Below are 144,179 nucleotides of genomic sequence, written 5' to 3'. Positions count from 1 at the left end.
CTCCCTACATTCAGGCAAACTTGAGTAAAACTCCCCTGCAGACCTGCTCTGACAGGGCAGAGGTGGCATGCTTGGGGATGTTTGTGGCAGGGCAAGTGTGCACATGCCTGAACCCATCCCCAGTTTCAGCCCTCACGTGTTCAGAGCCACAGGGCTACAGTCTCACCTCTGCCTGATGAACTATGTGGGACAGTAAAGTGTTTTCTATTATGTTATGCCAATGCATTCATATTCCTAAATTACATTATAAAAAGAGAAAAAGAAGTGAATTTCTCAAGGCCATTAAGTGATGCAGCAGATGACCCCCCTACTAATGTTGAAACATGTATCCATTGAAATTCAATAGGTAATTAATGTCAGCCCTCTTCAATTGTTCAGCTCCTGTATCTTGATTTTGTTTCATGTGAGTCATTGTTTGCTTTCGTTCCTGTACCACTGAATTTTCAAATATTACTAGAGTGGTATAAAGTGGCCTTTATGTTGAAATAATTTCATTCAATTATCATTGCTTTCTGTATGAGTATGAGCTTCCAGGTATCTGCTCTCTCTTTTTTTAATCATGCTTAAAGTTACCACTAAGTCAGCAGTATGCATGGCATGAAGGAACAAAAAAAGAAAAGGTACATTAAATGCAGGAAAGGGAAAACCTCAGTTCAAAATATAAAGCAATTAAAGAGCCAATTAGCATTTATGAATTAATAGGCTCATTTCCACAAATTGTTAAGCAGTGGGGGTTCCAATCTGACCATGCAATTAAAAGAGTTGATTTGCTTCAAGGAAGGGGTGAGGCATTTGGCAGTCTCAGTTAACTCTTGGACCTCCAATGCATGTTTATGGACTACCAAGCCAGTAGTGATGTAAAGGAAAATTCTAGCCAACACAGGAAGGTGAACAACTGCTGGAGCCCACCAACACTGCATTCATTACTTTTGAGATCTCCATGAAACTGAATTAGCTACCATGGACTGAAAGCTTGCCAATTGTCCTCTTTGATTTTAGCTGATTTCTGTCATTACTGAAGTACTGCTTTGATTACATTTAAGAACATTTTGCTGGCATGAAGCCAGACTGCTTTTAGATATATGAACAGCTGAATGGTTTGGAAATAGAACAAACTGACAAGCATGCAATGAGATCTCTTCTTTTTAAGGAGTTTAAAGAAGTGCCAGAATAATATCTGGTTGGAATAGTAAATGTGTAACTTAACTTGCTAACTTACTAATAACACACTCTAGTAGGTCTTCTTTAAGAATCCTGAGTTGGATCCAGGATCTACCTTCTGGCGGCAGAAGGGCTCCACTCACAGAAGATGCCTCTGCCAGATTTTCAAGGATCTCCCTACCCTCCTTTCCCCACCCCACCCAGCTCACCCCATTCAGCAGTGTCTACATTTTCAGGGGGTGGAGGGGCTGCTATGGGGAGAAGAAGGAAGGGAAGTATCCTTCCCCTAGTCTAGCTGTACACACCTAAATCTGGACCTAAATCCCCAAGTCTTGTTACCAGGCATGGTATACATTGTTGATTCTACTTGTATGTGTTTCCTTATCAGAAAATTGGAATTTGACACTATTTTGTCTCCCCAGATTGTAAACAATATTCTTCAAAAAGACAATTCCACTGTAATGAAAGGGAGTATTTTTACATAAATAATATCCAGTATGGGCAAATTTGACTAGAACTGAACTGCTTTCATGCTCGTTGTTTATTGGTTTACAACTGGGCTGATCTTGGGGCAATCTGAGTGCTAAGACAAACAGCAGAAAACTGCCATCTTCTTTCACCTTTCTTCTCCTTACTTTCGGCCTTACCTGGTTTCAAGAGGAATGTGATACTGGTTAACTGGAGCCATCTGTTTGACACTTTTATCTATGCACTACCCTATTTCAGATGCCTAATCAAGAGATTGTGACAGAGATTTATGTCAGCAAGCATAAACACAAGGGAATAAGCCATATTGAACATCTACTTCTTTCTGTCCTATGCATACTTACATGGGAGTGAATCCCATTGTTCTGAGGAGACATACATAGGCTTGTACTGTTAGGCTAGTTTTTTCTTGCTTTGCTAGTTCTTTTAGGGCTCCAAGAAATGTATAGGATATTACTATAAATAGATGAATCTGTCAACTTCAGATCCAATCAGCTTCTCATTTTTCAACTTTCAGTTCATTTCAGCCTGATTCTACATCAGTATATGATGTTTTTAAAGTCTGTATGAACATCTGTATGCATTTCTAGGCATACTTTTCTTAATACATGCATTTTGTGTGATCCTTTCCCCAATATCCTGTCATGTTCCCAGAGCTTTTGCCATTCCTTCATTGCACAGGAAGAAACCAGGATCTACACTACTGCTTTAAAATGATTTATAACAGTAGTGACAACTATTGAGGCCCAGGACACACTCCATATACAGTTTTCAAAACGTTTTCAAAGTGTTATATCCTGCTTTGTGTAGATCTGGCCCACCCCTTTATCAATCATTGGATTATTTCATTCACAGGAAAGCTCATGCTTGGGTAAAACAAAACTTTTCAAACCATTTATCACATGTCTATATTATTCAGTCTTTTCCCTTTACTTTCGTTTGGCCTTCACTTATGTTAACCTACTAAAGAACTGATCTGCTCCACATCTGACATTTTCTGAATTTTGGGTTACTTATTGAAAAACATAGACTATCAATTCAAAGGAGAATGCAACACTCTTTTGATTCACCAGTTTAAGATTACTTGGTGATGTCACTGAAGGTGACATCTATCATATCAATGACAAAGCTTAAAGACATTTAAAATTAAGAAATTGAAGTTTGATATAATTTAGGTATCTAATGTAATAAAGATTGGATGAAATGATCTCTTGTGACACTTGCTTGAATACATTCTTGAAAAGGTCTACAAAAGCCGTAGAAACAAACAAACAAACAAACCAATTTAATGATCACAGGTACTGTAAATCTGTCCAATATTTCATGAAACAATCCTATGTGGCAACTTGTTTCTGAATCTACTATAGGCCATTTTGCTTAAACCATAGGGTCAGCTGTAAAGCACATATAAAAAATAACATTGGTTTAGTATTACAGCCCACTTTTTGTGCTTTTCTATCACTCTTAACAATCCAAACCACTTGAGAGCAGACCTTTATAATGGCTGTGTGTGACATACATGTATATTATTATTATTATTATTATTATTATTATTATTATTTATTTATTTATTTATTTATATAGCACCATCAATGTACATGGTGCTGTACAGAGTGCATTATGATCAAAATGGGATCATCCATGTCTCCTAGCTGGTTTCATATAATTAGATCTCTTTAGAACTCTTTTTTTAAATATATATATATATATATATATATATATATATATATATGATTTTCCTACTTCATCCTCATGGGTTTACAATCTATCCTTACTTCAGGTCTTACACTAACAATAGCTTTGTAAGGTTTATGCAGCAATAGTCATGTAGGATGTACACCTAGCTAACTGGCTAGAGGATTGCAGCCTAATTCATTACAAAGAAAAAGGGGAAGAGGTTGAGACTGACTCTCCCTACAGTTGAAATTGAACCTGAATCAGATGCAAAACTTTCAGAATTAGTCTAAATACTCAATTATAATCTATCCCTAATAAAAATCACAGATCTTTACTTACTGAGTGTTACTTTTCCAAAAACTGGCCCGTGTTGTTGTACATAGTTATGCGACCCCTGAGTGTTACTTGTTTTTTAAAACAACAACAACATGTTTTTAATTTTACTGCAGGTTTAATTCTATTTAAACTTTTGCAGATTTATATTTATATGTTTTAATTGTACATGTTTTAATCTTGTAAACACCTTGAGTCCTAGTACTAAGGAAAAGGTGGGATAATCATCATCATCATCATCATCATCATCATCATCATACAATTCTTGAGGAAAAACTCTGAGCACATGACCACCTGGCAACTTGATGCATAGTATTGATTGCTCTATGCAATTGGTCCCTGAGCCCCAACAGAGAAGACCTGTTACATGTGGGAAACATTAGGCCTATAATACATTAGAGACTACTTGGTAGATATGGTCCCACCCCAAAAGCATGGGGCATATAGCAATACATTTTAGAATAATGTTTAGAGTAATTATTTCCTGGAGTCCTAACTTATACAGATAGAAAATATTCCCCATTGTAGAATGCTAAACTTTTGGAGAGTAAACTGGGGCAGGGGAGGATGGAAATTATACATGGAAAACAAATGCCTATACAAGGCTAATGTGAATGTACAATACTATTGTTGCTTACAGGTTAATATGACTATGTGATTGGAGAGGGAGCATTTTACAATTATTTATTTATTTATTTATTACATTTCTATACCGCCCAATAGCCAGAGCTCTCTGAGCAGTTCACAAAAATTAAAACGTTCAAAATATAAAACAACAGTATAAAACCATAATATAAAATACAATATAAAAGCTCAACCAGATAAAAACAGCAGCAATGCAAAATAACAAATTTAAAACACCAAGTTAAAATTTATTTATAGACTGTTAAAATGCTGGGAGAATAAAAAGGTCTTCATCTGGCGTCTAAAAGCATATAATGTAGGTGCCAAGCGAACCTCCTTAGGGAGCTCATTCCACAGTCGGGGTGCTACAGCAAAGAAGGCCCTCCTCCTGGTAGCCACCTGCCTCACTTCCTTTGGCAGGGGCTCGCGGAAAAGGACCCCTGATGATGACCTTAGGTTCCGGGCAGATACAGGAGGAGGCGTTCCTTCTGATAGCCTGGCCCCAAGCCATTTAGGGCTTTAAATGTTAATACCAGAACTTTGAATCGGGCCTGGACCTGGATTGGCAACCAATGAAGCTGGAAAAGGACTGGTGTGATGTGGTCTCGTCGGCCAGTCCCTGTTACTAACCGTGCTGCCCTATTTTGTACCAGTTGAAGTTTCTGGACCGTTTTCAAAGGCAGCCCCACGTATAATGCATTGCAATAATCCAAACGAGAGGTTATCAGAGCATGGATAACTGTAGCTAGGCTATCTCTGCTAGGCTATCTCTGTCCACATAAGGGTGCAGTTGGTATATCAGCCTAAGCTGATAAAAGGTGCTCTTTGCCACTGAGTTCACCTGTGCCTCAAGTGACAGTTCTGGATCCAAGAGCGCCCCCAAACTACGGACCCGATCCTTTAGGGAGAGTGCAACCCCGTCCAGGAAAGGGCAAACATCACCTCACCGGACAGATGAACCACCCGCTAACAGTACCTCCATCTTGTCTGGATTGAGTCTCAGTTTGTTAGCCCTCATCCAGTCCATTACCGTGCCCAGGCACTGGTTCAGAACAGTCACTGCCTCACCTGGGTTTGATGAAAAGGAAAGGTAGAGCTGGGTATCATCTGCATATTGATGACACCTCAGTCCACATCTCTGGATAACCTCCCCCAGCGGCTTCATGTATATGTTAAACAGCATATGGGATAAGAGAGCCCTGTGGAACCCCATGGCTTAGGAGCCACAGCACAGAGCAATAATCCCCCCAGCACCACCTTCTGGAATCGGCCATCCAAGTAGGAGCGGAACCACTGCAACGCAGTACCTCCAACTCCCAGCTCAGACAACCTATCCAGAAGGATACCATGGTCGATGGTATTGAAAGCCGCTGAGAGGTCCAGGGGAACCAACAGGGTCGCACTCCCCCTGTCTCTCTCCCGACAGAGGTCATCCCACAGGGTGACCAAGGCAGTTTCCATTCCAAAACCAGGCCTGAAACCTGATCGAAATGGATCTAGATAATCCGTTTCATTCAAGAGTGCCTGGAGTTGTCCTGCAACCACCCGCTCAAACGCCTTGCCCAGGAAGGGGATATTAGCCACCGGCCTGTAGTTGTTAACATCCTCCGGGTCCAGGTTAGGCTTCTTCAAGAGTGGTCTAATTACCACCTCTTTTAAAGAGGCCGGCACCACTCCCTCTCTCAAGGAGGCATTTACAACCTCCTGGACCCAGCCGGCAATCCCCTCCTTATTTGATGTAATGAGCCATGAGGGGCAAGGGGCAGCACACAGGTGGTCGACCGGACTTGGTCAAGCACCTTGTCCACATCTTCAGGCCTCACTAACTGAAACTCATCCAATAAAACTGAGCTGGACGGCGCTCTGAAAGCCTCTACTAGTGGAGCTGCATTAAATGTGGTGTCCAATTCATGACAAATCTGAGCGACTTTATCTTCAAAGTGCTGTGCAAATTTGTCACAGCGTGCTACCAAGGGTTCCACCATCTCTTGTCCTGGCCCAAAGTGTAACAGGCCACGAACCACACGGAAAAGCTCTGCTGGATGACACTGAGAAGATGCAATGCTGGTGGAAAAGAACTGTCTCTTTGCCACCCTCACCACCACAGAATAGGCTCGATAGTGAGCTCTAACCCGTGTTTGATCAGACTCAGCACGAGTTTTCCTCCACCTGCGTTCTAGCCGTCTCCCCTCTTGCTTCATTGTCCTCAGCTCAGGTGTATACCAAGGAGCTGGCCGGGCTCTGCTCAGAGGGAGAGGGTGCTTGGGCGCGATCATGTCTACCGCCCGAATCATCTCTGCATTCCACAGAGCAACCTGGGCTTCGACAGGAGCACCAGCCATACCAGCAGGAAAATCCTACAGAGCCCTCTGGAATCCATCGGAGTCCATTAGCCTCCGGGGACGGACCATTTTAATAGGCCCCCCACCCTTGCAGAGGGGAAAGGCTGCTGAAAGTCTAAACCTCAATAGAAAGTGATCTGACCATGACAAGGGGGTAGATGTTAATTCCCCCACTTCCAGATCCCCATCCTCCTGCCCAGTCGAGAAAACCAAGTCAAGTGTGTGTCCCTTTGCATGTGCTGGGCCGATGACATGTTGAGACAGCCCCATGGTTGTCATGGCGGCCATGAAGTCCTGAGCCGCCCCGGATACAGGACCCTCAGCATGGAAGTTGAGATCCCCCAGAACCATCATCCTGGGGGTCCTCAACACCAGATCCGAGACAACCTCCATCAGCTCAGGCAGGGAGACTGTTGGGCAGCGGGGTGAACGGTACACCAGCAGAATCCCTAATCTGTCTCAAGTACCCAACACAAAGTACAAACACTCCAGACCAGCACTCGACTGAACAGGAAGCCTAGAGAGGGAGATTGTATTCCTATAGACCACAGCAACCCCCACTCCCCGGCCCTCAAGTTGGTGCTGGTGCTGCACCGAGTACCCAGGAGGGCAAAGCTGGGTGAGAGTAACCCCTCCCAGTTCACCCACCCAGGTCTCTTACAGTTTGAAAATGGCAGGCAATATTTTTTTATTTGGTTGACCATAGGCCATGCTGATGTTTGAAAATGGACTACCAGTAAGATTAGCAATGTGCTAATGGATTTATCATGAAGTTCTTATATCAAACATGTTGGAGGATAACTCGTTCTAAAGCTGTTTTTAAATACAGCAAGGCAAAACCTATGAAAGCAAAAGAATTATAGTAATCCTTTTAGAATTAAGTTCTTCGCCATCAAAGAATAAATATTTCAAGAAGAGGTACTGCACTCGTCTTTGTTAAGTGTAGCATGAGTACATTGCTGGCAAACAGCCACTGTAGTATTGGTCTAATTACAATATGTGCTGCCTTCTTGGTGCTGTAAAAGATGACCGACACTAAAGAGATCATGGATCACCTAAACCAATTTAGGTTTCATGTAATCTGAGAGTGAAAGTCTTTTAGGGGACTGGAGTAATATAGGTATTTTGAGCATCTGGGGAGATGGAGAATTAGTGTGGGCTTTATGATGGTTGGAAGAACAAGAGTAGAGGTGCTTGTCACAGAGGGCAAAAAAGTACCAGATATTACCAGGAGATTGTAGGAAATAGGGTGATGGTCTTCCAGGAATGGAAGAAGGAGGGCATGGACATGAGATTTAATAAGGTCACAACTTTTATTTAATTCTGAAGCAGGACAGGGTTTATTTTTTGATACGTAAACCTGAGCACACAGACTGAAAGAGAAGCATGGGAGAAGAGGCTTTGCTCAATGACATACCATGTGTTTTGCATGCATGATGGGTGGCTTGCCCATTCATAAAATTGCTGCCATGGTGGGCATGGCTAGACACAAGACTTATTTCTCAGAAGGTGACTGTAAAACTAAAATAACAGTGTAGAGGTGGGGCCTAAACTCGATAATACAACACCACTCTATTGAAGCCAAATAAAGGTGGTATTGCAGGGGAGCACTTCACTTTGCAGCATGGCAGCCTCCCAGTTAAAATGATTGAAATGATTTTAAGAAATAAGAATTAAAAGCAGGTGGGGCAGGAAGCCTGGCTGGCATTGAGAGCTGTCTGCAAGTATCTTGTGGCCCATGAGCTCCAAATGGGAGACCCGAGGAACAGATATTATATGGGTTATATACTGGGCTATGTGGTCAGATTCAGCAAAAGGCAGCTTCTTACATTGATAAGTTTTCTGTATTTCTCTCTTCATAACCTCCTTAAAAATGTTGAAACTTGTGCAGTGCTACTGATCATATGTTTCCTCAGAAAACAGAGTGCTGTACTGTTTCCTGCTGCACAAAAAAATGGCAGATCAAAGTATTTCTGTCCATAATTTTATGTTCACAAACTCATTTCCTATCTCACAGAGCTGTTTGTTCCTATTGAGTGGTATAGATCAATTTTCATGAAGGCTGATTACTTCATTCCTCCAACGAGCCTGATGTTGAATATTGGCATCCTAGCAGATCAATAAGTCAGACGCCTCATGGAAATAGATTATATGGCAAGCCTGTGCAGTACATATAATCTGCACAATGAATGAAGCCTCTTTCAGGTTCACCTGCAACCTTGGATAAAGCTGACCGAATGGAAGCATGGCCATCTTTATCTTTGTTGTGCCAATCTCCACTAGCATATCATAATTCCAAATTAAAGTAATGCTTTGAACATGCGTGTTGAAACAAGACCAGAACCAGCTGGAGGCAGGAGTCTTTGTAATGGCGGCAAGGTAAGATGTGAATGTGAAGGCCAAATGCAACAGTATTTTAAATACGAAGCTAACATCTACCCCCCCATTCTTTCTCTAGGGTAGTTGCAGGGCACCTTATCTGCATTAGGATCCTAGCATGAGCAATAGGGAGGCTTTCCAAGCATGAGGCACCCCAGTGTTAAGCATCTTAATACCAGTGACAAAGTGTCAGCACATAAGCGAGTTAAGCACTCATGCGAAGAGAAGGTATTCACTTATTTATTAATTAAATCATCTCAGGTAATCATTTACAACTCATTTAAACTTATAAATCATAAGACAAAGAGAAATCACAGCATTTGGGCACAGCAAAGGGGGCTAAATCCCAGAAGGGTAAGCCTTTCCAAACTTCATTCCGTTCTATTCATTTATTATATTTCTATACCACCCCATAGCTGAAGCTCACGTGGGGAAATGCAACAGAAACTTAGAATTCTTGAAGCCTGCTCTAACAGGGATTCCTCAGTGCTTGAAGAGAATCTCAGCCACATACTTTAACGAAACCTAAGTTTGGAAATGGCCAATAAAAGCAAGTCATAGTTCTACATAGACAAAGGCGATTGCGTGGGCCTAGCTGATGGAAGAGTCAGGAAAGAAAGAAAGAAAGGGCTCACTTCAGTGTGGGCTCAGTGTAGGCTCAGGTTTTAGGTCTTATAGAGGAGCTCATAAACTAAAGTTCAGAAACAGACTTATCCCAAGTTCGAGAGTTCAGCTTTTCTTTCTGTTTAGTTTCAGAAATACACAAAATGGGACTCAGATCCTTGCCAACCACAGTCCTTCCAAAATCACCTACTCATTGTTAACCCCTCAGCCTGTTACATTCCGAGGGGAACTTAAACCACATCATTTAAATCACCTACCCATTGTTCCCCCCATCCCCAAAGGGCCATTTATTTTTGCCCTCTCCCCTGGGGGCTCAAATGACCTAGACTTGAGTCACACCCTCCATTGCTTTTGTATACAAGGACCTCAGATTGGCTGCAGCAGCAGTTGGGGCAAAACAGCTAGAGGTTATATAAGGAGGCATGCCTGTAAAGGGAGCTCAGCTCTCTGAGCACAAGGAGCCCCAGTGATGAAGCATCTCATCCCCACCAGCTCCCTCACCAAAGACTCTTGAGCAAACATAGCAGTCATGGAACAAGAGGCGAGGTCTTCTTATGGATCAGTAACTGGTTAAAGAACAGAAAGTGGAGAGTAGGAATAAATGGTCAATTCTGCATAGTGGGGAGAAAGTGGATAGGGAGACATTTTTCTCCCTTTCTCATAATATTTGAACCCAGGTTCATTCCATGAAGCTGATTGGTGAGAGAGTCAGGACAGATAAAAGCAAGTATTTCTTCACACTGTGCGTAGTTCAACTATGGAATTTGCTAGCACATGATGTAGTGATGGCCACCAATTGGGACAGCTTTGGGATTGGACATATTCATGGAGCCTGTTAATGGGTACTAGTCCTGATGGTGATATGCTATTTCCTGTATCAGATGTGTTCTGCCTATGTACACCAGTGGCTGTGAAACATGGGTGGGAAGGTGTTGTTTCAGTAATGTCCTGCTTGTGGGTTTCCCTTGGGCACCTGATTGGACACCTTGTAACAGAAGGCTGGTCTGGGATGAACCTTGCTCTGATCCAACATGGCTTTTATGATCTTATGTTTTTAGATCAGGATTGGAGCCACTGCACCTATGCTAGAGTAAAAATGGAGAACAAAAAGACAAAGCTGCTGGATATGGATTTTAAGAATGTCTGTTTAATCCCTGAATTATATAACTAGGAAGAAGATTCCCAATATTTCCCATCTAATCATTCTGAATATTAAAAAGAAATTACTTGGCTAAAATCCTGCCTCTACTCCCATCCCGGATATGTTTCCTGAAAATATTCTCTCCTTGAGAATGCAGGAGCTGATGTCTTACAGATTTCTTGGGACGGGGATGAAATGTTGTTGAAATTTGGGAGGTGGGTTGAGGGTTAGCCATTCACCTTACTTAACTTTGTGAGATGCTTGAGTGTTTCACATTTTTCTTGGTTTTAATTTGTTCTATTTTTTAAGCTGCTCATTGAGGCACACATTTCTCTCTGCAGCTTCCCACCAGCTGCACTTCCTGGAAAACCTTGGGAGCGAAACAATGCAATGAGACATCTGTCAGCAGCTATGTCAGTGGTATGGGGCTTTTAAAAACATTTAAAAAGCAGGGGGAAGTAAAACTATATCCTAAATAAGTTCAGTGACAACACCCCTTCCCCCAAACTTGGAGAAATATATTTTCCCTTCATAATCTTTGGTTTGTTTTATACCAACCCACCAACCCAACAAATGGTTAAAAATGATATGGGATCACCTGTAGGTTGGGATGGTTGAGAATTTTATTTAGTTCAATTTTTAAAAAATAAGATCATATCAACAGTCACAAACTTCTTCATAAATGGTGCAAAAAGAACTTGAGATTTCTTTAAAAAAGACATGAAGTTAGGAAAAAAGTGAAACTGACAGATTTGTACATTCAGGCAGAGGGCTTTGGTTGGTTAGCTCTTAAAACTCTGGGTTTTAAGCACCTTGTTAGTGCTTAATTAGGGTTTTCTGATGGGCTCCTCATCTTTAATAGTGGTATAGCAGGCAGGTACACAAACATGGTCCTCTCAATGTTGGGAATAGTTGTACCTATTGAATTTGGCTACATGCAGGTGGGTGAGCATCTCCTTGTGCTGCCTTGGTGGTCTAGGAAATACTGCCAATGTGGTTCCTTCCCATACCAAATGATGTACCTGTTTCCAGGAGGGACAATGCTAGTGCCATGTTGCTGGTTCTTCCCATTTGAACTTGGGCTTATTATTGGGGTGCTTTGGGAAAGACACAAGCTTCAGCACCTACCCCATCACTGGTGGTTTTGGATGTCTCTACATTAACGAAAAAGTCCCGCACTCTTACTGGAGTTTCTTCTTCTGGAGGCTATTCACATTTGTGACTGGCTCCTTTTGAACTGAAAACTTCCCCTCTCAGCAATTCCATTGTTTTCAATAAAACACTGCCACCTAGTGGTGGAATTATAGTGTTTCACTGGCTTTACATACTGGGGACATCCCATGATGATTTAAATACTGAAATTTCTTTAAAAGCGAGATTACCAGGGAAAAGTTTGGGAGATGTCCTGGAGGTTGACGGCATCATCTAAAGGGCAGGAAAACTTCTGTGAGTGGCTAATCATGAGTGTGCAATAAATTGCTCATGTAGAGAAGCTCATATTAAAAGGGAACTTTTGCTGGACATTTTCATATTACAAGTACAGAATGTCAGAGGAAGTGTTACATCCATCCTTTCGATCCCTCAAAAGACTGTTGCAACTACTACTGCTAATCTGTATAATGCTTTTACACTGAGAAACAAAGAAAATGGAATGTTCTGAAAACCATGCAACGAGGGCCAAACTACATGTCACACTTAGTGGATAGAGTGGAGCTTTGAACTCTGATTTTCTTTCATTTCTACAGGTACAGTGAGGATTTTTTGGAGAGATGATCACAGCATCCATGAAGGGAAGGTTTAGTGGCTATAAGTGATGAAACTTTCTGGGATTTGGGTATCTAATTTAGGTAGTATGGTTGTTGGTTATTAGATGGGTGAGGAAAGAGACCACAAAGTTTAAAATTTTACTGAAGAAAAATGCTAATAAGAAAAAAGTTTAAAATCTGAATGGATATGCACAAACAACAGATGAATACCAAATGAGCAATAGGTCATAAAACAACCAGGGATAACTGTATCTAGCAAACCTAATTAGACTGAGGCCTTAGCTAGACCTAAGGTTTATCCCGGGATCATCCCAGGGTCATCCCTGTTCATGTAAATGACACACGGGATCCCAGGAGCAGGCAGGGATGACCCTGGGACAATTCCGGGATAAACCTTAGGTCTAGCTAAGTCCTGAGTCTCTGTTTTATTCAGGTCTCTTATCCAAGCAAATTCTTACCTTTATTGGTCTAGCTTCCTTGACCAGTTCTCCAGTCCCAGGAACTTTGTCTCTGCCTCTTTCATTCCTCTAAGATTCTGTCATTTCCCTCCTCTTCCTCCTCCTTTTATATCTCAAAAGTACCCCCTTTCTCTCCCCAACTCCAATAGTTCAAGAGAGCAATTTCATGTTTGTTTAGAAACAAACAATAGAAATTAAGTTTTTATTTCCTGAACTGAAACTTTTTTCTTTCTTCCTTTGACCTTCTGTTGAACTTTATAATCTCCGTGCTTCATAAGCAAACTTCCTAACCTCTACATTCTAATTAAACATTTCACCAGCACACACAAAAAGGATTTAAAGTGCAATCTTGGCTCTTGTGCACAGGGTGGAAGTCAAGAGGGAAGTGGGGTTCATAGCATTTTTCTTCCATTCACAGACAGAAAAAAGAGCATATCTAAATGTTTCCCAAGGATGGGATATGTTAGGATTTGGAAGGGCTTAAGATCTCTTGGATCCCCAGCTGCTTCCCCCCACCCCACAAGAGCGTGCTTCTGAAACGTACACTTCCCCCACCCTATAAGGTCAGAGTTCAAACTTCATAGAGGTGGCACCACAATCAGGGCCCCAACATTGGGAAAATGCTTCTAAGGTGAGAGTTCTATCTATGGCCTCGGGGTGGGTGGGTTCCTGCATAATTCTGTGGCCCCTGGGATGCTATCTAGAGAACATAGGATTAACCACTGAACTCCAAAGTATCCTAAAACCAAATTGAATAAAAAAATGGAGTACACCCCCCCACCACAGTGGTCTTATGTATTACAATGATATAGCTGACTGGTGGTATTTATGAAGTGATTGGTACTAAATGGTTGCTGTGCATTTGTAGTGGTTTTATAATTATATATTATGTGCTGCAACCAATCCCGAGATAATTTTGTAATGAAGGGTGGGATGTATTTTTGATGATGATGATGATGATGATGATGATGATGATGATAGTGGGCCTTTCTCTCATCCCATCAACATCACAGGCACACCTGGTGGGAAAGTGGGAGAGGGCCTTGTTAGTGGCTGCTCCAAGGTTCTGGAACTCCCAACCCAGGGAGGCTAGGCTGTCTCTCTTGGTGTTACACTTTCAGAGGCAAGGCTTTTGGAACTACTCTGGATCTGTGTTAATGTAGTGGATTTTTTTTTTTAAAAAAAAATATGTTACTGGTTTTTTAAAAAAAGTAAAATGTTTTTAATTTTACTGTGGGTTTAATTGTATTTTGACCATTGTAAATTTATATTTATATGTTTTAATTATACATGTTTTAATCTTGTAAACTCCCTTGAGTCCCAGTACTGGGGAAAAGGTGAGATATACTACTACTACTACTACTACTACTACTACTACTAATAATAATAATAATAATAATAATAAATAAATGAAAATATTCCATACTATTTTATTTATTTCATTTCTATGCCACCCAATACCTGATGCTCTCTGGGTGGTTCACAAAAATTAATACCATAAAGTACAGTGAAAAATATGAAATATTTATTTATTTATTTATTTATTGCATTTTTATACCACCCAATAGCCGAAGCTCCCTGGGTGGTTAATGGAAGCTTAAACCGCAATATAAAACCACAATATAAAAGTACAACCAGAATAATACTAGCAAGGGCATATACATATTGTCAGAATCACTGAGGAACAGCACATATTGCTACCTTGCTATGTCAGTTATACCTAGCTGGTTAAGTACATTTCTGTTCCTAGAACCTAAGTCAAGTAGAGGGAGAAGCCCTAAAAATGCAAGCTCTCCTTCTGTGGGTGGGCTATTCTTTTCATTTCCTCCCCAATCAATCAGTTTTCAGTTACCATTTGATGAGGGCGTCTACCTGTTGGCTTTAGCAATGTTGTGCTTTGAGCTGTACCACTTCCGCTGGAAAATCCTTATTCCCATACATGTTCAAAAGATCACACAGGATACGTTCCAACAAGCCTTGATGATTTCAGTGGAAATTGAGTGACCAGATTTTCTCAGCCAATCCCACAATGGTGCTTAGCATCTTTAGTTCACATCTGTTTTAATCAGAGATTTAGATTTCAACTTCACTTGTGATTTAGCCCTACGGAATAAGGAGCCAAGGGTAAGGCATTAATAAGGTGTTGAGTTAGTGCCTTGGCTATCACATATTATGCCAATGTCACATGAACCAACCTGATTTCCAAGAGGTTTGCTTTACGAATTCCCAGTTTCAGTATATATGGAATAAACATTAGTTTGGAATGAGTCAGTGAGCAAATAGTCTGGTTATAATGTGTTCAGTACCATATTCATTTGTTCTGTATGGTAGATTTGTGCTTCATCAAACCTTCAATTTCCAAATTTCCTGTTTATAGGAAAGGACTTCAGTGTCACAGAGGATAAATGAAATACGTGACAAAATCGTATATAAATCACAGGATGATAAAGGACTTATCTAGACCACTTGGGAATTGTTCTGCAAGGTCCTGATTCAGGCCATACCTCACCTTTCAGTAATGAACGGGAATAGCTTTTCCACAGAGTGGGAGACAGCTGTGCTGCTTTTCCATATTCCCCCTTTTAAAGTTTTGGTTGATGTATGTCCACCTTCCTCAACTTAGTGCCCTACAACTTCCAGCATTCCTGAGCATTGGCCATGCTGGCTGGGGCTGATGGAAGCTGAAGTCCAAAACAACTGGAGGGCGCCAGGCTGGTAAAACCAGATGTGATTAGTCTTCAAAGAGAGGATCATCATGGAAACTAGAACTGAGCATATCAGGGCAATCAGAGGAAGCGTTCGCCACATGTTCCACCATGCCCATCTTCCTGGGCAGCCTGTCTAGCTCAAGTCTCAAGGCAAAGAAGGAAGATTTCATGCCAAGCGTGTTTCTGATACGGAGATTATTGACATCTTGCGTTAAACCATTCAGTTTCACCTCCTCTGTGAGTCTGCTGATGATCATAAGTGAGGATGGAAAGTTGTGTCACTTAAGATCAGTGGTGTTAATACAGACACTATCCAATAGGTACTAATGATACTTATCTGACCATATTCTTCATAGTTTTAAAAAGCTCAGTGGCTCTTCTCCTAAAAGAAACAACAGGATTTTCACAGATATCTCCAAATGAAGGTTTTCCATTGGAGGAATCTAGATCCTGCACAACTGCGCCTCCCCACCCACCTTTTTTTTTTTAACCCACAAACAAAATTTCCTTTCACTGCAAAATCACATGCAATTCATCTTTCTTCACTGTGCTGGTCTCTTTCTCTCTCACACACAGACACATTCTCATAGTCACTTGGAAATCTTAGAAATGTAGGTGTGACCCTTACGAATACATTCCCATATGTGTCTAACACCTTTGCTTAACAGCCACAGACTTCCTCATGCACAGCCCTCCATGGAAGTGTGGATTTATTCTCTTATGAGATTGTACAAAAAGCTGCAAACCGAAGTGTAAATAACATTCATCACACCAAGGTTCAGTTGGAATGTTGCTGCTGCTGCTGCTGCTGTTAAGGTGGATTGAAGCTTAGGGGAAAGAGAAGGATTCCTAGAAAATAATACCTGCACTGATTTGCTTTTTTGTTTAATGGCACAGTCTGGTATGAACACCATGCTGGCAAAAAATGGCTACTGCTCAGTTTACATTGTGAGAGGAATTAAATATTTTAGAAAGCTAACTGGAAGACCCAGCTGTACCCAGCAAGTTTGTGATTACAACAGTTTGATCAAAAGAGGGAAATTTTGCTTCCCAGCTTTTTATGTGCACATACACAGATGAAGCCAGATAATATATTGCTTCAACACAATTAGTTCAATATCTTAATTTAATAGCAGAAAATAAGAAAAAGTAGGTTTTTGTCACATAGACTGTCAGAGATGTAGCAGAAATACAAACAATTATAAAGCTAGGAAAGAAACGTTCTGGGAACTGTTCTTGTAACTCACTCCTAATTTTCTGCATGACAGCAGTCCAAGTAATGACAGCTGTCAAAGTAGTGCTTTGATATTTACCATTTCCTGGTATATTCATGTTGTCTTGATTACATTTTGTGTTTTTTACTTTTCGAGAGCCATAATGTTCCAGTGGCGCAAACCTGGAATGAGGGCAGCGTGTGCATTTAGTATGTTACAGGCACTGGATTGGTCATGTTCCTTTTCAGAGGCATGCTAAGTATAAATGTGTGACTGTGAACCACCAAAAGAGTGCGTTGGCAGAAGTGCTTATAGGGACATTAAAAAAGTCACCGACTCTGACTTGGTAAACAACATGTCTTTACCCAAACTGATTTTGCCAGTAGGAACTGATTCAGCTCAGCCAAATTATATGTGATGCAGCAGCTCTGTGTGGTCAGGATCTCCCATGACTCATTGAAAAGTTATTAAGAGACCCCGGAGGGGTGTGTGTGGAATTAGATCAAGGCAGCAATTCTGGGGATGGAAAGGTTTAGCACTCCTATACATACAATCTTCCTGATTAAAATACTCCCCTAGCAGCAGCTCTTTGCTATGCAGGGGGGTGGGGGGAATGCCAGTACCTATACCTCTCCCCAGTGCTGTAGCCCCAGTCCAGTTTGGGGGCCCTGTGGATGCTATTAACTCTTTTCTCTCTTTTTTTTCATGCCTGCAGGAATTCCTCATCACAGATCGCCTGCACCACATGTGTTCGAACACAGCACCTTAACCATGAACAAAGCATCCCACTTTGACAAAAGAGCTTCCATTGGGTATAAGGACATGAGTTTTAGAATCATGATGACCTTGCCAAGGTGAAACCCAATAAAAAACACTATATTTTTGTAGTCTGGAACTGGATAATCTTCTCTCTCTTGTTTATAAGTGCTTCAGAGCAGTGACTGCCAGATCTGAGGTTAGTTGTGAAAGGTATGTTTTATAACAGGATGGAAAAAAATGTCACAACATTTGGTTTTAATTGAAGCTTAGCTTGGGCCACCCAAAGCTTCTTCGGTTTTTCTCTCATCATTTGCTCATAGAGTATTTAGTTTCTTCCTATAACTTGTCATTGTGTGATGATGTACTATCGAATGAACATGACCCCAGTGCAAATAAGTGTACCATGCCAATTTCCAATAGGAAGTCAAAAACATGTGTGTCGTTGTTGGAAGAGCTACTGTACTGTGTGCTCATAGAAAGGAAAACATTAGCAATATTTGGGTAAAGTAAATGATTTAGATAAAGTAATTGTCATGATTTAGGTAAAATAAATATCTGGTAATTAGGATGTCTCCTACCACAGTATTCCACAAAGTTCTATTTATTCAGAAATAATATATTTTATTTATGTGAAAGCTATATCCCACTTTCCCTATATAATAATGGCCAAGGTAGGTTACATAAAATGCATAGAAAGAAATACAAAAAAATATGTACACTGATCTAATACAAGACAGACAGGAAGTAACACCAAAGCAGATATACTGAGAACACCAATAAATAAATCTAACAAAGGTTCTCTGTTTTTAGATGATTTGATGTGTGTTGTAAACTGCCCAGAGAGCTTCGGCTATGGGGCGTTATATAAATGTAATAATAAAATAAAATAAATAAATAAAATAAAAAATGCCCCAGATATATATCAGTGGGCATTGCATAACCAGGGTGCCACAACAGAAAAGGCCTGCTAGTCATCCACCTAATCTCAGAAGATGGGAGCAGCAAGAACAGAGCCTGAGCGGCAGTTTTCAGTGGTTGCTACTATGAACAAGGAGGGATGCTGCTGATCCCCAAACATCCTTGCCCTGTTATTCCTTCTCCTGGCTGTTGCTACCTATTGACCTGCCCTCTCCAAGTGAGCAATCATGAACAGGCATCGTGCTGGAGAAGGTGGTTCTTCAGATATCCAGGTGGCCACAACACATCTTTGTTTTGGCCATTTCTGTATATGAAATGAGTATTGGAAAAGGGGAAAGGTCTCTTGCTGAGGAAGACCTAATTCTAGGCATGAAGGATGATATGAGTCCTTCCATACCAGGTCAGCATTTCCCATGCTTTGCCACAATGATTATGACTTCTCCATATCTATCAAGTAGAAAGTGACTTCAGCCTTGGCACACCTACCCTGTTCATTTAGACAAGCCTTCCCCAACTTGGCACCCTCCAGAAATGTTGTACTGGAACTTCCATCATTCCCAGCCAGCATGACTATGCTTCTTTATGAATGATGGGAGTTCCAGTCCAAACAACTGGAAAGCACCAAATTGGAGAAGTCTGACTTAGACTATTTTCAAGGTGGTGTAATTGTTGCAGCATCTCTCATGTCTGTGATGGTGCTAACAATTCCCTCTTTCTAATATATTTATTTATTACCCGCCTTTGCCTCTGGATTGAGGCAGGGAACAACACAGAATACAAAACACTATAAAATACATAAACTGATTAAAACATTAAAATTAATTATTGAAGTAACAGTCAGACATCTTAAAATTTGACTGGGTGGGCCTGCGAGAAGAGATCAGTCTTTATTGCTTTGTTATAGTCAGAAAGACTATTGAGTTGGCGGATCTCTCCCAGCAGGCCATTCTACAGTCTGGGAGCGGCAGCAGAGAAGGTCCTCTGGGTAACAGTTGTTAATCTAGTTTTTGCTGGCTGAAGTAAATTCTTCCCAGAGGACCTGAGTGTGTGGGGCGGATTGTACGGGAGAAGGCGATTGCGCAGGTAACCTGGACCCCAACATTTGAATATTTTGTCTTTCTGATTTCCCCCTTCAGAAGCAACTTCATGATCATGCCAGAAAGGGTAATGACAGTTGAACTTATGTGTTTCCTCTGTTAGGCAGTCGGCACGGTTACTTTTGAAGTCTACGTTTTCTTTTACTAAGCAGGAACAAGGTAATAGTGCAAAAGTTTAAAGATTAGTGGCAATCATCCATTTTTGGATTTCCTGTCTCTAGGATGTGTAAGCTCCCATTAATTACTAATGTGCCAGTGTAATGGTTTGACTAGTGGAACAGTACACAGAGACAGGTGAGTGTGCCAAACTGAAACAGGAGCCCTTTTGGAGTCTGGATTTGCGGTGTGGTGGTGGTGGGGTTTGTTGCTTTTAAAGGAACTGCATAAGAAAGTGTTTCCAAAAGCAGCATATACTGTATCCATACATATAGGAGAGGGAGAGAGAGAATGGGTGGGTGCGGGTGGGCTGAAGCAGCACAACCCTATTTGGTTATCTTGAAATCCCCCCTAGCTTGGCACTGCATCTGGCTGAGACCCATGGAGGTGCTAGATGAAGCCTGGAGCAATGAACTGAAAACTGCAAGCGAAAGGAAGCAGCATAGTGGCATCATTTAGTGGACAGCAGATAATAGGCTCCCAGGGATTAGAAGCAGCCCTGCAGGACCAAGGAGAGCTCCCAGGAAGCCCAAGCATCACCCTGACAAGTGCCAAAGCTCTACTGAGCTCTTAACTATGAATGTTGGCATGATTGCCAGCTAAGTCAGGGATGGGAAACATGTGGTCCTCCAAATATTGTTGGCCCACCACTTCATCAAACCTAGCCAACATGATCAATGGTGAGCCATGATGGGAGTTATAGTCCCACATGTGGGGGATCACGTGTTCCCATCCCTGAGCTAAGCCTTTACTCTTCAGCTGCAAGCTGGTACGTGCATGGTGAAGGCTATTGGCTTTGAGCCTTATCTTGAATGCCCCTGTGTAATCTCTAGAAATATTTTTCTGCCATTTCAGTCCAGGGTTTACAGGAGAATGGAGTTTGAAGGGGCTGATCTGATAGGGGAAAGTGTGGAGGCCCCATGCTGGAGAGTTTTGAGTTTCTGACTTCAGAGTAGTGATAGGTGGAGTCTCCTATTTGTAATTAGCAACTTCTTGATCTTGTTACCAAGCTCATTACTTGGACAACAGGGGGAAATCCTAATTTCTTTACTGGTGTCTTGTTCTTGTGGCTGCATTGCTCCTTGGGATCTGTAGCTCAGTCGCTGTAATGCGTGCCTTGGCCATGTATTTCATGATGTTACACAGAAGGGCATCATGACCCTACATCACCCCCCACCCTCAATTTTCTTGAATGTCTGTGTGGTATAGTTGTTAATGGAAGTAACATGAAGTGCTTTTTAAAAAGGCATTAAACCAAAACTACCATGTTTTGCAGCATGAGTAGAGCAATGTCATGTTGGGAATGGGCTGGTAGTTACTGAAACTGAATAAAATTCTAGTGAATTGTGTGAATATAGGGGTCTCTCTAGCCCTTCTTAGGCATTCTGTAACTGGTTAAACTGAATGTGTAAGGAGAGGGAGCATGTGAGCCTTGCCCCTTCCTTTATCATGTTCATTCCCCTCTACACATGGAGGGTGATTTTTCAAAGAGGAAAGCCTCCTATATCTGTGGAAGGTCTAATTTCCATATAAGAATGGAGCCAGGAAAAAGTGAAAACACCAAACCAGATATGACTTTTATCACATAGTTGCACTATCACTATCATCATCATCATCATCAACAACAACAACAACATCCATTACAGAGGAAAGTCAGGCTGTGGCATGGAGAAGGGGGCATCAATCCTTTGCCCCCGCAGCAGTTTCAATCAGAATTGCCCCTCTCCCACCTGATATGCAACCTGGCAGGAAAGTTCACATTGGCTCCAATTGGAGCTTTCTTCCCATTGTGTGGGTGGGTGGTGGTGGGTGGTTCCAATCTGGACTCCTGTGGAGGCAAAGGGTTAAAAGAAAAAAATCCTTCATCTATGCCACAGTCCCAATCTGCCTCATCTCCCATGCCAAATGCACACACACACACAAACACACACATGGGCTATTCTCCTCGCCATAATAGAATGTTAAAAAAGAAGAAGAGTTCCCTAGGGCTCTGAATTGAGACTGATGCTTATGAACATATGCACAAATGATCTCATACCTTCAAACTATTTAACAAGGTAATTGGATGGCAGATTTGTATAAGTAAATAAAAACAGGTGCACATTTGGGCAAAAATTATGATGATGATGATGATGATGTAACATGTATGGTGATGCAAGTCTACCTTGGTTGTAGGTACGTAATCAGGAAAGAAACAATAGGGTCAAAAAGCCCACTGAAAACATAGGATTTATATTTTGCAACTGCAAAAAGGAAAATCCATTCATGGGAATATTAGGTTATGGGGGGGGGGGAATAAAACAGCAGGTGCTGTAATTCTGTTAACATAGAGGTCTTTATATGTACCCACATTCTGTGCAATTCTTTTCAGTCACCAGGAGTATATGGTTGGGCACTTTGCTTTACATGCAAGTATTAATTGTAAGAACTGCCTCCTCCATGTGGGAGCTGTAGTGATATATGTGGCTGCGATGATGTGCATGATCACAGAAGCTCAAAATACATGATGTGCATACTTGGAGGGTGTGCATACAGCCCTCACCTAGAGACATTAATGCATACAAATGGCAGCACCATGCAACCCCACCTAGACCACTGGCCTTGAGTTGGGGACTAATAGATTAAGTTGGGAATGCCAGGTGTGTGTGTGTGTGTGTGTGTGTGTGTGTACCCCCCCCCTCTCTCTCTCTCTCTCTCTATATATATATATATATATAAGAGAGAGAGAGAGAGAGAGAGAGAGAGAGAGACTACATCAAGAAATAAATATGCAACAAAGCAACTAGAATTGCATTGGGACTGGAGCATTACAAAGAATTTGGGGGCATTTAAGGGAGGTTTCTGAAATTATGCATGGTAAGGAGAGAGTGAGAACAAGGGCTAAATATTTTTTTTATGCAAACACATAATGAATTTAAAACATTACTTGAAACAGCATATTACATTGTCCACAAGCAAAGATAGCTTTAAAATAGATTAGATAACATAGATAAATTGATGGCAGGAATGTTCAACAATAGTTATTAGCCATTATAGCAGCAGCAACAACAACAACAGTTCAAAGGAAATGTACTTCTAATTAAATAATACAGGGCACAAAGAAGAGATGGCTATCACCATCTCAGCTTGCTTGTGAGTTACCCAGGGTCATCTGGCTGGCTACTCTTCCAGACATAGTGCTGACCTAGAAGGACTTTTGGTTTATTCCAGGGATAGGTAACCTTTGGCCTCCAGGCCAAATTTGGACACTCTATCAGGCTCATGGAGTCTCAGCTGAGGTCCTTCCTCCTCAAAGCCTCAGCCCCTCAGAGAAGAGAGGGGATGGGAGAGTATTTGCTCCTCCATTGTATTCCTTGTATGGAGAAAGCAACGGCAGTGAAGCTGCCGTTTTGGCAGGTCCTCACCTGTAATGTCATGGATAGGGTTCTAACCTCTGTGTTACCTCAACTGCAAGCGGCCCAAGGGTGGCAATACATACTTAAAGTAGTTTGACATAACTGATTTATTAAAACAAGACAGAACTTATGTGTGATTAGAAATATCTGGCCTCTTTCAAATAACTATGGACTTTTGAACGGTAAAGTGCATACATTTGGGGTAACCCAATTGGTAAGATACTCTATTAATAAATTTCATTTTTGTGACAATGTACCCAAGTCATTATAGTGAAGTGCAATGACTTAGTATATTATCAAATTGCACAAACCCATTGATTTGGTACACAACAATGTGTCAGAGTTGAATTGTAAGAGAAGATTCAATTGTTTAAAACCAGTATTGTAGTCATATAATAGTTCTGCTGAGTTCCCAAATTGTTTCTGCATTTTTTAAAATTCTGTGCCTTCCATAATATAATTGTATTTTTAAAAGAAAGACCCCTTTTAGTAGTTATTTTTAAAATGCCCACCAGACAAAAAATAAAATAAATGAAATTTCCTCAGTATGAGCACTGAACATCAGCATCCTGGTTGTGCTTTTATATTGTATTTTATATCATGTTTTTATACTGTTTGTTTTATACTTTGAATGGTTTTAATTTTTGTGAACCGCCCATGGAGCTTTGGCTATTGGGTGGTATAAAAATGCAATAAATCGATAAATAAACAAACCTCAATGGTTTGCCACAAACTGGCTTTTCCCTCCTTCCTTAGCTAGAGATATCCACATCTTATGTAATTTGTGTAAACAGGAATTAATCTCACTAAACACGTCTGGAACAAATACAGAAACAGACCTAGACAACACCCAGGCAGAATTGCCCTTCTTTAGAGAAACTCTAATTAATTGTCTAATTATTTTCGAGGTAAACTTGTGTGCCTTGCGGGTGGATGAGTGGCAATGAAAAAGAGAACATCTTGGATAACATCCCAAAAGTAGGGAGCAAAGGAAAGAGAGTTGGCTTCTAAAGATGTTCGTAATGCATCAAAGTGTGTGGAAATTGCTGCTGATGTAACCAGGAGCTGAACCAAAGACCAGTGCCAGAGGTGGCACATTTATAATGAGACCAAATGAAGAGGCTCATTAGTCTCCCAAATGGGAAAGAGCTGCCCATTCCTCTTCTCATTATCTCACTCCCATCATTACGTTAGTTTGTGATGGGGTGAGGAGGAGCGGGAAAGCAAGTGTTATCATGTTTAAGATGCAAGCTGATCTGCATAGACCTACTGGGAAATTAAAAGAAACCCCATCTTTCCCAAAACAGAAATGTTGTAATCTGCAAAAGATGCCATGGAAAGCTGGGGGCTGGGAACTGTTTTTCTCCACTGTCAAGCAAAGACCAATAATGCTTAGCTACCACTTTTACCACACATTGTTTCCAGTATTCCTCATAAGAAGTAGAAAAACTTAAAGACTTCTGAGCAGTACTGTGGAAATATAATGCATGCACAGCAAAAGCATGATTTGGACGTTTTTGGGTTTTGCTCTTTCATTTAGATGACTGACAAAGTGGGGAGGTGTGGAGCAGGTTGTAACATCCAGCAAAGTCACACTCCATATGCTTTACCCAAACCGAAATGAGGATTGACCCAGAGTGACTGGAAGGCTGTGGGCGTGACCCTTGGATATGTCAAAGCAAAACAACACTCAGTAAGCCAAAGCAAGGATTCCTCCTCCCCTCCCCCTCCCCCTCCCCCTCCTCCTCCTCCTTCTTCTGTCTCCCCCCTCCCCGCCCACACACACACACATGCACAAGCATACACTCAAGACAGGCAAACACTCTGAACAGCAATGAACACATTCCAAAGGCAAATTCCTTTTTTATATAAAGAATGGCTCAGTCATGGATAAAATTATGATAGATTTGTGCAGCCCTTTGTTCTTCAGTAGTTTATTTGTCAAAGTGAATTGGCTTTTTTCGGACCGTTTGCTTTGGATATGTTCTCATTATTATATTCTTGGGAATGGTTTCATGGCAAGCTAACCTGGGTCCAAATAGCCTGAAAACTTCATCTGGGCTTTAAAAATATATGTGGTGGAAATGGTTGTGCAACTGGCCTCTTTAGCATTTAACTATCCTACGTGGGTCACAAAATAAGAGATCAGAGGCCACTGTCTATCTAATGCCCTGCTGGCAGGATCCAGGCAAGGCAGGAGGAATGGCAGAGGTGATTTCAATTCCCAATCCTCCTCAAAAGAAACAAAATTCAGCTAGACAGGGTTTTGGGCCTGTCTAGCTCACTTAATGGTGGTGGGTGGTGATGGTGATGGAGAGGATTCTCCAGATCATGGTCTCTCCTCTCCTGCCCACCAGAATGCCCCCCTTTTGTAAGTCCCCAAGTTCTTCCAGGGTTGCTGCTGCAACCTCAGAAAAGCAGACACTGTGGTGCTTTCTGCAGTGGCTGTGAGGGAGCAGAGGAGGGGAAAGGATCCAATGTTGAATTGGCCTTCCTGACTTCGTGGCAATTTGGAAGGGGGATTCTGGCGTAACTAGAGATGTAAAATTTCCAGAAATTTTGAAGCCATGCAGGGGGAAAACGACTACAGTTTTTTTCTAGTTTTTCTGAAGGGGGGGGGAATTGGATTTTTCAGAAAAAATGAAATAATGCAATATTAGCACTTTTTACAGATTGAAAATCACTTTGTTACTTTAGGAACATAAAATGTAATTATGTCCAAGTTTGTTTGTCATAAAATTATTACATCTGCTATATTAAAAGTACAGTGTATTCAGACAATTTTTACAAACTAAATTTACTTTTTAAATAATAATAATAATAATAATAATAATAATAATAATAACAATAACAATAATAATAATAGTAATAATAATAATACCTTTTTGGTAACAAATGGAGCTACAAGCTCCTGAATTGTTAGGAACACCTGAACTGTAAGGAACCTCTTTGGTTTTCCCAGTTTATTAACAGGCAAAAAATAATTTAAAACAACAACAACAGAGGAAACTATCAACATTAGTAACAAAGAAAATATTTATGTCTCTGCTAGTCCTCCACAGTGTCAAGCGGACTCATTCCCATAAAAACAAAAAAGGGGGGGGACCAAGATTCAATGAATATGCATCAAATTTAATCAGACCCATTTTCTGAGCTGTAGCTAATAACTATCAGTTTCAGTCTCTGCTTCAGTGGCAGTGCCCCCTAGAAGCAGAAATGCATCTTGCTCTTGCATTTGAAAGTTGTCTCAATTTGCAATGTAGGACTTGCTTGTCCTCAGTACACAGAAATTGTAATAATCTAATACTGTACATAGTTTTTTAGAAATCATTTGGAGAACTAAATATATGAACACCTTGTCTTAAACACTGTATTCATCATGCTAAAATAAAACATCCCATAATCCATTTTTCTTCATTCCCCCCAATTTTCCAATCCCCCCCCCCAATAAACACCCCTAAAAATGGCTTCAGGGGAAAACGGGGGGGGGGGGAGAACAGTTTTCCCCTAATTTTTCTGTTTTTTTCCAGGCCTTCACATCTCTAGGCATAACCTTTGATCCCTAAGATGCTCTCCCAGAGACCATAGGATTGCTCTGTAAGTTGAATATTTTTATGACAATCCTAAGGAGTAATTTCAGAATAACAAGGGGAAGAAAAGGAGTGGCCATTATTAGAGCAGTAAAGATTTTGCTGGATACATTAGATAGATCCAGACTAAATTAGTTGAATTTAAGTCCTGCTCAGATCAATGGTCCAAGTTAGTCATGATATGACATAGGTACCATTGATTTCAATATTCAACTAACTTAGGCCTTTGCTAGACCTACCTTAAAATCCGGGCGAGAGGAGGGGAGAGCCCGCAAAGCAACTATCGCGGGCTGTCACCTTAGTCTACACGTCAGGTGCGACGAGCTAAAGGAAAGACCTGTCGCATCTACCATTTTTTTTTAGATTTAAAGGGCCGGCTGCGCAGGAGCGCACAAACGACGAAAGGTAAGTTCTTTTAAAAAAAATAGATTTCCTCGCTCCCCCACTGTGCCCCTGATGGGCGCAGCGCTCCTGGGGAGCACTGCACCCGTTCACGGCTTCTCCCGGCTATGCATGAGTAATTGCACAGAGCCGGGAAAAGCCACGGAACGGGCTACACGCTCACGGTCTCGGGCTCAACCAGTATTTGTCATGTGGCACCTCAGGTAATCTTTAACCTGTTCCTATTGAAGGCATGAGAATGTTCTTTCATATGCAACACAAGATGTAGGGATAATCATATATGAATCACAGATTATTTATGTAGCTAACAGAAGGCAAGATTTTGTATTTATATACAAAAATATTTAAACAGATAGTAGCTACAGCAAACTGTCATTCTAGGATTTTTGCTCTGGCACTTCTGTACTTTTGGCAAGAGTTTCGTCTCAGTTTCTGGTCATAAAGCAAATTACCGTACAGTTGAAGGGACAGACGAAATACCTGTTATACCAGTCTGTCTGCATTTCAGGGTTTTTTGTTATGTTAGTTGTAAAAACTGTGGGTGAGCATTTGGGAATGACACCATCATCTGGAGATGCATGAGAGTGCAATCTTTTTATTCATCTCTGTGAAAAATGCATGAACTCTGGATCTACTCCATGACAGATGTGTGTATTACATTGCTGACATGGCAACTTTAGGCAGGAGTCCAAGACACGTTACAGAGGCATCTTTTAAAAGATGCACCCAAGACACAATCCACTTGAGACTGCTGGAGATAAATATGGACAGAGCAAAAGTTAGAGATGTCTTCACTAGCAAACAGTCCTAGTGGCTCTTCTGCATTAGCTAGGAGTAGTTGACGTTTGACTTGTAGGAATGCTGTGACACAAGAGACAGCAGGTCTGTTCTAGTGGCATGACTTTTAGAAGATGTTGTTTGGATGTTGCTCTTGCAAGAGAGGCCAACATCAAATTGGAAGTGCCTTTTATGAAAATATTAAACTACTTTACACTGAGTCTGATCACTTTTCCATTTAGCTCAGTAATGCCTAATCTGACAAGGAGCAGCTCTCCCAAAGCTTCAGGCAGGGGCCTCCCCCAGCACTGCTACCTGAGATTTTTTTTTTAATTGAAAATGTCAGGAATTGAACCTGGAACATTTTACACACAAAACACATAATCTGCTATAGTGAGCTGTATGGCCACTCCTCTTATTATCAGTATAGGCTAGTCATTCCTCTGTTGCCTTAAATTTCTTACCGACTCGTTTTTCTCTGGCTCACACCTAGCAGAACGCATCACATTTCTAAATGCTTGTTTGTTATTCCTTCTGCTCCAGAGATCTGCTTCTGTGTTCACAAGTCCTCTCCATGCTTAAAAGTTCCTTAAATGCCTGGCCCTTTACTCAGACTCACCGTTCTAATTCAAGTTTAATTCACAGGGGAATGATGGGAAATGAACCTGCTTTGGTAAGCAGGTGTTTTCAAATGGCAGCATGAAGCTGTTCTATAACACCTTAATCTTACCTTCCAGCAAACTGCTGTTCAACTATGGATTATACTTGAATAAGCAAATATGATTGTGGACAAAAGAAAGATCAGTAAACATCACTGGAAGGATTTGTTTGTTTGTTTGTTTTTAATTTGCTATGGAGCTCTAATTATATGTTTCCTATTTGAAATGCACATTTTTCCTGTTTGAAACAACTAAAAAAACCAGGTGGCAAATGAAGTAGTGAGCTGAACTGAGCTTTGAAGTGAAGTTGAGAGAAATGTTGGCAAGCTCAAGAATTCCTGGTTCTCCCATCCTTATTTTAGTCTTTAAAAGGTTGGAGGAAAAATTACAAATTTTAATGGGTTTTCACCAAACTTGGTAAAACAAGCACAGGAACTAGCCAAATTATATGTGTCGACATGCACATTTTAAATAATCCAAAGTAATTTCTCTGCTTATCCTATTTCATTGGAAGTAGTTAACCAAGATGAATGGCATTGACTCCTTTGGTTTCTAGTGCTGGATATAGAATTCAGGGTGGACTATTTGACTAAAATACTATAGAGGGAAAATATGCTGGTTGGCTGCTGGCACTGCCAAGTCTGATGGACTGATTTACTTTGGAGTTCATAAAAGCTTTTGAAATTCATTAGAGAACATAAGGGAACAGAGTCCCAGCATAATTTCTCTGGGCCCCAAGACAAACTCATAAAATTGGTGCCAATGGGAGCTTCCCTTATAAGGAAAACTGCAGCTGTGGAGTGTGGGTGAGGTAGGACTTTGGTAATGTCTGAGGCAGGGGAAGGAAGGCTTAAGCTGTGTTACTTGCTCTGCACAGTCCCAATTTCACTCGTCCCACTCATTCTGATGGCAATTTTTGTTCAAAATGCATTTTATGTGTCATACCATGTACTTTGGCCCTTAGTGTCATTTATTTGCACTTTGGAGGTGAGGGACCTTAGTGGAGACTGTGTTGGCTCTCATTGCTCCTGAGGTCTTAATGCCTCTAACTATTATGGTGCTTGTTCTGCACCCTGTTGGCTCCTCCTATCTTCACATAGGAAATGTCAGCTGGACAAGGAACTATGTCCTGGGACCATCCCTCCAATTTCTTGCCACTCCAGAGCAAAAGGCATTGGGATTCGGACACAGCCTAACTATGCCACTTTTATAAATCCTAACTTCATGTATGTGTTGATGGGATCTGAGTTAGTGGTGGTTGACCAAGAAAGAGATCTTGGGGTCATGGTGAACAACTCAAGGAAAATGTCAACCCAGTGTGCAGCCCCTGTGAAAAAGGCAAATTCCAAAATCATGAAGGGAATCAAAAATAAAATTGCTAATACCATACTGCCCATATACAAATTCATTGTGAGGCTATACTTGGAATATTTTAAAGTTCTGATTGTTGCAGTTAAAAAAAACAGATATTGGGGAAGAAGTGCAGAAAAGGGCAAGTAAAGTTATCAAAGGGCTGGAGGAACTCCCTTCTGAAGAAAGGTTACAATGTCTGGGACTGCTAAACTTAGGGGGGAAAAGTGAGTAAGGGGAGACATGATAGAGGTGTACAAAATTATGCATGGTGTGGATGAAGTGGATAGCGAGACATGTTTCTCCCTAACACAGAGTGATTCCATGAAATTGATTGGTGGGAGATTCAGGACAAATAAAAGCAAGAACTTCTTCATACAGCACATAGTTAAGCTATGGAATTTGCTACCACAAGATGTAGTGATGGCCACCAATTTGGATTGCTTTAAAAGGGGATTAGTCAAATTCATTGAGGATAGAGCTATCAATAGCTATTATACGCTACTTCCAGTACCAGAGGTGAAATGCCTATGTATACCAGTTGCTGGGGGATGTGAGTGGGAGGTTGCTACTGCATTCTTGTCGACCCTGTGGGTTTTCTATAGGCAACTGGTTTGCCTGTGTGTGAACAGAAAGCTGGTTTAGATAGACACTTGGTCTGCACGAGCATAGTTCTTCTTATGCTCTTATTATCCATATATTATGTTCTTATTATCCATATTATGTTCTTTTTATCCTTATCTGAATCTGCCTTGCCGATTCCCTCTATCCTAGTATTATCTACTATAATTAGCAGTGTCTCCGGCTTTCCTATCACCTGATTCGTTTCTCTATAAATCCTGGGAGTTAAACCTGGAACTTTCTCAGTGTAAGTTATATCTACTACCACTGAGCTATGTCCCCTCCCCAAGGGTGAATTTTTAAAGAAGTTAAACTATAATTGTATGTGTGGCTGAGTGACCACACTATGTAGTTCAGAAACTACTCAGACTTTTTTTCCTTTCCTTTTTTTTTTGAACCGCAAGGTTAACTGCAACACTTCCTATCTCACCTCCTTCATATCATCAGATTAGATGGCATGTGGCAAATGAAAGAAAGAAAACTCTCCTCATACAGAAAGGAAGAATCCTAACTTGAGAAATTCTGATCCTGCTATTAGGGTTTGACTACAGGCTGTCAGCCAATAAGCTTTAGAGTTTAATTAAGTGATGAAGGCAGCTATAATGCATAAAAAAGACAAAAGAAAAACTAAGTAATGGAAAACAATGTTTTCTCCTTTACTCTTGGCAGCTGCAATTAAACTAAAAAATACTACTTCCTTTGCAGAAACATGGGTTAGGATTGATATGTAATTGGAAGAAGCTGTGTACGTGAGTGACTTTTAGGGGCAATTCTTACAATTAACCGTGTTGTGGATAATTCTTTCATTTGCTGTGCTCTTCAGATTGTTGACTGAATCCCATTGAATTCAGAGAGTCTTATTTCTGACTAAACATGTTTAGGATTGTTATTTATGTATTTATCCTACTCATGGGAGCAGAGTAACACGGGAGGAGGAAATTCATGCAATATGCTAGCAGCAAAGGGCCATCTTATCCAATTTGTTACCATTGATTTTGGAAAGTCATTATAGACTTTAAGAATGCAAACATTTCCAACTGTAGACCCCCCCCCCCAAAAAAAAAGGTTTTACAGCACCCAGAATTGTCCAACCACTGCCCCCTTTTTCTGTCTAAACTTGCATAGGATTTCCCCCAAAGTAGATTAGGAAATCAGTTAGGAAGACAACAATTGACAAGAAATCCCTTCATAGACACTAGAAAGGCCTTGGATGTTAACGGCATTTCTGTAAAATATATAAGTTCATTCATTTTATAATAATAAAGACATCAGGAAATATTGTATTCTCGGCACAACTGTAAGGCTTTTTTTTTTTAATAAATGCTCCAAATGAATTTTTACTCTCTAGCCACAGTTACATGATATGTGCTAAAATATCTTGTGAACCATAAGATAAAATAAGTGTTCTTGATTCGGTTTGAAAGTTCTCTATTGAAGTTTGCTCCCTGCTCTTATGTGTATAATTGAATTTAAACTAGACCTGGAACAATCCTTTTGTTATGCTTCTATGGCAATTAGGACAGTGTAGTGTAGTGGCTAAAGTGTAGGACTGGGAGTCGGGAGATTCAGGTTCTAGTCCCCACTTGGCCATGAAAACCTACTGGGTGACTTTGGGCCAGTCACAGACTCTCAGCCCAACCTACCTCACAGGGTTGTTGTTGTGAGGATAAATGGAGAGGAGGAGGATTATGTATGCCACCTTGGGTTCCTTAAGAGGAAAAAAAGTGGGATATAAATGCAATAATAAATAAAAATTGAAATCCTGTTCAAAGAAGCAAGACGGCCAAGCATTTAGAGTGCTTCACTACATTCCTAAGTGCTGGGTTGTTCATGATTTGTATCTTCTTGGATTCTGCAGCTAGGGTGACTGTTGAAAACAATAAAGCAAAAATCCTAATCATAGCAAAACATGGAAACCTCGGACTGATGGCCTGAACTTGATTATTTGCTTTAGAAAAGAGCAATGTGGGTGGATAGACAATGAACCATCAATATTTGTTTTCCTTTTGGGGTCCTCTAAGGCATACATCTCTACTTCACTGGCTCTAATGACAGAGTATTGATCAAGCCAACATCAAAATGTTTTTTAAAATCAATTCCTGAATGGTTTGTGGGTGACTGTAGGTGTGAATCCACATTGGGTATTTTTTTTTATCAATAAGATATACAGAAGAACCAAGAACACACAGATAGGTGATTTGGGGGTTATTTCTTAATGATTCCCAATAGCTTCGGGCTGAATGTTGCTTCACAGACCCAAGCAACTTCTATTACAATAAACGAAACACCAGTTCATAGACCATAGCTGAGAATTATATTAAAACAACAGCTCCATAAATTTTGAGAGTGTGCTTATTTGCACAAGACAACATTTTCAAAAAGAAATGTATTGTATTACATATGAAGAGGCAGAGCAATTCCAGCTGGAAACAGCAGGTAGGACATTGCTGAAGAGCATATTGTAGAGTTCATTAGGTAGAATTCTCTTTGGACATAATATCTCCCCCCCACACACACACACATCTGCTTTCTCAGCTAGAAAACTGTTTACTTGTTTCCACAAACTATATTTCTGTTACTGGGATCAATCTCTGTCTACTTTTGTATACATCTGAAAAGCATCTCATAATCCACCAAGTGATGACATGGACTAAAGGTGTGAACTATACAGAGGTACTTGAAAGGAAACATTGTATTACACTATATTGCACAATATTGTTTTTCATTATGGGGTGCTCTAGAACTCACCTTTGCATGCACACACACACACGTGGTCTCCTGAGACAGTAGCCCAGCTCATTCTACTGCAGATTTTTCAGCCTATAGTCTATTCTACTTCAGTAGGAAGTCACCCTATTAAGTGATCAACAGATCAAATTAGAAAGCTCAAAACACTTTTTTAGTACCGAAATTATTGAAGCTGTACAACTCCATATTGGAAGGAGAAAGAACACCAGAATCATGGGAACATTCATTAATAATTTTAATACCAAAACCAGATAAAGATTTGACTGTCCCTGATTCATATAGACCTATCTCATTAATAAACCAAGATGCTAAAAAAATTTCAACTATTTTAGCAAGGCGGTTGAACAAATTTATAGATGAATATATAAGGGAGGATCAATGTGGATTTGTAGCAGGCAGACAAATGCACAATTTAGTGGGAAGAGTTTTAAATGTAATACAGGTGATAAATAAGTCTAAGGTTAAAGCTGGAATTTTGGCATTGGATATTTTTAAGGCTTTTGACTGTTTGAGCTGGCAAGCTTTAAAGATGGTGTTAAATAAAATGGGATTTGGAAATAAATTTAAAGCTATAATAGAACAGTTGTACTCTCAAAATACAGCTGTAGTGGTAGTGAATGATGGTGTGACGGATAAGATACGACTAGCCAGAGGGACAAGGCAAGGATGTCCACTCTCGCCGGTCCTGTTTGTAATGGTAATGGAATTATTGGTGAATGCAATAAGAGAAGATGAGGAGATTGAAGGAATAGGTAGTATGAAAAAAATTAAATTGAATATGTTTGCAGATGACACGCTGCTAACTATTAAGAATCCAATAGAAAAGATGGGGAGAATTAAACAGCAATGGAGAGAATTTTAGGATATTACTGGGTTAAGAATAAACTGGTCCGAATCAGAAATGATGTTGTTTAATTATACTAAAAAGGAAGAGAAGGATTGGGAAGAAAAGGGAAGAGAAATGAGAGTTAAGAATCAGATTAAATATTTGGGAATAAAAATTACGCAGAAGTTAGAGAGATTAGAGAAAGAGAATTTAAATGTGTTAAAAAAAGAAATTTTAGCAAAATTGGAAAAATATAAAAGATTAAATTTATCCTGGTTTGGAAGAATAGCATTAATAAAAATGAAGATTTTAGCAAAGATTAATTTTGTGTTTAGGATGCTACCAATAAAAATTTCAGAATTAGAGATAAAAAGTTGGCAAAGTATTATAAATAATTATTGTAATGGTGATAAGAAAGCGAGGGTAAATAAAAGTAAATGGTATTTAACTCAAAAAAAGGGAGGATTGGGTCTCCCAAATATTAAACTATATTATGTAGCTAACAGATTAAGACATATTGTGGAGGCAATTACAGGAATAGGAGAATTAGATTGGATGGAGGATAAAACTACAAGTAATATAGAGATTAATTTGGAAAATGTATTTTTTAGGGAAGGGAAAAAAAATGGGTAGAAAGTATAGTTAACCCGCTTTTGAGGTCTCACTGGGAAATTTGGAGTAAATATAAAGGGGAGCTGCTTCCGAGCAGCTCCCCTTTGTCACCGGTAATAATGTTAAAGAATTTCCCGGAGGAATTAAAGAGTAGATTAAGTAAAGTTTTAATAGAAAAAAATAAAATGAAATTAAGGGAATGGTTAAGAGGAATGAATACAAGAGAGGATATGGAAGAGGTCCTTAAAGATAAAAAATTAACTTGGTTAAATTATTGGCAATTAGAACAGTGGACTAAAAAGTGGGTAAGAGATAACGGAGATTGTAGAGAATTGACGAAGTTTGAGGAATTAATAGTTAAGAAAGAAAATGATAGGGAGAAAAGAACAGTGTTAAAAGGGTTGATGAGTGAAATGTATAGAATACCCGTGGAGAAAGGGTTGATGGATAATTCAGGCAAAATGGTTTGGGAGACAGATTTGAATGTACAAATAGGACAACAGGGCTGGGAGGGACTATGGAAACAAAGAGCGTTGAGAAATATGTCAGTAAGAATAAAAGAGAATTATTTTAAAATTATATGGAGGTGGTACCTAAACCCGGTTAGATTGAATAAGATAAATAATCAGCAATCAGCAAACTGTTGGAAAGGATGTGGGGGTAAAGGAACGTATTTACATATGTGGTGGGAATGCAACTATGTTCAAAAATTTTGGAAGATGGTGTTTTTGGAGATTGAAGAAATTGTGGAAATGAAGATAGAACGAATACCAAAAGTTGCATTACTGTCACTATTTGAAGATTTAAAATGTAAAAAGGAAATCAAGGAATTGATAACGAATTTGCTGACTGCAGCAAGATTGATTGTAGCTAGGAACTGGAAGATTCAAGGGGAATATTCTATTGAAGAATGGTATAAAGAAGTATGGGATATAGCTATTAATGATAAATTGACATGTAATACTAAATGGAGAAGAGGTTTAGCTAAATCAAATGTTTTTGAAGGAATTTGGAAACAGTTCCTAATATTTGTGTTTTTTAAGGGAAGTGGGAAACCACCAGCAGAAGAAAGTATGAGATTTTGGAATCAGGAATGAGATCCCGAGGTGGGGGGTGCACTTGTATGTTAATTTTGATTATGTTATTTAGATAAGATATTATGTATTCAACATTTCAATATTATGTAGTATGTTTTTTTTTTTTATTTCTTTTTGTGATAATGTTAATGTGTATGTTTAAGTATTGTAGGAAAAAAATAAAAAATTATTAAAAAAAAAAGCTCAAAACACAGGACAAAAGGGATGAGAGAGAGAGAGCGAGAGAGAGCATTTAAGAATGTTTGGCTCTGGCATCCTCATTAGCCATTAGTCATACTATAAAATGCACTTTTTTGTTTTAATAATCCCTCATTTGTATTTATAAGCCTATTATGTTTATAATCATACTGTCCAAAGTGGTACATCATATGTGTTGCACCACATCCAATGCTTATGAACTTGTTTGAGCTTGCTTATGATCTTGTATGCCAAACAATTGTTCTCTGCTGCCCCAAAAGGAAGGACTAGATCTTATGAGCTTATGTAAGAAGAAGGTACTTTATGGTTGACCATTAGGAGAAACTTCTTGATGGTAAGTAAGGCAGTGGAACCAATTACATAGAAGGGTGGTGGACTCTCCATCTCTTGTTGAAGGCTGGGCAGTTATCAGCTGGGAATGTTTTAGTTCTGGATTAACACCAACAAGCAGGGGGTTTGACCACATGGCCAACAAGAACACCTCCAAGTCTAAGATCCTAAGGGAATTAAATGGGAGTAATGTGCATGAGTGTGTGCAGGACTGTGCCCATTAGTATTGATATTAGACTTGCTGCCCATAAAACAATTTATAATGATATCTTTGAGAAGCCTCTCTTGAAGTTGATTTTATATGTATTTATGTTTGTTTGTTTGATGATATTTTTATACCGTCTATCTACAATATTTCCAGGGTGGTTGACAAAAATGCATAAGCAATAAAAGCAAAGCTCCAACTTCTCACCATTACCATTGACTAGAACAGAGTGAGGTGAGCAAGTAGGTTGCAATGATGAAGAGCAAGAGCCACCCCAAGGGGGAGGGTCTTGTCAGTGTGCCCCTGTTGGAGTGCAGGCCCTCGACTGGTGCCTCACCATGCCACATGGCAAGTGCTCATTGTAACAACATACTGAAACTCTCAACCCACAGGACCTACACAGAAAGATATGATGGCATTGAAGGCTACTAAGAAATGGGCCGGATCTACGCTACTGGTTTAAAGCACCTTAAAGTGCTTTATAACAGTTTTGACAACTGTATATGGAGTGTGTCCTGGGCCCCAACAGTTGTCAGAACTGTTATAAAGTGCTTTGAAGCAGTAGTGTGGATTCTGCCCAGGAAAATAATAGGGACTTGCTCCCCCTATCCTTCTAGCATAGGATATACATTAAGATGAGTTTCTGTTACTAAAGAAGCCTGAAATCAGATAAAAATGGGTTTAGATAATCAGTCACATCCCACAATGCACAGCTATCTCCTGTCGAAGCACCATATTAAAAAAAAAAAGAGTTGTACCCAACTAGTCAAAAGTTATGACAATCCTTGGGGTCCAGGAAGGATTGCATTAGGAGTGGTCTTGCAATTGCCTCTTTCCAGCTGGCTGAGACCACCCCTTTCTTAAAAAAACTAATCAATCTTCCTCTGTCAGTTGCTGTTAATCATGAAAAGCAAGAGTTGAGAGGATATGAGGTAAACCGTGCACCTCTAATCATCTTGTCTACATTCTTGGACTGCAACAACTGTACCTCATCACACAAAACCAGACTAGGCAATGCTCTGGACACATCCACGGATGGGACAAACCAATGAAAGGTGAATAAGAAGATATGAACATAAGAAGAGCCATGCTGGATCAGACCAAGGGTCCATCTAGTCCAGCACTCTGTTCACACAGTAGCTGATCAGCTCTTCACAGGAAACCACAAGCAGGACATGTATGGAACAGAATGTGAATGATTTTACAGTCAGTGTTTTTATCAAATATGTTATGGAATGCTTTTGTGGACGAAGTAAGTAAATCACCACTGCATGATACCTGAACAATGCAATGGGATTGGAAAAGAATTGTTTCTTCACTGCCACAATATTAGGCTCAGTAATGAGATTTTACTTGTGTTCACTTGCGTTCACTACAGGTTTTATGTCGGGTGCATTCTAGCTGTCTCCCAGCCTTTTGTTATAATAGCAATAACGGTATTTCGTATCATTCTGATTATTCAAAACTTCTTACCCTCAATATTTGTCCTAAACCCAGCTAAAGTTGACTCCCATTAAAACCCATGGACGAAATTATATGTATTCAACTCCCTGTTGCTTTCAATGGGAATTCAACCCAATCCTAACCATTAAAGAGAAGTAAATCCTACCATGTTCAGTTGGGTTTTCTCCCAAGCAACTGTGCATAGGTTTAGTTGAGAATTACAGCTAAGTTGGATCTGGGTGTCTATGTACATTGCCCTGTCCTGAAAGTATGAAACAAAGAGCTGTCCTATTTAGCAAAACATTTCATTATGAAAGTTCTTGGACTGTTTGGACAAATAAGAGTTTCACTGTTTCATTTTGACAGTGAGCACATTCCACACTACCACAAACCTCCCCAGTCTTTCTCTTTTTCTAACAATCCTTTCTGGATAGATTTTGTATAGAGAAAAAAAAAATATCTGCAAAATATACGTAACATAGTGAAACCCTTTTAATGACATTTAACTCCAATATAAAATGAAATCCAGACATCTCATTTTTCAGCAATACATAATTTTAACCCTGTGGCTATGTGTCATTTATTTACCAGCCACTGAAAACAGCCCAGTCTCATGCTGCCAAGATAAAAACCAAATAAACAAGTTCAGAAAAGGCAGAAGGGCATCTGACCCTTAAAAACAAACAAACACTGCTGTCTATTTTTATCATATAATTTATTTATCCACTTAAGCTCATCACAGATGAAGTATTTTGTAAGGGTAAAGAGACTGTTGTTGAACACTTGACTGAGGCACAAAGAGGTCAAATGATTTGCTCAAGGTCATTCAGTGAGCCATGAGCTCTGTCAGGATTATGATCTGAGCAAGATCTCTTAAACAATTTGAGAACACAGGAGGCTGCCTTATACCTGATCAGATTATTTGTCCATCAAGTTCAGTGTACTCTGATATCCTGGGGAGCCAGTGCCAGTCAAACAGAAATCTTTCATATCACCTGCTGTCTGGTCCTCTTTTAAAACTAGAGACACTAGGGTTTAGATGCATGTTCTAGAAATGAGACTTTTAGGATGTCTAGGGAGGTTACAACAAGGCAAGGGGAAGTGTCCTGTTTGGCACTAGCATTAAAATAAATTCTCTTGTGCCAGTCTAAGCTACGTCTAGCACACTTCTAATAGCGTTTGCTGGTGCAATGAATTTCACTGAACACCTAACACCAACCAATGCTATTGGCCAGTGTGCCTCCAGCAGGCATTCAGGAAGAACAGCCAGGCTCCTCCAAGTGACAGGTTTGTTTTGTTTGTTTTTGTTTTTTAAAGGCAGCTTCCTACGGTCCTAATGTACTAACACTTTTGCACAGAGAAAAGAACCCCCCAGCCATACAGGCAATGAAGACTTACAATTCCATGCCCTCCTTGAAATGCATTCAGCCTCATGCTCCACTCCCAGCATTTAGGTAATGGGGGAAGGGGAGTAAGGAGGACATTGGTGTCCTCTCCTCCCGTGGCCATGTTCTGGTGGCCTTAGGGCCTTGAGGCCTGGTAGGTGCCATGATGTTGCTGGTGAATCGAATACTTTTCTCATTGTGAATCCTGGTCATGATAGCATCTGATTAAAGGGACAAAATAAGGAGGTTCCCAGTTGGCTGACCATCATAAGAACAGTGATAAGATAGATGCAGTCACAGCTTTTGACTAAACAACTTCTGTGTTTGAATGAGTTTGAATCCTATCACATAAGAACATGGTTGACAGCTAGTTTGTTCTTATAGGCCCATAATACTTTGAAAGCAGCAAGGCAAACACAGGACTAGCTACATCTTCATGCTGGATACTGCTGCACATGTACATTGCTGATTGCCATGCACTCTGCAAAGGCAGAAGAACCTTTGGAGGACAAAGGTGTCAATCCCACTAGTTTACCTCTAGTTACTGCTGCTGATGCTGTAGGCCTCACTTGCATGGCTGCTGGAGATATCCTTGCCTCTTCCGTGCATATTAGAGGAATGCTTGATTGCTGGGAATTTGTTGTTTGTGCAAAGTTATCCCTCTGTGCAGTACCTACCCTCCAAGAGGAGATTGCCCACCAGTAATGGACACAAAGGTATTGCTACACCAGTGTAATTCCCCCCCTGTTGATGGAGTACTGTGTTCTGCTAGTGCAATGAAGTTTGGGAACAATCCTATCCTGTCCTGTAGGCACAAATCAGGGACAGCACCACACTTCATCATACCAAGCCCCATTGACATCAATGACACAAGTTAGTCACAACTAACCAAAACCCCATTGATGTCAATGGGACTTATGCATGATTAACTTTATTTGGATTAAAACCAAAGTGTGCATGAGTAAATTATGCCTTAAAATAGATGAATTTCAGGAACTGAAAAAAAGTGTAAATTCACACTTAATGTGTATGTGCAAATGAAAAAAATACATGCCAGTTTTCTCATTATTCGTCATATGTGTGTATGAGACAGAAATATGTAACAAACTCACTTGGACATCTATTTCCCTTTACTTTAAGCATGTAGCTATTGTTCAGACATTATTTTGGCATTGTTCTTTTTTAGTTGGGATCCTGAAACTATCTTTTCCACAATAGCTCCAGAGGAAGCAGTTTATGGTTCATAAGCCTTATTAAGTAATGCAAGAAGACCAAGGGGAAAATAAACCAAGTAATGAAAACATCAATTTGGGAACTTGTTAGAAGCAAAACCACTTTGAAAGTAGGATCATAAAGAGTGACCGGCAAAGATCGTTACTGAATACTACAAAATTGCTGGCAGAAAATAAGAAGTTTTAAGAACCAACATATTCTGTTTGGAGGTGAATCTACAGAAAACATCCAAATGAACAGGAAAGTGATTGAATTTGATGTCTTCTGAATAGATATGATGACCCTTTTTTTCCCTTTTTTTAAAAGGCCATCTTTTGCCAAAGTGTTTGTATTCCATGCCAGAAAAAATATATTAAACAGCATCTTTTTGATATCCTGCTTTTTAGTCCCCATATAGAATACCTCACTGCTTATGTACTTCCTGACTGATACAGGATGCTATTTCACACAGCAGTAAAGAAAATGATATCCTCTGTTATACGTGCATAACTAGCATTAATAAAATAAAGAGTATGTAATAATAACCAGAGCCATATGAAATATGTACTTCATGAACCAGAATTAAACTGGAAGAATGACTAAATGTGAAAGGTCAGGGTTTATAATGGAACTTAATCTCCTGTGCTTTGTATGGCCCCTCCCCTCCAAACAAATTAAATTTTAATGGTTTTTGGAAGCCCTGACTACTTCCTATCCAAATATATGTCCTTGTAACCTTCCATGTGAGTGGCGCATTAAATACTGGCAAAGCAAAAGACAATTTCATGGGCTTTTACATCATCTCTTTGTGCTGCCTAACTAGTCAATGCGCTATACACACTAAAAAGAACTATGGAATAAACGGGTCAAATTTTTCAAGGTGCCTCATATATGGACCCGAAAAGGAGATTCGTGAGAAACATTTTATTCACCGGCCATAATATGAGAGGTGCTCACAATGCAGATTTCCCAAACCTCATCACCACATTAGTTCCACTCACTGGCAGGAATATGTTGTTGGCATGGAAACTCTCCTTATACATGATTGACATGTGGCATGGTTAGTAGCTCATACATCATGGCTGTTATATGGAGCTACAAAGAGCAAGAAAAGGTGTAGTCCTTAACAAACCTAAATACAATGCTCAACCATGTTATATGGAGCTGCCATTGTACCAAAGCATTTCTCTGTGGTCTAATTCTTCCAGCTTTCCAAATTTAGTGTGAAGAAATTAATGGTAGTACGAACTATAAAGCAGGAAGACAATTAGTGCTCTCACACACATCCATACTCATGGAATGGAATGGCAGCAGAACTTTGGGTCACAAGCAGGTGTCTTTTTTGTTGAGGGCAGAAAGTTTCACTGCCTTGAATCTGAGGTTCAGGGAAAGACAGTTATGGGGACAAGGCTGTGGTCAAGACTTGGAACAGCTGGCCACATTGAGAAGGGGGTTGGACTCAATGGCCTTTTAGGCCCCTTCCAACTCTACTATTCTATGATTCTATGAGATGTTCCATGTTTGTTACTCATTGCAGCTAGCAGCTCTGTGAGCCTGGAGCATTGCAATACATCTGGATCAGGCCTAGGCTTACGTCAATCCTAAAACAGTCGAAAACAATATCTGCAGGTCTGTGCCCCCACCCCCACCCCGCATATGACATTCACCAATCCTGAATCAAATTCTAATTGAGACAAGTGTGGAGAAGGACAACAGCCAATCAGAATGCAGGAAAGTTTAGGGGTGTCAGTGGATCAAAAAGCAACTGCACTTCAGTATCAGAGCAAATAAACAAATAGAAAGAAGGCCCCTCAACACAGTACTGGCACTAGCTATCCAGGGCTTCAGGTAGGAGTTTTTCCAGCCTACTTGAAGACACCTGGGATTGAACTTGGGGTGTGCTCTACCACTGAGCTATGTCTCCTGTTGCTGTTGTCTTTGCTGCTGTGGATATAAATCAGTTCACCACATCGGTTTGGAGAGCCAAGGTTTTGGACCATCTTCAGAACTGTGGTGAGCTATTTTGCACAAAGGGTTTGTTACACGAAGCACCCACCATGTCATCACATTTTGGTATACTATAGATTGCATTTGTGAAGCAGGCTTTACTTACTGTGTCCTAAATGGTAAAATATAGATATAACCACCGCAGATTTACTTGCGGGTGGAATAAGGGGGGAATAGAGACTTAAGTATGGTATAAAAATTGGGCCACATTTATTCAATAAATTCTGCAGAGGAATAACTGGTTGGGCAACTAAACTCAGCCAGCAACTAGCTACGTGATATCAGTCGAAAACATTCCATTCCTATCAGGTAGTGTCTGTCAGATCGCCACTGTCAGGTCTGCCCCTTCTGGGGAGGAGACGCCTTCCCATGTCACCCCCTCCTGGGCCGCAAAAACCCCAGCGGGAGGCCCGCAGGAACTACCTGTCACCAAAACAGTGCCTCAGAATTCACACTATCCCTGAAGTCCCTCATCATGCTCACCCCTACCACCCTAACTGAAATTTTTGACCAATTAACCTAACAATTGAAAACCAGCCACTGAATTAGCCTAAGACACTCTTGCCCCACTTACAATGTGACATAGGCAAAAAGACTAGTAGCCCAGGCCAATCATAGTCTGAACCAAAAACTCCTACTCAGCCCCCAAAAGGATGACCAGCAGACACACACATTGCATCCAGGGAGGGAGGGAGGGAGGGAGGTGCAATCTGAAGAGGCTGAAGGTGGGGTCCCATTGGCTAATGACGCCTTGCAGAACCTTCCCCGAGCTGATGGTTCCACCATATCATCACCAATGACAATAGGCCACATCTCTTCCACCCCCCCGCAATGTTTTCCCCCACCCCATAGCTAGGCAAACCAGACGTTTGGGTGTGGCACTTCTACTGAAGAATGAAAACCAGTTTCCATTGTAGCTTTATTACAGCACATAGGAGTCCATTTGTAAGAACAAGCAAGCACAGATCTACAGGGATTCCTCATATGTCAGTGAGGTTTTTCTAGTTTGTTCACATGATGATCTCATAAGGTAGCAGCACGAAGTAAAGGCTGCCACTCATCATCACAGATAAAGGCTGAAATCCTATGAATACTCCCATAAGAATAAGTCCCATTAATGATGATGATGATGATGATGAAGATGATAATAATAATAATAATAATAATAATAATAATAATAATAATAATAATTTCATTTCTATCCTGCCCCATAGCTGTTTAGAGCAATACAATATATATGTAATAACATAGAAAAATTAAAACAATATGAAAAGCTAAAAACAATTTAAATAAATGATGTTTCTCCTTATAGATGTGTTCTAAAATATCAGACCATTAAACTTACTGGGACTTACTTCTGAATAAACATACAGGAGTATGTTGTAGAAGACAGTTTTAATTTACCATTTAAATGGCTGGGCTATTAAATAAGTCAACATTCATGTAAATAACATGGTTGCCTGAATCCACACTAGTTCTCATAAGATCAATCATCTTGCCAGAGCCATAAGTAATACCAATCAACAGACTTGATATATAAACACAAGGCAAAGCATATCAATGGGTCATGTTGTCATTAGAATCTTTTTATTTATTTATTACATTTTTATACCGCCCAATAGCAGAAGCTCTCTGGGCGGTTCACAAAAATTAAAACCACAACCAACAGGTTAAAAGCACAATTACAAAATACATAGATTACAAAATGCAAGCATCTTCTATCTTTGGGTGATTTCAAACATTCGTCTGTTTCCACAATATCACCTTGGGAGCATGTGGCTGGAGTAATCAGCACTGTTTTTTTTTTAAAAAAAATCTTCCCTCTAGAGCAGTAATATCATAGAATCATAGAATCATAGAATAGCAGAGTTGGAAGGGGCCTACAAGGCCATCGAGTCCAACCCCCTGCTCAATGCAGGAATCCACCCTAAAGCATCCCTGACAGATGGTTGTCCAGCTGCCTCTGGACAGATGGTTGTCCAGCTACCAGCCCAGGTGACTAATCTAAATATGAAAACATGGTGAATTTCTGAAGGGCTTTCTACAGGTTCTGTCTCATTTTTCTAACACACTAGGTAGAAACTGTAGGTTTCAGTCAAGGTTGATGAAATATTTTTTTTCAACGAGGCCTTACAGCAGGGGTGGGCAACATGTGGACTGCGTGCGTCCCTCACTGCCACTTGTATCCCCTGCCCCCACTGCTAAATTTGACCCTTTAAGGCTCAATAACTGCTCTGGGAGCTCTGTCATCAAATTTAGCTGAACATGGTTACAGAGCTCTATTCAGCTCATGCTGAATGTGTGAAGGTTGATGATGCAGTTGGGTTAGTGGGGAAAGGTGAGGCTTATGTGTGCCCGTGTCTCCCTCCCTAGTTTAGCCCTATGTGTGTTCAGGTGAGTACTGGCATTGGACTCTTAATGTTTGCTATTTATAGACTCCAGGTACAGTATGCATTAAGGTCAATCATTGGTTACAAGACAAGAACCAAAGCTCTCCCAATTACAATCAAGCTTGTAATATATATGATAGAGCAGCAACTCAAGGAACACTTGACACAGGGTCATCATCTGCTGAATTACAACATATAGACCGTGTTCAGACAATACGCTAAGCCACAATGGTTAAATATTTTGAGGTAAACATTATGGCTTAACATGTGAACCATGACTTAGAGTGTTGTGTGAACCATTCCTAACCATGGTGGCGACATAACCACGCTTTAAACAAGCCTCACTAACCATTTGATGCAAAAGAGTTAGCAGCCTAACCATGGCTTAGTGCATCATCTGAACAGGCCCACTGAGTTAATCTAAAAATCTAGAGATAAAGAGTTATGATATCAAAAAGGATGATATTCCCTATGAGTGGATTATTAGGAACAAGGTGAAACCATTTAAAAACTTCATATTGAAGCTATGATCTTCCTTTTATAGAGTTAATTCTTTTTTGGCTCTAGGAACAGCTAGTTTCTTTATATCAGGTGAGAATTGCCTCATTGCAATCTGTTCACACCTACAGTCTTAACACATTCTGGAGCCCTAAAAGCTGTTTTCTCATTTTCAACTCTTCGTGCACTTTGCAATCCCAGAGATGAGTCAATTAAGGGTCATACTATAGATCTTCAGAAGATCAATTTTAATCCGCCAGAGATCACGCTACATTACCATTCCTCAAAAAAATAAATAAAAACAACACCCTCTAAGTAATTGTTGCAGGGTTCAGAGTATTCCGTTTTAAATATATTATCTGCATCGTTATCCTAATAAAAATGTACACAGGGAGGATTGTCAAGATACAATAGTCTCATTAAGTCTATAAAACATGATCCATAGGAAAAGTAGAATAAGAAGTGTTGTGGATATTATGTTTCTTGGATATCCAGTGAAGCAGAAATTTTGGTAGGGATGGCTAAGAATTCTGTTCAGTACATTTTTAAAAATAAGAATTTACCAAATTCCATGAATGTCTTCATAAATGAGATGGAAAGAAAACAAATTTCACTGTGGGACAAAACAAAACTGACAGATTTCTCCATCCAGACAGAGAACTTTGAGTGCTTAGCTCTTAAAATCTAGGTTTTAATCCGTTTGTATTCAAGCCCAGGGAAAGGTCTGAAAGCACATGAGACAGCTCCCTTTTTGAAGCTAAGCAAGTCTGGATCTGGTCAGTGCTTGGAAGAGAGACTACCTGGGAACCACATGGAGCCACCTTGTGTTTTATGATGGAAGGAAGGCAGGATATGAAAGAAATAATAAGAATGTTTGTGATGCTGAATTAGGACTGCTACTCCTTTCACATCTGTAACACCTATATAGCAGGTAGGCACAACATGATCCTATCCATGCTGGAGATAGCTGTACCAATAGAAATCAGCTGGAGCTGATAAATATGGATTTAGTTCAGTTCCTTTTTTGAAAATAAGAATTTTGTAAAATTTGCAAATTCCTTTATCAATGGGATCAAACTTTTTGATATTTTTTAAAAAATAAAATGTGGGAGAAAACAAAACTGACAAATTCATCCATCCCTAGCCTATAGGTATAATTGATCAATGCTCCCCTGTCTCCTGATGTTTAGTTTCCCATTTTGTCTGTTTTACTCAATTCCTTGTCCTTTCTGAATGGTCCATGGAGTTAGGGAACTTGGAAGAATCTGGTTGGGTGATGGAGATCAATGAGCTTTTGTCAGGTTGGCTTCCTGGACAATGTTCCATCTCCATACAAGCTGCAGTTTGCGCAAATATCTACACACACACACACACACACAATCAAAAAAATCTCATAGCATATGATAGCATTGCTTTGAAGAGCTCTGCACTGCTTCAGTTCTGCATCCGAGTTCTGAACCAAAGTGGGGTGATAGACTTCAGTCTAAATCCAAAGTAGGTCTGGATTGATCCAAAGCAGGTTCTGATTCTGAAGCCCAGACAACCTGTCTGGGAAATGTAACAACTTGTTTAAGGTTAGGAGGATGGGGACTGAACCTTGGCAAGTGACATTTCTACATGCCAATAAGGCTGAACTTCAGATCCAGAATTCCTTGTGTGCTGTGTGAGTGCAGCATACACACTATTGTGCCCAAAAAAGAGTGTGTGACCAAAGCAGTACATACACAGTCCAATATATACTGTGGGACAATGCACTACACACAATACACTTGCTAGAAGGGGGTGTGGGTGTTGTATCTGGGAGGTAACACCCCACTGCTTCTGGCCTGAGGACAGAGTGGCCACAGCCTGAAAGAGTTCTGTATAGGAGTCTTTGATTAAAACTTGCAAGTCTGTTTGGAAGCAGAGTCTGCTTGAATCTGTGGGGTGTAGTCCACCAACCTTGAAACATATATAGCATTAAGAGAACCTGCCATTTTTAGCTCTTGTAGGAGGCCCAAGTGAAGCATCTCCCCATATCTCTCCCAGTGTAGGCCTTGAAGCTGAGAAAGTGTGCCATGCAGTTCCTCAGACATTGGGTTCCCCCCTCATGTATTGTATTAATGAAGGCACTCCTGTTGTGAAGGCATCTTCCTATTGTGTGTTGCCCACAGAGAAGAGCCTAGGCATGGAGTGCAAGCTGAGGAGGTCACCCCCTGCAAAATTAACTGCACCTTTTACCCTTCTAATGGCCTTTGGCCCAAGGGCCAATGCAGGAGTAGAAGGAATCAAGGAAATAATTGAAGGTTTTAGCTGCAGGTGGGATGAGATTTTCAGACAGCATTGTTCTCTACCCATTGAGAAACAACAGAGGGGTAGACCTCTGGGCGGTTCACAAACATCAACCACAGCTTCTTTAAAATGTGGAAGAACACAAATGCTGTTCCAGGGGGGAAATATGCAATTGCAAGAGAACATTGCTGCAGTTCAAAATTCAAGCCATGCAAAAGTTGTACTGTTAGCTAGAGTAAAAAGTGGCTGATCACAATGTGAAAAGTAAAGTGGGTATTCCAGGCTCCTCTAGAACCCTAAACCCTGATCAAGCGTACCGATTTCTCCTTGCCTCTGTTACTTATACTCCCCATAGACTCGAGTGATACTCTCTAGAGCTGCCTTCCCCAGCTTGGTGCCTTCCAGATCTTTTGGAATAATTCCTCTTGTAAAGAATACTCTTGGATTGGTAAGTACAGCATTCTCCTGTAATTAACTACCCAGGTCAGATCTACACGAAGCAGGATATAGCACTATGAAAGCAGTATGAAAGTGCTATATAAGAGGCAGGAGCCACACCAAGCAGGATATAGCACTATGAAAGCGGTATGAACGAGGTATACGATATGTGTCATGGGACCCAACAGTTGTCAGTGCACTTCAATACCACTATAAAGCAGTTGTGTGGCTCCTGCTTTTTATATACCACTTTCATACAGCTTTCATAGTGGAATATCCTGCTTGGTGTAGATCTTGTCCTAGAGTGGCAGCATAGTCCTACAGCTGTCTCTGTCCTTGGCCCAGTGCTACAATATTTGGTCCAACCTTAAGGTTGGCAGCAGACATTTACAGAGTTAGATTTTATAGAAGTAGTTCCAGCAGGATGTGTCTCATTGCCGTCTTGTTAGCTAAACCTTGGTCCTGTGAGAATTTTGCCTGTAAGGTCAAGCAAGCACCACCCTTTCTAAAGTGAGTTCACCACATATATGCTTAAGGAGGTTCCATTAGGGTTATGTCTTTATGCAAACATGGGAATTGTATCCTAATGCTGACCTTGGTGGGTGTCTTGTAGATTTATTAAAACCAGAATAGACCCAAACCTATTTGTTAGTCCCTCAAAAATAAATGGTTTGAAAAATTATAGACTGGCTATATATCATCCACAAAAGTAATATATTCATTACTCCGATATAGTTTCTAAAAAGGCTAAGAGTAAAATTTAAAATGATAGAAGTAATGAGACACAGACTTTGCTGCCTTGCTGAACATAGTAGCGAGAGAGCAGTGCGCTGTTTACTTGCAACATGTACTTTTAATAATTATCTTCATGAAACTACGTCCAAGTAGGCACTAAATAAGCTTGTGACAGTTGCTATCAAAAGCTTGAAATTTGCCTCTGGGGAAAAAAAATGGCTCTCAATACCTTACAAAATGACTGTTGTGGTAATTTCCTCAGTTTTCCCAAGTGGAGAAAAAGTTATTATAATATTGGTGTCCTAAAGGACTAAGGATTTGCTAATAACACCAATAAAACTTGCATTTACTCAGAGGCAACACATGGTATCATTTCAGAGGATGTATGGATTAACATTTAGTTGTTGGAAGTGGTGAGCAATAGACACTGAGGGATATATGGTGTCTTTTGTTTGCTTAAGTGTAAGGAGGAGACTCATAACATAAAGAAAAGTAAAACGTTAATTAATGGGATTTTAGACCACTCATGTGCATTTCTTTGCTTCTAAAATAATAGTTGCTGGAGTTCACATTTTCCAGGAATTATGTTCTCTGGTCTGGAAGTCCATAGGGCTGAGTGAGATGCTTACTATTCCCAATTGACCACAGTATTCACAGGCAGCAAATAGGAGGCCATTTTAGCTATTTCAGGAAGGTGGTTTCAGTGGGGCTGATTTACCCCAATCCCCCCTCCCAACCTGGCTATGATTGTTTCTCTCAGAGGCTGCAAGCCAGCTTCTGCTGTTTTTCCCACTTAAGGCCCCTGTTAGTATGTATGTATGTATGTATGTATGTATGTATGTATGTATTTAAACAAATTTGCTTTAAATTTTGCTGTAGGTGACATCCAAGGGCAAAGATACAGGAGTATAATTATTTCTCAAGCTCCAGGGCTGAGATCTACCAAAGAAAATAGGATTTGGAACAGACCCTCAAAGCCCTCTGGCTTCAATTCAGTGCCTACCCTGGCCATGAACTCACAGATGAGTAGGTGAGCATTTTAGTGGAATAGAATGTGATCAAGAATGAAGGTTTATTGACATTTTGGATAAAGGATGTATCTTGTCTATGGCTCAGTTGAAATAGAAATTAAAAGATATCCCTGTCCAGTGCTAGCAATAACTTTGTTAAAGAAAATGGGTCTCATCATGTAATTTCTAGGGAATTAATTGCCTTTGAAAGAGATCTGTATGTTCTGCCTTGAGATCTCATATTTGCAAATTATCATCTCCTTTCTTGGGCTGGTATGGACCAAGATTTCAAAAAGCCAGTTTACCTTGGACTCAGGTATTCATTTTTTATTTATTGTATTTATTGTATTTTTGAAGTACCCCTCCACTTAATTACTGCTCAAGGTGATTTATAGCAAAAACATAAAAAGAATGAGATACAATTCTAAACATGTAACACTTAAAATACATACATTACATTAAAACAGGGGAACCTTTTAAAATCAAGGATCACCATAAGTATTGAAGGCTTGGTGAAACAGAGTTTTTACCAACAGTCTAAAGGCCAATAATGAGGGAACCAATCTAAGCTCTCTAGGGAGGGTGTTCCACAACTGGGGGGCTATTTGGCCCAGTTAGTTTAGTTTCGCTTTATATTCTCGTTGTTAACAGATGGGAGAGTCTTGGAGAATCTCTGCCTTGGTTTTAATAAAGATTTTAATTTTTTTTTAACTGGATTTTTGTAAAACAATTATTTGTGAAATTTATTACAGACTTTTCATCAGAAGATAATCCCAATGGAGGGTACAGCCAATGAAAGACAATACAATCATACCCCATTGATCAGTAAAATTATACCATATTGTCCAAAATAGTGGCTTGCTAAGGGATGGGCAGAAAAGGAGGGAAAACATCAGGTATGGACTGTATACTCCAGCATCACTCTCTCATTACCTATCTTTCTTCCCCCATATTTGTTCTCTCTTGGGATTTGTATGTTGACAAATCAGTACAGCAGAATAATTAAAAATTCTACAGATGCCTTCTTTTAAAGTATCTATAGACCATAACTATACATTTCCATACTTAACAGCATTTAACAACATGAGATGAGTCTGGTTTTAACGGACCACAGAATAGAAGTTTTACAAGGATACTGTTGTTTTTATGTTTTTAAACTTTGTATATCTGTTTTTAATGTTTATTGTTTTCGACTTTTGTAAACCGCACAGGGAGCTTCGGCTATGGGGCAGTATATAAATGCAATAAATAAATAAATAAATAAAACTTCCCTTCCACAAAATGTAGTGGAGCCCTAGCTTATTCATCCGGTCGGTGATTGAAGTGGATGTGTTACTTAGCTAAGTGTACAAATGCTATTGGAAGGAGAATAATGTTCAATGTTTAGCAAAGGGGTGGGGGAGATGAATTTATAATTACAATTAAGGTTGGATCCAGACTTGGCAGAGGTAGTAAGCATGTGTACACCAGTTGCTGTGGAACCTGGGTGGGAGGATGCTCTTGCACTCATGTCCTGCGTGTGGGTTCCTGATTGGCAGTTGGTTGGCCACTGTGTGAACAGAGTGCTGGACTAGATGGACCCTTGGTCTGATTCAGCATGGCTTCTCTTATGCTCTTACTTGGAGTGGATCTAGTGACATCAGTAAAGGATCAATTTTATATCATGTTTTTATACTGTTTGTTTTATATTTTGAATGGTTTTATTTTTTGTGAACTGCCCAGGGAGCTTCGGCTATTGGTCAGTATAAAAATGCAATAAATAAAAAATTAAATAATAAATAGTAATGACTAATTTGATCCAATTGATTCCAATAGGTCTGCTGCTCTTTGGATCCAACCATTGGTTAATTGCAAGACTCACTCAAGATACAGTACATGAAATCAAGGTTGATTCTATGATCAACAGGGGGAGTGTGACTCTGTTGATTCTCCTCGACCTCTCAGCGGCTTTCGATACCATCGACCATGGTATCCTTCTGGAACGTCTGGCTGAGTTGGGAGTGGGGGGCACTGCATTGCAGTGGTTCCGCTCCTACTTGGCAAGTCGGCTCCAGAAGGTGGTGCTTGGGGGACATTGCTCGGCCCCGTGGACTCTCCAGTATGGGGTTCCACAGGGGTGGGTCTTGTCCCCCATGCTGTTTAACATGTACATGAAACCGCTGGGTGCGGTCATCCGGAGTTTTGGAGTGCGCTGTCATCAGTACGCTGACGACACGCAGCTCTACTGCTCCTTTTCATCCTCATCAGGTGTGGCTGTGGATGTGCTGAACCGGTGCTTGGCTGCGACAATGGACTGGATGAGGGCTAATAAACTGAAACTCAATTCAGACAAGACTGAGATGCTGCTGGTGGGTGGTTCCTCTGATCGGATGGGGGGCATTCAACCGGTTCTGGATGGGGTTGCACTCCCCCTGAAGGAGCAGGTTCTCCTAGAACCATCTTTGTCACTTGAGGCTCAGGTGGCCTCGGTGGCACGGAGTGCTTTCTACTAACTCCGGCTGGTGGCCCAGCTATGCCCCTATCTGGACAGGGATAGCCTAGCTTCAGTTGTCCATACTCTGGTAACTTCCAAATTAGATTACTGCAATGCCCTCTACATGGGGCAGCCTTTGAAGACGGTCCGGAAGCTGCAGCTTGTGCAAAATGCGGTGGCCAGATTGATAGCTGGAACAGGGAGGTTTCAGCATATAACACCGATTCTGGCCCGCTTGCATTGGCTGCCTATATGTTTCCGAGCCCAATTCAAGGTGCTGGTCTTAACCTATAAAGCCCTACATGGCTTGGGATCACAATACCTGATGGAACGCCTCTCCCAACATGAACCTACCCGTACACTGCGCTCAACTTCTAAGGTCCTCCTCCGAGTGCCTACTCCGAGGGAAGCTCGGAGGATGGCAACAAGGGAGAGGGCCTTCTCAGTGGTTGCCCCCCGACTGTGGAATGATCTTCCTGATGAGGCTCGCCTGGCGCCATCGTTGTTATCTTTTCAGCGCCAGGTCAAGACTTTTCTCTTCTCCCAGGCATTTTAACAGCATTTAACAACGTTAGTTTGTTTTTAATGGACCCCAGAATTGTTGTTTTTAAATGGATACTGTTGTTTTTATACTGTTTTTCATGTTTTTAAAATTTTTGTATACTTTTAACGTTTACTATTTTTAATTGTTGTAAACCGCCCAGAGAGCTTCGGCTGTGTGTGTGGGGGGGTATATAAATGTAATAATAAAATAAAATGATCAGAGACAATGTCCTTTTGCAAGCAATGAAAGCACCCTGTCACTCTTTGATTTTAGGATGTAGAGCCGTCAACCTGTGGGGGACATGGCTCTGTAATAGAGCACAGGCTTTCCATTTGAAACATCCCAGGTTCAATCCAGCTAAAAAAGTAACAAGCAGCAAGCAATGGGGTAAAAATCCCAGCTGAGGTTCCTAGAGCAGATAATACTGGGCTAAATGGTATGATTCAGTATAAATCTGCTTCATATGCTGAAGTTGGTTCCCCCTGGTTTCCAGGTCCATATTCATGAGCATCTCAAATAGAGAAGACTAGCTCATTTGGGCCTTTCCTTTCCTTTGCAGTGTTTAGGCATTCATGCCCTCCCCCCACCCTGAGGCATTTTGTCCCACAGCAAGGCTCTTCCATCACTGGCTATTTCATCTGACTAGTAATCCCACCAGCAATACAGGATTGAGCCTTAAACAATGGGGAAAAATAATTATTCCCATTCATCCTACCAGTTATATCATCTATATCTAGCATGAATGATGGAGATGCCACTGTAGAGGTCAGTATAACATTAAAGCAAATTGAAGTTAAGCAAATCACTTTCAGAGAGTTGGCTTCCTTGAATGAGGAAACCAAAGGAGACAGGTCCTTTGCTAATTCTTACTATATTGGCATCAAGGAGGGAGATGTCTGGTTTTCATAAACAATCTAACAAACACTTTGGGAATCCCTTGTAAAATAAAATGGTATTCTGCTAAGCAGGTAGATTAAAAATCCTTGTCATTTAATATAAAGCTTCACTCCTCCTAATTTCATAATGCTCATTTAATTCAGTCCAGCAAAAGGATATGACATGAATCACATTATTCCAAACAAGAATGGAGGTAAACAGAAAATTAATCTTTCACTTCTTCCATAAAATCTGCTGTGAGTTCTCCCATTTCCAAAATACAATTGTCTGAACTGCTAGATCCCTGGGATATTAAAACAATAACCCAAACTTCTATCGTCTTGTGGGCTTAGGCAGTGTGGAGTTCTCACTGCTCCTCCAGTAAAATGTTTTACTGCATTAAATATTTAGTGTAGAAATAAATGAATATCACTTAGAGCTATGTGCAAATGGCCTCTTCAAATTCTCTACCCTAGTTGTGGTCAGAAAAATTGTGGGTGGCTGGGAGGGGTGAACAATTTCATCAAATTTCTCTAGGGGGAGGAGAAACTCTCAACCACTTCCCACCATTCGAAAGGGCTGTAGCACAGCTTCTTCCTTCTTTTTTTAAGGTTTTTGTGTGTGACCAATGTGTGTGTTGCCAGTGCAAGTGGCAATAGCATCAACTATGTTGGCAGGATTTACAACCACCACAATGCAGGTGGAGACTATGTTAACAAAAAGACCACCACCATGGTTTAAAGCATCTTCTGAACAGGGCCAGGGTTGTGTCTAGCTCTAGGGAAGAGGTGGGCCTAGGGCTGAGCCACAACCTGTCCTCCAATTTCCGGACAGTTTTTCCCCTCCATGAAACAGGCTTCCATTGTTCTGCCTCATTCTCAATGTGTTTTATAATGTGTTTCTGCGGTGTTTTTGAGCTTACCTAATCACTGCAAGGTGGCTGAGGGTGTTATGTGTTTGTTTTCCATTACATATCTCTTCAGGCGGCCTTCGCTTCCTGATCTGAAAAAGCCCAATGGGAGGGATTACTTCACAATGTCTTCCCCTGGGCTTTAATTTTAGAACAGGAAGCCGAGGAGGCTACAGTCTGCCAGAGAGGTGATTGCATAATGAAAGACACTGCACTCATGCACCCTCCTTGGCCACCTCCAAAGTCAGATAAGCAAAAAGAACCCCAAACCCAACCCATGAGAATTTCTTCACCATTGAATTTCTTTTGCAAGCAATTTCTTTTCTAGCAAATTGAATGAGACTGGTGGAAAAATACATGGGCAGAGCACTAATGTCTGTGATACTCTGATGATGAATAATCCAATGGGCAGACTAGCTGAGAGGGACTGTGAGAAAAGCAAGAACAGTCTGCTGCTTTTCATAGTAAAGTAAGTGAAAGGGGGTGGAGGGAGATATTAGAGACTTGCATGTTTTGGCTAAGCTCAGCAACTTGTTTCTGACTTGTATTGACAGTCACATATGCCATGGTCTGAAAAATTAAGCCTATGTAGGGGTTATAGGTGGGGGCACACGGTGCAATAGAAAGGACTCTCTCCCCGCCCCCCTCAGTTCATTTCTTCAAGCCTCTGTGCCAATATCGATGCTAGCGTATGGCAGGATTGAGACCTGTGGGCTGAGTGAGAAGGAGCTTGTGTTCATTACAAGCCATGAATGTTGTTGGCAAAATGCACTAGTGCAACGGGTGCTTCTCATCCAGCACATACACAACAGGCACACCTGCAAAGCCCTTTCATGCATTTGGGACAATAAGTCACCAAGAGCAAGGGTGGGCAGCATGCGGCCCTTGATTAGGCCCTCAGCCTAATTTCAAAGGCTTTCTATGAGCAATCTGTCCCTCCTCAAGCAGCCCAGTGGGTGGAGAGGAAGAGGAAGAGTGGAGAGAGTGGGATGGTTGGCAGAAAGGGAGAGAGAAAAGTGGTTCTCCAATTTTGGTTCTGGATCCACCACCAGCAGCACGTGGCCTTTGATAGGAAAAAAAAGGTGCCCACCCGTGACCTCTAAAAAATATCGACTCAGTTCTAGTTTTCTTGGACTACAAAGGTAATGGTGACTCTTAGATGCCAGGAGAAATTCTCAGGAATTAGACATAGCCAGGTTATAAACTTACAGAGTTATTGTTTCTTTTGAGGAACTGGAGCAGTCCATTCTATCATGGGGAAAATCTGTTGTGGGTACTTGGGGATTTCCATTAAAGCTTGACAATCTGGGGGAGCGAGTTCTTGGACAAGCAAAAGCTCTCCCAAATGGCTTTTCCCTCTGGCGTCCATATGAGTTTGGACTGCTGCCTCTGACTGAATCTTTCCAATCTAGGGGGTGATAAGTTTGTTTACTTCATTCTTTGGTATTCATTCAAGTCTAATTAGGTATGCTTTAGTACTGATGTTTTCGGGAAATGTTTGAGGTCTTCTATAGAAAAGAGAAGCTAGATCTGCATTCTCAAGAGAGAGAGAGGGAGGGAGGAATGTCAAAAGAAGCTGGGAGATGGCCAAGTGGAAGGGGTTTGAATAGGCAGAGTTAGAGGGCTTCAGGGGAAAATGTCCCCATGTAGCAGAATTCATATTTAGCAGATCTTTAATTTCCCAGGACATGATAAATATAGAACTTATGTATGGCAGGGCAGGTACTGCAGTAGGCCTCTTCCTGAACTGTTGCAGTAGGCCATGGGGAGGAATATATGACCCGGATGCAATTCCTTCCTGTGCCGGCATTGCTCTATTTGCCAGAAGAGGCAAAACGTCAATCCAAAGTAGTCCATTTCCGGTTCCTCCCATTTTATTTCAACTTTGGGATAAAAATATAACAGTAAATAATTAATAAACCTCTGCCATTATTAGATCAGCAACAGCAGCAGCAGCAGAAGAAGATAGAGGTTCCCATAACACTGAGAGCTGATCTACACTAAGCCGATCTACACTGAGAGCCGATCTACACTAAGCTGGATAATTTCAGGAAAGGTCATGATCTAAGAAAGATGCAGAAATGACGGTTTTCAGTATTAAATGATATGAGATGCCCAATACCAACTCTGTGCCTATGTTATCCCCATGTGGTTTCTATCTTGCCTTTTTCTTTTCTTGCAAAGATTCTGCTTTTGACAGTTGCATAATCTTCAGGCAGAAATCCAACAGGTGAAGCCTTTTAGGCAGGTGAAATTTTAGAATGTTTTTAGGATGTTTTAAGGATGTTTTAATCATGTATGCTATGTTTTTAATCAGTTTTTAATCTGTTTTATATTCATTGTTGTTCCCCGCCTCAATCCAAGTGGAGAGGGAGGTAAGAAATATATTATTATTATTATTATTATTATTATTATTATTATTATTATTATTATTATTATTTCCACATGATAGTACAGCAGCCTTTCCCAACCTGGTGCCCCCCAAATGTTTTAGACTTCAGTTACCATCTGCCCCAGTGGCTGGGAGTTTCAGACCCAGGTATCTTGAGGACACCAGGTTGGAGAAGGATGGTATGGGTCAAGAATAAGAATGATAATGCTGCTCCTGTTGAATTTCTGCCCTTTGAGTGGCTATTTTAAGGTTCAACACCTGTGTCAGTATGAAATAAAGGTGGCAACCCTAATTTCAGGATAAAGTCTTTGAGACTTAATTTTGGAAAGGGGACCTGGTCTATTGATGGCAGAGATGGAGTTAATCGGAGTCTTATAACTTACAGTACATATGGTTTCTAAAAATCAAAGCACAGGGACGTCATGAAATTTGGAAAACGATAAAACCACAAGTCATTTTTAACTAATTCCTTCATGCCATGTTACTGATTTTTACAAGGTATAGCTTAAAAACACATGTGGTTTCATTTAAACATGTGTTGGAGCTCCTAGGTGATTCTCTCTCTCTCTCCAAATGGAATACCAAGAGGTCAACGTTCAAAGTATATTAGTACTAAAGTATTTCGGCTACTTTTTGCAGCTCAGTGTTAAGGTCCACTGACTGGCACTTTGTGGATAGTAGCACCTTAATGCTAAAGGGAAGTCATACATTAATACTATTAAGTGCCTGATTTGCTGAACATGGTGGTTGGCAGAGGGATAGTGAAGATTTGAAATGTGGCTTCAAAACACCATTTGAGCTTGACGCAAACTGGTGCTTCTAGTTCTTCAGCTGAGAAACAAAGTAATGTGATGAAGCAAAGTACATTTCACTTGAATTGATACGATATCAGAGGATAGTCTCATCTTGAAAAAACAAATAATGAGAGATTATATGAGCATTTCACTGCTAGTTGGCGATTACTAAGACCGACGTTTTGAAAAAGAGATTTCGAAACAAGGAATAGCATGAACCTTGTTAACAACTATTGTGACTAATTTGGTGTTATTATACTATCTTTGTTATTTGGTGAAACTATGACCAACTTGGTGTAAATGTACAGGTCATGTTTATTATGTGAATTGGGCTACTGACTGTCTATATATTGTTCTTATTTAAAATGGGGTCTCATTTCAGTGCATTGACAGTCTGGATTTTCGTTTGAATTAGGGATGTGCTCCGCTTCTCCTCGAACCGGAGAAGCAGGAGCGGAGCGGGGGGCTTTGCCTACCCTAAAGGCGGAGGTGAAGAGGATTGGGGGCCCAGCGGAGCGTTGTAGAGCGGATCGAGGTGAAGGTGGATCCTTCGCCTCGATCTGGAGCTCCGCAAGAAAGGTAAGTGGGGTTTACCGGGCCCTGCCGCTGTCGCTGTCGCCCATGCAGCGACAGCGGCAGGGCCCGGTAAACCCCCCTCCCTCCTCTCCCTTACCTGCATCTGTCCGCGGTCCCTCGGCTTCTTCAGTTGAGCCCGCGGCTCAACCAGGAAGTCTAGTCCGCACTTGCTACAGACCCCAGAATAGCTGTTTTTATAAGGATACTGTTGGTTTTATGCTTTTTATGTTTTTAAACTTCTTATGTTTGTTTTTAATGTTTACTGTTTTTAACTTTTTTAAACTGCCCAGAGAGCTTTGGCTATGGGGCGGCATATAAATGCAATAAATAAATAAATAAATAAATAAATACATTTCTCACTATATTACTGCTTGCACTTTATTTCACATAAATGCACCTTTATTAGGCGACTTAACTATTCTCATCTGGTTAGTGCAAATCAGAAATAATTTCAATGAATTCAAATGGTGCAGATAGTTTTACCAAAGTGTTCAAACATCAGAATAAGGATTGCTTACATACAGATCTTCATATATATTTTTGTTTCCCTGCTGTGTGGACCTGATGTATCCCATATGCTTTCCGAGAAGCTAAAATGAAATGATCAGTGAGGTAGACTGTCAAGAAAAGAAAAAGAAGCATTAGAATGCCCCTGATAAACACATGCCCTTTTTCATTTCTAATAATTCCAGCAGCTGATGAATTCTATTGCCTAGGGATTTGGCTATGTAAATCTGTCAGTCTAAAGCTTCACAGGATTTTGTAAGAGCAGACCATTGCTTTTGTGTTGTCAGGCACAATAGTTAGTAGGTCTTGTGACCTTATCCTCTAGAGATTGAGCTTTTACATAAAAAAAATGTAATGGGGAAAATCCCACAATGCACTGTGGGATATAAATGAGACCCAAGAGATTGTTAAACCAATCTGGAAGCTTATAGTCATAATAATAATAAAAATTGCAAATGGGAAATAAATTGGGAGCGCAGAAGAATAGATGAAGTGTGGATACTGGTAGAAAGGGAATGAGTTTTCTGAGTGATGTTTCCATTTGTTTGACAAAAAGATGGAGGTACTGACCTACCAGAGCATTGCCAGGGATCAAAGTAGCAAGTCAAGGCAGGTCAAAGTAGTACACTGGTGGATTGCTCAAAGGATTATGGAGCACTAAGGGCACAAGGCCTCAAAATGTTCTGTGTTATCCCCATTGAAACATATGGGAGCTGCACAAGCTCACAAGGATCTTCTGTTACAAGCCCTTCATGATTTTAATAGCTATTCCCAAGCATGTTGTGAGAATGCAGCCTTCCCCTCTTCTTTTAAATGCAATGTATAGTAACAATAGCTAATTCATTTCTTTTAATTGCTGTTCTAATTCTCCTACCTCTTCCACACTTTTGAAAGCTTCCTTTTGGAATAACATGCTGGCATTTATTTATTTATTCTAGAATAATTCTATCCCACCTTTACACTTTACACAACAAGAACCCTTCTCCCAAGCATCTTACAACAATTTAAAAAGACAATATACAATGAAATCACAGCAATGAAACAAAAATAATTATTTCTTTATTACTAATAAAAGTGCCCAGCAGTGCAATCCTGTGCATGTTCATTCAGAAGCAAGTTCAGTGGGTCATACTCCTGAGTAAGTGTGCTTAGAGTTGCAGCCTATCTTTACCTAGACATTATTTGTCCCAGTTCTAGTCCCCATTCAGCCATGGAAACTCACTGGATAAGCACAGTGGGTGACTTTGGTCAAGTCACAGACTCTCAGCCCAACCTACCTCACAGGGTTGTTGCTGTTGTTGTTGTTGTTGTGAGGATAACATGGAGAGGAGGACAATTAATGTACGCTGGTTCCTAAAGAAGGAAACAAGTGGGCTATAAATGCAATAAAATAAATTAATAAATTAAAATAGAAATATAATACATCTCACCATACTGGAGAAGATGGGTCTGTGTGCCTGCTCAGTCTACTGTCAAGGTCCTGCCAACTCTAGATTCTTAAAGCTCTCTGACTTCAACCAGATATGGATTGAGAAGCCCATCAAATAAGAGGACACCTTCAACCAGGATGTGTTCTCTGCCAGCTCTCCAAAATAGAGGAATTTCCTCTGTAATGTAGGACACCCGGCTGTCCCATCCAGGCATTCATCTGCATCATCTTTTATTGAAATAGTTTTCAGCTGTTTAAATTGTTTTAAATTTGTGTATATTTGAATTTTTAATCTGTAATTTTATCTTGTGAATTGTTATGAATCGCCCAGAGAACTTCAGGTATCGAGCGGTATAGCAATGAAATATATCATCATCATCATCATCATGTGAGGAGGAAGAATTGGGTCACACTCTCTGGTCCTACCTACTCTGTTGTATCCCCATCACCCAGGCCCACCACTATCCACATTTGGTGGGCAAAGTGTGCATGTCCCTGCACGATTGAGAATCCTGATCATGCAGGTTTCTTAATGATGCAAGAAGCCTGCACATTTCCAGCAGGGTTCTCACTTCAGACCTTCCCTGTCCAATGTGTGGAAAGTGGCAGGGCGAGTGACAGAGAGGTGATGGAGAGGGCCTGGCTGGTGAGTGCATCCCTGTTCTCCCATTCATGCAGTTCTAATCCTTACACATGAGGCATGGAAGGACTGAATAGGGCTACTGTGCTTGCCCAACCCTTACTCAGTGAGCATCATGGCTAGCTACTTACATCCAGAAAACAAGGCAATTGCATTTTCTTTAACTTGGATCACTAGTAAAAGGTTGGAGCAAAAATGAGCTAGAGACCAAGAAAGTCCTCCTTCATACATACATACATAAGCACACACCTTCATGCAAGACTACATTAACAAACTATATTCTTTGGGCTGAGCTCTGCTTGTAGTGTGTGTTCAAGCAGAGGTGCTAAAAAGACTAATAAATTAAAATGTTTACCGATTTAGGTGTTTTACAATTAGCAGTCAACAATTAGACAACAGAGAATGGTCACCATGGAATCTACTTCCTAGTGATGGTCTTTGCATTGGGGGTGGATGGAAGCAATATATCTCCTTAGAAGGTATGTTTTCTGCTATAAACTTTTATTAGAGGATTTTACATTCAATACAAAATTGGTTATAAAAGCTGGTTTATAAAGAAATAATAGTCACTTTAATGTCAGGATTTTCAAAGGAAACTTAGGGAGATGGTCTATTCAGATCCTCAGAAATCCTATTTGAACAATGTGGTGAACCAGCTTTCCTTTACAAAAAATGTTTATAACAATGTTTGGTGAAGTAGTGCTGATATTTACCTTGACACGCTCAGTCATCAGTGTAAATATCTGTACTGTGCCTCATCCCTATTTTTGTCTTGCATGATTTATGATGTTATTGCAACAGCAGTATTAGAGCTTTAAATACCAAAACAATATTTAGGATGAAAATAGACACTAATCATGGTTTGAAAAGGTTGAATGCTGTGATTCATGTGACTCATTGAAAATAGCAATTTGTATTCTCAAACATTCACATTCAGAACCTGTGTCTCATTAATTGCCAACATTAAGCTTGGTAACATTAGTAAAAGTCAATCTGAGTGACTGGCATTATGGAGGAACAAAATACCTCACAAATTGGTTGGAACGAACATGTAGTGGGGATCGTTGAAATAATTTTTCTTTTAACACGCAGCTCATTATTTATCTAATATGGTGACAAAGAATACAATGTCCACAGTGATGTGTGCTGAAGCCCATTACAAGCGAACATGCTTCGTCCTGTATTAAATTATGTCCAATACATTTTTATATCATTGTTTCCTGACAAATATGAAAAAAATAAGCAAAGTAAGAGAAACTCGGCCAATAATGTAAGATCAGTGTAAATCTATTTTATTAAAATAATTTATTCCTCCCCCCCTGAAACCCTTGTCAGTCAGGTGATGGCCTCCACAGAACTAGGGAAATGTCTATAACTTTTTTATACGTTTGGCAGTATTGGATTAAATTTGTAGGCATAATTTACCCTTCTGTTAAGATAAAGCAGGCATGGAGGTGGGGAGTTGTATAAGGGCAGTATTTACAGATTTTGATGGGGAAACAAGAGTTGTTTGGTGGACAATTTCTGTGAAAATAGGAGACATTGTAGAAGTGCTCCTTGGTAAGAAACATTCCAAATTGTAGAAGGATAGAAATAGGACTTTTGCACTAAGCACTATCAAAGCTTATTTGGGATGGAATGGGAAGGAACCATAAGGAGCCTGATTTACCACCATGACTTCCTGACCCAGCGGTGGTGTTGGCAATGAATGGCATGCATCCAAGTTTCTTGACAACACAGTAGGTGGAGACAGACTAACAACAGCAAAAATAATGAAAGTTGGTTTCTAGAAACAGGATCAGAATGTGAAAGAATGGATTGGAATGAAAAAGAAAGGATTTAGGAAAAGGACTGGGAAGCTGGAATAAAGATTCAGATGAGCTTTAACTAGTACACAAAAACAGAAATCTTCTCTGTCTCACCCTCCCCAAGTTCTTCAAAATGTTCTTGCTCACTTCAGTTAGAACAGACTTCAGGAAAGCATTATAAAAGACTGAACCATTCCCTGTGATTAGATGGTTGAGCCACTCAATTCCTGCCATTTTTCACATATGGAAAAGCAAGAAAAAAATAGGGTTGTTATTTTTTCCGGACTCTGAAGCCCTCCAAAGTTCTGAAGTGCTCTCAGAGCTTTATGAAGGTCCTACTTTGGTTCTGGTCGCTTTGGAGAGAATTTTATCTCACCCCAGGAAGTTAACAATTTTTTGCAAAGTATCTCAGTCAGACTCAGGATTTGGCCATTTCTGATGCATATACCTACCCCCTTCTCCCAGACCACCTCCTACATTGTTCAGGAGGGCCCTTTGCTCTTCCAGAGACACACTTTTTATTCACAGCTGTAGATATGGCTTTGCTTCAGTTATGGTTAATGTCAGTGATCTTCCTTGTTTTAGTACTCCTTGGGCAGCAAGTTAGAGATGGCAAAGAATCAACTCAGAACTGCTACCTCTGTAATATACAGAAGCTTAAAAGTATGTTTTCTTAAACTACCAGAGAGGGTAATAGATTCCAGGTCATTTGCTATGAAAGTTCTACAATACTGAATTATAACTGACAAGAATAAATAATTCAGATTTACATGTTTTAATGCACACATTTTCAAATGTATACATTACACACACACACACACACACACACACACACACACACACACACACTGCAAACTGCATTTCAAGCTTCAGAAAAGTACAGATTTCATCTTCTCTGTTCCAGTTCATGTTGAGGTTCAGGGAGAGTAAATTTGGTAAGTTTGCATTGCAATGTAAACAGCAACAATTTATCTCTGATCCCTACTTTGAACTCAGTGGCAGAGCTGGCATCAAGGCACTTGCTGAAGGTTCCAACCCCCCAGCAGGGGCCCACTGATGAGAGCTCCTTGGACCTCCTCTTCATTGCAACATGCTTGTTTACCTGCCTCTTGTTCTGGCCTAAGCAACAGTAGTGGTGGGAAGGAGGAGCAATAGATGCCATGGCCTTCCTGCTCACTGGCTCTCTGCCTGTCAAGGAAGCGAGTGGTAGCCAAAATGAGAGAGAGAGAGAGAGAGCAGAGTAGATAAGGAAAAATATCACCTGGTGTCAATGGCAGTCAATGGCATTTGGAATATATTGCCAGAGGACCCTCAAAAACCTTGATCTGGCATCGGCTAGTGGACTGGGCTTTACTTCTGAACAAAAATGCATAGGATTGGGCTGTAGACTGATTTTTCTTTAGCCATGGACTAACTACGTGTCCATACGCAAGCCACTGTCTCTCAACCTCAACTCCCAATTGCATGGTGGTGGTGGTGACTACAGTGACAACAAGCTAATTTGCAGGGCTGTTTTAAGAATGACTGAGAATAAGAACATAAGAAGTGCCAAGCTGGATTAGACCGAGAGTTCCTCTTTGTTCACACAGTGGCCAATCAGCTGTTGGCCAGGGACCAACAAAGCAGGACATGATGTAACAGTACCCTCCTACCCATGTTCCCCAGCAACTGGTGCATGTAGGCTTACTGCCTCAGATACTGGAGGTAGCACATAGCCATTAGGACTAGTAGCCATTGATAGCCTTCTCCTCCAGAAATTTATCCAGGGTGAGGTGATGTTTGCCCTGTCCTGGACGGGGTTGCACTCTCCCTAAAGGATCGGGTCCGTAGTTTGGGGGTGCTCTTCGATCCAGAACTGTCACTTGAGGCACAGGTGAACTCAGTGGCAAAGAGCACCTTTTATCAGCTTAGGTTGATATACCAACTGCGCCCTTATCTGGACAGAGATAGCCTAGCTACAGTTATCCATGCTCTGATAACCTCTCGCTTGGATTACTGCAATGCGTTATACGTGGGGCTGCCTTTGAAAACGGTCCGGAAGCTTCAGCTGGTACAAAACAGGGCAGCCCGTTTACTAACAGGGACTGGCCGGCGAGATCACATTATGCCAGTCCTTTTCCAGCTTCATTGGCTGCCAGTCCAGGTCCGGGCCCGATTCAAAGTGCTGGTATTGACATTTAAAGCCCTAAACGGTTTGGGGCCAGGTTATCTGAAGGAACGCCTCCTCCCATATGTACCTGCCCGGACCTTAAGATCATCTACAGGGGCCCTTCTCCATGAGCCCCTGCCAAAGGAAGTGAGGCAGGTGGCTACTAGGAGGAGGGCTTTCTCCGCTGTGGCACCCCGGTTGTTGAACGAGCTCCCCAGAGAGGTCCGCCTGGCTCCTACACTGTACTCCTTTCTTCGCCAGCTGAAGACCTTTTTATTCACTCAGTATTTAAACACTTAATTTTATCTTAAATTTAAATTATACTGTTTTAACTTTGTATTTTAACCTTATATCAATTTTGCTGCGTGGTTTAATCCTGGTTGTGCTTTTTATATTGTATTTTGTATTTGTGTTTTTAACTTGTTGGTTGTTTTATGAAGGTTTTAATTTTTGTGAACCGCCCAGAGAGCTTCGGCTATTGGGCGGTATAAAAATGTAATAAATAAATAAATAAATAAATAACCTCCATTTAAACCCATCCAAATGTATGTATGAAATGCCTCGAGCACTCGGAAGTACTTATTGAAGAGCTAGGGACTGCGCCATCTTGTGTGGAGCACCATCTTGTCTCCCTGTGCTTTTTAACATCTACACAAAATGTCTGGGTGAGGTCACCTGGAAATTTTGGTTGGGATGTCATTAGTATGCTGTTGATACACACCTCTACTTGATGTTTCCATCATCTGGGGAGGCACTGAAAGTTCTACACCAGTGTTTTGTGGCAGTTATAAGGGATGTTCAAATGACCTCCCCCTCCACATCCAATGTGTGGAGTGGTAGAAGGGCTGTGCACGCCAAACTATCACCAACATTGCATGCCTTATTAGTTCTGCCTTCTAATAGATGAGGACCCTATACCCATTCATCTGTATGCACATAGACTGTGCAGCAACCCAATGGGGAACACTGCATAATCAGGGACTTCATTAATTGTGCCTTGGAAAAGAGATATAGAAACAAATAAGGTATGTGCAGAACATAAGAAGTGCCATGCTGGATCAGACTGAGGGTCCATCTAGTCCAGCACTGTTCACACAGTGGCCAACCAGTTGTCAACCAGGGACCCACAAAGCAGGACATGGTGTAACAGAACTCTCCCACCCAAGCAGTGCTTGGCAATAGGATATATGGATGCATTTTTGAGCTGCTAAGCAACAGTGCTTCAAAACCATCACAACAATCAGCAGGTATATGGGCAGAAAATCCTACTTATATTTAACTTTGAAGGGGGAAATTACTAAAAATGATAGGATTAGTTATCTTACAGACAGCCTGAAATTGGAAGTTATTAAGAGGAAGAGGAGGAGGACGAGAAGAAGAAGAAGAAGAAGAAGAAGAAGAAGAAGAAGAAGAAGAGGAAGAGGAAGAGGAAGAGGAAGAGGAAGAGGAAGAAGAAGAAGAAGAAGAAGAAGAAGAAGAAGAAGAAGAAGAAGAAGAAGAAGAAGAAGAAGAAGAAGAACCAGGGGGTGAGGAAGAATGTGACTTGTTTCTAGGGCATATTAGGCAAAACTGTGCTTAATGCTTGCACCACACATTCTTGTCATGAAATGTAATATTTCACCTGAGCACTTACTTCCCTTTCTGGCTGAGACTGTACCATGCATCTGTCAACAGGGCTAGCCCAAGCCATTTTACTGCCTGAGAGGAAGGACAAGATTCTTTCTCTCCTACTCCCTTTGCCAATTCTAGCTGGACTAGCAGTTGTATCTTACGTCAGTGCTGACAACGAGACAGCATACACTACCTCTGGGGGTAGCAGGGAACTTCAGGGGATGCAATTCAGGCCACAATGGCCCAAGCAGCTCTATGCTTCAACTCTGGAATGAGATTTCCCTCCTCACTCAGCATTTACCACTTCACTCTAATGGTAGAGCTGGCCCAGATGGTCAAACACCCCAAGAGTGCCCAGTCAAATAGGACACAACCCTGGGAATCTTACACAAAGACCACAGAGCCTCCTGTTTGTTGCCAACATCTGGTAATCAGAGTTATAACGCCTTTGAATATGGAAATTCCACGATGGGCTAATATTTATTTCTTTAGGGTGCAATCTTATGCATATTTAGACAAATAAAATCCTACAATCCCCAGCATGCCCCAGCCAGCCATATTGTAGGACTTTTTCTCATCACAGAACTTACATTTTCTGCTTTAAATTTTTTGGGGTGTTTTTTTTTACACTGATCTGCGTTGGCATTACTGCCCATTTGTTTCTGGACTCAGTTCAGGTCTACTTAGAAGTAAGCACCAATATGTTCAATGGGACTTACTCCCAGGTAAGTGTGTATAGGATAGCAACCTTAAAGTTCTAAATAATTGGAAGCTAGAACTTCTCAGGAATTGCATCCTATTGTATGAATCTGCCCAGAATCTTAGTTCCATTTCAGAGGCCTTCCTTTGGGTCCTTCTGCTGTCTGAGATTAAGGTGGCCAATTACATTGGTAGGGATGCTTGAGGAATTTGTTATTTGCAAATCCTGATAGTAACTGTGGATCAGAACATAGTTATCCTCTGGATTTCACACTTCTCTGAATATTGTAGAGCCATTCTTGGCTGCCCGAGAACTGCCCTGCAATACTGTATATTTTTAGTTTGAATACATTTAGAAATTTAAATTTTGAAAGAAAATATGTTTAGAAATGCATATTTTGTGAGAAAATGTATTTAAACATACATGTGTAAATAATATTTAAATGAGATTTTTGAGTGCATTTTTTTAGTATAAAAAATCTAGATTAATACAAAAATGTAAGAGAACAGCCTTATCAATGAACACATGCTAAAGTGACAAAGACCAGACTAATCTGACAATCCCTATACATCCCTATACCTTTTTGGCTATAGTACCCAGGATCTGAAACACCTTTCCAAGATGAAACACACCTGGCACTTCACTGCCTGCTTTATTTTACAGAACTTTAGTTTTCTGTTTTCTGCTGCTGTTTGAGATTGTTGTACATTTTCTTGTGAATTATTTTTGTTTTATGCTGGCATTTATACTGTTTTTATGGTGTTTCTACTTTTTTTAATCTTGTTTGCAAATGCTAACCCACATCATCAATCAGTTAATCATAATGATAATGCTTGAAGGATTTGCATGATCCAAAATTTGGAGTGTTTGCTGAACCATTTCACATGAGGTACACTTTATACCAGCAGCTTAAAACATTTTTGAAAATGCTGTCGTGGGCTCTTGAGTGGGGCCCAGTAGTATCCCGGTGTTTAAACCTTGGGCAGTTCACATCTGGTCATCCAGCTTACTCCATTGTTTTAACAGCCTACAGTATTTCATCTCGTTAGTTGAGTCACACAGTGTAGCCCAGATGCTGACCTTGACAGGTGGAAGGATTTTAGCATTACTAATCTGCTCAAGGTTTTGTAGTAAAAGACATCTGGTTTTGTAGAATAGGCCCTGCTCACAGTCTTTGGACTGATTTGCCCTTGAAAGTGTACTTCACTTTCACTTGCCTTTTTCTGATTTACTAGGATGGAAACATCCTAAAATGTTACTCGGCCTTTCCGAGACCATATTTTAGCAAAGGCTTTTCTAGCTTAACAGGAGACTAGTGTGGGGAGTGCAGCAAGCAGCTTGGATGGCTACATCTGCGCTGTGGTGTCTGTGGGCAACCAGCTTCGCTTCAAGTCTCAGTTCAGTAGTCAATGTACATTCTACTCAGAAGTAAGTTATATTGGGATCAGTTGGGCTTCCTCCCAGATAGGGATGTCAGGTTTTTTGTGTGAAATCCGTCCCATGTGTGTTTCATGGATCATACGGTTTCCTTCATTCCGGTGTCTGTTCCAGATTCTATTTTTTTTAATAAGCTATACGGAGAAGTACGCAAATAATTCTGTAAGAGGGTTCACAGTGATTTACATAATTTATTTTAATATGTAACATTTAGAGTACTGTCCCCCATTCCATTCGACTTTTCACCGCCTTTTTTTTTTCAGTCTCAGCAGATCTGTGCATATTTTCCAATGAATAAATTTACATACATTTTGGGAAACAAAAGTGTAGATGTGTATAGGATTACAGTGTTAATGTCTTTACCAGATAGGTTTAGAAAATGACAGCTATTGATCCTAATAATGATAATGTGTGTGTGTTTTCTATGAGCATGGAAAGTATTTTGATCCAAGGGCCCAGATGTATATGCCAGCAATGGGCATGGCCAGAAACCAAAGTAAGCATGCCAGTCACCCCACACTCTCATGCACCCACTCACGCCCATGCACCCACGGCCAGAGCACTTCCATTTTTACTGCTGCTACAGAGCCTCTCCTTCAGGAACCACCCCTTCCAGGTGGTCCACCAGGCCCCTTGAAGTAACTGCCCCCAAGACCGTCAGCTCCATGTTCCTGTCACCTCTCCCAACGAGGAAAGGCAGAGGGCTCACAGAGCTGCTTCAGGATGGGAGAGACCTCAGCAGGGGGTTCCCTACCTTTGTTCTAACCCTAAAACAGCTTGCTTCTTTGACAGGGGACTCTACTGTAGTGAAACAAACAACAAGTTGCTCACAGATAACTCTGAATGCATATTCTTTCCCATGTCTTTGTACTCTCCAGCCTATACTGGTTTTTTTGGCTACATGTTCTATCTACTCTTATTCTGAAAGAGCCCATCTATTGGCACCCTTTCATATCTTTCTCTTGTCTACATCCCTTCTTCCCTCTCCTCCACATCTCCTTCCCACTTTCCATGATACTCCCCCCCACACACACACCCTTTCATTTTTTAAGACTCTCCGAAAGTTCAACAACTTTATCAAAAACTCTCCTAAACCTCCACTGGCCTCTCACAGCTTTTACTTCACTGCTTTCTAAATTTTCCTTTTCCTGTCCTCATTCTCCTTATTGACCACTCTATATTGATCATTCACCTTTATCCACATTCCTTTCTTGGCAACCTGTTAGAGATTTCCCAAATTTAGATTTTGATATAAAAAGGCAACTAGTTTGGGTAATTCTAATGCTAAATAGCTGTCAGTTTCCTTTCAGTAAATGTTTTAATACCTAGGGTGGGTTAAAGGTTACTGCTCCTACATGAGTACCACCAATAAGCATTTCCTCAAGTCGATATATCATCAGACATGAAGCTTGAATAAATGTGCATAGGATGAAGCTAATTGCTCCATTCCCTGGAACTAGTGACGGAAGCATACATTACTTTAAATTTAACTGTGTGTCTAGCAGGTGTGGTTTTTTCTCCCCCTTTTTGCTCTAGAATAGGTGACAGGCCCCCTATTTGGATTGGAGCCTTCGTATAGGAGTAGGGCCCCCTTTAAGATCTGAATTGGGGGGCACCTATTCTGGAATAAAAATGAAGAAAAGACATAGCTGCTAGACACACATTTGAAGTAATGTCTTTTTTGGCCTAAGAGAGCATGGCACGTGCTATTCCGAACAGTAATCACACACATACACACACACACACACACACACGGCACTGCATTTTTTTTTTAAATTAAGACTGCAATCTTATATACACTTACTTGGGGGAGGCAAACCCATTAAACTCAGTGGGATGTACATCTCAGTACATATGCATATGATTGCAGTGTGTGTTTGTAAAGTATTTTCAGATTTTGTCCACTTCCTCCTTAAACCACTGGTAACGGCTGACCTTGTCAGTTTGTGCCGTACTGTATTTCAACTACCCTTTGTGTATGAAAATGTCTTCCTGAATTGCGTATTGGCTAATCCCTTCTTCCACAGCTTCCGCACTGACATCTTGCTTCTGAATTAGTTACTATCATTTAGGCTGACCTTTTCAATCTCTGTGTCCTTCCTTCCTCTAACACAGAAAACTGGAATTGCATGCCAGGGCTGCATTTTTTGTCCTACAAGCACCTTAAGTTCTAATGATAGCTATTCTGCTTATATATTCACCATATTCCAATGCCATATGACATGTTGGCTGTTCGGTTTTGTTGCGGTTTATTTTTTCATTTTTTTTTATTTTTACCTTGTTCTTTTAAAAATGCTCTGGATGCTAATTTGTTTTCCAGCATTAAGAGAGATGGAAGTAGAAGGCTGGGAGTTAAATATGTCTTAATTGTACAGATAAAAGCTCCCCATTACATGATTATGGTGCATATTAGGAAATCATATCCAGCCAACAGTGGCTTTCCATAAGCATTAAAGGGTTCCCTATGGATTATGTATGGAGTAATATTGCTTATCAGTGCCTTCAGTACCTGTATAGTAAGCAGATATTCAATAGGTATAGTACTTTCCAACACTGCATATATTGCTAGAGAAAAGCGGCACCTGTTTTTTTCTGCCTATCATGTAGGCACAAGAATGTTCAAGGGGGGAAAAGATCACTCTAGTGATGCCTTTCTTTCTTTCTTTCTTTCTTTCTTTCTTTCTTTCTTTCTTTTTGCCTTACATTGTCAAAAGACAATGTAATAGTCATTGTAGCTCTTTAACAATATTTTCCTTGGATTTCCAGAGGGACAGAAGGTTCTAAACTTTTGAAGTAACACTTTTAAGGAATTGCATTATTGTCACACCTGCTTTAGAGTAATACATTTGTGGGTGCACATTTCCAGAGTAACAAATCAAGCATGACTGAGCAGCTGATAAGATTTCAGAATAAGTGATTTCAGAGAGCACAAAACCAGCCTAGCAATTGTAAGCAAGCTGTATATCACATATTCACTTCTTCAAACTTTTGTCTGGCATCATGAGCACTATAAATTTGCTATGTGTGAATATGCCCTATGTCATTGTCTAGAAGAGTTTATCTTCCAGAAAACTAGCATGGATCCAGTGTGAGAAGGCAACAAACTATTAGTTCTAATATATATGAAACTGTGATCTTTATTACACAGAGAAAAAAATATCACACAACTTTCAAATGCAGGTATCAACCTTGTGCCTTGGATAAAATAATGCTCTGGGAAACTTAATTTCACACTAACAGCTCTAATAGCACCTCCACACCCACCCACACATACATAAACTAGACTCATGAAATGTGTCTCACTGTGTGTGCAAATCTATTGGGTGTGTTCTCGGGCAGTGGGAAGTTGTAGTTTTCAAAGATCTTCACTGATGATGCAAGGAATCTCCCGAATAAGCAAATGCACAGCATAAGACATTGCACAGATATTAATTTTGAAGGACCTGTGCTGATTGGTTGATATAAGGTGTAAGGTTCTGCCAGGAACAAAAGGCACAAAAAGCCATTCAAGTATGTTAATGAGAAAATAACCAGTGCTTTAAATTTGTGTACGCTGACAATGAAACAATGACAGCAACAAGAATCCTACCGGATGGAGTGCAGCAATGTGCCTGCATGTTGATCAAGGTGAAAAACAACAAAATAAGTCTGTCTTAAATGCAAATAGTTGACAGACTTTTTGTTTTTCATCTTGATCAACATGTAGGCATCCTCACATCCAAGAACAGAGGTTCACAATGCAGGAGAAGCCAGGGTATTCCTTGATATGTGTTTCTGACATGGCTTTTTTTCCATATGGTTTGGTGCTTCTAGAACGTTTGTCATACCTGCGTCTTCTTCTTGAAATAACCATGTTATAAGGTACATGACATTTTCCTGATGTTTAGGGAAGTTTTTCAGATTCTGCAATTTATGACATGAAGATACTTTGGGAAATCATTCCCATGTTCTTTAGAAGTGGTGGTGTTGGGGAGGTGATATCTTGCATGTAACATACTATCAAGCACCTGGTGTCACTAATTCTTTCTTAATATGCCTTCCAAATGAGTTCTGCTTTAGGTTACTCTCCATTGTCCTCATAAACTACAAGCAATCTCTGCCAATTTCCCAACCTCTGCCCCAATGAGGTTTAGGAAAGCTGTCTTAAACCATACTCCTATGGTATTTGTTCAGTATTATTATCTCCATGCTACAGAAAATAACTGATACTGAGGAGAATGGCTTTGCTTTGGCTATCTAGTGAGGTCATGGCTGATTTTGAACTGGGCAAGCCTTTTGGATGCAATCTGGTACACACTCACTGGGAATAAACCCCAATGAACAGAGGATGACTTACTTCCAAATAAACATGCATAGGATTGTGCTGTTGTCACTATGCTACATTAGTTCTCAATTAGTTCACCATGGGTACCAACTATATCCATACACATCTTAAGGCATCTGTGGTGACTTAAGGTAGAACATTTGTGGTGGGAAAGTTCTGATTTAATTTGTTTGGAATTACCAGCATTCCCTTTGTTATAAAACTTCATTGGGATATGTTGGGCTACTTAGGAAAGGATTCCACTAACTCTGAATGTCTGTTGAACCTTCCCCTCTCCCCTTCTATTGCATTTTCATATTCTCATCAAGGACTTTTTCACCTTTGAACATAGTTGCCTCTGGGTAATGAAAGAATATCATAAACACAATTTTCCTGGCAGCTAAGATAAGAATGCTGGAGAAGTGTTAACATGATGGATACACAGTACATGAGATTATGCCAATGATTAGGTTTTGCTTTGGAGGATAAACACCACTCTGTATTCAAACATGGTCTGAACTCTGACCTGAGTGCCTGACATCCAGGAACTAGCAAGGCAGAAGGAATAGCATTGAAAAGTGCTATTTTAACTTCCATGTATATTATTGGTATTAAAGTAGAAAATGAATATACTACCAAAAATGAATAGCCCAGAGTCTTAAGTGTTAACACAGTTTTCTATTTAAGTGTTTTTATATAACAACATTATTTTACCTCTGATGTAAAATAACACAGACCTTAAAAATACAGTGAAACAACTTTTGATTTGAGACAGGTAAAATGGTTGGAATTACAGGTTTTCTGTTTATACTGTACACTTTACCACTGTATTTTCCACACACACACACACACTAGATGTGTTATAACTTGGTTATGCAAATAGTGACCAGAGGCAGACAGAGTAATCTAGCAATCTGGTATGTGCCAGAAGGACCGCTAACTGCATTTAGACCGACATAGGCAACTTGGAAGAGAAAAGTGGTGGTTCTCTCTTTGGGATCTAGCAGCAGAGTACAGAACAGATTGAATGTAATAAAGAGTCATCCTCGCTTGAGGGCTCCTCATACCTGCTAGTCCTTGACCTGAGCAGCGTTTAGCATTTGCAGTGAGGCCTGAATGGCTGGTTATATTATGTCTGTGTGCTATCTTGTATAATTATACATGTGTATGAGTATGGTTAAATGAATCTGTCTGATTCCAACTTGGGTCACTTTTGCGTATGTCGATTTTAAATGCCATCCTCTTTCTGCATTAATGTGAGAATCACCACCACCACCGGAATAAATCTGCGTGAAATCCTAAATTAAAATAGTAATTACGAGATAGTCCAAGGTAGGGTGACCATATGAAAAAGAGGACAGGGCTCCTGTATCTTTAACAGTTGTATTGAAAAGGAAATTTCAGCAGGTGTCATTTGTATATATGGGGAACTGGGTGGAATTTCCTCTTCATCACAACAGTTAAAGCTGCAGGAGCTATACCAGAGACCAGATTTAAAAGAGGGCAGCACACCTGCAGCTTTAACTGTTGTGATGAAGAGGAAATTTCACCAGGTTCTCCATATATACAAATGACACCTGCTGAGATTCCCTTTTCAATACAACTGTTAAAGATACAGGAGCCCTGTCCTCCTTTTCATATGGTCACACTAGTCCAAGGGCTACCTTTTAAAACAATGTATCTTCTTTTTTATCAGGTCATTGCTGCCCAAATGGCTGCTGCTGCATATATTAAATATGGGCCCACAAATGCTCCCAGGAGCAATTTCCTAGTTGCTGGGAGTGGCTATTACCTGTTTTAAAAAAGAAGAAATACCAATAGTCTGAAGGAAGTCTAGTGCTCCAGTGTTTGCTCATGCGGTGACCACCAGCAGTCATTATTTTCCCTTACTGAGAATACAGCCACTAACAAACACAGTGTTTTCGTAAACTTAAAACAGAATCTGAAATTGTTTGGGTGTATGTGTGTGTGGAAGGATAATAAAACATCCGGTAAGGTTAAAGAGGGTTCCAGGAGACAATCTTGCAGGAAGCCATGCCTTGACTTTGAAATAGGTGTGTAGCCTCAGGAGCCAAATTTAGCCCTCCAAGAATCCCAATAGGGTCCTTTCAGGGATCCTCAGAAGGCCCTTGCACTGGCCCCTGTCTCCTTGCCTGATTGTTTGGTGGTTTCCTGGCTTCTGTGCGGTTCCGTCTTCCATTCTAAAAGGTTGAAATGCCTCTCCAAAGGTTTAGCTACCAGCAGTAAGAGCATTAAGCTAAAATATCCTGCTGGTATTTTTGCCTTTGGCCCTACCCATTGTGGGAATGGTGTCCTCAAAAGCTTCTCCAAAATGAGATTTGGCCTTTGGGCTGAAAGAGATTCTGCAGCAGACTGCTTTTAAAAAATGGAAATGAAACGAGACCCGAACGTCTTTTATTTGAACAGTAGACAACCCAGCTCGTGATAAATAAGGCAATGCTATAGAATCTGATTTGGTATAGGTAGCGAGATATTCACTAATACTTGTTTACTATTAGAAACTATTCCAGTAGCTTTTTTTGAACCCCACTTTACACAATATACAAATTCTCAGTGCATGTCTATTTGTAACTTTAGTTTATCTTCATGTTCACTAGAATTTTGCATAGCAAATATATTAAGAGGATTATCTCTTTGCCTTAGAATACACTCAGTGTCTGCTATTCGATGATTCTATGATTCTAAGTAGAAAAGCATTGGTCCTAATACAGATCCCATGGGCCCCAATTTACTTCCCTCCATTGGGAGATTTTACCATTTATTCCTACTCTCTGTGTTCTGTTCTTTAACCTGAACATTCCATGACTTGTATTCCATGACTGCTACGTTTGCTCAGGAGTCTTTGGTGAGGGACATTTTGAAGATGGACTTCTTTTGGTTTTGCAAGCAGCAAGCCATATCAGTTCATCAGTCACGCCACATGCAAAATGTGCTTGTGATATGGGTGGTTTTATCAAGCTAGTTCAGCCAGGGAAGTAACAGCACCCTGAGATGGTTGCCTGTTTGCTCATTTCCATCTAGCACATAGAATGAAACAGTCTTCAAAGATTCAAACATTCATATTTTTCAGTAGGCTGGTCTTTATTCCCATGTTCATAGAATTCTGTCTTAAACTAGGTGGGCAGAAGTTTGGAATAGGTGACTTCCGTTTTATGATTACTGAGGTTCAATCATGGTCAATTCATGCATTTATTTCACAGTGTAATGAAAATTAACTTTTCATCAACACACATCAATCCATTATTTCTCTTTACATGATTCCGGAGAAATAGTAATTCTAGACTTAGCCATAAATTCTTGCCCAAACTTGATAAGCTTAACTAGCTAAGCAATTGACATACATCAATTAGGTGGACGGAAATGCTTCTAAAATATCCATTTGCTTTTCTCTTTTTAGTGTAGGAAGGAGTGAAGTAAATTGTTTTGTGAACTAGCCTAGTGGTATTAAATCTCTACCCTGAGAATAACTAGCTAAACCTATGTGTATTGACTTAACACTTTTAGACCTCTGTAAAATAATCCTCGATATTAATTTTTCAAAACTGCTCAGGCAGAAAATCACGTTTCTGTTCAAATCCTAATGAAAGACTCAGACTTGCATAGAACTGCAGGGAAACCAGGAAATGGAGATCTTGACAAGTCTATGCATGTTCTAAGTGATGAATGCTCCTCTAAAGAGATTTTCCTTCTTCATCCCCAGGGGATATTTTTTAATATAATTTTATAATTATAAATTTTATCATTCTGCTACATCAGGCTTAGAAGTGTAATAGTTCAGCCTTCTGCATGTTTACTTGGAAGTAAATTACACTGATATAAATGGGGCTTGCTCACAGTTTAACAATGTAATCCTAAACATGTCTACTCAGAAACAAGCCCCATTGACTTCAGTAGGACTTATCGTTGTGTGTGTATCAGATTGCAGTCTATCTTACCAGCGCTATGTTTTTCAGCAAATATGCACGTAGTTGGTTAGCACAGCTTCGGTGCCTATAGTAATTAAGTAAAAAACCGGAAACTTTGACTATTAAGAACCATCTCAGGAACTCATATTTTCAGGGATAATAATAATTACTAGTTCAACAAATGGCAGAACTTTTATGGCATTTGTTTCCTCGTGGCAGAAAGGGCACTGAAGAATATGGCATTGTTGTCTGATCTGTCTGTTAACTTTGGAATTTAGTACAGCAGACAAGCAGTCATAGGGCAGTGTTAGTCTTTCAAAGCACCACGTCCACCCTCACTTCCAAAGCAGCCCATTAATTTCAATGGGTCTGCTCTAAGAATGAGTGAATCTGGATACAACCCAAAGTGTCCAAAGAAGTGGAAATGCCCTTCCCCTGATTACTGTAAGTTATTTACTCACATTGGCCTTTGCTAGACCAGGCTATATCCCGGGGTGATACCCGGGATCGTCCCTGTGTGTCCAGATGACACACAGGGGATCCTGGGCTCAGGCAGGGACACCCTCCCTGGCCCTGGGATATAGCCTACCCCTTCAAGCCCACTTTTTCCTGCTGTCTCGGGCTGAGCCTGAGACCACAAGCATGTGGCCCATTTTCGCGGCTTTTCCTGGCTCCGCAAGCCGGGAGCCGTGCATGGGGCACAGCGCTCCTCAGGAGTGCTAAGCCCATGGGGGCTAGGGTGGGGGGGAGCAGGGAAATCTTTTTAAAAAAAACAAAAAAAAAACACCCTACCTTTAGTCGCTCGTGCGCTCGAGCGCAGCCGGCCCTTTAAAACTACAAAAAATGGCAGGTGCAACAGCTCTCTTCTTGAGCTCATCGCGCCTTGCATGTAAATGAGGGTGACATCCTGTGATACTCGCATCATGGGATCTCCCCTCCTCCATCGTGCATTTACCGGTAGGTCTAGCGAAGGCCATTATGTAAAGAGTGTTGACTTGTAATTTCCAACAAGCATCCCACTTTTATTCTTCATGAGTAGTCAGCTTAATTCCTGTGGTATTAGTCCAACTGGCAACATGATCATGGACTTCACAACAGCCTATAAAACCAAGCCACATTGACTTTGTGTTGGTATTTTGTCCTGCACTCTTATTCTGCACCTGCTAACATTGGTTTTATTTACTCTGTGGCTTACATAATGTCATTTCCACTAGCAGTTCATGTACTCTCAACCAAAAGTTTCAAAGGGTCATGTTTGCATATTTAAACACCTGAAAATTAGCTGCAACATCCTGAATCTAAAGAATTACTCAGGATCTTATCTTAGTAGGCCAATCTGCCTATTTGCATATACACTAGAACATTTCCTGTTGTTGTTGAGCAACGTCATTGACGATGAACATAGAATGACACATCATCTGCTTGAAGAAGCTCAAAGTGTCTGCTTAAAAAAAGAAGACTCTCTAGAATTCTTAGAATGACTTTGATAGGATGCATCAGATGCCTTTGCCTAGTGATGTAGCTTCTCAATGCGCAGCCGAATCTCTTAGGAATGTGCTACACAGCACGTCAAGACCTGGAAATATGTTGCCTGTGTAATGTCAAGACCTGACTCAATCAGCACTTTCCATTTTAGTCAAAAGCAGTGGGATCAAAGGCGCCAGGGTGCTGAGCCCTGATGCCTTTTGCTCTCAAACAACCTGCCATCTACATAAATCAGGCTGGTTTCATCTTTCTTCCTGACTTAGGCGATGCAAATCCTAAACTGCTGGTCCCACATTTCTAAGTGAAAGTGCAGAAGGAGATGATGTGTGAATTTCCACTATTTGCCTGTACCTTGTGTATTAAGCTGTCAGTGAGCATCTAAATCACTTCCTTTTCTGTCACTCTACCCTCAGACCACATCCTTGGAGACACAACACTATTCAGAGACAACCTTCAGAAAATACACCCTTTAAAATGATATGTAAATCCCACGATTCATCATGCACTGTGTAGTACAGGTTTAATTCTTCCTGCTAGGCCTCAATCTGCTGAAACATTACTCTGATATACAGTACAAAGGAGGTAACAAAGATGTCCATATCAACCCATTGTGAGCCAGTGGCAGGGAGAGAAATCAGTGAAGCCACAGGGACAATAGCTGCGGTTTAAACAGGCTGCAGAAATTTGCTAAGATGCAGACAAAAGGCCGATGCTGAAAAGCGGCTGCTGTGGAATTCCTTGGGCTCCATTATATTACCTCAACAATCCTCACTTAGAGAGTGGATTTGCATCTCTAATAGAGTTCAGGCTCTGTTTGTGAAAGGCTTTCGCTAGGCCTGACCCCATCTCTCAAGATCACATTGATACCCAGCGCCTTGTCTCTGCCCTGCCCTGCACCACAGAGAGCAGTATCATGGGAAAATGCACGAACTTAAAAGGAAGCAAGGCGAGGCAAGAGGAAGGAGAGAGAGAGAAAAAAATAAAGGCTTGAGGCAGTTTTGGTGGTACTTAGCAGTGAAAATTACTTTGGCAAATAATAGAACCTACTGCTGGTAATTACTGCTAACAAGCTTCTCCCAACCCAAATGTGACACTTGGACTGATATGAGAAAAACCTGCTATAGGCCAAGCTTATTAAAGCTTAAAGAAAGAATCCTTCCCTCCTGTAAAACTACAACACTGCCAGTTGGTATGACTGTTCATAACTTCTAGTTATAATCAAAGATTAGATTCATGTATGTCTTTTTCTAATAGATGTATTGACAGATATTCCCCCCCCACACACACACACACTTCCTATTGCTCATCTTATCATTTCTAAATGTATATTCTAAATGGGAACCTCCATTCAGAGCCACTGAAAACTTCATATGGTTGTATAAATTATTTCTTCTGCTTTGCTCATGTTTTTCAAATATGTCAAGATTATCAAGCTCCAGAGACTCTGTTCTTCTGTTGGGATGCTTGCTTATCTGTTGAGATTTTGAACCAGACCATTAAAAAGAGGGGAGGAAAAGAAAAAAAGGTGAACCTGAACCTTTTATAGAATTACTTAGTCTGTCTACGAAGAAGATATGGTTTGACATCCTCTGATTTTATCATTCACCTTTTCTTTTTTACCTACAACTGCATTACATTCATTATTCCCCTATCGTTGTGCATTGGTAGCAGTTGCTGAATAGCAGAAGTTAGGGAGGGCATCTATGTGTGATTTCTGAAAACTGAAAACTATGTTAATAGTGTTTTAAACTATTGTAAATTCAGAACCATAAGTGCACGCACTTTCTTTTACGTAGCTAAGTGCCCTACTTTACAGAGAGTAGTTCTCTGTTTTGGAGAACTGAGAGGAGACAGTCCTCTACTAGAACATAAGAAGTGCCCTGCTGGATCAGACCGAGGGTCCATCTAGTCCAGCACTCTGTTCACACAGTGGCCAACCAGCCATCGGCCAGGGATGAACAAGCAGGACATGGTGCAACAGCACCCTCCCATCCACGTTCCCCAGCAACTTGTGCACACAGGCTTATTGCCTCGATTACTGGAGATAGCATACAACCATCAGGGCTAGTAGCCATTGATAGTCTTTGCCTCCACGAATTTATACAACCCCCTTTTAAACCCATCCAAATTGGTGGCAAGTGAGTTCCATAATTTAACTATGTGCTGTGTGAAGAAGTACTTCCCTTTATTTGTCCTGAATCTCCCACCAATCCACTTCATGGGATGACCCCAGGTTCTAGTATTTTGAGAGAGGGAGAAAAATGTCTCCCTATCCACATTCTACATAGAAGGTGCCATCTATTTGATGGGCATTTCAGGAAACTAGCAGGGAACATAGATTACTGAAGCAAAGCTTTCCCTATCAAAGTGGGATTGTAGCTGGGCATACCACTCTAAACACATTTCTGCCTAAGCCCACAGAGGCCACTTGTGCCTCTAGCAGTGACAATGCTGGATCCAAGAGCATCCCCAAACTATGATCAAGATACTTCAGTGGGATTGCAACCCCCTCCAGAATAGGTTGAATGTCACTTAGGTAGGCAGGTGATCCACCAACTAAAAAGTAATTCCATCCAGTGGAGGCTGGTTCATTTATTTATTTCATTTATATCCTGCCATTTTTCCTCCAAGGAACTCAAGGCGGCATACATAATCCTCCTCTCCATTTTATCCTTACAACAACAACCATGTGAGGTAGGTTGGGCTGAGAGTCTGTGACTGGCCCAAAGTCACCCAGTGGGTTTCCATGGCCGAGTGGGGACTAGAACTCAGATCTCCAGACTCCCAGTCCAACACCTTAGCCACTACACCACACTGGCTCTGATATTGAAACAAGACAGAACTCCAAAGGAGCTATCCCAAAATAGGTTCAGTACCTTGGATAGCTCCTTTAGAGATCTGCCTGGATGTGTCTGAAACCAAGGATGGATTCACAGCCCCACTGAAATCAGGACCTCCACTACTTCCACCAAAATTGGAGCCTCCACTGATTCCATCTTGCTGGACTGAGCATCAGTTTATGGTTCTCCATCCATGATTTAGTACTTCCACCACCTCACCTAGGTTTGCTGAAAAAGAGAAGCGGCTCTTGCTGTTGCTCCCATCTTGATGACACTGCACTCTAGACATTTTTGCTTAATGTTTACTTCAACGTAGGTGCTTTCTAACAAGATTAGGTACAGTAGAAGAACCACGTCAACAATACTTCAATTGCACTATCCACTTCAAACATTGATAGAAATCATACATTTAAACCAAGGCCTATACTTGCAGTAGAAGCTTTAGATGAAGAGTTGAGGAAGCACAGTGTTATTATTATTATTATTATTATTATTATTATTATTATTATTATTATTATTATTTATTGCATTTATATCCCACCTTTTTTCCTCCAAGGAACCCAAGGCAGCATACATAATCCTCCTCCTCTCCATTTTATACTCACAACAACAACCCTGTGAGGTGGGTTGGGCTGAGAGTCTGTGACTGGCCAAAAGTCACCCAGTGGGTTTCCATGGCCGAGTGGGGACTAGAACTCAGATCTCCTGACTCCCAGTCCAACACTTTAGCCACTATACCACACTGGCTCAGTGCTATGTGCAGTAGAAATTAAGAGAAAGAGCTTAAATACAATCATGCTCCTACATTTTGTATATGTATTATTTATTTTGAATATTTATCTGCTTTTTCAAAAAATATCTGCTTTTTCAAAAAAAGAAAGAATATCAAAGCAGCTTACAACGTATAAAATAAAATAATAATTTAAAATCAATATTTTTTTAAAAAAAAATCCTAAGGAAGAGGTCATAATGACCAAACAAAATAACATTGGAAGAGAGAGCTGAAAGCCACTTTTCCTCAAGGAAAGCAAAATCAGTCTTTTTCCTTCCTTCAATTACTTTCTTAGCTGCAAATCTGAAGGCTAAATTTAGAGCTAGGAAAGGAGGTGTGATTTAGACTTCATGAAGTCACCAGCAACTCTAAATTAGTGTTTTGCACTTGAGTAACAAGAATATTATTATTTTTTTAAAAAAACAGACAGTTTAACTTCTCTATGTACCTTTTTAAGTGCTCTCTCTCTCTCTCTGGCAGGATCTACACTACTGCTTATAATGGTTTATAATGGTTATGACAACTGTTCAGGGCCAGGACACATTACATATACAGTTTTTATACCGTTTTAAAAGTGTTATATCCTGCTTGGTATAGATTGGCCCTCTCTCTCTCTCTCTCTCTCTCTCTCTCTCTCTCTCTCTCTCTCTCTCTCTCTCTCTCTCTGTGTGTGTGTGTGTGTGTGTGTGTGTGTATGTGTAGGCATGCATGCACACATGCATCAACCTTCACTGTTTAATACAGTGTATAGATATCGGCACATCTATGTGAAACTATAATGGCTGGTTGCTAAATACAATAAACTTTACTTGGACTTGGCAGTAATTCCAGGCCTTAGGGCCATGAATCCATTCACTGACCTGCACTATTCCAGAGATTCTTTTTTATTCCTGTGTGTCCAACCCATGAGCTCAATTTCTGTGTTTGTGTTGAGGGCTGTACCCATTCTGTGTGTGCATTTGGGCATGCACCTTGAGGGAGTTTTTGTAGATTGCATCTGCTGTAGTAAGCATCTTAAGAAAACATTGGGCAGTATAGAAATGTAATAAATAAATAAATCCACATTAAAAACTTGAAATGCTGTGGTTGTGAGTTCTAATCCTGACAAGTATGGGGGGATGGGGTGGTCCTCCCCTAATTCATTCTCCTAATACAAATTGTCCATTGCTCTCTAAACTGGTCTTTGGCCTGCTTGGGAAAATTTACTGGAACCTGATTTGTTCTGTTGTTTGTTTTTGCACCAGGTCCAATGCCCACTTAGGGGAAAGGGGACTTTGGATCAGAAAGTGGTACAGGGGAAAGAACATTCCTTTCTCACAGCCTCGCTGCTCCCGGTGCTGGCTCCAGATTTTGAAGGACCATTGGGCAAGACACACTCAGGGGCCCCCTTCCTCAGTGAATTTGCTTTCTCATCGCCATTGCAACCAGCTGTTGTTACTCCTCATCCTCTTTCTCATCATTGCTATTACTTGCTTGCTTTACAGGCAAAGATCCTGTGAGCAAACAGGCAGTGGCACCTATTGCTCTTCCTTCTCACCCCCAAAATTGTCTGAGCCAGAGCAACACCATAGGTGTGCGCAGCACATTTCAGTAGGGTGTGCACCCAGAAATATATATTTTTCAAAGGCAAACATTTATTGAATAGAGGGCATTATTTTTATTCATTTATTTATTAAACACTATAGACACTGATGCCCTATTCTGCATTCAGCTTGCCTGACCATGGGAGGGCTGTTGCAGGGGTGGTGGTAGAATGAGGAGATGTTTCTCAAGCCTCAGCATTGGTAGGACTTTGTGGTGACATTGGACAGAGGAGGGGCTTATGGGGCACTATTAGCCTTTGGGGGACCTCCGCCTGGTCTCTTTGAAGTGCAGCTCTCTGCAAAGCAATTCCTTTTTGCTCCTCCTGCCAGGAGTAATGGTGCTCTCTCAGAGGCAGCAGCTCTTCAGCATAGCGGTGGAGCAGCAATAGGACAGCCGGAGGACTGTTCCCACTGTGTCTGGATCCCCTCTAGATCCCCACTCAATGGCCCCTTCAGTTCAGCACTTATTGCTTGAGACATTAGGGTGTGCCTGGGCACACCCCTTGTGCATGCCTATGAGCAAGATGCACGGGACCAAGCAGGTTGCAATAGTGAAAAGGAGGAGTAACTCCAGGGAGCCATTGCCAGTGGACCCCCACTGGGTGTGGACCTCAACAATTGCCCAACCATTCCTACCCATCATGCTGATTCTGATTGCACCAATCAATGAAGGATCCCATTGTGCCCATGTTAAAGTTTTAAAAAGCAGAGAAATAGGACCAATCATGGATCCCTCTCATTTTGTTGTATTAAGTCTCACATGACAATTAGGGAACATTCCAATTCTTTTATGTAGGTATTTTGCTTTATAATTGAATTGTGCAAATTGGCATATGTAGCATTTCAGAACATGCATAGTGTGCTTAGTATTTTTGTTTGAATCTTTTCTAACTAAAATATGCTAACTCCTCCTCTTTGATTACTGCAATGTAATGAAAGACCCCAAAGCACTGTGTGAACCCTTTCTGACATCAACCCTGGTATCATGCATATTGGCCTTACATGTTATTATTATTATTATTATTATTATTATTATTATTATTATTATTATTATCTATATAGCACCATCAATGTACATGGTGCTGTACAGAGTAAAACAGTAAATAGCAAGACCCTGCCGTATACCACTTGGTCATAAGAAGTGTAAAAGTGCAAATTTATGGCCACGACAGGGTCAATCATTGCACATCCTTGGGTGATTGTGTAATATCTTTAACATATAGAGAACATTTTATTCCATGGATGTTGGACCACAAGCATTCAATCATGTAGTACAGTGGTTCTCAACCTGGGGCGCTCCAGATGTGTTGGACTGCATCTCCCAGAATGCCCCAGCAGGAGTTGTAGTCCAACACATCTGGAGCGCCCCAGGTTGAGAAAGGCTGATGTAGTACATCTTCAGAAGAGTAAGTGGATGCAATGTGTTGAAAATGAAATGTGACCATCTGCAGGTCATCCTCCATACCATGGGAACTGTAGTGCGTATAGCCACAATTTAATCATTGTTCACACATTATGCCCATCATCAAGTCTATTGCGGCTCTATTCACCCTATTAGAATTAGGGGTGGGGAAGAAATTTGTTCACTTAATATTCAGTTGACATTTACCTGTTTTTGCACTTTGAAACTATTATATGAACCAAAATTTAGCAATGCTTCAAAATCTTGCAGTGGATTTCTATAATAAAAATATATGTGAATAAATATATGAATAAAAATATCATACATTAGGAAAAACGATGTTCAAAATATTAGAAGAATATCTTGCAAAAATGTGTATGTTAGGCAAAAGTGTGTGTTAGGAGAAATGTGCACAAAAATGCTTATTCATAGAGTCAAGATGAACAGAATTTAAGATTGGAAAATTGAGAAACTGAGAGAAACCTCTGACAGATTCACAGTCAATTAGAATGAAGAATTGAATGACAGGATACAGGAGTAAACAGCCTATCCTCACCCCCAGCTAACATTCACTATATAATGCTGATGAGGAGTGTGACTTTGCAAACCACAAGCATAAGAATGGTTATCTAAATGCTCTACGACCTCAACTTACTTTAAAAGATAAAGACAAAAGAACACTTCCATAGGTTGTGTCTATTTCAGCCTAAAGAATATGTGTGTCAAATTCCATTTCATATAATGTGCATAAAATAGACAAACTCATAGCGGTTTTGGTACTCAGTTGAGTGATGGCTGTAGATGAATGAATGCCCAATGGATTGCCTCTGTATTGAGTGAGGACTACAGAAATTGTTGCAATCCTTTTAAAGAAGAGACTAGATAGGATGAGCACATTGCTTTGTATTTAATTAATTTTCATTGATTCTACATTCAAGTTTTCTTTTCTTTTTTCCCCATCCCCCCCCCCGTCCCAGCCACCCCAATTACATTTAGTGTGTTATATCAATTGTCTCTTAGCTTAAAGTACAAACCTCTGGCTTTTCATAATGGAAAGGGTTGGAACCGTACACTATACTTGATGAGCTAAAATCAATGGGAAACTGGCTGGCAACAAAAATTTGTATTAGATCCTGCAAAAGATATAGTTATTTTTCCTACCTTCTATCTGTTATTTCTGTCTTAATTATCAGTGTGTTAAATTTTACAGGCTGCAGTCCAATATGCACATTCCACATTGAACGTAATGGAACATATGTCTGAGTAGAGTAGACATGCATAGGATTGCACTGGTTCAGTCAGGTCTCTTGTGTCAGCAAAACTACTAAACTCCATAATTCACATTACTAAAGAGTCCCATTGTCTTCAGTGCAGCTGAAATCCACTCAAAAGAGTATATAAGGGAAATATGAACATTTCTATAAAATATTTTGGTCTCTCAGATTTGTAATGCAAATCTATGAATTCATAAGGGTTCATTTGCTACTTGTTTCCTCACCATCTCCCTTCCCAGTTCAAAATTATTACCTCTCTCTGTGTGTGTGTGTGTGTGTGTCTGTCTATATATAAGTAAAGAAACAACTGCTTTGCCAGGTTAGGCCAGGCCAGGGTCCAACTAGTGCAGTTTTTACAGCACAATCCTGTACATGTCCACTCTGAAGTAAGTCCCACTGAGATCAATGGGCCTTTGTTTCTACAATGGCCAGTAAAATGTCCTTGAGAAGCTCACAAGCAGGATGACTTCTGTTTTTGTTCTCTGCATTGGGTACTCAAGAAGCACCATTCAGTTATTATGGTTGTTGGTAGGCTTTGAGTTTCTCCCACCCTTAAAAAAAGTCTTGACTAATCTGAAGCCTGAAATTCATTGAACTGGGACCAAAGACAGGGCCTTTTCACGAGCTGCACCCAGGTTTTTGAGCTCCCTCTCAAGTGAGGCTCACATTACTATCTTATGAATTACTGCAGCAGTGCCAACTGAAAACAGTTTTATCTGTTTGATTAGGTGCCTTTGGATTGCTGTTTCAGTGTCTTCTGTTTGCAATTCTTACAGCTCCCCCGGTAATTATTATGGTTAATTTGCAACCATGTGAGCTACCTGGCATGTGCAGGCCCCATGCGTGTTGCAACAAGATTGTGGGAGGAGAGGATCAAAGTAGAGGTGGAAGTATCAGCCTATCAGAGGCAGTAGTGAAGCTAGGTTATATTAGACCCTAGATTTAATGGTCTTATGTGGTGGGAGAGGTTTAGATGGCCATCTGTATTACTTCAGTTGTGAAGCACACAACCAATGTTTCTGTTCCTACCTCCAGCTGCCATTCCATGCTTTAGAACTGCTTCCATGTTCTTGATACATTAGAACAACAAGAAAACCGTGTGCGCACCCTGATATTGCAGAGAGCATTGAAGATTTGCATCTTAAGTCCATTGAAATCATTGTACCATCATGACAACAGAAATCAAATGGGTAGTTGTTTCTGCACCTGACTCTCTCCAGGTGGTCATTTACCCCCTGCCCCCAGGTTGCAGGCTCCTGGACATTTGGTCCCAAGGTCAAGCCCTAACTGTGCCACTGGGCAGTTGTACATTTAAAGTGCATCTCTTCCTGTCCAAAACTGCCATCTGAATGTACCCTTGTGATGACCAGTGGTGTATATAATCACTTTTGTTTTGTACATTGATTTCTATTAGCTATACAATGGTGTATCATAGTGCATTGATTCCCATCAAATTGATGGGACTGATTCCCATCAGTCACAGCCCAATAAAATGGGGAACATCTGAATCATTTTAGCATCCTTCTAAATACTAAATTTGATAGTAGTGAACAGAGTGGGGACACACACAGACATTTACCTGTTTCAGAGCTTGACTTTAATACTATTTAATACTATTTTTAACATCTCTCTGAAAGTTGCATAGTGAAAGAGACAAGTGGCATATTGTACAGGCCAGCATAAAACTCGTTTTTATAACCGGTTCTGCCAGTGTCATTCATGTCTCACTGAATGGACAAATGCCCCATGATTTATCTCCCACTCATCAGTCAATGCCCAATATTCTTGAGCAATGATGGATCAGTTCTCCTGTTGAATTGACTGGCCTGCTGGGCATTGTTGAGCCTGAGAGGGAACAGGAACAAAATCAAAGCCTGTCCCACTCAGAGGTTGAGCTGGTGTGTTCATTAATTAAGTGGAAATAGCAAAAAACAAACAAAAATCTCTCACACACAAATTCAGAGCAAAGGGGGGGGAAGCAAGGAGGTTTTGCTGAATGTGGAGGAGATCAGATTACTGTTAACTCTTGAAATGAAGTTTTAAGTCTCAGTACATTTGAATATAAAGAAAACAGTGGCTTCCTGAATATTTAAAATATTTAAAATGACATTACAAAGCAACTAAACGAGGTATTTAGTAGACTGGGATGGATGTAATTATACAGTAGCTGTAGCCATGCAAAAGTTCCCTACAAATGGTCCTGGCTCTCAAAGATCCCCCAAGATATTCAAGATGCTTCAAAGAGTTACACTACTTTATGATATGGCTGCCTCTCCCTCCCGGGGTCCTCCCTCTTCCCTACAAGTAGCAGGGCTCAGGAAATGGGCATGGAGCTGTGCGGGATGGGGGGAGTCCATGGGCATGGGGGGGAGGGGAGCATTTTCACCATCTTGTTTTGTGTGGTTTTTTTAAAAATAAATAAATCACAGGATCGCACCTGCACAAAAAAATAAAATGTTGTCCCGCTTTACATCTGGGACAACTCGCTGGTGTGTGGCCCCTGAGGAACGATCCCAGAAGTGGAAAACTCCCTCCCCACTCCCCAAAGGGCTGCAGGTGTAGATGAGCCCATTACACCAAATAACATGGGAATGCTACTCCACATCCTTATATACGTCATCTACCACCATTGCAACCAGAGTAGAATTTGGAAACAGTGCAACATTAGTGTAACTCAAATTCCTTTCCACCCACTGGTGGCTATCCAGCTGTGCTTGTAATGTATTTGAATATTTAGATTTTATCAGGTGCTGTGTGTTTTTCTCATGCAGCCCACCCTGAACTTTAAGGATCAAGGCTGAACATTCAGATACATTTAAATTTACCTTATTTTCACCCAGTAATTTCAATTCTAATTAGTCATGCAAAGTGTTTGAAATTATTTGAAACCTCAAGTAAAAATAAGGCAAAGTTAAATTTATCTGGATACTGTATTTAGCCTTGTTCCTGAATAGTGCAATTCTGGTCTGAGCTAACTGTTCTCTGTCTCATTTGGAAGCATGCCATGTGAAGTTGTATCATATATATATATATATATATATATATATATATATATATATATATTTTCCTTACTGTAATCAGGGCAGGATCTACACTGCTGCTTTAAAATGGTTTATAACAGTAGTGACAACTGTTGGGGCCCACGGCACACTCCAGATACAGTTTTCAAACCATTTTCAAAGTGTCATATCCTGCTTGGTGTAGATCTGGCCCAGGATTCGTATTTTGTACTGTATTTAGATGCAATCATGTAATTTTATACCCCAATTTATTTACTAGTTGTATTCATAATATTTCTTTTCCTTTCCTTTTTGTTTGTTTGAGAATTTATTTCCTGTCATGGCAAATGCTGAAGATTTAGGGTGCAATCCTATGCATATTTAGACAAAAAGAAGTACCACAATTCCCTGAATTCCCCAGCCAATATGCATAAGATTGTGCACTTAGTAATTTTGGACTTCAGTAAGGCATTTTATTTGGTGCTTATAGTAAATTATTATTATTCTGACTAGAAAGGGAAGATGTGAATCCATATTCCAGGCAATGGATAAAGGAAAAATTAAAGAGAAAAAAATCTTGTAACAGTGACTGTTGGGCTCATCTTCAAATTGCCCCAGTGAAGGCAGATATCAAAGGGATCTGGCCATGGAAGAGCGAACAAAGTTCTGGCCTTCCACATATTAGTTTATTCCCCTTCTCCTTTGATTCTCTTCAATAGAACCCATACTTCTATTCCTTTTTCTTCTTAGCTCAAGGTAAACATACAAAACAGTTCTGGTTCTATTTTGTCCTATGCTTGTTATCATTCTGTGCTCTTAAGTTTTTGTTGCTGAATGCGTGAACTTTCCGGCGTTTTTAAAAATTCTATCTATTCCCTGCTATGTTCACAGTTATCTCCTCAACATTGACAACCAATGAGAAACAGTACTTTTCAAAGTGCTTATTATTTCACAGTTTGGAAAATAAAGTCGTAGGTGCCTAACTGCTTTTCAAAGTTCCTCTAACTTAAATGGGCGGTGGGGGGGAATCTATGAAATATCACTTTTTCAGTACATCACTTCAGTACAGGGACAAGGCAAACTTTCTCACATTTAAAATGTCAGTGAGGATTCAGCTGTCTTGCAAAACTGTCATTAGGAAGCAAAACCAGGCCTGTCTTGAATGAGAGTCTGTCATCAGAATTCTTCAATTGCTGAAGAGAGAAAGAACGAGAAGGAGAGAAAGAAAATCTGGATTGGACTGTTTTTACTCCCCAGAGGTTTCTCAAGAAATTGCAGCACCCAGATCAGGGGTGGGCAACTTGTAGCGTTCTAGATGTTGTTGGCCTGCAACTCCCAGCATGGCTGGCTGGGGAATGCTGAGAGTTGTAGGACTTTTTTCTTCTCTTTATATACACAGGATTGCACCTTTAGTTACGTTCTGTTTACACTTATTTGGGCTTGAAAATGATGCCTTAATAGCCCATATGAGAAATATCCATACTGCTGTTGCGTGCTTTGACTCACCTCCCCAAATCTTCCTCAGTACTTAACATCTGGCGGAATTATTTTTAAAAAATAAGGCAGCATTTTTTTTTAGAAGGGAATGTATTTCTGAAATTATGTGTTGACTCTAATGACTCTTTCAGATAGTTAAATATAATGGCTCCAGTAGGTGCTGCTTGAATATTCCAAGGTATGCAGAAGTTCCAGATGGTATTAACTTTTTGTTTTTGAAAGCACAGAAGTGTATTGTCATGTCATTAGCTCAAATGAGTACTTAAGTAAGCAGCTGTTATAAGATTAAACAGTTGCACAAAAATCTTCCTGAGGTTTCTCTGCTATTTCAGATTGTCTCCAGGTAGTATTATTTTATGAGTTTTCTTCATTTGATTGTTCCTGAAGTTCCTTCCTTATCAAAACAGTCTGCAGTATGAACTTAAATTGAAAATTAGGAAGGTGAAAAAACCCTTCAAATAGCATAGTTTAATTATGTAGTTGTCAAAGATATAAGGAAAATGGAACAATATAATCCAAGTCCAGTTTGCTTCATTACTTACTCTTGGTATTGATGTTACCATAGCTCTGTAAGTCCTGGAGATGAGACCTCTAATTTCATTTTCCCCAGTTGTCTAAGATGCAGAGAAGGCCAGCTGCTAAAGGGATGTTGGTGAATGGTTATGTTACAGATGAGATTTTGGGTATCCATAGCTCAGCAAAAAAAAAAAAATGAGATTGGGACAGAGGTGATGTTGGGTTACATTGTGTGTTTTGAAAGCTTAGAAAATGGCACAAACATCCACACTGTTTGATGAAATCATCAGTATGACAGAAATAATTATGAGCACTCATGTCTTGCTTGTGGGTTTCCCATAGGCATCTGATTGACCACCCTGGGAACGGAATGCTGGACTACACAGGCCTTTGGGAGAAGGGAGGAGGGAGCCTTTGCTGCCATCTTGTGATAGAGATCAACCGGACCAGCCAGCCAGGAAAGAAGGAAGGAAGCAGCTAATTGACTGTTGCTGGGAAAGATGGGAGGGAGGGTGCTGTTGCACCCATGCGCTGCTTATGGGTTCTTGGTCAGCAGCTGGTTGGACACTGTAAACCGAGTGCTGGACTAGATGGATCCTTGGTTTGATACAGCATGGCTCTTCTTATGTTCTTACTGTGGAGAAGCTGCCATGACCCCTGAGTATGACTACCTGTTCAAGTTGTTCTGACTGGTGACTCCTGCATGGGGATGTCATGGTTTTGCTATAGTTCACTGATGACACCTGTACCATCAGGATAGACTGCAAAATCCACACCATTGAGCTGGATGGTAAAACCATCAAATTGCAAATTTGGGACACAGCTGGCCAAGAACAGTTTCAAGCCATCACCTCCTACTACTATCAAGGGGTGCACGGCATAACTGTTGGGTATGACATGACAGACCAAGAATCCTACAACAATGTGAAGCAGTGGCTGCAGGTTATCAAGCGCTATGTCAAGAACACCACCAACATGGAGCATGGTGGCTGAGACAGGCCTTTGGTATGATCCAGCAGAGATATTCTTATGTCTTCCTGAGCTCTGCCATATTCTTATACCTTTAGTTGTTCTTCTGTCCTGACTTCTAGTTTGCTCTTTGATAAGGTCTCTTGGTTTGCCTTTCAGTCCTGACTTGTTCCTTGGTCCTATCTGGCTTGTCCTACATCTCATGGCTCACCTCAAAATTCTTCCCATGGCCCAGCCCTGAAACTGACACTGAAACTCATTATCCATCTATTTCCTAGTGTTTTGGAGACATCTTTTTGGAGTGCTGGTTCGCTTAGGATTTTACATTTATCACCCTGAATAATTGGGGGTCATTAGCAAACTATAACCACCTCAGTATTTATTTGAAATGATACAGGAACACAAAATAAACTCATCTTTGCAGCTTCTTCTATTCTGACTTAAATGCTAGCAGTTTGAACTTAGGGTGCAAATCTCAGATTTCTCTTGAATTGCACGCTTCAAAGTGAACACCTGAAATGCAAACAGTCCAGCATGATCATTTCCCAAATGTTCAGAAGCTTCTCCCAGTCACTTTTATAGTTCTCCATTTCTTAAAAATACGCTGTTATCAAGTTGCATATAGTTATGGGGCACCTCTATGTTATAACTACTATATTTTCAGTGTTGGTTTGAAAACTGAGTAAAGCTGAGAGTGAGGCAGCCAATTGCCTTCCAAAGCTATTCTCCCTCATAGCACTTTCTATTTGAAAACATAACCTTGCTTGACTGGACCAGTGAGAATCATAGACAGACCTTTGTGCTACTCTCTGCATGCATGCACGCACGCACGCACGCACGCACGCACACACACACTAAATGTACTTACCATATGCAATGATAATCACTCATTTAAATTTGTTGTTCTGCAACTGATTAGTGACAAACAGGCAAAAAAAAGTACTCCTGAAATTGTTCACATATTGAATACATTTTGATATTTATTTACAAGTTGGTGCCTTTGACTTTTTAAAACACTGTGGTCAATGGATAGTGGCTTTGCTGCCTGCCCCACAATGTGTGCTGCATAGTCCCCTCGGGTCCCCTCAGGCATAAAACACATAAAGCTGATAAAGTTAACTAAAAATTTATATTGTATTGATTTACTTCAGTTAATTTATATCCAATCTTTCCATCTGGAGATGTTTGAGCTGGCTCAGTCTTTCTACCAACCTACTCAATTGTGTTCAGACTACAGTGACAACATGCATCTCATGACTTAGCACCCAATTGTAGCTCTGCTGGTAATGCACTTGGTGGTACAGTACCATGAGTCTTGAGGGCATTTCACACATTACATGGGCCAGACTGCTTTGCCTGAGTCTGCTTTGACTAAGTCAGCCATTTCTTGTTTCTCATGAGTGTACTTGAGAGACAGGCATGTTGGCAAATATGATGGTCACATTTCTCCTTTACATTTTCAGCTGGATGCAGTCCTCATTCTCTTCATCATTGTGTTGAGATAGGGCTTGCACATGATGTCCCCACCATAGCATTCCCCCACCACCAGCAGCCCTGGCACCACACTGCCACACATTGGGGGCATGTCTACAGAGACAAAGCCTGCCAAATGGGCAAAGGCAGTCCCTTGAGCTGGAACCCTGATCTCACAGGGTTCCACTCACAGAACAGCCTGCACGTGTTCAGCAGGCTTTCCCTCTGCAGCTATGCCCCAGTACATGGACAACGTGGGGATGGGGACAGTAGGAGATGCAATGGTGGGAGCAGGCCAGCACATGCAGCTCCTTTCTCTCTCTCCATGTCAAGTGAAGTAAAGAACAACTGAATGGGGCTTCTGAAAATAATGCATCTGGGTACCTTTAAATATAATGACTCAGTTCAAACATAACAACAGTCTGGAATATGGGATGTGTATGGGTTATTGTCGAATTGTTGTTGTTACATGTACTAGGGTTTAAGTTGTTAGCCACGAACAACACAGAATTCACCACCCAACAATAAGCCATAGGTTTTCTTCCTGGGTTATTTATGATTAACAACCATAGTTAAACTGTTGTGGAGGATTTGCATGTAACGAAAACCTATGATTCAAAACCAACCCATGATTCAATAACAACCCATACTCAGCCTATACACTGGGTTGTAGTAGTAGTAGTAGTAGTAGTAGTAGTATGTGGACCAGGCAGGCCAATGAGTGATGAGGCTTTGGGAATTGGGATCTTATTTCTCTTTTCTTCATGATCAGGGCAGAAAAGAGGAAAATCTTGTTTCCAGTCAATTCAGAATGATGATCTGGGCACATAATTAGATGTATCCTGTAAAGTTGAGTTGGCATCAATTTGTACTGCTAAACCTAACTTTGTAGAATAGAAAAAGTGTAATTTATTGTTTCGTTAAAATTGAATATACCTATTCATATTTATTACATTTTTATACTGCCTAATAGGCAAGGCTGTCTGGGCAGTGCACAGTTAAAACCATAAAATACAATAAATATACAATAAATTTTAAAAATTAAAAGTTTAAGAATGTAATATAAAATCAGATAAATTACAACCCAGGGAAAGCCTGTGTGAAAAGGTACGTTTTTGGAGGCGTTTAAAAGATGTTACATTTTCTGCCTCCCAAAACACACGAGGGAGGTTTTCCAGCGGGTGGGTGCTGCTACAGAGAAGGCCCAAAAACTAGGTTCTTCATGGCAACATTCTGTTCGTTTCAGAATGGCCAGTAGGGCCTCCTCTGAAGACCATAACTGTCGCCTGGGTGTATATAAGGGAAGGCAGTCTGCTAGGTATCCTGGTCCCATGTTCTTTAGGGCTTTATAGGATAATAACGTAACCTTGTACATGGCTCGGTAGCTAACAAGCAGCCAGTGCAGTTCTTTTAACACAGGTTTTATATGAGCAGATGCTAGGTGTTCTGCATTCTGCAGAAACTGTAGCTTCCAAACCACACACATGAATAGCCCCACATAGAGCACTTTACAGTAGTCTAATCATGAGGTTACCAGTGCATGAATGACCATGACTAGGCTATCCCTATCTAGGAATGGGCATAGCTAGTGTACCAACCGGAGTTGATATTGGGCACTCCGGGCCACCCAGGTCTCCTGGGCCTCCAGTGACAAAGATAGATCCAGGAGCACCCCCAAACTACAAACCTTCTCCTTCAGAGGGAATGCAGCCCCATCCAGAACAGGCAAACACCCCAATTCCCAGACTTAGAAGCAATCAACCCACAGGGTCTCTGCCTTATTAGGATTCAGTTTCAGTTTATTGGCCCTCATCCAAGCCATAACTGCATCCAGGCACCGGTTCACAACCTGTACGGCCTCTCCCAGTTCAGATAGCACAGAGAAATAGAGCTGGGTGTCATCAGCATATTGGTGACACCTTTCCCCAAATCACCCAATGACCACTCCCAATGGCTTCATATAGATAAGAAATATCTATATTAAATATTAAATGCATAAGATAATGCAAGGGTTCACAGGAAATATTTTGTGTGCTTGCTTCCCACCTCTTATTGAAACTTGCCATGATTCCTTCTCTCGTGTGATATTGAATTATAGACAAAAACAAATCTGGTTTTCTCTGTCTTTGCTTCACATACAAGTTAGAGCACATACTATATTAAAGAATCACATAAAGGGCATACTGGCTTCTAAGTATTTGAGATCTAGGGCCTAATTATTCATCCCATGCTCATCTGTATTCACACAGTACATATCACCATATAAAGTACATTAATGCAGCCTGATTTATCAGGAATATATTTGCACATACCTTTATAGATCTTTCCATCTAGGCTCTTGCAAATATTGCTTTATTTTTAATCATGCTGTTCCAGATTATTAATACCTATAACTTAGTACTAGGCAATCATCATTTTGCTGCAACCACATTTATTTTCATTCCACTATCAGATATTAAGATCTCTGAAATGGCATCCTCCATCACACTGTAAATGAATATAAAACAAAAAGGGAACAAAGTTGCTGTGTGTTCTACTGCGGTATCACAAGGATGTCAATTACACAGTATCTCTTTAGGCAAGATGGCTATTTCCATGTTCTTCCCCTGGATTTGCTGCTTCGCAATTGCAGCCTATAAAAGGTTATTTCTTACACATGATTTGCAAAAGTTAATTGGGTAATGACATATTCATACATTCAACTAAGTGGGTAATGTTAATGCAGAGTGATGAACAAAATCACACCTCCCCTTATTCCAAATCCACCTCCACCTCATCTACATACAGTGATGGCCCTAAAGGTGATATATGTGGATTCATTCCAATAAGCCAACATCTGTAATTAGTGATTTCCTACCACTCAAAATCAGGAGATGGATAAAGATAATGTGAATGTACTCTATATGCGTTGGCACAAATGCATGATATCAGCTATAAACGTTGCATTCATCCATGGAAGTAGTGACCCAGAATACACAGGTGGGGCAAATAGACATGATATCACTGTCTAGAAACACTTCATCTATATTTTTCTTCTAATTCCAAAAAGAATGATGAGATCTGTCCATCACCAAACACATTATCAATCTATGCCAATCTAATGATGCTTAAAAGCACTTTTGCTGAATATAAGAAACTTACTGTTTGAGTAGTCTGAGGTAAGTTGTGTGAGTCTCCTCTACATTTTCCCAGACTGAGGCATCCCATGGTCAACTGCATATTTGCTTTATGTTGACTGGGGTATAATGTCTTCAACTAGCATAGTTGGTGGTGTTTTATAAAGGCAATTAGCAAGGCTTGAACTTGTGTTTTTAGTCTTAGCCGCATTTTAACAAGCTGGTCGACATTTAATTTTATATATTTTAAGGGATGTGGCTCTGGAGTAGGGTGACCATATGAAAAAGAGGACAAGACGCCTGTATCTTTAGCAGTTGGAAGCAGGGCCTTCCCACCAGCATGAACCGTCTCCTTAATTTCTTTTTCTTTCCCCCCTCTTCCCTCCCCATCCCATTTCCCTTGTGTTTCATGTCTTTTTTAGAATGTAAGCCTGAGAGTTTACATTCTGCTTTAGTGATCAATTTGTAAGCTGCTCTGGGAGCCTTTTTGGCTGAGGTGTGGGATAAAAATACACTAAATAAATAAATAAAAAATAAATAAAAGGAAATTTCAGCAGGTGTCATTTGTATATATGGGGAACCTGGTGAAATTTCCTCTTCATCACAACAGTTAAAGCTGCAGGTGCCCTGCCCTCTTTTAAATCTGGTCACTCTAGTATAGCTCCTGCAGCTTTAACTGTTGTGATGAAGAGGGAATTTCACCGGGTTCTCCATATATACAAATGACACCTGCTGAAATTCCCTTTTCTATGCAACTGCTAAAGATGCCGGAGCCCTGTCCTCCTTTTCATATGGTCAGCCTACTCTGGAACTCAGCACAACCAAATAATGTTTCATCAGTTTATTTTGCTTTTCCTCAAAATGGGAACTGGGCTTCTTGGTAAAAGTGTGTCCTGGTTAGTCTGCCCTCTTTGTATTTCAAGCAAATTTTCTTCCACTCCACAGATAATAAAGCATGTCGAAAGGGGAGGTCTATACTGGAAAAGGGTTTCATTAATCATGAATCATTCCAATTTGTCGTTTGGCAAAAGACGACTTCCTCATTTATCCTCTGAATGAAATTAGCTCTGGTCTAGGCTGCAGATAAGAATCTAAATTGCCTTGGCAGCTCTCTGTGGCCATGTATGTATGCTTCTTAAAATGGCAGATAGGGTTTATTAATGGCAAAAAAAGGTTGTTGTTTTGCAAGATAGTATTCATTTTTTAAAAAAAGTTATTTTCAGAAATTACTTTGTACCTGATTTTCAGAGAGGCTATTTAAAAAGTGTGTGTGCATGCACACACAGGCACACTTACATGTATGTTTATGTGAATTCTGAGATACCCACCAGCCTTTACTAGCAAAAGATGCCTTCCAAATTCTGGGCAGCATCACTGGTTTGGGATTGTTCCATAAGTGGTAAGTTAATGAAACCTTGTTGATATTAATCTTGGGATGACAGGGAGGGCATCTAGCTCATGGTGATGTAGGTTGTATCACTTGCTCCCTCTGCTCCTGAATTAATCAGGAGGTTAACACTGCTGAAGTCACAATCCATGCAAGGACTGATTGTACACTTATAGTGGCAGTGGTATAAGTTAGTATGAAAAGGCTGTTTCAAGTGGTCACTTTGTAATAAAATAACAGATCCCATTCAGGACATTTTATGACTCCTTCAGCATAAAGTTATTTATTTATGTGCTTTAAAGCACAATCCTATCCATGTTTAGGGGAATGCTGGGAGTTGTAGGACTTTTTTTCTGTTTAAACATGCATAGAATCGAACCCTTAAGAGTACTAGATTCATTACAAAATTATTCCCAGCCCATTTCAGTCATATATGCTTCACCTGTAACCATCTTCATGCATACTTGAAGTGTTTAGCCTCTATGCATGAGGAGGTGTGGTGGAGACAAGAGTGATAGCTCTGCGTTCGCCCCCCCCTCTCCATAGCCATTCTTATTGCCTTCCACATGTAGTGGATGACTGTCTGCCCCGTCTAGCTGTGGAGATTCTCTGAGCAATTTAGGACCCTGACTTGCCATGTGGAGGGCAACAGGAACAGAAGGAAAGGAGCTGGAGAGCTCATTCCCACTCTCCTTATGTGGACATCCTTATGTGTTCAGGCTTTATGAATTCCTGACAAGGGCTTGAGTGCAATGGCACAGGTAGGGCTCAACTTTGAGGCCAAAGTCCAGGGCCCCACAGCCCAGGGTGTGTGTGAGGATGAGAGCACCAACCGGCATCAGCATCAGGACCAGCTTGGGAATGCTGGGGCAACCAAAGTAGGCACTGGTGGCCGAAGCATCCTTTTTGTTGTTCTTATTTATTTGTTTTTAGAAAAAAAAACATTGTATAGTTGAGGGCAGTCATGTACAGATGCTCAGTGTATTATTCCCAAGTAAGGGTTAGGGTTAGGGTGTAAACCTATGACTATTTAGACAGACAAAAAGTTGGGGAATGCTGGGAGTTGTGGGACTTTTTTATATCTGAACTAAGGCTGTGCATAGGCCCCTGAATCGCTTCAGTTCCCAATCTGGACCTTCCAGATCAGGCCCAAGCTGGTTCGGATTGATCTGGACCTCCCCCAATCCGCTCCAGAACGAGATCCGGAGCGAGATCCAGAGGTCAGGATCGATATTCAGCACGCATTTTGCCCCCCCTTCCCCACTTACTTGCCTCTGCAGCAGATGACGGAGGCAGGTAAGTGGGGGAAGGGGGACAAAATGGGGGCCAAATAAGCCCCCTCCACCCTTACCTGGCTCCACCATCTGCTGCCGCATAGACCGCGGTGGACGACAGAACCAGATAAGCCACCTACCTCCAGGTAAGCCCCCTCCCCCACTTACCTGGCTTCACCGCTGTCGCTGCATGGACTGCGGTGGCAGAGCCACGTAAGCCCCTCCCCCACTTACCTGGCTCCATTATAGTCCGGGCGGCGGCTTCAACTGATGCCGAGGCCTAAGGGTGGAAACAGGCTGCGGCCTGTTTCGGGTCTTTGTCCTGGGCTGCAGTTGATGCTGCCGCCCGGACCGCAACAGAGCCAGGTAAGCCCCGCTTAACTGGCTCCATCACGGTCCGGGCGGCAGGTTCAACTGATGCCCAGGCCTAGGCGTCACATAGTCATATCTCCTGTTTTGAAGATGGGACACAAGCTTATATGCTTTGAAAAATATGTATATAAAAATAAAGCTATTATATTTATGTTTGTTCTTGTCTGACCTCTCATAGGGAGACCCCCCCCCCCTCATGATTTCACCCCATTAGGGCAAATTGTCAGGGAACAGATCTCTATTTTTATAAACTTAAGCAGATCTCTATTTGCACAACTGTGTATCAGCAAAGTAAAGGATAAAAGGACCTGCATAGTTTTGTGTGTGCATGTAGGGGTTTGTGGGGGTTTTTGTGTGTTTTTTTTTAAACCCTAAAAAACAAGGGATGAAGGTATCTGTTTCAAACTTGGCTTGGCTAAAGAATTACCAGGGTGCCAACTTTCATCTCTTTTTCTTTAAAAACGATGGCATTTTTTAAAAATAATATTTTTAAAACCTCAATATTTATATATATATATATATATATATATATATATATATATATATATATATGAAGAAAGGGATCAGCTTCAAACTTGACATGGCTAAATCCCTATTTGAGATGGTGCCAAGTTTCGTCTCTTTATCTGTAAAAATGACAGCTTTACGCATTTTGGTTTCCCATAGGCTATAATAGGGTAGTTATCTGGAAACAAATGGTTCTCTGACAAGTAATCTGATGGACTGGAGAGACAGAGCCACTCCAGAAATTGGAGCAGAGAATCACCTCATCAGAGTGCCACTCCAATTTTCAGAGCAGAGCAGATCCACCCTGCACACCCCTAGTAACCTTGATGGTGTCATGACCTTTAAAATGCAAAATTGCACTTGCTCAGAGAATTTTATTTATTTTTAATCAGGGCTGGCAAACTTTTCATTTATTTTTATTTTTTGCTCTAACGTATCAGGAGTGTAGAAACAGTTGTAGATAATAGATTTGTGGTAGGGGAAGAGAAACATTAGTTGTTTTTCACAGCTGAAGTAATACACAAGGCCATCTAAATGGGAATCCCATAAGACCAGTCAGTCCAGGTTCTAAAATTACTTAGCTGCATCACTGCTCAGCAGACATGCATCGGATTTCACTGCTAATGTACCAATGAAGTTCAACTTGCAAAGAAAACATAATATGCATGTAAAGTGTCTGTTGCAAAGACATGTTTTAAACTTGCACAGCATGTTAACCCCAGGCAGACACCATGGGTGGCATATGTAATAACCAAATGAATGTAATGCTTAAAAAATAAATAAAAAATCTCACAGAACAGGCAGCAATATTCATTAGTAATGCATCTCACCTTTGATGTTGTTCTGCTTAGGAGAAAGATGATTATTCCTGACAGCAATAAGGCGGGGGAAAGGGTTATGCTTTGAAAATTCATATTAAGATTTTACTGATTCTTTCCAACTTAATCAGATTTGTGCAATGAAGAGTAGTGTGGATTTACTAGGCATTGTTATAAATTGCGTTTGACAAGGATGCTGGATATTAAAATGTCACTTGCCTGCTTCTAGGTCATCAAAGTATTTTTACAAGTGCAACATTAATATGGGGGATAGAACATAAAGCCATTTTAATGTCTCTAATGTAATCACTGCACCCACTTTATGACAAATCTATCTAGTTTATTTCCGCTGTGGATGTTCCACATGAATTTCCAACAATGCAATAACAGCATACCATAAAAAAAATTGTAACTGCTGTAGCCTGCTATCCTTGGTGCACTTTCCCATGAATTAGTCCTGTTGATTTCTGAGGTGCTTACTCAAGAGTAAATCAGCATAGTCTGATGCCAAGGTTTGAAGCAGAATTACCTTAATTGATAGCAAATATAGATGAATGAAATAATGTGCATAAACACTGCTGAAAAAACAATTTAGCTCCAGTCATCAGAGTGTAGACCAGTGCTTCAGAAGGATCATCTTGTGCAGATGGGTGCTACTTTGCTGAGTCTGGAGGGTAATACACTTCTGCACTTGGGGTAGCCACTAAAATTCCCATCACTGCATCTCTCTGAGGTCAGTGAGATATATATGCATATAGGATTATATTGGGGTTAGGGCACCAATTGGGAAAGGCTGGGTTAAGGGACTGGCATGTGCAGAACCTGTTTGCATCCTCAGTTTCTTATATTCCTAACTCCATCTGATGTAACACCAACCAGGAACTCTGTATGATAATCCTAGACCAATAACCCCCTCCACTATGAACTTTTTATTCCAATTTATTATTTCAATCAGTGTTTTGCAGGCTGGGCACTCTTTCTCTCCTGTACTGGAGTGCACGTTTCATCCTCTCTCATGCTTAGTTTTTTTTGTTTTTGTGTTTTAAGGGTGAACAGCAGTACAGGTTTTCCCTCTCCTATCCATCAGGCACCGATGAGATTTTTTGTTAGAAAAGTGAACTCATTTATCCCTTCATTTCAGAAGCTCCCAATGACTGTGCTGCAAGATACAGTCCCAGCAGGCTGTGTTTTGAACCTTGGCAATAACACTGAGATGCACCAATCGATATACCGTTGAACAAACTACTCTTTGGAATAAGTAGTATGCTGTCATTAGGGAGATGTAAATGAGTTTATTTCTTCTGAGAACCTTGAGTTAATCCCCAAGTGGAGTTATGTCCTCTTTTAGATATGCTAATATAGTCTCTTTAAATAGGAGGCGATAAAAAAAGTTATAGCACTCTAAACTCACCTCTTTTTTTTTGTCCTTCGCATCTTTTTTTCCTCCTGATGCAAACAAGAAAGTATTATCTCTTTCCCTCTTTGAAATTCAAGGTGTGATATTTTAAAACCCAAGCCTTTCTCTTGATCCAAAATTATTTTAGCCGGCTTTAGTGATGGATAAAGATGATTTTGACATTCCTTCATGACAGTATTTTGAATCTCAATGTATTAAATCATTGTTTGTAACACATCATTAAGAAGCTAGTAAGCAGTCTATGTAACGAGGGTGCTAAATGCAAATTGTCTATGACAGCAGCTGGTGGTATCCTGCTGACAAATGATAATGCCATTTCAACGTCCTCAGAGCATGGTAATTACTGTGGCATTCAGAAACGTATATTAGCTGAGGTTTACCTGATTTGAATTTTTTTTAAAAAAATCTCCCTGAAAAGTTCACGTGGGCTCAGCAAAAGGCACATGTGCTGCATGAATGTACTAAAACAAACTGTTTGCAGATATAATTAATTCAGCTTCATCTGACCTCCGGCTATTGTCTGTGCAACACCAATGGAAGGGCTTCCCCAGAATGCTAAATGAGAAATATTAATATGTTGCATGGAGTTCCCTGTCTTGCAAGATGATGAAAGGAAAAACATGTGTATAACAGATTCAATTGTGCGGAGCTCGAGAGTGATCCAATTCCCCCAAAGTCATGTCTTCGGTCTACTTTTGTAGTAAGACTCATTGATGGTTTCAAAGGCTGTATAAGTGGCACTATGTTGTTGCACAAATTCAGCCAAGAAGGATAATGAACTAGGAAAGCCTGTGAAGTCAAGTCCCTTCAAGGAGTTCCAGACCTGAACATTTCTTAAATATTCCACTTTGAAGTAAAATCCAGGCATTATTGTACGAGAATGGTGAGGATAAAGTAAACCTAATCTTGGTTCTAGTATTTTGATCAACAAGTGCATTGAAATGACTAATCTTTTATTTTATAAAAATTATTTAATAAGCTATAATGCAGTGTATTTATGGCCGTGAAGCCACTAAAGGTGGTGAAGGCTGGGTGAAATGATGTAGTGGTTTGCTCTATTCATTTGTTCAGGGAACAAATCTGCTTGCAATCCAGTTTCTGTGAGGAAAAGGAATGTTGGCTGGGATTAAAATCTCACATACCAGAAGTCTGAAGACTGGGGAGAGACCATGGGGAGTAAGACTTGAGTAGGAAATTTGCTGAGAGTCAAAACTACACATGATTGTAATGGGGGTTAAGGACCAGTGTAGGGCAGTTGTGAGCTTGACTTTTTACAAATTGGTTTGAATGATTTAGCTGCAAGCTTTGAATTTAAACGTATTAGAGTTTTTTCTATTTCTTATTGACTTGTGAAGGGTCTGCCACTACCAATCTGAAGAGTTTGAAGCCAAAACAGCAATCTTACATATACAAGGAAAGATCATTTAAGATATTATAGTTGTCTATAACCTGTGTTTCAATGTATTATTTTCATTAGAAACAATGAGGTGTTGACACTTGACTGAGAGGAAGGACTTTGGAACCCAGTGGTACTTCTCAGTACATTGGGACTAAGCCAATGTTTCTTTATGCTGAACTTGAAACAATATATATGCTGTTTGTCCTAATTACATTTTTGCCATTTTTAATGATGTTTTAACATTTTCAAGATAGTGCATTTATTATTAGATTATCCATTTTGTTTTCTAGACCCTGAGGTAGTATTCGCCTGCCTGCCTGCCTCTCTCTTCTGGGATCTTTCCTATAGAGCAGTTGGTGGTAAGTGGCCTTGTAGAGGGAAGAATTTTGGTGGGACTGTGAATCCATTCTGAATATTAGTCAGAAATAGCCAGAAGGAGCTATCCAAGGTGCTGACCCCATTTTGGGAATAGGCTTCAGCACCTTGGATAGCTCCTTCAGAGTTCTAGCTGCCACCAACCTCCAGAGTCCTGAGATAATCTTTACCTGTCTGCATCCCTTTCCCTTTTGGGATCCTTCTCATAGGCCAGGTAGTGGTAGGTCCGCCTATGGGGAAGGCGGGTAGTCTGCCTGGAGGAGTAGGCTCTGAAGTGGTCTTGCCTCCTTCTTTCTTCTAGGATCCTTTCTGTTCTCTTGAATCATAGTCGATGCAGAGAAGAAATACGATATCACTGGCAATAATTGTCTAAAGCTGGCAGAAGGAGGACTTTCAAACACATTCCAGAGCAATTGTCAGGAAGATTGTCACTAATTTATTTAATTATTCAGCCATCTATAATGCTGATCAAATAATGGGCACTTGCATTTGTAATAATTATTCAATGGAGAGCTGCCAAAATAGGCAGTGAATGCTGTTTGTAACAAATGGTTTGACCACCTCTAATCATCTGAGGGATTTCAGATTGTCATTACTGGAATTACTTGTCTAGCGCATACCTATTCCTGACAAGGCATGTGATTACATTCTGGTTCTCATACTTCCTGTACGATTAGCTTATTCTTTGTTTTTTGATGCTCCTGTTTCTATTAGCATTTAGTCTATTACGCTCCTTTCTTTATTCTTACCTGGCTGAGTCCCCTTACTGAGAACAACTTAACATGTTGATCCTGCTTCTCAGTTATAATGTAGGAAGAAGGAATACAAAGTGTGTGTGATTGCCATCAACTTTGCTATATTTGTTCATTTATCTATTTATCTATCTATCTATCTATTTACAACATTTATATACTGCTCTACATCTAAACAGATTCTGGAGCAGTGAAAAATAAAAGATAAAAACAAAGAATAAAATTACATATTAAAAATAAATAAAGAATAAAAAAACATATTAAAGGTTTTTTAAAAACAGTATACCAATAAAAATTGTGGCTGGTCAATCAAGGAAGCATTCTTGAAATAAAGATTTCTCCAGTGGGTGACAAAAGTAATACCGTATTGGTGCCTGCCTGACCCCAAAGGTTATATTCCAGGTGGACTCAGGCCCTAGGTCCATGTGGATCAACCAGGAGCACCAGTGATGGGGCAGGTTGATAAGGGAGAAGGTTCTCTCTCAAGAATCTTGATCCCAATTTGTTCATGGCTTTATATACTAGTAGTGAAACCTTAATCCAGGCCCAGTAGTAAATAAGCAGCCAGTGTAGTTCCCTCAGCAAAGAAGTTGCATGCTGAAAAGAGGCAGCTCCTAACAAAAGCCAAGCTGCTGCATTTTGTGCTAGCTCCAGCTTCCAGACCAGCCTTAAGGGCAGCCCCACATAAAGAACATTGTAGTAATCCAGTCTTGTGGTTGCTAACACCTATACCACTGTGGCCAAGCTATCCCTGTCCAGGAGAGGCCATAGCTAGTACACCAGTTGAAGTTTGTAAAAGGCAGCCTCATCCAGAACAAGGAGTCAGCCTATCTCCCAGACTTAGAAACCACTCACCCACAGAGCTTCCATCTTGTTAAGATTCCGCTTCCTCATCCACTCCATCACTGAGTCTAGGCACTGATCCAGGACTTGCACAGCTTGACTTGATTCAGGTATCACAGGGAGATAGAGCTGAGTGTCATCCGCATATTGATGGACTTGACTCCAAATCCCTTAATGACTGCTCACAGCAACTTCATGTAGATGTTATACAACATTGTCTTGTTTTATTTTTGATCCTTTACCTAGTAATCCCTAGCATAGAATCCACCTTTTCCACAGCTGCTGCACACTGGGTTAATGTTTATACTGAGCCATGTTAATTATATAAACATTCATCTATTAATACATAATACATAAGTATGTCTAAATATTGAAGCATAAACATTGATCAGTATGGGCTACCCATTTTATATTGACAGCTAACAAATAATTCATTACTTTCTTATTTAGTAGGGATGTGCTCCGCTTCTAATCGGACCGGCGAATTAGAAGCGGAGCGGGGTGCTTCGCCACCCCTTAAGGCGGAGGCGAAGAGGATTGGGGGGCCGGCGGAGCATGGCGAAGAGGATCGAGGTGAAGGCGGATCCTTCGCCTCGATCCGGAGCTCCGCCGGAAAGGTAAGTGGGGTTTACCAGGCCCTGCCGCTGTCGCTGTCACCCATGCGGCGACAGTGGCAGGGACCGGTAAACCCCCCCTCCTCTCCCTTACCTGCCTCCATCCGCGGTCCCCCGGCATCTTCAATTGAGCCCGCAGTTCAACCAGGAAGTCTAGGCCGCACTTGCGGCCTAGACTTCCTGGCTGAACCGCGGGCTCAATTGAAAATGCCGACGGACCACGGACAGAGGCAGGTAAGGCCCCCCTCCCCCTTGGTCCCTTACCGGGCTCTGCCGCCGTCGCCGCACAGGTGGCGGCGACGGCGGCAGGGCCCGGTAAACCCCCCCACCCTCCTCTCCCAGCCTTACCTGGCACCAGTCTCCTCCACTGCGGAGCTCCGATTCAGAGCCGGAGCTCCATGGCGAAGAGGAGCGGAGTATGGGTGGAGCGTAGCGGAGCGGGGGGTCCGTGCACACCCCTATTATTTAGTATAATATTTGAATAAAATGTGTTGTTGATCCATGTGGAAAGCAGTTTGTGTGAAACAACCACCCTAAAGTTGAAAATTTTTTACCTGTGTGTGCAGAAAAAGCTTCCACCTCAAACTGCCCCTGTTTGTGTCAAGTGCAGTTCAACCAGTTTCAGTTACAACAATACAACTAGGGGTCTGCTTCTCCCTGAAATTCAGAGCAGTGCTCCGATGAGGCAATTCCCCACCCAGATTCATGGGGCGGAACTGTCTCCCTGCACTGTTGGATTAATCTGTGGAAAACTGTTCCATTTTTGGAGAACCGCTCTATTAGCATCAATGGGAATTAACAAAAATTAACAAAAATGCATACATCTCCGTCATTTTTAAAGATAAAGAGATTAAACTTGGCACCTGGTAGTCCTTAATCAGGACTTTAGCCAAGCCAAGTTTAAAGCAGATCCCTTCATTCCTTGATTTTTAGGATTTTTTAATTAAGAAAACCCTCAACCCCGCCCCCCTACACACACACACACACACACACACACACACGAAACTGTGCACGTCTTTTTATCCTTTACAGTTGTGCATCTTCAGTTTATAAAAATAGAGATCTGCTTAAGTTTATAAAAATAGAGATCTGTTCCCTGACCATTTGCTATAATATATTGTGTATTACATTGTATTTGTTGTTGTTCTCCACCTTGATCCAGAGGGAGAGCAGGTAATAACTAAATAAATAAAATTATTATTATTATTATTATTATTATTATTATTATTATTATTATTATTTGGGTGAAATCGGGGTGTGTGTGTGCTCTCCTTATGAGGGGGCAGACAAGAACAAACATAAATATAATACCTTTATTATTTCAAAGCATATGAGTCCTGTCTTCAAAACAAGCCGTCTTTTCTCTCGCCACCCTCTTCTCTTGACTTTGCGCCCAGCTGAGTTGCGTCCATACTTGCGGCACACAGATTAGCCTTTGGCACAAGATTCTTTTCCATATCCTAATATTGACAGAATGGTTTTCATTATTTTCATAATGTGAGCCATTTTTCCTAAATCCTTCCTCAGCCAACATCAATAGTGCATATGGGAAGTGGAACTTGGACTCTTTCTCGCTCCATGAGCTAGCAAACGAATTAGTTCCGGGGGGATGGGGTATATTATTTGCAATCCCTCCCCTAAGCACTGTGATTGGAGGGAGAACAGGGAGGAGACTGTGGTTAGCCACAGATGTCCATCTCAAAACTTCCCCGTCTTTACTCCTCGGCGTCTTCCTAATATGGAAGTATGTTCAGTTAGCCAGAATGCACACCCCTAAATACAACATTCAACTGACTCAGTTGAAACAGGCTGACTAAATGGGAAGTTTATGGGACTACTGCAACCTTCTTCTCTCTGGCCTTCCTTCTTCTCACATCAGTCCGTTGGTTTCTGTCCACCACGCTGCTGCTAAGATCATCTTCTTGGCTCGCCGCTCTGACCATATTACTCCACTTCTGAAATCTCTCCATTGGCTTCCAATTCACTTCAGAATCAAATATAAACTTCTCTTGTTGACCTTCAAAGCTTTTCACGGTCTAGCTCCGCCCTATCTCTCCTCTCTCATCTCACAATATTGCCCCGCTCGTGCTCTTCGCTCCTCTGGTGCCATGTTTCTCACCTGCCCAAGGGTCTCTACTTCCCTTGCTCGGCTTCGTCCATTCTCTTCTGGTGCCCCTTACGCCTGGAACGCTCTTCCGGAACATCTGAGATCCACAAGTTCAATTTCAGCTTTTAAAGCTCAGCTAAAAAATTTTCTTTTCCCTAAAGCTTTTAAAACTTGATGTTACTCAGACTTTAGACTGTTAGTTATACTGTTAGTTTTTCCCTACCCTGTGCCTGTTTACCCTACCCAGTGCCTGTTTGCATTCTCTCCCCCTCCTTATTGCTTTACTATGACTTTATTAGAATGTAAGCCTATGCGGCAGGGTCTTGCTATTTACTGTCTTACTCTGTACAGCACCATGTACATTGATGGTGCTATATAAATAAATAACAATAATAATAATAAGTTGCTTCATAAAAATAGTTTCTATCATAGAATCATAGAATAGCAGAGTTGGAAGGGGCCTACAAGGCCATCGAGTCCAACCCCCTGCTCAATGCAGGAATCCACCCTAAAGCATCCCTGACAGATGCTTGTCCAGCTGCCTCTTGAATGCCTCTAGTGTGGGAGAGCCCACAACCTCCCTAGGTAGCTGATTCCACCGTCGCACTGCTCTAACAGTCAGGAAGTTTTTCCTGATGTCCAGCCGGAATCTGGCTTCCTTTAACTTGAGCCCGTTATTCCGTGTCCTGCACTCTGGGAGAATCGAGAAGAGATCCTGGCCCTCCTCTGTGTGACAACCTTTTAAGTATTTGAAGAGTGCTATCATGTCTCCCCTCAATCTTCTCTTCTCCAGGCTAAACATGCCCAGTTCTTTCAGTCTCTCTTCATAGGGCTTTGTTTCTAGACCTCTGATCATCCTCGTTGCCCTCTTCTGAACACGCTCCAGCTTGTCTGCGTCCTTCTTGAATTGTGGAGCCCAGAACTGGACGCAATACTCTAGATGAGGCCTAAGCAGGGCCGAATAGAGAGGAACCAGTACCTCACGTGATTTGGAAGCTATACTTCTATTAATGCAGCCCAAAATAGCATTTGCCTTTCTTGCAGCCATATCGCACTGTTGGCTCATATTCAGCTTGTGATCTACAACAATTCCAAGATCTTTCTCATTTGTAGTATTGCTGAGCCAAGTGTCCCCCATCTTGTAACTGTGCATTTGGTTTCTATTCCCTAAATGTAGAACTTGGCATTTATCCCTATTAAATTTCATTCTGTTGTTTTCAGCCCAGAACAGTGTATGTGATTTGGTGAGTTGACAGCACCCCATCAAAAATATGATGTACAAATTGGTGTGTGTGTGTGTTGTAACGGCATCTGGTCTGAATGTTTAGAGCTCTTTGAATCCTGATCCATCTCACTCCTGCCTATTTCTGAATTCTGAACTTTCCCTTCACTTTTACCTTGCTGTCTTGAGGTATGGGGAACGATGCTGCCCTAATGCCAATTCCAATTCTGAAATAAGATTTAGCTGCCACTCCCCAGTCAACTTCTGTATGTGGAATGGAGAAGGCGGTACCACGTTGCCCTTCACCTCAGGCAGAAAAATGTCTTGGGCCGGCCCTGATAGAATTGTACCATATCTTACTTTTCTAGACCTGAATCAAAGGACAAACTTGTGTACTGGCAGGCTTTTTGAAAGCGAGATATCCTATCCCACTAAAGGTCAGAGAAGGGGAAGATATTAGGGTAGGGTAAGGTTAGGATCATTTTTATTGCTAAAATATTGTTCCACAGCTGCCATTATTCCTGACCATTAGCTATGGTGGCTGAGGCTGGGGGGAATTATAGTCCAAATCATCTGGAGGGCACCAGATTGGGGGGAGGCTGTTCTACAGGAAGAGGGGCACTAAATTTGTCACATAAGAAATTCTGGTTGAACCCCCATGAAATTATTTAAGCACTCATGTTTTTTGCTCTGAATTCTGGCGCCTTCTAAACATGTAATATTCAAAGGTATGATAACATTAACCAGCAGCCCTGGAGGCTTTCACAAACATCATTATCACTGCTGGCTTGTGCTTGTGGATAAAACATTTTCCCCCTTTGATAACTTATCCTTCAAGCTGTATTGTTGAGCTGAATTGGAAAGTCAATGGATGTGTTGACACTTGTTTTCCTGACTTTTCAGGAAACAACAAAAGGAGCCCCAGGAAAGCCATCATTTCGCTCTGAAGTGCATTTAGAGAGAGAGGCAACAGGACAGACTTCATAGAAGAACACATTTGATCTGTATCACAAACATGATTGAATGAAAAAGGCTGTACTTTGTATACTGTTGAAAGAGAGCTCCCCGCGGTAAGCTCCATTCCCTGACGTGCACATCAAATTGAATTAGCACGTAGTGATCTGGTGAAAAATGTCGCCCGAATCAATCATTTGGGGACTGTTATAGGAAAACTGCTGTGCATTCAGTCCAGCCACCAAATAAAAATCAATGAGACCTCAGTGGCTTTCTATGTGAGATATCATCAGAACAGCTCAGGTTCCAACCTATGTTTAGCTGCAATGGGAAGCCAGCACTTACGAGACAATGACAGCTATTTTTAGCTCGGATGAGGCACTAGCATAACTACTTCAACTACACAGAGATCTTTTCCAAGAGGAAAGTGATCACAGACTGGATAGTTTACGAAAAAGGCAAATCTAAACCTTTTCTCTAAGAAAAGTAAGTACTGTGTAATTTTCAAGAAAAGATCACACAGAGAAAGTTTTATATACTTGCATTTTTAATCTGGAGTAGAGTTAGACTGTGCAGAAAAATACACAAATATTTTAAATTCAGATTATTATATTTTAATTAAGGGAATTTAAGGGAGCCTATTAAAGCTGTTGTGTGCAGACTCAGACCAATTGGTTCATCTAATCCACTTCATGGACTGACAGTGGCTACCCAAGATCTCAGACATATAGTTTTGATCTAACATATATTTTTACATCTCTTCATAACTCAGTCTATTCTGCCAAATGTGTCAGATTTATACTGCCCAGATTCAGAGCCAAGGGGGCAAAGTTCAAAGGCATGAAGAAAGTCCTAGGCTGAACCCCCAGCATCTCCACTTCAAAAGGTCTCGGAAAAGCCTCTGCTTTAGACATTGGAGAACTGCAACCAACTGGAGTGGAGAGAACTGGGCTAGATAGACCAATGGGCTGACTCAGGATAAGGCAGCTCCATATGTTTTTAACTTCTGTAAACCGCCCAGAGAGCTTCGGCTATGGGACGGTATGCAAATGTAATAATAATAATAATAATAATAATAATAATAATAATAATAATATGTCAATAATGATTAGCATCAGTATGTCAGAGTACTCAATTAAGAAATTGCAAAGTCTGGTCTTAAGGCACATTTTACTGGCAAGAAGATATTCAGTTAATCAGGTTAAATTGAGAGGCAGTGTAATACTGATGTGCTGATCCTACTTGCCAAGATTGTTACTGTCCTTCAGAAATCAGCAAAAACAGGGAGTGAGGTGCAGGTGCATAGAGTATGGCCTAAGTTACTGGAGCCTGCATCCGCAGTTTTCCTGACTTACAGAGATTTCATGAACTTGTGGACTCCCTGAATTTTACACAAATTTAGTCATAGAAAAATACATTTTAAAAAAAACAAAGCACCAGCCGAAAATGTGCATTTTCCCCATAGGCTAAAGCATGGAAATGTGCATTTCTCCCATAACCTAAAGCATGGAAATATGCATTTTGAGGGGATTTGCTCGTTTTTGCAACTGTGAATTTGTGCAAGGGTGAATTTGCACACACTCAAGAACATGGAAAAAAATCTGATTCCATCATTGAGTGGACGATGGAACAAAAGGTACATGACATTTCACAAAAAGCAGATGGAATGGATTTTACAAAATCCATAAATATCCCTAGTCATCACAAACTGGCACCCTCAGGCAGTTGCTGTGTTCCCATCATCCCAGCAGGGTCCAGCTGTGCTAACTCCTACCTGACACTGGAAGACAGAATTTTACATTTACCATAATGGCCCGGAGTGATGCTACATTGTGGAAAAAATTAAAAGGCAGCTTGTAGCTACTCATCACTGTCACCATGGTTGCTGTAGGACGGGGACTAACAGAAGACACTTAGCCAGAAGGAACTTTGCTGGATGTGTCCCGATGACAGAGGTGGGAGATGTTGCACCAGGTCTAAGATAGAAGCAGCAATAAATTGCAGGGTAGTGGGGGAGAAGGAAGGGGGTGAGTAAAAGGAAAATAATATAAGTGGTCAAGACAAGTATGTGAGGGAGAGGAAGTAACCTATATATCTCAGGACGATGACGTCCTGGGTCCTTTTGGTGAGAAGAATTTGGAGTATGGTCTTGGGCCTCGAGCATAGCATTGTGCTCAGTACAAGTTATTTTATAGAATCATAGAATAGTAGAGTTGGAAGGGGCCTATAAGGCCATCGAGTCCAATCCACTGCTCAATGCAGGAATCCACCCTAAAGTATACTTGACAGATGGTTGTCCAGCTGCCTTTTGAATGCCTCTAGTATGGGAGAGCCCACAACCTCCCTAGGTAACTGGTTCCATTGTCGTACTGCTCTAACAGGAAGTTTTCCTGATGTCCAGCTGGAATCTGGCTTCCTTTAACTTGAGCCCATTATTCCATGTCCTGCACTCTGGGATGTTCGAGAAGAGATCCTGGCCCTCCTCTGTGTGACAACCTTTTAAGTATTTGAAGAGTGCTATCATGTCTCCCCTCAATCTTCTCTTCTCCAGGCTAAACATGCCCAGTTCTTTCAGTCTCTCTTCATAGGGCTTTGTTTCCAGACCCCTGATCATCCTGGTTGCCCTCCTCTGAACACGCTCCAGCTTGTCTGTGTCCTTCTTGAATTGTGGAGCCCAGAACTGGACGCAATAGTCTAGATGAGGCCTAACCAGGGCCGAATAGAGAGGAACCAGTACCTCACACGATTTGGAAGCTATACTTCTATTAATGCAGCCCAAAAAAGCATTTGCCTTTCTTGCAGCTATATCGCACTGTTGGCTCATATTCAGCTTGTTATCCACAACAATTCCAAGTTCCTTCTCGTTTGTACTATTTGAGGAAATAAAATCTGCTACTCAGCATGTTTCTTCAGAGGATGGGAACACTTCTGAGAGAAAAATATTTTTAGGTAAGCAAATCATCATCCAGTAAGATAAGGCTCAAATTCTGATTTTGTAAGTAACTTAGGAAGGCCTCATCAAAAGAAAACTGTTCCTTCTGGTTTAAGGGAACGTTTCCTATTAGGGTAATGCTTATAATTCTAGGAAGCTGCTCTAGCCATAGACTGGTTACAGCATCTAAGATGCTCAAGCTGCCCCATTGGCATAAGAATGGTCCAGCAAAGCAAAGCTGTCTGGATTTTGCCCCATCTCATTGATCTAGTGTCATTCTTGGTCTTATGATAAAGTAGGAAATAATGGTCTTAGTCTTACACATATAACTTTAGAATACTTCAGAAATTAAAATACAACTTTTTTTGTTTTCATTTTACACTATTATTTATAGACACAATGATGAAGAAAGTTTTCTCACTTTCATTTCGCCAAACTTCCAGTGCTGTATAAATGAAAAGTTTCAAAAACTATTTCTATCAAAACAAGAAACAAAAAAACCAATAATAACAATAATACCCACAACAACTCCTAAGGCATGACTCTTGTGAAAAATTAAGATGTCCAGATGGTTGACAGTTTTTGCCAAATACACACGTTTGGGGAAAATATCAATTTTTCACTGCTGACCTATTCTAGTCAGATCCATCTCTGCCATTAATGAATTATTGTGACTCCTGGAAGAAACCATATATGACTCATGTGGATCTAATTCTCCTGTGGCTTAATATAGCTTTATAAGTGTGAAAAGTGGGTGAAGGTAGCACTGAGTTACCACCATAATCACATGTGTCTGCAAAATAGACTTTCAATTCTTTTACATTTTAAAAACACACACAATACAAATGTTTCAGTTTAGTGTACCATCAGATTGTGTTCTTATTTAAATGACAATTAAAGGTTCTATACATTTAAGTCTCTAAATCTGTTCTGTCCAAAACACCTATTTTCACTTATGAGAAAATAAGAAACTAGCAGAAACAAAACTAGAGCTTGTTCTATACATGGAGTGGTAGTAATTTCTCTATATTCTGTTCTCATACTGTTCTGCTAACATCTGCATCGTATTTTATTTTATTTATTTATAAGGTTATTTATGAGTTGCCTTCTGACTCAAAAAGGGCTCCCAAGGTGACTTAGTTTTAAAAACTTTAAAACAATATCTCAAATAGATGTATGGAGCAACCATGAGGTATGGTGAATGGCATGGTTCCTTTATAAACATTGCTGTTTTACAAACATTGCCTGGTCTTCCAAGAATATACTGACATGGCAAGAAACCATGTAATTTACCACAGCTATATGCCTTTATACAAATTTATGGTGCGGCCACACTTAGAATATTGTGAACAGCTCTGTTCACTGCATCTCAAAAAGAGATATTAGGAAAGGTGCAGAAAAGAGCCACCAAAATGATCAAGGGGCTGGATCACATGAGGAAAGGTTACAACATTTGAGGGCTTTTTAGCTTAGAAAAAAGGCAAATAAGGGGAAGGGACATGATAGAGGTATATAAGATTATGCAAGCTGTGGAGAAAGTGAATAGGAGGAAGCTTTTTCTCCCCCATTTTTATATTAGAACTCAGGGACATCCAATGAAGTTGAATGGTAGAAGATTTGGAAAAGAACAAGGGAAGTAGTCCTCTCAAAATACTCTACCCAATTTGTGGGCAGAGAAATTGGGGGGACAACTTCACCATTTTTTTCCAGTGGGAATGGCTAGGCAGGGCTCACCATTGACAAGGGTTGTAGCAAAGGTTCTTTCTTTTTTCCTAAGGGATTTTGGGCAACCGTGTTGGCAGTCTGAACATCATTTTGCATCTTCCACAATGCCCCATATCATTCCAAGCCAGTATGAGGGCAGGGGAGAGAGAAAGTGGCCACCACACACACACATATATCTATACAGACAGAGAGTGAAGGAAAATGGAGCAACTCTTTATTTTTTGGTGGGGAGGGGTAAGAAAAGAAAAATCTCCAAATCTTTCTGAGAAAAATATCTTCTGATTTTTTTGTTTGTTTGAGATCATTTGAAACTAAGAAGAGACATGCTGGATGAGACCAAGGTCCATCTAGTCCAGCATTCTGTTCACAAGGTGGCCAAACAGCTGCCCACGGAAAATCCATAAGCAGAACATTTGACTTCCAGCGAGAAAGAATGAATATACATTTACAGGGTGGTCTGACAGCTTTTTTTTCACCTTCCATTTTTCTTCTTTTGTAAAAGAAAATGTAATGGTAAAAGCTGCTCCTGCCCATCATCATCATCATCATCATCGCCATCAATTTATTTATTTCTTACCTGCCTCTCCCTCTGGATCAAGGCAGGGACCAAACTGAATACAAAAATACTATAAAATACATAAAACTGATTAAAAACATATAATACCAATACATTATTAAAATCTTAAAATTCGACTGGGTCGGTCTGCTGGAAGAGATCAGTTTTTAAATTTGGAAAGACTGTTAAGTTGGCGAATCTCTCCTGGCAGGCCATTCCACAGTCTGGCAGCAGCAGAAGAGAAGGTCCTCTGGGTAATGGTTGTTAGCCTACTTTTGCCTGACTGAAGTAAATTCTTCCCAGATGACCTAAGTGTGTGGGGTGGATTGTATGAGAAAAGGCGATCCCACAGGTAACCTGGACCCAAACCATGTAGAGCTTTAAAGGTAATAACCAACGCTTTATACTTCACCCAAACACTTTCAAAATGAAGTAAGACATGTTCTTGAGAGTTATGCTATGTGATGATGTCATTCAGTGGCCCCATTTTGTAAGCATGCAGTGAGAGCCACACTTCCTAGTTACTTGGAATGGCTTTTACCTTTAAAAGGGGTGGTGGGAATGGAAGAAAAAGACTTCAAGCCACCTTGTACGTTTACTAATTCTGGCCCAAAAGTTTCCCTCCTCCTCTGGGACATTTGCCCCCAATTTTTGGTATTGGATAAAAGCTTACATATCCAATAAAACAAACACTTGCCTAAACAGGAAGGCTTTTTGCAATCTGGTGACACACCCTATGAGAGGGTGTGCCAACTGAGCATTCCAGAGCAAAGAAATCCACAATTTAGAGATACGCCTATTATTGTCCTACTAGCTTAATGGCTCCAATGCAAGGTCTTTTCTTTTTAGGTAAGCTTTTAGGAGGATGTTGTATACAGTTCTGTAAATTATTGATGGGTCTCAAGCATATTTTCTGTTTTTAATGTCTGATACTTTATACATGCTGTACTTGATTTTCTTCTTATTATTATTTTTATTGAAATCCTCTTTAAACAAATTATTGGAAAAACAGGGATATAAATGTGGATGAGTGGGCACTAATAAACTGAAGCTAAATCCAGACAAGACAGAAATTGGTAGGCGGAACTGACCTTGGAGATGGTTCTTAACCTATTACTGAATAGGGTTGCACATCCCCTAAAAGATCAGGTGCATAGCTTAGGGGTGATCCTGGATACTGCATTGTAGAATGGCTATAGCTTAGATGCTAGGTTCTATTCCAGACATTGCTAGGCATGGCTGGGGGCAATCCCTGACTGAAATCCTGGAGAGCCATGGTCATTCAGTGTAGACCCAGGGGTGCAGAACATCAGGTGCCAAATCTGGCTCACTTGCAGGCTACATCCCCTGAAGGCTACATTCCCACTGCTGACAATTTGGTGGTTTCCTGGATGTTCTGCACCCTGCCCCCAGTTAGCTTTAAGCTAATATATGCTGGTGGTTTTTTGCTTTTTGGTCCTGCCCCTTTTGCCTTTCATCCCACACACTACTGGAAGGTAGCCTCCAAGAGCTTCTCCAACATTGAATATGGCCCTTCTGCTGAAAGAGGTTCTGCACCCCTGGTGTAGTGATCTGGATGGACAGTGGTCTGGCCCAGCATAAGGCAGTTCATATCTTCATTGCTCTGGGTGCTCAGATTCCATCCGTCACCTTGAGCATCTTTCTCCAACTTTGGTTGGTGCTTGAACTGTGCCTTCTCCTGGGAACGATTTACCTTGCAGCAGACATTCACACTATAGTAAAATCCATGTTTAATTGTTATAATATGCTTTACAAACTGCTTAGATATTTTATTATATTTAGCTGTATAAATATCACAAATAATTATAAAAAATACATGTGTCTAGCTTTGAAAAGTGTTCAGAAACTTCAAGACATACGTAACATAGCAGCTAGGCTGCTGGTTTGGTCACAGCTGATGTGAAAAAACGATGCCTATTCTTAAAGAACTATATTGGCTCCCAGTTTGTTTCTGGTCACAGTTCAGTATTCTAGGCCTGACATCAATATGTAGCATGATAATGTAAGCGTTGGGGGGTCCACATGGCCCTTTGCATGTAATGCCAGAACCACTGTATTTGTTCCTTTGTTTTTTTTAAATGAAAAAAAAAACCTATCTTAAAGGCCCAAGCACCAGGCTAAGCAACAACTGCTCTTGCATTCCCCACGTATCTCTAGTCTCCTGACCCCAATGTAGCATACCTCTGAATACTACATTGGGGACAGGGACCCATAGGTATTGGGGGGAATGGGGGACTGTGGCAGCAGCACTTCTCCACTCGGTACTGAATCCAGCTTTAAAATGGGAAAAAAGTTTGGGTTGGGATGCTGACATGCCCGGCACTGAGTATGCAAAGGATTTTATCTCCTTCTCTGAGAAAAGTTAAGACCTGGTTGGAAGCACACATGTCTAGCCTATTAACTATGTATCGGTTAGGTCACAGGCACATTTGCATTTACAAAGGGACTAGCAAGTCATAATGGGTTACATAGGCAGACTGATGTGTATAGAATTTCCAAGCAATCAGTGGTTCATTTCTTTAGATACGTGTGGTTATGCCGTCGTAAGAAACTTTCTCTTCGGCATCATTTTCTGCTGAACTTGTCAAGTGAACTGCAAAGTTTCCAGATGGCACAGGATTAGGGGGTGGGGGGAGGGAAAAAAAGTCTTCATGCTAACAGCTATATTTTCCTCTTGCCCTCTTGGAGCTCAAATGCAAATCCATTGAGTTTGACCAATTGGGCCCGAAGTGAGTGACTGGAGGCAAGAACTTTTCATGCCCTCTGGCTGCTTGTCCATTTGCTCCTGCTAGAAGCTAGAAGACTTTTGTAGATGTTGTAGCCCTCTTCTAGCTGCTGTCAGGCTTTTAAGATTGTCACAGTTTAGAAAGGTAGTGCAAACCCTACGGACTTTGACCTCCATAACCCCTCGATAAGCTTCCAGTTCCATAACTGGAAAGTCCCCCCTTCCTTGGGTCACTGGAAACAAGAAGTTGAAAAATCACGTTATACAATATGGGGAGTTCCCTACTCCTAGTCTATTCCTGCACAGATTGCTATGTGTGCTTATCATGCATGCATGAATTTTACTGCATCTACACTCTGTGGAATCTACAATTGGTTATAGATCCTCACTATGTGTACAAATAATGAAATACTTGGGCTGGTAGAAACTGTCAGGATCAATTTTACTCAGATTCTCCTTGTTCTACTGCTCTGTTTGCTCTATTCTGATTCCCAATTTTTAGTCTGTACAGATTTCCATGCACATTGGCAGAAAAGCATAAGTTACCCCCTTTAGGAAATAAAAAGGCTGCATCAATTTACACTTATGTGGGAGCAAGCTCCCCAGAACTCAGTGGGGCTTGCTTTGGAGTAGGATTGTGCTAAAAGACTGCCAGCCCCAAAAGTAGGAAGTCTTGACCAAAAGATTAAGAAATGAATTTCTTTGAATTATAGAATCATAGAATTTCAGAGATGGAAGGGACATTTGAGGTCTTCTAAATCCAACCTCCTAAGAACATAGGAAGAACCCTGCTGGATCAGACCAAATCCCCATCCAGTCCAGTATCCTGTTACCCACAGTGGCCTACCAGATGTGTATGGAAAACCCACAAACACAACATGAGGGCCATCACTTTCTGTCGCTGTTGTTCCTCCACAGTGTTCGGAGGCCCACTGCCTCTGCCTGATCCTGGAGGGGGCATATAGCCATCATGACTGGTAACAGTGATACCCTTATCCCTCATGACTTTGTCTAACCACTTTTAAAGCTGTCTGAGATAGGGGCCATATCCACTTCCTGTGGCACTGAAATCCATCGTTTCACTATATGGTGTGTGAAGAAGCATTTCTTTTGTATGTCTTTTCCACCATTCAGCTTCATGTTATGACAGGTGGGTGGATGGGAGGGTCTCCCTATCCACTTTGTATATACCATGCCTAGTTCTTATCATGGATCCCTGACCATTACTTGCTTTTTTCTAAAATAAAAATACTGAAATGCTGTGGCCTTTCATCATAAGGAAGATGTTCCAGCTCTTTTGGTTGACCTTTTCTGCAACCATTTCCCCCTACATCTTTTCCAGCTCTGCAATATCGTTTCGGAGAGCCCCCTGCTCAATGCACAGCTAGTGCCTGATTGGAATGAACTACTCAACTGGCAGAGCAACAGCAAACCACCGGGAGATATTAAAACATCCTAAAGCCCACTTGACATGGTGTTCTAGGCCCAAGACTCAGCCACAAAACATGTTGCTAACGCAGTTAAAGTCTCATAGTGTCTAATGGGCTGCACACATTTTCCCTTCAGGTCTGGATCCTCTGCATCCTTCAGTGCAGCAAGTCCCTGAAGTGATCTGTAAATGCCCCATGTAGCTGTGTGTGGCTGGAGCATCCTACAACTGTTTTTATTCACAAAGACATAAGCCATGGCTAGACCAGGCCTATATCCCGGGATCGTCCCAGGATCATCCCTGTGCATCCAAATGATACACAGGGGATCCCAGGAGCAGGCAGGAACCCTCCATTATCCCTCCATTTGCCTGGGATAATCCTTAGGTCTAGCTAAGGCCGTAGATTAGTGGAGTCAGACAAACAACTCTGAGATAACCATTTCAGAAAGTAATGCTTAATTCTTTGACTGGGTAAGATGCATATAGTCATTGTGCAAACATGCAGCCTACAACTAATCAACCTGTGGGCAACTGTGTGGCACAGAAGCCCACAGTGATCAATTTGCTTTGTAACAATCTTGTACGCCGAGCACAGAGACAAATCTAGTTCAGCTGAGCAGCAGTTGACTCGAGCCTTAAATCCTCGCCTCAATCCCCCGTGCACCACTGTACAGTTAAAAACCATCTTGTTGCTCAGCACAATTAGGCATGATTGTCTCAATGGCCCAGAGTGACTGACATTAATTAGCCATGCCATACGATTAGTCATTGTCCATAAATTTGCTCTTACCATGCAGACAATGTGGAATTGACTAGCAAAGTAACATGTGGAAAATGTATTGATCAATATTTTGTTTTGTTTTATTTTCCCACACCAATTTCTAGAAATCTGTCCAGAAAAAATAACCCCCACCTATCCCAGAAAAGAAGAAAAGAAAAGAGAAAGGACATTTGGGGTCATAAGCAAGCAAAGTTGCAACTCTCAGAAAAACGCCTTCATGTTGAAGAGGAGACAGACTGTCTACAAAGAGAACCAGTCTTTTGGGTTATGTAATTAACTATTTTTTTCCACAAAGGGCAAGAGGCTTGATATGCCAAAGATGCCTGATTTATTTTGCTTGTGTTTTTTTTTTTTAATTCTTACGTTCAGACTAAAAACACAGAATTCACTTAGCTTGTAAACACTGTAAAACGGTACTTGTGTACTGATCAGGTGATGCATCTTGTCTCAGAGGGCTCATCTACACCAAGCAGGACATTCCACTATGAAAGTGGTATATAAAAGGCAGGAGCCACACGATTGCTTTATAGTGGTATTGAAGTGCACTGCAGGATTTACACTTCTGCTTTACAGTGGTACTGAAGTGCACTGACAACTGTTGGGACCCATGCCACATCTATACCAAGCAGGATATAACACTATGAAAGTGGTATGAAAGGGGTATATGGTATCTGTCAATGGGCCCCAACAGTTGTCAGTGCACTTCAATACCACTATAAAGCAGTCGTGTGGCTCCTGCCTTTTATATACCGCTTTCATAGTGGAATATCCAGCTTGGTGTAGATGAGCCTGAAGAGGCATATGAGCTAAAATGACAGGACTTCTGTTGATGGACTCTGCAATGGGCATAAATCAACAGGTATCTCTTTCTCCCTTTCCTTGCTACTGCAATGGTATGATTGGAGAAGCTATACCTGTATAATTTTGCTCTTCCAAAGTTCTTAAAGGGGCAGAAAACATATCCCAGCTGGAATGCAGTCATTGAAAAATAAGCTCTGGCTATCCAGTGTCTTCCCATGTGAACTTCAAGTCCACCTTTCCCCTCTTTTGAGTGGTTAACAATGGTTACTTCTATTTGATAAACAAATGAACATATAAGGCTGGAACGGATTGTGCTGCTTTCTAGCATCACCTAATGAAAGTCTCCTCCTTGTATCAAAAGGAGGAAATCTCTAAAGCATGAGTCATTCTGCCACTATTCTCTGTACTTGAATTGCAGTTGCTTGCAAACTGTAAACTACTGAATTAATGAAGGAAGAAATTGGTATAAGAGCTGGCACAAAGCTTCTGTGATGACTTCACTGCAAAGATGGTATCAATGAGGAATGTCAATGGGCTTTTATAGGAATGTGTGAGAAATTCACTCCATCAAGGTGTTGTTGTTGTTGTTGCTGTTGCTGTTGTTGTTTTAACAGCTTTACTCAATTTGCACTTCCCTGACCCAAACACAACTTGTGTTCAGAAATATATACATTTCCAGGATGGTTATGCACTCTGAAATATGTGCAATGAAAAATGAGTGTGTTACCAAAATACACATAACCATGCTTTAGTCAATGGATGTATGCAATCAAAATGCAAATGTATTGAAATGCAAATGCATATATTAATGTTTACATTATGAAATGCATACAAATTTCAATTTGAGTTCTTTTTTCTTTTCTTTTTTAGAAAAATTGCAAGCTCATGCAGAAATGGGACAGAATGAGTGTGACCTCAAAAAAATGGACAATCTCAGTGAGATGGACACAGTATCAGGACATTGACAACCATCAGGATATAGTCATTTATTACTAAATACTTGTCCATATTTTCCTCCAAATCCAAACATTCAACATTTTCCTTACAGTGGCAGAGAGTTTGAAGATCAGCTGTCTCTTTATTATGGAAGAATGTCAATAAAATGGAAGTCTTCTTATGCCAAAATCTCAGCAAGAAGAAGAGAAAAAATTCTGTGGTGCCCACTACATCAATATAAACTGCATGGCTGCTACCTCATCCCTATAGACTACTGTCAAGAAAGTGAGTGACCTTTTGGATTCCATTCTGACAAACATGCCTATTTTATCAAAGCAAGAATTTGCTTCTCCCAGTTCCATTCATCCTTAGGGTCAATTCAGCATTGCAAATGCCACTAAAATGTTAAGACATCCTTCTAATGTGCTAATTTATAGGATTTAGCTGTCAAGCAAGTCACTACCTCATCCCAACTGGCTTCAGTTTAGTAAAACAACATGGCAGCTTGAGAACGGCGCCTTAGGGAGTTACTTTCCAGCTCATACTCTTCATGTATTTTCCTTGTCATCCTGCTACGTGTCGCTTCTGGTCTCGATAGTTATTCAAGAACTCCAAAATACAGATTGTATTGTTGGTGCTCAGGATAGGGCAATTGTTCTCCTTCCCTTTGGGACTTGAGCACTTGTAGTACTTCACTTCCTAGGTAAAATGGATTATTAGATAACAGTTTTTCTTTTTAATTGTGAGCTCTAAATTGCTGCATTTTTCCTTAAGTTTGTTGTCAGCCGCATAAACTTCCCTTACAAAAGCAAAACAAAAAAATAATTTTGTTGCTAGGTGGTGGTGGCTTTGGCATTGGAAATATTCATCTAAAACCTTTCAGGCAAGTATTGTCTCTTCTGAGATTGCTTTTGCTGCTTTGACATAAAACATTCTTAAAAAGAAAGAAAAATGCCCTTTATTACTTTTAATCCAACAACTTTCATACCAACCTGTTCCTACTTTAATTAGCTACTGGAGTTACAGATGGTGAAAAGGACCAAGCATAAGAGTGTCTGGAACCACGCTGACATATCCCCTGAATGCTGCCTACAACTCAGTGAACCCTCTCCATTGCTCAAAATATGTTCCCAAATACCCGAAAGCAGAACTGGTGCAGCTAAAGAAAGCTGGCATTTAGAAGAAACTGCTGAACTTACACATTTCCCCTAATTTATGGTAGGGTTTAAAAGCTTGTTTTGCATAATGTGCATAAGCTATCCTTCAGAAAACTGAAATGTTCATTCAAAGCATTTTCTTATGTTTAGAGGTATTGTAAGGACTAATTCATTTATTTATTTTTTAATATGGTAAACACACCATGGGGTGTGCTTCATCCAGTAAATGAGTTTTCTTGCATGAGCCCTCATGTGGTGAGAGCTGGTAGTTACCATGTTAAAAAAAATGTTCTCATGGTAATTTTTCCATTTATTAAAAGAGCTCAGTGAGATGTGTCACAATTTAGCTTCACACAGTGACTTGCCTAAAGTCACTAAGCAAGCATCAAAGGCATAGAAGAATTTGATCTTGGGTTTCCCAGTGCAAGGTTCAACACTTTAGCCCAATGGACATTTGGGAGCTTCAGATAATCAACATGTAGAGGGGGCCAGTATCATATCTCTGTCTCCTCTCTTGACCCTGTTCAGACAATAAGCTGAGATCTTAATGATATAGGGTGGGATACAAATGTTTTAAATAAATAAATAAATAAATAAATAATAAGCTAAGCCACAGTGGTCAAGCATTTTGAGCTAAACATTATGCCTTAGCATGTCGTGTGAACTATTCCTAACCCTGGTGGCAACATAACCACGGTTTAAAACACACTAACCATTTGTTGCAAAAAGGTTAGCAGCCTAACCATGGCTCAGCGTGTCATCTGAACAGGCCCAATGATGATGGTGTACCCTGAGAAAGATGACATAAATCAGCCATCACACAGAAGGGTCTCTGCTAAGTACACCTACTGTACATCTGACTTGCCATTAGATGTATTGTGGAGAGGAGAGGAAGGGCTCATTCCACAAGTTGAGTACAACCTATGTAAGAATCTAGGGCCTAAGTATACAAGATGCTAATCATGCTAGTAGCATCATTATGATGGCACTTTGCTTACCATACCACAGTGTACTGCAGAGGCAGGGACTGAAGAGAAATATCCCTCAGCATTGCAATGTGCTGGGAAGGAGGTTTGAGGCTCCTGTTTCCAGCTGCAATCACAATAAGGCCTAATCTACACCAAGCAGGATTTTGCAGTATGAAAGCGGAATATGGGATGGGTCAATACGTCCCAACAGTTGTCAGTACACTTCATTTATTTATTTATTTATTTATTTATTACATTTTTATACCGCCCAATAGCCGAAGCTCTCTGGGCGGTTCACAAAAATTAAAACCACAGTAAAACAACCAACAGGTTAAAACACAATTATGAAATACAATATAAAAAGCGCAACCAGGATAAAACCACACAGCAAAGTTGATATAAGATTAAAATACAGAGTTAAAACAGTAAAATTTAAATTTAAGTTAAAATTAAGTGTTAAAATACTGAGTGAATAAAAAGGTCTTCAGCTGGCGACGAAAGGAGTACAGTGTAGGCGCCAGGCGGACCTCTCTGGGGAGCTCGTTCCACAACCGGGGTGCCACAGCGGAGAAAGCCCTCCTCCTAGTAGCCACCTGCCTCACTTCCTTTGGCAGGGGCTCACGGAGAAGGGCCCCTGTAGATGATCTTAAGGTCCGGGTAGGTACATATGGGAGGAGGCGTTCCTTCAGATAACCTGGCCCCAAACCGTTTAGGGCTTTAAATGTCAATACCAGCACTTTGAATTGGGCCCGGACCTGGACTGGCAGCCAATGAAGTTGTAAAAGGACTGGCGTAATGTGATCTCGCCGGCCAGTCCCTGTTAATAACCTTGCTGCCCTGTTTTGCACCAGTTGAAGTTTCCGGACCATTTTCAAAGGCAGCCCCACGTATAACGCATTGCAGTAATCCAAACGAGAGGTTATCAGAGCATGGATAACTGTAGCTAAGCTATCTCTGTCCAGATAAGGGCGCAGCTGGTATATCAGCCTGAGCTGATAAAAGGTGCTCTTTGCCACTGAGTTCACCTGTGCCTCAAGTGACAGTTCTGGATCCAAGAGCACCCCCAAACTACGGACCCGATCCTTTAGGGGGAGTGCAACCCCGTCCAGGACAGGGCAAACATCACCTCGCCGGACAGAAGAACCACCCGCTAACAGTACCTCCGTCTTGTCTGGATTGAGTTTCAGTTTATTAGCCCTCATCCAGTCCATTACCGTGCCCAGGCACTGGTTCAGAACAGCCACTGCCTCACCTGGGTTTGATGAAAAGGAAATGTAGAGCTGGGTATCATCCGCATATTGATGACACCTCAGTCCACATCTCCGGATAACCTCCCCCAGCGGCTTCATGTATATGTTAAACAGCATGGGGGATAAGATAGAGCCCTGTGGAACCCCGTGGCTTAGGTGCCACGGCACAGAGCAATAATCCCCCAGCACCACCTTCTGGAATCGGCCATCCAAGTAGGAGCGGAACCACTGCAACGCAGTACCTCCAACTCCCAGCTCAGACAATCTATCCAGAAGGATACCATGGTCGATGGTATCGAAGGCCGCTGAGAGGTCTAGGAGAACCAACAGGGTCGCACTCCCCCTGTCTCTCTCCCGACAGAGGTCATCCCACAGGGCGACCAAGGCAGTTTCCGTTCCAAAACGAGGCCTGAAACCCGATTGAAATGGATCTAGATAATCCGTTTCATTCAAGAGTGCCTGGAGTTTCATTCAAGAGTGCAAGGCAACCTGGAGGGAACTGGTGCTGTCCTCAGGTTCATCATGGCAGGATGTCCCCTGGTGCTGGGTAACCTCTGGGATGTGACTTGAGCAACCACCCGCTCAAGCACCTTGCCCAGGAAAGGGATATTAGCCACCGGCCTGTAGTTGTTAACATCTTCCGGGTCCAGATTAGGCTTCTTCAGGAGTGGTCTAATTGCCGCCTCTTTTAAAGAGGCTGGCACCACTCCCTCTCTCAAGGAGGCATTTACAACCTCCTGGACCCAGCCGGCGATCCCCTCCTTATTTGATGTAATGAGCCACGAGGGGCAAGGGTCAAGCACACAGGTGGTCGACCGGACTTGGCCAAGCACCTTGTCCACATCCTCGGGCCTCAAAAACTGAAACTCATCCAATAAAACTGAACCGGACGGCGCTCTGAATGCCTCTACTAGTGGTGCTGCATTAAGTGTGGTGTCCAATTCATGACGAATCTGAGCGACTTTATCTTCAAAGTGCTGTGCAAACTCGTCACAGCGTGCTACCGAGGGTTCCACCATCTCTCGCCCTGGCCCAGAGTGTAACAGGCCGCGAACCACTCGGAAAAGCTCTGCCGGACGACACTGAGAAGACACAATGCTGGTGGAAAAGAACTGCCTCTTTGCCACCCTCACCGCCACAGAGTAGGCTCGATAGTGAGCTCTAGCCCGTGTTCGATCAGACCCAGCACGAGTTTTCCTCCACCTGCGTTCTAGCCGTCTCCCCACTTGCTTCATTGCCCTCAGCTCAGGTGTATACCAAGGAGCTGACCGGGCTCTGCTCAGAGGGAGAGGACGCTTGGGTGCGATCGTGTCAACCGCCCGAGTCATCTCTGCATTCCACAGAGCGACCTGGGCTTCGACAGGAGCACCGGCCATATCAGCAGGAAAATCCCCCAGAGCCCTCTGGAATCCATCGGAGTCCATTAGCCTCCGGGGGCGGACCATTTTAATAGGCCCCCCACCCTTGCAGAGGGGAAAGGCCGCCGAGAGTCTAAACCTCAGTAGGAAGTGATCCGACCATGACAAGGGGGTAGATGTTAGTTCCCCCACTTCCAGATCACCATCCTCCTGCCCAGTCGAGAAAACCAAGTCAAGCGTGTGTCCCTTTGCATGTGTTGGGCCGATGACATGTTGAGACAGCCCCATGGTTGTCATGGCAGCCATGAAGTCCTGAGCCGCTCCGGATACAGCAGCCTCGGCATGGAAGTTGAGATCCCCCAGAACCACCATCCTGGGGGTTCTCAACACCAGGTCCGAGACAACCTCCGTCAGCTCAGGCAGGGAGACTGTGGGGCAGCGGGGTGGACGGTACACCAGCAGAATCCCTAATCTGTCTCGAGTACCCAACACACAGTACAGACACTCAAGACCAGCACTCGACTGAACAGGAAGCCTAGTGAGGGAGATTGTATTCCTATAGACCACGGCAACCCCCCCTCCCCGGCCCTCGAGTCTGTGCTGGTGCTGCACCGAGTACCCAGGAGGGCAGAGCTGGGTGAGAGCAACCCCTCCCAGTTCCCCCACCCAGGTCTCAGTAATGCATACCAGGTCAGCCCCCTCATCCACAATCAGATCATGGATGAGAGAGATTTTGTTTTGGACTGACCTGGCATTCAGCAGCACCACCACCAGACCCGAGAGCAAGCTGATAAGGCCGCCAGGAACCCTCTGGTTGGGGGAGGACTAGAAGAGGGGATAGCTGTAAGGAATCTGTCCCCTCTTCTCCTCATCTGGCCTGTTCCTCCCTCGGCACCATACCTCCCCCTACCCGTGACCACAGTTATACAGGCACCCCCATATCCCCCAGAGCTCCCCAGGCACATATTAAAAATTATTTAAAAATTGATTAAAAGTTTTTTGGGAAATTGCTGTTGGTTGCTGGTCGGCTGGTGTTCTTCAAAACAGGGTGGCTCCTCTGTGCGACGCAGAGTGCGGCGCCAAGTGCGCACTCGGCGCCGCACTCTGCGCGTCGCCGAGGCGCGCGCCGAGGCGCTGCCTCTGGCCGGCTGGAGTTTTACCTGTAAGCAAGGCGGGGCACTAGTCAGCAGATGTTCAGCAGCTGGGGGAAAGAGACTGCAGAGCCCAGGCTCCTGCAGCCCCAAGGTCTTCTCTCCCCACTGCAAGCACACCCCACCTTCCTCTGGCCGGCTGGAGTTTTACCTGTAAGCAAGGCGGGGCACTAGTCAGCAGATGTTCAGCAGCTGGGGGAAAGAGACTGCAGAGCCCAGGCTCCTGCAGCCCCAAGGTCTTCTCTCCCCACTGCAAGCACACCCCACCTTCCTCTGGCCGGCTGGAGTTTTACCTGTAAGCAAGGCGGGGCACTAGTCAGCAGATGTTCAGCAGCTGGGGGAAAGAGACTGCAGAGCCCAGAGACTTCAATACCACTATAGAGCAATAGTGTGGCTCCTGCCTTTTATATAGAGCAATATCCTGCTTGGTATAGATTAGGCCTAAGTCTCACTTGGCCCACATGGATAAAGCACTGGGGATATATCAAAACAATATATGGGAGGGAAACAATATATGGAGGAACTATAGCTCAGTGGTAGAGGACCTGCTTTGTGTGCAGAAGGTCCCAGGTCCTCCCCAGCATCTCCAGATAGGGAAGAAAATGCTCCTGCCTGAAATCCTGGAGAGCTGCTGCCAGTCAGTGTCGACAATACTGGGTAGATGGTCTGCCTCAGTGTAAGGCAGCTTCCTATGTTCCTAGTGGGCTTCCTTTGTTGCATCTCAACTTGTAGTTCAGTGGCAGAGCACAGGGTTTGCACACAGGTCTGAGGTTCAATTGCTGGCATCTCCAGGTACAGCTATGAAAGAATCCTGCTTGAAACCCTGGAAAGCTCCTGCCAATCAATATCAACAATACTGGGCAATTATCTGATTCAGCATAAGGCAGCTCCCTAAATTCCTATGCCTAGTAATGGTATGTGTGTTTGTACTACAATGTTAAAGATTCTTATTTATTGCCACATCTAACCAACACAGCAGAAATACTTCTAAAGGTATTTGTTTGCAAACCCAGTTTTGACACTACTGAGCAGGCACTGGAATGCCTCTAAATGTGGACAGATATATATTTTTAAAAATTAAGAAGTCGAATTTAAAAATTAAGAAGACACCAAGTAGGATATAACACTTTGAAAACAGTTTGAAAACTGTATATGGAGTGTGTCCTGGACCCCAACAGTTGTCACTACAGTTATGAACTAGAAACCTAGAGATCCAGAGGCTTAGCCTTTGTCATCAAGACCACTGTTAGCTCAAGGGGTGATAAATATGAATTGAAAGATTATCAGTGGCCATCTGATCAGAGTAAGGCCAAAATAGATGTGAAGCAGGAGGATAATAATGGTTAATAAGTTATTGCATGTGGAATGAGGGAGGGAGAACCATCTTGTCCTTTTCTGCAGGCAGCAGCACAATATCTTGGGCCTCTTACAAGTAGTCTCTAGTCTGAGCTTTTCTGCCATTCTTTAGCAACTGAAAGGCTCTTCATGTGTTACTTACTTCAATGTTAGAGGCAGTTGAGTGAACTGAAATGCTGCATTAAGGCCACTCGACAAATCTATTTGGTTAAGAATACATCTATCCCAGCTTTCCAATGCCACATCCAGCCGCCAGTCCAGGTCATAAAATAGAGTTATGGTGCTGATCTGTTGGGAGGGGATGTTGAGTCCAGCACTTTTTTCCTGCCAACAGAAGCCCATGTATGTCAAAGCACTGCCTAGGGGCAACATATAGAACCAAGTCTAGTTTTTTTTATACCAGATGATCTGATAGTTTGAAAGAACAGATAGAAGGAACACCCTGGAGGGTCCTCTGTCACCCTGACTAACAAATGATTGGCATGGCGAGAGCTGATCATTACATGTAGGGGCTGCTGCATTATAGCAGTGATATGTTAGTAGAGGAGGATAGCAGCTGCTCGCTGGAGAGGCGACCCCTATCAATCCCCATTTCTTCCTTGAGATAAGATTTAGACTTCATTGTTTCCAAGGTATCCTGACCTTATCGAAGTGCTTCTTTGTGGTGGTCAGTGGCATACTGTGTCAGAATACAGCATGAGAAATAAACCACACAGAGAAAGGCCTTGAGTTGTGTTCACACTTGGAACAAGCATTGCACCAGCATTGGGGACCTCAGCAAATATGTATACCATTACACAGTAAATTGGATTTTGACAAGAAAAGTAAATCAACTTGGGTATCTATGAATACTTCATAAACTAGGTCTTGTCAAGTTTATGAATGATTCATTCTTGGTCAGATATTGTTAGCCTCTCCTCTCTCATCTCACACTATTGCCCCGCTCGTGCTCTTCGCTCCTCTGATGCCATGTTTCTCGCCTGCCCAAGGGTCTCTACTTCCCTTGCTCGGCTTCGTCCATTTTCCTCTGCTGCCCCTTACGCCTGGAACGCTCTTCCAGAACATCTGAGATCCACAAGTTCAATCGCAGCTTTTAAAGCTCAGCTAAAAACTTTTCTTTTTCCTAAAGCCTTTAAAACTTGATGTTGCTTGGACTTTATACTGTTAGTTCTACCCTACCCTGTGCCTGTTTACCCTACCCAGTGCTTGTTTGCATTCTCTTCCCCTCCTTATTGCTTTACTGTGATTTTATTAGATTGTAAGCCATGCGGCAGGGTCTTGCGATTTACTGTTTTACTCTGTACAGCACCATGTACATTGATGGTGCTATATAAATAAATAAATAAATAAATAAATAATAATAATAATAATAATGAGAAGGAGAAGCAGCAGCAGCAGCAGCAGCCCTTAGATTTGGTAAAAAGAAGTTGCCCTTTGCATAGGCACAACTAATTTCTTTACTGAATACAAATGTAAGGGCAGAGAGAACTTCCTGGTTGAAATTGCTCTCAGAGACATGTAGCAGCCAGTACACAATTTACACAGAAGGTTTTTTTATTATTGTTTGTCGCCTGTGAGTCCATGTCTTTCCATTTATCAGTGTAAGGAAAATACTGCACTGTTCGCATAGGAAATCAATGGCATTGCCACACTTCGAACCACTTTTATAGAGCTGTAAAGGTCAGCTCTAGCCATTTGGTATGCATACAATGCTGTTGCCTTCTTTACTACCAGCAGCTAAACATGCACTTAAAAAGCAAAGAGCAACAACCACCTTGCTAGCACTACTGATAGATATGTTCATTAAACTTCTACCTACTGAACCTGTGTCTACAATATGGAGTATCCCTATATCCATTTCATTCGGGCTTCAGGCCTGGTGTTGGAATGGAAGGTACCTTGGTTGTCTTATGGGATGATTTTTCCTGGACAGGAGGAGTGCATCCCTGTTGATTCTCCTAGACCTCTCAGCGACGTCTGATACTATTGGCCATGGTATCTCTCTGGACAGACAATTGGGGCTGGGAGTTGAACGTACTGCACTGCAGTGATTCTGCTCTTACTTGGCCAATTCTGGAAGGTGGTGCTAGGGGATTATTGCTCTGTGCCTTGGCAGTTCATCCCCTATGCTATTTAACATCTGCATAAAACTGTTGGGGGAGGTTATCCAGAGATATGGACTGAGCTGTCACCAATATGTGGATGATACCCAGTTCTATCCCTCCTTTTTTAAAAACCCAGGTGAGTGGAAATTCTGAACCAGTGCCTGGGTATAATAGATAGGATGAGGGACAATCAACTGAGTCTCAATCCAGACAAGACAGATGTACTGTTGGTTCATCTGCCTGGCTGATGTTCAGCCTGTTCTGGACTGGGGTGTACTCCCCCTAAACGATCAGATTCATACTTTGGGGGTGCTCTGGGATACAGCATTGTTCTTAGGGATACAGGTGGACTCAGTGGCACCTTTTATCATCTTAGCCTGATATACCAATTACGTCCTTTTCTGGACAAAGATAGCCTAGCTACAATCATCCAAGCTCTGATAACCTCTCGTCTGCCTCAGATCTACGCCCAGCAGGATAAAGCACTTTGAAACGGTTTGAAAACTGTATATGGAGTGTGTCCTGGGCCCCAACAGTTGTCAATACTGTTATAAACCATTTTAAATCAATAGTGTAGATCCTGCCCTGGATTACAGCAATGTTTTATATGTGGAGATGCCTTTGAAAACAGTATAGATATATAATAAATAAATAATAAAAAGTGCTGAGTAAAGAATACCTAGGGCTTTGATAGACCTGCCGGCTTATGCCGGCAGGGAGGCGGGGCCAAGACGCGCTAACATTAGCGCGCCTCGCCCAGGGTTCCAGACGTCGGATCCCTGCAGCGTCCGCCATTTTTTTCTTTTTAAAGGGGCCGCGTGCGCCCCGAAGCCGCCGGACTGGTAAGTCCGTTTTTTTCTGTTTTTTTTTACTGGGGGGGGGGGGAAGGATGGCAGGGTGGGTGGCAAGGGGGGAGGGCGGGTGAGATCGCGCCACGCGCCACTGCCACCCGAGCAAGCAGGCGAGCGGCACTTGCCATCCTTCCCCCCCCTCTCTTCCCCCCCCCCCCCCGGGCCGATGGGCACAGCGCTCATATGAGCGCTGTGCCAGGTCCGTGGCTACTCGCGAGTAAGCGAGAAGCCGCAAAAAGCCACAGAAGTCACTAGACTTCCCCCAGCCCCAGCCTGAGGCCGGAGCTGGGGAAAGGCGCGCCATAAGCGAATTCGCTTATGGCGCGTTAGACCAGGCCTCAGCGCGGCCTGCCGCTGGATTCCCCTGTGTGTCATGTGGACGCACAGCAGGGAAACCGGGTCTGAAGGCGCGCTAAGGCCTCGTCTAGCAAGGCCCCTACTGTTTAGTTTTGGGGAGGAACATTTTATTTTTATTTCTTATGTTCCTAATCTGCCCTTCCTCTAACAGGATCAGGACCGCAAACATGGACCCTCCCTATATTCATCAAGAGGCTGTGGGGAAGTTTAGTCTAAGAAATAGCAATGTGCCCAAGGCCACTCGGTTGGTATATGTCCAACACCGTAACTACTAAACCACACTGGCCCACATAATAGTGCACATGTTGCCAAATGCATTTCCGTTGCAGACTTGGAAATGTATAGATTTCTGACTTCAAATTGCATGTGGTTCCAGGAAGTGTGAAGTGGGTAATTCCATTAAAAAACACAGCAGAGCTAATTTGTCATCCATCCTTATGCTGCACTAAACATGAGTATTAACTCTAATACAAAAAAAACCGATACCCGCCCAGCTGCAATGGCTTGGGAGGGAAGCAGCTATTGCCAGTAGGGGGGAGGAGGAGAATGAAGGCACATCACGTGCTTAGGCACATGTGCCTTTGGAAGCAGGGTGGGGTTTGGGCTATAAGAGCCTGCCCACCCAAACACACAGCCTTTTTTTGTCTTAGCTGCCAAAGAGGCAGCAGGTATGGTGCCTAAGCAGAAGCTTGCCCCCTCCGGTGGCAGGATGTGTCGGAATTGGCAATATAAGAATAGGGACGATGAGCACTCTGGCACCTTTTGGTGATTGGCATATCCGGAGGACCTGATCCTAGGGAACTGTGAGGCTCCCATGTCAGGATATGGTTTGCATTTGGAGACCCTCCTGCCTTACCTACCCTGAGCTGAAAGCCACAGTGAAGGGGTGTTGTGAGGCCGTCTCCCCACACTTGCAGAGTGTCATATAAGAAAGGAGCCAGGTTTCACCTGACTCCTGGCTTTGGAGAGTGCTCGCCCATAAACCCAGGCAAGTGGCCTGAGAAAGGACCCATTGATTCCCACACTTTCACATGCAGATCCAGGGAGGGTGAACAACCCAAATTATTCAAATAAAGAGGCCCTAGTGTAACCCAAGATCTGGTGTCTGTGCCTTTATTCTATGCTTCCTTCTCTACTTGCAACATAAGAGTTCTGTTGAATCAGACCAGGCTCCCTTAGTCCAACAGTAGCCAGTCAGATGCCTTTAAGAAGCCCAGAAGCAATGCATGGAGGGATCAACCCTTCCCTTTATTGTAGAAAGCATCTGGTATTTAGAAGTATACTCCATTTGCTATAAGATATTGGAAACAGCCCACTCATTGTTATGGGGACACTTCTTGATGAAGCGGTGCCACCAAATAACACCCTACTGAATGGTCCTGTTGACTCACACTCATCAGGCCTCCCTGCTTATTTTGCAGTTAGCCTTTATTTTACATTTAATTTCATTATTTGTCATCTCTTGACAAGTATAGCAACAGTATAGCTGTTTCAAGCCCAGCAAAAAATTAAGGATGGCTTGCAGTAAATAATGTAGCCAGTCTAGGAATTGCAGTTGTGCTTAAGGTTTGGGCTAATTGTAGCTCACTGTTGGAAATTGAGGACTTTTTCGATTCTATAAATTGCTGAGGATCCTTCTATATTGCCAGCTGAAAACCTTTGACAGACTCCAAGTGGATTCAGTACTCCAGCATATGTTATTTAGAAATGACTCAAGGAAGCAGGTACAAACTTGGATTGTGCAGTTCCATAGAAGAGCTCTGTTTCAGTTTTTACGTGTTTTCCATGTTTTCAAGAAGACAGAATGTTTCTCTTGCCAGTGTTTCCACTGTCAATAATGCAATGTGAATGTGTGTATACGACAGCAGCTACTTGTGGCTAATAGTCTTGATTTAAAAGGATCTTGTTTACTGCAGGATGTGCAATGAACCATATTCAAGTCACTGCTGGAGCATTTTCTTCCTTGTGGTAGTGGTGGTTGTCTGGGTAGGTGGGCGTCTGCTTTAAGCATAGCATAAAGATTTTAATGTTGTATGCCATGGGGAACAAGCGGAACATTTGCTTTTCCTGTCTGCTGCTAAATATATGTACTGCTGGAGTATCTCTGCAGGACTTCTCCTTTAGGGTGAATTCAGCATGGATAAAAGCAAAGAAGAAGGTGCCGAGGGTAGCAATAAGATGTCTGTCGCTTTAGATGAGAAAAATAAATATGAAAACCCTTTATTATACACAGTAGTTTGGTTTTTATGAATACCCAGTATTCATGGTGAAACCCTAATTGTTTGGAAACAGAGTACAAACACTATACATTTAAATTTCACAAGTTCAATAATTTCCAAGGGTCTTCCAGGCAGAGCTAGCAGTAAAAGCACTCTGATATTAAGTTACTCCTATTTGACATTTATGAAAATACAGATTGAGGGGACATATATAAACATTCAAGGGGTGGACAAATCATGTCTGAAGGGGCAGCCCGTTGAGTATGAAAGATTCAATCTTAAGCAAATTATGTAGACTTTAAAAATGGACATTTCTTTTTTGAGGGCCGGTTTGATGCAGCAATTTATTTATTGGGCAAAGTCACCACAGATTGATTTTGGTATATAATTGGTCTTGTGAATGGTCCTATGAGTGTGTGTATAAGACAGCAGCTACTTGTGGCTAATAGTCTTGATTTAAAAGGATCCTGTTTAGTGCAGGATGTGCAATGAACCTTTGAGACACAACATGTTCTGGCTCAGTCTACCCTTCAGAGAGTTTCCACTATATGGTGAACTAAGATCCCAAGTTCTCTCTCTTCACTCCCCTTTGGAAGTCTACACTGACTTCACTATGTAACCACAGTAATGTCTGTACATCAAAGCTACATGATGCATGCGTGCTAAAACTCAAGAAGGTTGGCTGAGTGACCTATCTGGTGAATGGCCATTGGATTCTTGAAGCTACTTAATGGAAGGGCAAAGAGCTCTTTGGCATACAAAAGTATGAGGTTGATACATTCTAATCAGCAATTCTTCCCCTAGTATTCAACATCTAAAGAAAGACAGCTGAGGATCAGTACCTGGTATAAGTGCAGCTGATGTGCTTTCTTTGTCCCAGGGATCTGTATGGGTAAGAGCTAAGAGTAAACTGAGGTTATTTGGTGGTGGTAGTGGGGTTATCTATGCACATAAATGACAGAACTCACTACCCCCTTCAGATGTTACATAGGTGAAGGGGACAAGGTGTATTCAAAGACATGGCATATTCACGCTTTTAGCCATGTCGCTGACTTGGTATGGCTTCTCCAATACCCATCCACGCTTGTGCATGCATATCTGAGGTGGGGAAATCTTCATGTCTACACTTCTATGTGCAAAGGCATCTCCAGCTTCTGGAACCCTGATCAAGCAGGGTTTAAGAATCCAGGGACATCTCCATGCATAGAAGTTTTAACACAAAGTCTTTCCTGCCTCTGACATCCATGAGAACACATAGGCCATGGGGCCAGCACCAAGGGGAGCAGTGTGACTTGGCCCCTTTTTTTCTTTCAGGACCATCTCCTGCTTTGAACATGCTTTGTCCTTTCTTACTTTCATGAGTTTATTGTGCTTTGAACATGCTTTCTCCCTTTTCTTTCTTTTCATGATTACATCTGGCTTGGAACATGCTTTGTCTTTTTTCTCTTCTTTCACGATCATGTATTGCTTTGAGCATGCTTTGTCCTTTTTCCCCCCTTCATGCTTTAACTTGTTTCCTGAATCTCATTGTAACACCCATGAGAAAATAAAAGCTCCATCTGACGAGCATTTTACTGCACGCTTGTTACTGGGCACTCACGGACTGCTCACATGACGTTGTCTGCCTCTTGCGCATCTTCCACCCCTTCTGGCCTTCGTTGCACTGCAAACCCCTCCCCCAGAAAATGCCCAGTTGCTGCTCTCTCCTACCAGACTGAATGGGCCCATTACTTCCTGTTTTCCAGAAGCAATGTCGGAGCGACAACAGAGATGCAACAGGAGCCGCATGTTTCGACCTAGATGTGATGGGGCTTTAAGTGAGAATCTTCCACAGGGAGTATTTGTGAGAATCCTGGCATGGACACTTGAAGCATGAACTTTTATAGCCTGACTAACTCACCCTTTACTCATCTTGGTGTTACCGTTCCAACATCCATCCTCTTCAGGGTGAGCACCACATGGATGTTGTCTCACCTGTGCATGAGATTGCAGCTCATTTCTTCCCCTGACAATTACATCTTCAGCCTTTCAAACAAGCCCTCAGCTACCCACCTCTAAGGGCCAGTTTGCACTTTGCCACAGGTGGCTTCAGCATAGGAGAAAATTGTGGGACCAAGCCTCAAATATTCAGACATCTGCTGCATGTAGAACATCTACATACGCAAGAGATTAGTCAGATTAGGCATACGAATGGGCAAGCCCCAAAACTTGTTCTTACACCACACAATGTGTACAGCCAAGATGGGAAGACCAAATGTTGAACTGGCCATCAACCTTACCAGTCCTTTAGCTATGTTGTTGATAACATGAAAGTCAATAGAATAATACATGGTTTCGCTACATGATAGAACAGGGCTGAAAAACTTGTGGCCATTCACATGTCAATAACTACAACTCTCATAAGCCCCAGTCAGCATAGCCAATGATAAATTATGATGGGAGATGTAGTCCAACTACATCCAGAGAACCACAGATTCTGTAGAGAAGTATAATTATCTAGTGCAAATTATGTGTTCAGGAAACGCCTTTAGTCTTGATAAACCTTTTGCTTCTTTAAGACCCAGGAGAATGGAATTCAGTGTTTTCCTCTCTTGATATAATTTAGTTCAAAGCAGCTTTTAGCAAACATGTTTGTTCTCTTAAGTACATATTGTCATGAGACAAAACTGCCATAATATTACTATACATTCTTTACGAGTAGTTATTTTAAATGTGAACTATTTGGAGTATTTCTTGAAAGCTGAATGTGGGTTTTTAAATGTGTTCACCTGGGTTCAATTTCCTTCATTCTTTTTCTTTCTTCCTTTTTCATTTTTTTTTTAGTTCTTTTGAGTTCTAGCACTCCCCCCACCCCCGGTTAAATGCCTGAGTGGCAAAATAGGAAGTGAACCATAGTATGTAATTAAGCTCTCTATATGCTTAATGTAAGCCATTAGTGCTACTGAGAAATTTGCTTTTCCGTGGAATCATTGGAGAGGAGCAGCTTATTCAGCAGAGCTATAGATGTTCAGTAGAGCTATAGATATGACCAAAGTTAAAGCAAAAACAAAACAAAACAAGAACGCCCCACTTCTTAGGGAAAGCACTGCATTTTTCAAATTAAAAGCAATCTCAAATTCAAGGCCTGTGACAAATCACACTTGTGCCAAACATTTTCACAGAATGCAATGTGTTAGATTATTTTATGACAAGTCATGCAAAGCAATGCAGAGTTTGGCATGTCGAGAATAGCTTGATCAGTATTCAGCACTAGGAATCCAAAATAGAAGCCAGTAGTGCTGGGGGGAGCGGGGAGATGAGGAATATGGGATGAAATGCTTTGCTTTTTCACAGAGGAATGATTCCTGCCTGCTGTGAATAAAAATAGCCATCACAAATAACACAATTCAGCAGTGCTAATTTGATAGTTGAGTGTGCTTATGAGTGTTTAATGGAGTGGAGTGAATAATCCGTAGGGAACAATTTACCATAATGTTTTAGACCCCCCTTTCCTACTACACATGAAATAACACCACTAAAATTACTTGAATTTATCTGCTTTTATAATATTGTTTTAATCCTGTCTTAGATGACCAACCTACTCAGCAAACCCAACTGAACCAGAAAACGTGGCTTTAAGATGATTTTGCCCTCAAAAGAGAGTGAATGAAAGGAGAACCATACAGTTCTGTATGGACATAGTACCATACAGAATTCCCAGACAAAGGAACCTTCCTATAAGCTACAAGGTGTTTCTCTCCACAATATTGGTTTCTTCTATTGAAAAAGAAGTTCCAATATAAATGGCTCATGTCTGAATCATGTGGGAATGGCATGGGAGGCAGATTTGGGGGCAGTATTTCAGCTATGGAATGTCACTCAATATGGTCCAGGTGTCCCCTAAAGACATATCTCATCTGTGCTCCAGCAACTGACCCAGATAGCATCTCACTCTAATAAAACTTCACCATAGTGCCGGGTTCCAATCTGTTCCAGACCCCAAAGAGACCTCTTCTCAGCTCTATCATCAGGGATTTACTCAGGAAGAGAAATTTACTCAGGAGGAGGGAAAACACCCAACTGTGAGCAAAGTACCAGCAGAGGGCCAGAAAGAAGAGTAGCTGCTAATGTGTTTATGAAGCCTTTAGAAACCTGTGAATTTGTTAGGTTAACAGCTCCCTTTGAGCCTATTTGGTCTGGCTCTCACATCAGGTGTGGGTCATCATGGGTGTTGGTGGTAATGTAAAGAGTGAGGGTCCCTCTCTAATATGTGGTGTAGTTCTCCATTTGTAGAAGACTTTTGGCTCAGAGTCTTCGGTGTAATTTTTTATACAGGAAATAATTCAACCACAACCAGTGTTAGTTCTTTTCCATTTTAATGGTTTGCACACAAGGACATATTTTACATAAAGAAGTTGTGCTGTTCATGTTAGCTGCGGTATCTCTTAAGATTTCCAAACAGTGCTTGTGGTGAGAGAGTTATTCAGTGGCAATGGTCCAACACGGCAAAGTTCATTGGGAAATGGCCCCAAATGGTGAATGGGCCCCAAATGTTTGGATTGTACCTAAAGATGCTTGCCTTTAAGATACTTTCAGTTCCTTTAAATGAGGTATGTTTGACCAGTTGTCTTGATCTAGAAGCCCCCATTTCCAAGTAGCCCATTAGCATAGTTTATACAGCACCAAACTACTAGACATTCCTGTTCAGTTTTCCTGAACTAATTGAGAGAGCTCCAAGGTGAATTTCTAAAACCACACTTCATTATATTTTCTAATTACCTTGGCAGATGCTATTAACTTGAGCAAAAGTGAATTACAGGATGCATGTGCAAACAGCTCTGAAGGCAGAAAATGAGCTGTCCTTTGTTTCGGAGAGAGTCAAGCCTATTAGGTGGCTGTTTTGAGAACTTCTGAGGTTAAAAAAATGAAATAAAGGAGAAAATAGTTACAGAGACTAAAGGTTTAACTAGTCTTTGTTGCATTGTAGCTGTTTCTTCATCATGCTTCATATAGCTTATGTAATATGACCTTGAATTAAAGGTCTTCCATTGCAAAACAGAAAGTTAATTGTATGTCTGGTGTTCAAATCATAGTGTTAAAATGAAATTAGCCCTGCACAGGAGGAGATACTACAAGGGAAAACATCCTATTAATGGTCTGTAAACCTTTGGAGTATACCATTATTTTTTAAACTGGTGAAATGACTTTGGTATTATCTAAGCTATGACAGAAGTATATTCCCTGCATGTTCAATAAAAGATGATGTGAAAAGACAGAAGAGGCTGCAAAACCAGTTTCTTAACTTTATTGATAACACAAGGCAAGGGCAGGAGGGAATCAGATATCATTCTCTTTTCAAAAAGTTTGGAAAATATAGAAATGCTGTGAGGAGAGCTTGTTTATGACCCATTGTTTTGGATATAGCATTTACTAGCAACCTGCTGACATTCACTTATTCATTGTAGAGGGATGCCCCAAAGAACTGGGCAATTTGCATCTTTCAATAGCATTCCAAAAAAGCCTTTGAGTGTCCATGACAGTTAGGATTACAGCCAAGACAAATTAAGTGTTTGAAAGATCTTTACAATCAAGGGATCGATGTGTAAAAATGTTTTAATGTGTACTTTGAACGATGGTCAGATGTTAATAATATTAGAAAATATTTTTGGGGGTGTTAATGTAGTAAATTAATGTGCTTTTCATCCTTGGCAACCTAATTGTTTCTCTTGGCAACCTAATGGTTCCAATACAGTATGTGAACCACCCAGAGAGCTCCGGCTATTGGGCGGTATAGAAATGTAATAAATAAATAAATAAATAAATAAATAAATAAATACAGTAGTCCTGATCTAGTTCTATAGCAAAAGATTCATCCAGCCAGTTCAGTATCTTCCCAATTTGCTACATGATGCAGATTTTGACACATCATCTATACAGGTAGAGGCCTCTGTGTACATGCCTGTGTGGATCAGAACAAAAGCATTTTTTACAATGGAGGGATCATAGTTCAGTGGTAGAGCACATGCTTTGCATGCTGAATATCCCAAGTGCAATTCTTGACAACTCTGGTTGCAGGTGATGTGAAAAGTGCCTGAAGAACTAACTATGGGCTTCACCATGCCAGGCAAAAATACCACATCATTATTTTATTTATTTATTTATTTATTTATTTATTTATTTATTTATTACATTTTTATACCGCCCAATAGCCGAAGCTCTCTGGGCGGTTCACAAAAATTAAAACCACAGTAAAACACCCAACAGTTTAAAACACAATTACGAAATACAGTATAAAAAGCGCAACCAGGATAAAACCACACAGCAAAGTTGATATAAGATTAAAATACAGAGTTAAAACAGTAAAATTTAAATTTAAGTTAAAATTAAGTGTTAAAATACTGAGTGAATAAAAAGGTCTTCAGCTGGCGACGAAAGCAGTACAGTGTAGGCGCCAGGCGGACCTCTCTGGGGAGCTCGTTCCACAACCGGGGTGCCACAGCGGAGAAAGGCTTCTACTTTGATTCTTTGCAGGGTTATGATTGGCTCCATTACATGGACAGACATGTGATTTGAATTGACAACTTCCTTTCTTGGCAATGTTCTATATGTTTCATTAGACAGTGCCATCTGAATTATAGCACAACACCGCCATTACACACTGCCAATTATCTCTCATTAAACTTCCTTGTTGCTTTATTCCAATCTTATAAAAAGTGGGATGAAGCTGAAATAGCATGGGAGACACCCTGGTGGGTGACAATGTCATTTAAGACCCTACAAACTTCTGTGAGTAACCAATCAAGAGTGTGCAATAAAAGCCTCATGCAGGAGGAATTCTCTAGCCATGGCAGTTGGTGAATTGTAGCACTGCTCACCCTGGAGAAGAGGACATTGGCTTCTGTGAGGTCATACAAATAACTGACAAATAACTGAACTCTGTGTATTGCAACAGGAGGAGCATTTATGTATCACCAAGGTTTCAATACAGATGAGTCCAAACGAAAAACAAAATCACCATCTTTTCTGGATCCTCCTTAAAAAGGGGGGGGGCATTGGAGCAACTGCCACAAATAATAATCAGCAGAACATCAGATGAGGACCACCCTTGTTCTCATTCTGTTTAACAGTCAGATTAAGGTGTTTTAAAATAAGACAATTTTAATAAAATATAAAACGCCGCCAGCACAGGCTTGTGGAGCTGTGACATGAAAGCACTGCAAATAAAATGGCCAAAACCACTTTGACCACGGAAGATTGACGTTGCTTTGTTGTAAAGCAACTAGTCGGCACTGTCATTCACTGTGAACTTTTTCCCAGTTGTCAATGAAATGGTAATGATGATAATAAATGAAATGAGTTCAGTGGATTTCAGCTTATAAACCAAGACTGAATTCTGCAGTAAATCCACACACAGCAGTTCCAAAGGACTTGTTGTGCTGGTCTGTAACAAATGTCTGCAGGAGACTGACTGATGCGTCTCTCACACACACACACTGCCTCCTCCTCCTCCCCTTAATCCCATGTCTGTAATTCGTTTCCTTGCAGACATGGACCTCCAAATATAAATGAGTTGCTAAGGAGGCTTGTCAATGAAGAGATAATTTTGTCACTAACAGTGAATTTAATTAGACAAGCTCTTTTAAATTAAAACACACTTTCAAAGGAAGGCGGAAAGAGCAGGTGGCAGTCCCACTTTCCTGAGCAAACAGAGTTTTATGCTCCATCAATCAATTGTTTAAGAATATGTCATTGGGGACAATAATGGCTTAAAATATATTCATCAACAGTAGAGTTCCAAAGTTGTCTAGGACAGTTCTGTCTGCAGCTCACGTTGGACTTTGAGAAAAAGAGTGTCTAGTCTCTTTGGAGTCTTGTTGTGTTTTTCTTTTTCAAAGCAGAAAAAAAACAAAACCTTGAGCTCCAGTTCATAAATTTCGTCTATTTACAAATAGCCATATCAACTAGCAGAAGAGCCGTACTTTGGAAGCCAGCGAATGTGCAACAAGACTATAAATCACTGCCAGCATGAAACAAACTGAATTTTAAATCAAGGTAGCAAAAGATGAAAGCGCATGCCAGTGTGTAATTGCCTTGGATCAGAAACATTTGCCATCAGCAACTGAAATAAACATGCTGTGTAGCAGCACCTACATTGAAAATAGAATCAGTGTCACATTACATGGAGGAAAAAAGATATCGTTGAGTTGCTAATGTCCCAAGCTAAATTACTCAGTGTCAAACCAACAACAACACCCAACTCAAAGCTATTGCTCCCAGTTTGTAGTAGTTGGTGCTAAACAAATGTTAAACACATGCGCTCCAACCATCCTTATTTGCCAGGGTTGCACCCTGTTTTCTGTTACCTGTCTCTGATAAATTACTGATCCTATTGTTTGTTTCTTTTTCAAAAAATCATTAGTGCAAATTTCTAAAGCTAT

Source organism: Elgaria multicarinata, chromosome 5, assembly GCF_023053635.1.
Source record: "Elgaria multicarinata webbii isolate HBS135686 ecotype San Diego chromosome 5, rElgMul1.1.pri, whole genome shotgun sequence".
Taxonomy (NCBI): domain Eukaryota; kingdom Metazoa; phylum Chordata; class Lepidosauria; order Squamata; family Anguidae; genus Elgaria; species Elgaria multicarinata.
Note: the sequence above shows the minus strand (reverse complement) of the source record.